The sequence below is a fragment of the Prinia subflava genome, chromosome Z, assembly GCF_021018805.1.
Source record: "Prinia subflava isolate CZ2003 ecotype Zambia chromosome Z, Cam_Psub_1.2, whole genome shotgun sequence".
Taxonomy (NCBI): domain Eukaryota; kingdom Metazoa; phylum Chordata; class Aves; order Passeriformes; family Cisticolidae; genus Prinia; species Prinia subflava.
Window position 1 is genome coordinate 59,285,581 of NC_086283.1, and position 144,179 is coordinate 59,429,759.

Consider the following 144,179-nt stretch of genomic DNA (forward strand, 5'->3'; position numbering starts at 1 on the left):
CAAGCTGTGGCAGATAACAACCTGCAGATTTTTGGAAAAAGAGTCCCGGAATATCAGCAGGTATGTGGGTCGTACCGTTTAGGTACCATCTGAGGTGTAAGAGGTGAATTACTACGTAATAATGTAATTATTGTATAATAACAATGTAATTATTACTGTGCAACAACAGTAACCACAGCTGCATAAACATGCTTAAGTCAGCCCTGCCTTACTTGTATTCAAAACCAAACCAATATATCTGCATCTCAATCTGCCACAATTTAGATGCCCTGTCAATGAAATTCTGCCATTTATTAACAACTCACATGGAAACCACCCTTTCAAAATGAAATATCCTCCTACACACCACTTTCCTTTTCACAGAATCTGGCTTTCACAGCAAACGTTGGTACCCGCAGGGCAGAAGGGATGCCAAGCAGAACACTCCCTGTTTGAGGACTGTACCTCAGACAGTTCTGCTTGCTGTCAATTTGCAGGCCATTTATGCCACAGTGACCCTGACCCTCTGCATGGCCCACTGAGGAGAAAAGCACTCCTAGTGTCATTCACCTAAGAGCAATGCCAACAATATCTCTGAGGTCGAAAGCTGTTACCATTAGGTACTCTGTACCCAATGCCATGGCTGTGCCACAGAGCTTCAGCAGGACTGTAAAAGATTCAACACTTTCTGCAACATCCACAGCACCCTCGGTAAAAAAGAGCTTCGAGACTCATTTCCCCCAGCAGTACCGTGTGGCAGCAAGGCTGAGCTGTCTGCACAGCTCACAAGGAGCTTTGTCACACTGGCAGGAATATTGTCCTCAGCTGTGTCTGTTCTGTGCTGTTGTTGTCACAAGGGGCAGGAATTGGTTCAGCTTAGCAATAAACCATGATCCCTCCCATTACTGAAGGGGAAACATACCTTGTGGGGAGGAGGGGGAAGGCAAAAGGGAGGAGAAGGACTGGGAGTATCTAGAACTCGCATTGTGTTTGAAAGTTTCGTGTTCTGAAAGTGCAGACACAGACACAGCCAGATGCAGAGGGCAGTGGAGGCTATTCCCCGTGCAGAAAGAATTAATTGTTGAAATTGCTGCCATCTGCAGTTTCTAGGGAGACTGGAAGCCTTCTGCTGGTCAATGGATTTTGCCTCATCCAATGGGCACAGTGCAGAAGGGGCTTGTTGTGCCTGGGTATGAGTTGTCTCAACACTCCTTGGCTCATTTTTTTCTCCAGGTCCCAAAACAAGAACGAAATGAAGTATTCTTTCCATTTCCACTGTCCTACAGAGTCACCTACCTAACAGTCCATGAAATGAGGGCAGAAATTCTAGCCAACAGACTCAGCAGTGTTCCTGAAGCTCAGGGATGCTGGGATTGGTACGATACTAACTGACATTCCCTCTGGCATCAGATCTTGCAAAATCCGTCATAAGCAAAATTATAGGCTCCCTAAGACAATCCTCAGGAGGACCAGAGCCCAAGGGTATTTGGTACAAGTGGATTCTCAAGGATTAGGCTCCTTAATCAGCAAATAGTCTCCTTAATTCAGCAAATCTTGTCTGCTTTCTGAGTTTCTCATACCCTGAGAAAGATTTACCAAAGCAGGTCATAGTTTCTTTTCTTAAATGGATTCAGACAGATTGCACCTTTCACTTCAGGTATGGAGTTCTTTCAAACTAGCACTCCTACCTGCTGCTTCAGGGTGAATTTAGCAGCTAACCATTCCACATAACCTTTAGTTAACTCGAAAGGTCTCATCCCTAGTTCCTAGTTCCTCCCCTGTGGTAAACTGAAGTCACAAAACAATTCTTGATCTGCTTCATTCTTCTTCTATTAGTAAATGGATGAAACTTGACTTGTTGAGGACATTACACAAAAATGAGGGTATGCAGAATTGTATGACCATACAAATTCATTACTGTGACTGTGTTCCCTGTGACTTCCTCAGCATCTGGTATTGATATTGATCAGTACATGTCAAACCCTACAGAAGTTGTATGGTTTCCTGTCCTTTCATGTACAGTTAATGATTGTGCATTGTAGAAGCACATTCATTTGTTGCATGAGACACCCCGTTAATAACAGACAGATGGTCTGGTGATAGAATGCATTTTAGTATATGAGTGAGCAATTATCCAAAACGAAAACGGACATCCTTATTTTTTGATGCTGTGTCATTTGTAGTATTCACCTGCATTTACTCCTTTTGTGGCTAACTGATCATTCTTCATGCTGAAGTCCTAAAGACTAACTGCAGTCACTTCTTTTCATGCTCTGCAATCTCCTTTCTCTGCTCTATTTCCTTAAATCTGTTCATGCTGGCCCAAGGTGCAGTGGTATACAGAGGCAGTTTTGCAGTAACTATGTTTTTAATTTGGCCTTGCTTTTCAGAAGGAAAAGACATAGCAAAATGGCATAAGGCCAAGCAAAATGAAATCATAGAGGCCCAAAGTGCTCCTGGCTCTGCATGTTGGACTAGATTTCGGTAGAAAGGAAGTATATGTTGCAATAGAGTAGTAGTAACCTCTGTACACAGAAGTGATATGCTCTATGATTAACAGCAGGTCAGTAAATTGCAGAGCAAGAGTAACCTGTAAGAGAACCAATACTTCAGAAACTGCAAAAATATGTGTTTTAGCAGCACCAGTATGCATAATTACTTCTTTCAATTAGCGTGATTGTTATATGAATTTTTACAGAAATACTTTCTAATTACTATGCAAAACTATCACAGCTACTCGCTAAGGATTTTTTTTTGAAGATTATGGACCATATAAACATTATGTGTACCTAATTTCATTACTAGTATGTTGCACATTAAAAAAAAAAAACTTCCATTCCTTTTTTTTTGCATACAATTCCTTCTCATTTATCTTGTTTCTCTTGAACTCAGAGATTTATCTTCAGTTTTTAAATAAGTCAGTATGTCTAGATGATGGCTCAAGCTCCTAGTACTCAAATGAGCTGTGAATTGCTTCTTAACTTGTTTGTCTGTATTCTTCTCTTAACTGCCTGTCAAAAAAAAATTAAAAAAACCCCAGACATTCTGCAAACCCTAGCCAACATGATTTGGTGAAAATTATTCTCTTGCACACACAAATCTATGGGAATAAACAGTGAAACAGAGGAACTTGGTGGGATATCCCCTAGGACATTTATCACAGAGGACTGCTGGCTAGGGCATCTGCACAACTGTTAACTTTAGACATTTCTAGTGGTGCCAGGATGAGCCTCTCCAAGATCTCCACTTGAAAATGAAGATTTGCTAAATTTTGTTCTGGGTACTAGAAGTCTGATGATATCTGAGTTCTTTCACAACTGAAAACTGCACTTTGAGACATAGTGATAAGTGACACAGTGATAAGTGGCACAGTGCAATCCACTGCAAAAGACAGTATGTGAGACTGTTAGGCAGAATAGGCAGTTCAGAACTGATGGCTCACATTCTATTTGAGTGTTTGAAAAAGCAGAGAACTTTGTGAATGCAGTAATTCACAGACTCATAGAATATGCTGAGTTGGAGGGGACCCATCGGGATCATTCTGCCTAGCTCCTCGCCCTGCAGAGCACCATCCCCAAGAATCACACCATGTGCCCAGGAGAATCTGGCTTCCTGCTGTGACCTCTTCCCTGAGGAGCCTGTTCCAGTGCTCAATCACTGGAAGAACCTTTTCTGATATCCAACCTAAACCTCCCCTGTCTCAGCTTCAGGCCTTTTTCTCAAGTCCTGTCACTGGTCACAAGAGTCAAGAGATCAGTGCCTGCCCCTTCACTTGTGAGGATGTTGAAAACCACCATGAGGTCTCCCCTCAGTCTCCTGCAGGCTGAGCAAAACAAGTGATCTCCTGCTCCTCACATACCTTCCCCTCCAGATCCTTCACCAGTTTCATTGTCATCCTTTGAGCATTCTCCAAAAGCTCAATGTCTTTTTTATATTGTGTCACCCAAAACTCCCCTCAGCACTCGAGGTGAGGCCACCCCAGAGCAGAGCAGGACAATCCCTCCCTTGCCCAGTTGTGATGCTGTGCCTGATTCACTCCAGGACACAGGTGGCCCTCCTGGCTGCCAGGGCACTGCTGACTCACGTTCAACTTGTCATCAATCAGGACGCCCAAGTTCCTTTCCATGGAGCCGCTCTCCACCCTCTCATTCCCTTCTACACACACACCCAGGGTTGCCATGGCCCAGGCACGGATCTGGCACTTTCCCTCATTGAACTTCAAACAGTTCATGCCTGTCCAGCCCTTTCATTCCTCCAGGTTTCTCTGCAAGGCCTCTGAAGGAGTAGACAGCTTCTCCCAGTTTGGTTTCACAAACTTACTTAGTATCCCTTCCCGTTCTGTGTCCAGTTCATTTAAGAAGATGTTGAAGAGCACAGGGCTGAGGATGGAGCCCTGTGGAGCCCCACCAGTGACAGCTCTCCAGTCTGATGTCACCCCATTCACTGTAACCCTTGTGCCCAACCTGTGAGCCAGCTGCTCACCCACCCCATGATGTGCTTATCCAGGTGCATGCTGATATTTTGTTCAGAAAGACACTAAACAGACTATGGAAAGTTTTACTGGAACCCAAAGATTACATCACCAGGATTCTCTTGGTCAGCTAGGTGGGTTATGTTGCTGTAGAAGGAAATCAGACTGGACAAGCAGGACTTTCTCTTCATGAACCCATGCTGGCTGTGATTGATACTGAGTTGTCCTCCAGGTGTTTTTCAGTACTACCAGAATAATCTTTTCCATTTTACTGGGCAGTGAAGTTAGACTTCATTCTTCAGCATCTTCCTTCTTTTCTTTCTTGAAAATTGGGGTAACATTCACCAGCTTCCAGTCAGCTGGAACCTCTCAACTCCCAAGACTGCTCAAAAACCATGGAAAGAGGCTGTGTGATGACATCAGCCAGCTCTTTGGGGATTCCTGGATGAATCCCATCAGGCTCCATAGATTTGCAAGGATCCAGCAGGAGCAGAAGATCCTGCACAAGTTTAGGGTCAACAGGAAATCGCTCTTTCTTGCAGTCATGGTCCTCCAGCTCAGGGCACTGAGACCCCCTTGGCCTTTCATCCATGCTAAAGACAGAGGCAAAGAATGCAATAAACACCTCTGCCTTGTCCCTGTCCCTGTTTGTGAGGTGACCATCCTCATCTTGTAATGAGCTGATGTTATTTCCACACTGCCTTTTGCCATTATTATATTTGAAAAAATTGTTTTTATTGTCCCTGTTTCTTGGGATCAGCTTCCACTCCAGTTGTGCTTTGGCTGCACAGATTTTCTCACTGCAGTGGGAAGCAGCATCTCTGCATTCTCCATCACCTGACATTACTTCCACTGGGCATATACCTTACTTTTGGCCTTATTTCCAACAGAAGGTTCCTGCTCAGCCAACCTGGCCTCCTGCCTCACCTGCCTGACTTCCAACATTTAGGAATTGCCTGTTACTGTGCCTCTAGGAAGGAATGTTTAAAAAGTGACTAGCACAGATGGACTCCAGCATCTGACCAAACATTTTCATGGAGGATTTTATTTACTAGCTCCCTGAGCAGTTAGCTCTTCTCTAGTCCAGAGCTAAGGTTTTGAGTTCCCTGAGCAGTCAGCTTTCCTGTCCAGAGCTAAGGTTTGTCTGGGATTTTCCCTCCCAACAACAAAGATTTTTAACTCAACCACTTTGTGGTCATTGTGGCCAAGACAGACCCCAGTCTCCACTCATGAGATCCTCTCTGTTGACAAGCAGTAGGTCAAGGGGGGGAATCTCTCCCAGCTGGTTCCATTCATTTCTGTAAAGCTGCCACCAACGTTTTAAAGGATATTATGACCTGGGTTGTACCAGCTGTGTGATGGCTCCCAGTTGATTTCTGTAGGGACAAGGGCAGTTGATTTAGAAGTGTCCCCAAGTTCCTCAGAGTCATTGATAAGGGAAGATCTTATGCTGTTAAATAAAGCCATCTACACCTACCAAGGCTAGCAAAGGCCAGAAGTGGATGAAAGCTGCAGCAATGCCACTGCTCCTGAAAAGCCAAGCCTGTCTATTGCACATGTAAGACTAAATAAGAAATGAGGAACTCCATCTGTTCTTAGCATGCTGTCATTCCTGAATCAGGTGATAAGCATTGTGGGCATGCAAATCATGAATCAGTTCCAAGGAAATACCACATCTGAAAGTCAGATGGTCGTGTGCACCACAGCGTGAGCTGTGGGAGAAGGAGAGTTACAGCAGACATACAAGACAGAGAAACGAGAGTTGTAGGCAGTAGTTGAAAGCAAGACAGGAAAATAGAATCACACAGAAGTACACAGGACACAGTATCTGATGGCAGTGATATGATTTACTACAAGTTAGCATCAGAAATTGTCAGCTAATTACTAAGAACACGAGGAGACTCACAAGCAATGATAACACAGGCTCGTGAACAAAGAGACAGTACACAGACTGAGGAAGAGATGCTGTAACACAAAGGCGGGGAGCAGAGAGCAGATCAGAAAAGAGGAGGAGGGCAATTCTGCTCTTCAGGCTAGGACTGGTCATGGCCAAACTACTGATGGTGCTGGAAGCTGCTCTGCAATATACTCACGTGCAAAAAATGTGGTTTTGCAAGCATCCGAGCTCACAGATTGATACCTTTTCTCTTTTCCAACGTGTCCCAAATCCAAAAGGTATGCGTGGAGACCTGCATAAGGATTCTCAGAAGCATGAATGAATCTTCAAATATGTCTGATCACCTGTTACTGATGCAGCTATTAAATGTTTGATGTAAAAGAAAACCTTCTAACTACATCTCTCAGTTTACATTATCTTAAAACCAAAATCATACAAGTCTTCTTTTTTCTTTTTGTTTTGTTTCACAGTTTATTGCGTGACCCTGACTAATGAAACCATCATAATTCAGGATTCATCACTCACTACTGTTAGGGCACTGCAAAAGTGTAACACATCTCCAGCAGATACACAGTGCAAATAGTATGCCTAAGAAGCACCTTCATCCCTGCAAATTTTCCTGGCTACATAAGTAAGATCTTTAGAACACTGACCTTTTGGGCAAGGCTTTGAGTACGCTGAATTCTCATGCTCAAAATTATGGTCCAGCATTTCATACCAGTTTCTTATGCTCTCTCAGCATAACAATAAAGAAAGAGTTGTGTGCTACAGTTAAGGTGGCAAAATGCTCCCCTACAACACAAGTGGCTGTTGCCAGTAATATTTCAATTTGCATAATCACACACCAAAATATGCCTAGTAATAAAGGAAAACAATACACTCCTCAGAGAAGGAACAGGACAAAATTGTGTAAGTGTACATCATACATTTATTACTGAACAACTCTCTCAACTCCAAAATTGGGCACAGGGATTAAAAATAAAAATTCATTGCACTACCTAGTAAAGCATTACTAGTAACTCTCATAAAAAATGTACAAATTTTGTTAAAAATTTATCAAGCCTTCAAATGATTTGGTTACAGATATTTATAATACATTTAAAACTACATGTTAAATGATACAATAGCATATGATTTAAAGAAAACACTTGACAAAATATGATTCCAACAAAAACAATAAGCTTTCATAATAATTAGCAAGTCTGAAACACAAGTAGCAAAATGAGGTAACAATGTACCAAAGGAAAAAACCACAGCTTTTACAAAGGCCCAAAGATAACTCAGTTGAAACCGTTTTCTACAATTAAAATTAAAACAGTTGGCAAGTCTCATCCCAAGTATTACGCATTTTATTAACAGCTGCAAAGTCACATTCAAGAGCCTGTACAAAATGATGTACAACACATGGCCTTTCTTCTTTTTCTAAAGAAGGCCAAAAAATGAGACACTGAAATTATCTGTAGGCCTTGATATCCACGAAAATGTCAAACTAAATTGACAGTTTATGCAAAAAAATCCACAGCAGTGCTAATATGATAAAGCAAACATATTGGAGGTTGGATATTTTTGTTTGTTTTTTTGGAGAAAAGAGTCATTGGATGGCAGAAAGGTGATGAACATAAAAGAAGTGTTGCTGAATTCAGGTGCTGTCAGGCACCACAGCATCTGTGCATAATACACGGCAGTTAAGAGCTGAATATAAATCCCCTGCCCTTGACAGCCACCACAGAAGATGTGGTTGTAGCCTGTCTGAGCTGATTCAAAACATAAGCATGTATGCTTTTGTACACACTAACCACAGGAAGCAAGTCCACATTCATCCATGCAAACCAAAGAACCATTCCAGAAGAGATGAGCCATAAGAGCGCAACAATTAATTGCAGGACTTTACTGACTTAGACCCTCCATCTCCTAGATCTCCCATTGCCTCACTGAATTTTAGTGGGGGAAAAGGGACATTTCTCCAGTTCCAGAAAGAGAACTACTTTCCCTCAGCTTCAGAAATATGTGTCTTGTTCACTTGTATCAAGTTTAGAAAAGTACCCTCTTTCCATGCTTTGAACTGAATACTAAACACAGAAATGTTAGTCATGTTTAAATCTGTACATGGATTTTTTTTTCTTTTGCAGTTATATAAAAGAGGCTAAATTTTGTAAGACATACGTGGTATATGCTTTTTAAACATGGTATTATTTGTTAAAAAAATAAATTTTATTACATGTAATTTAACCTGCTAGGTGCTATTGTGAAAAGCCTATTCTTTGACTCCACTGGAAGAGAGGAAAAAGAAATTCTATTATTTTGAAATGAAAGTAACAGCATCTTTATTTACTTAGTAAGTAAATAAATAGTAAGGACAGGTATGGAAAGTTTCACGGTTTTTGAGACCTACCTGCATAACTAAACATAGGGAAAAACATCTGAAACAGGGCAAAATTGTGCTTTTATTTAGCTGCACCAAGAGCTGTGACTGGTCTGTAAAATCTTCAAAGAGCAAAACCAGCATGGAGAACATCTAACACTGTTTGAAATTTTAACTGATACTAAAGCATAGCAGCATATAAAAGCATCAGAAAATATAAAGAATAAACTTAAAGCTGAGATTGGCAGCAAGTTGTAGCAATACTGGTAACTGTACCACTTGAGCTGCTGCAACCAATGTAATGACACTGAATTGATGAGAAGAGTTTCACTGCAAAAAGTGCATCCTTTTAATAACTGTGGTATATGCAGACCTAAAGATTTTGCTAGAACACATCAGAGATGTTAACAGTGTGAATGTTACAAAGAAAGCTCATTTCTTTCAATGGCCCAAATAAAGTATTATTCAGAGCACTTGAATAGACATTATCCCCTCCTGTTTCACAGCACTTTTCTGGAAAGTATTCCAAATTTCTCCTCTAGTGGAGTACTCTGGAAACTTGATTGCAAAAACCTAGGGAGTTCTTTCCTCCTATTACACTCATCATGAAATAAGGAAGGGAAAGAAGCAGCATCAGGGCAACTGAATTCGGCAGGTAACAACCAAAACCTACCTCCTCTTGTGATAGAATGAAAGAAATATGAAATTCTACTTCTCTGAGAAAACACTAAAAAATGTATTTTATTAGTGAAGTTGCAGGAATAAAATTGTAACCTTTTACAAGTTATTTTAGTTACATACCAACTTCCTTGTGGATGGCAAAGAAAGTATGTGATTAAAGGCAATGTTTATAAGCTAAAATACGATGTCCTTAGCAAGGACAATGGGCAAAAATTAAGAGCTGTTCCACAAGGCCAGGACACCCTCAGTGTACTTTCTGTTTCCTTCCATGGAAGAAACACATAACTGGTAAACCCAGGTAGAAAAATTTAAAACGAAAAACAGAAAAACATCGATATTCGTATTAGCAATTGAAAACATTAATATTGCTAAATATGATATTGCGACTCTACATTGATAAAATAACTTGTAATAAAATAACTTGTAAATCAGCCAGATTAAAAAAATCCAGACTTTGTAACATATGATAAAACCCCCAAGGTTACTCATGTATGAACAATCAATGCATTCTTTAGTGGTACACACTTGAAGCCTCCAGTGAAGCGGAAGCGTAATAGCTGTTTGAATAGTAGTAGGTAGAAAGGGCTTTACACCTGTAAGTACGGTGGGGACAAAATACTAAATGTCTGTAATTGCTGCACCCATCGCATTCAGTGTGCAACTGCAAACACAAGGAAAGGAACCAGTGTACAGTACTAGTACTGTTTAAATAACACACAAGATTATACATTGCAGCATAATTATTACTACACACATACGTTCTCAGTACATGCTGGTATACAGGTTCTCAAACACGCACGCACACCCAGTCACAAGCACACTTCACTCACCCTCCCACAGGCAAACACACACTCACACCATTCATCCCCACTCACAGTATCTGAAGGCTCTATATAAGGTAGATTGCTATACTGTTTGGAGCTACCACTTTTTTTTTTCTTTTTCTTTTATATAAAAGCACATGCTAAAAGATCACATCCACAGTAATCTCGCAGCAATACTCAGAATGATCACACAAAACCCAGGGAATGTTAGTGCACACACAAAATTAAGCTAAAAAAAAAATCTTTGGAGTTCCAATCACACTTGTTAGTATAACAATCCCGTAACTGTGAAGACTAGTTATAAGCTTTATAATTGATTAAGTCACACAGTGCAAAGTTAGGTCCATTGACCCTTTTGTGTAAAGAGTAGGCTGGAAGCCACATGGGTAGGTAAGTTCAATAGAGAGTTCATATATACATGTGACCAGAAACACCCAAACCAGATTTGTGCTCTTAGATTGGTCATTCTGAATCACGATGCACTTCTGAAGCATCAGCTCTACAAATCGGGCAGGTACGATTTGCCTGTAAAACGAGAAAAACAAAAGAGGGTTAACAGACTGACAAATACCTTGTTAAAGTAGTATGTATGTGACACTGACATCTGTGACTGCTGAAGAGCAATTCAAGAGAAGCTAGAATGTCCTTATGCCTTTTCTTAATTCGTTTTGTTATGCCTGAATGGTGTGGTGAGTTTGCCAATTCAAAATTACATTTACAAAAAATAATTTTGCCTTTTATCTTTAAAGACAAAATGAGACAAGAAATAAGGCTCTAGCTAAGTGATGGTGGTTTCATTAATGCATATTCACAATTATAGTATATTGCAGTCAGACGGATGCAACTAACAACCTGTACCGTATGCTGCAGAGAAACCCACCAAAACAAATTGAGGCACCTTGGGCTGCAAGTAAACATTTTGTGTGAGGATGTCATATTGTCACAAACTGTACTGATAAGGAATGACATCATACTTTGTTCGTTCAGTTATTGTCACAGAGAAACATCACACAGACTTAGTCAAAGCTGAAAGCAAACCAGGGAAAAAGGGAGGGACTTTATCAGTAAAGGGGAAGGGGAATAAAAAAAGTAAAGATGACCCAACCAAGCAGGTATTCAAGTAACACACACCAGCAGGCCTACATTTAGCTCTTCAGTAAACTCTTTAGTAAAGCACACACTGAAAATGTGTCCTGTGACTTATTTACTTTTCTAGCTTCCTTAAAAAGTAAGACAGATAAGAAGTAATATTCCTGAAGTTACTGGGAAAGTATTTCTGCCTTCTCTTTGCCTTTTTCAAATAATGACTGTTTTCATTTTTAACAAATGATGAGAAAAAGCCCTAGAAAAATATGTAACATCTATGAGTCAATACTTCCCTTGCAAAGGAAGAGTGAAAAGAGCTCTTTCCCTGTCCCAAATTCTCCATTTCATAGTTACCAGAACTCTAGGATCAACCACTGTACTCCAAGTCTTCTAAGGTAACCAGATTTTTCAATGAAAATACAAGTAAAGAGCATCAAGAAATGACTCTGTAGGCCAGAATTTGTAATTCTTTGTCAAATATTTTAAATCCAAACAATAGCTAATCCAATTAAAATAATACATTATTTATTACTGAAAAATACTATTCAGTAATGGAAGGTAAAGTGACAGTATATTTTTCCTGTCAATTTTCTTGCTGTCAGCTGTTAGCACTGTCCATAATTTTTATGGCTTTGCAATTTTTGTAAATCATGAATTGGAGTATCATTTAAAATTTTATTTCTCTTTCACTAGCAGTTTCAAACTATACCTCATAATGTCCTTACTCAGTCATTTCATTTCATGTGCCTGATTCTAAATATAACCTGGGTAATATAATGTTTAAAATAAAAAGGCATGTTCTTAAACATTCAGTGGATTAATGAGTCAATAGCTATTCGCTTAGATTGGTATTGAAGGAAACAACCACTTGCACCACAGAACAGCATTCAGGAGGAGTAATTTCCTGACAGGAATTGCAGAAATAGATCTAGTGTGCCAGGATAAAATGAATACTCATGGACACCATACCACTGCTTTTAAAGTAACTTTTCAAGATCTAACATGAACATCTGCTTTAAATTCAGTTGCATTCTCGTGTCTTTAATGAAATAATTTCCCCCTCCTGGCATTTAATATGACTCCTTAACGCCGAAAGAGGAGTGAGGGGCACAATTACAAGAATATTGTAATATTGACCTTCTAACTTCCCACTCTGCCAGGCAGACTTCATTTTGTGCTGTAACTACAGAGTGCTGCACAATAAACTGATTTTTGTTTTAATATTTTATAGAAATTTATGGTTAAAGTGGACTGCTTTTAGAATAAGGAAACTATAGGGTTACTAGAATCCTCTGAAAACCAGCACACTACTTTGGTGTTAGTCCATCAGAAATAAGTTGAAGTATAGTTACAGTTTGTCTTTTCTTATATATAATACAGTATTTCCTACCTAGCATTTCCTAGTACATTAAATATAAAGGCAGGTTGTCCTTTTAAGTTTATTCTAAACTCTCAGGGTGAAGAGAGGTCATGGTGTCAAGCTCTCCTTTGGAATGATGACGTTTATTTTATAGAAGAACACATTTCTCATGTGTTCATACTTGACTAGAGGATATAGGGCAAGAAGGAGCCAAATACTCTGAAACATGAGAATTTGGAATACTAGAAAAAGTAAAAGGATAACCTCTCTCTTTTTAATTCTATTGTTGACTCCACTGTATCACACCTTCTCTTGTTAAGTCTTTCAGTTTGCTTAAATAGGGAAGTATTTTAGCTGAAGAGGGCAACCTAATGCACTGTTATAGCACATTTCCTGTTACTTGCTCACTACCTAAAAAGATAGTACTGTCAAAATGTTCCATGCATACAAGCCACAAAACGTTTTTAGCTAGTTTTTTTATTTCTCCATCATCACCAACAGGCAACCCAAGAAGAGTATTTTTAAAGTACTCAGACTGAATCACTAACTTTTTACTTATATCTTTTATTAAAGTGACATGATGAAACTTAAAAAAGAATCAATTTGACTCCATAGTTCTAGAAATAGTCCTAGATAACAGTCCTAGATAACAAATACACTCTTCAAATAAATGAGATTAAATCAGTAAAAAAAGCGCGGCTAGCAAATAATTGGGTTTTTTGTCTACTTTGTGGAATAACATTACAAGGACTAAAAGCTACAATTTTAACTTTCCCTGTAGAATTATGAACATGATGTTGGCTGATGATGTGAATCAGGTGGACGTGGACATAATTATACAATCAAGACAACATTAAAAAAAGCTCTCAAATTAATAAAGGAATGGACAGAAGCAAAACTAAAGCACAAAATATTCTCCAGTTATCATCACTTCCAGATGTTAGCTTCTTAACTGTAACCAAATTTAGACAGAGGCTGTAACTAAAATGGACTGGTGTTAATTCATTACAGCTTCCAAAGCAAAACAGTCTTTATTTTTATATAGCATTTTGGTACCACTCTAACTAAACCCACATGGGATAAAGGTATTGTCTTAGTGATCCTACAACAGGATGGTTTAACATCTATCTTATTTTGCATTCAGCTCTGGAATAACAATGTTTTACTAGGTTTAATTGCAGCCCTCTACATTTTGCTTGTGTATCTTTCACCTCATTCTAAAGACAACCTTTAGAAAATATTGTATGTGAAGATCCATTAGAAAATGCAGTTTCTAAGATAGGACAGGAACATTAGCAAAACTATTTCACACTAGAATAGCACACTACGATTATAAAAACACACTAAAATAAATCTACTTTTTTCACTATGCAGTTCCAAATTCTATCGTCAGTTCATGAGCAACTGAAAGGACTAATTCTTAACTTTAAAAGGAACTCAATGAATACCAAAAAAGATTAACTCAGCATGCTTATCTATGACTCCTGAGTGCAGTGTCAGGTAAGAAAAGAGCTTTAAGAAAAAGACAAGCATGCACGATACTTTCCTGACATAATCATCTAACTTCAAGAAATCTGCAGATCAGGGGTTTATGAATCAGAAGTGTATTTTTTTTGCATTAATAGCCTGGCAAGGGCTGTCTTTAAAGAAGTCCACATAATAAACCTATAGCATCTACTATCTCACAGGCTATGTCAACTGAATTTTTTTTTTTTTTTTCATAAATTGGAGAGTATACTATCCCTGGATACTCACTGCTCACACCACAATTGACTTAGAGAGTTTCATGCAATGAAAGACTGGCACATGTAGAGTGGATGCTGCTCCAGAAGAGGAGGGAGACACTGAAGAACACCACTTCGATACATTGTACTAAATTAATAAAACTCCATAAGTCTAGCAGAGAAAAACTGGTAATACTATGTAGAGTGTGTGCATGTGGCTTTTTAGTATGACAATAAAACAACCGGATGTTTAGATTCCTCTTGCTGATTCTTGTGCATGTATGTGAATTCAGATACTTTTGGACCATTTCCACCAAAAATTACGAACATTACAAATAGTTACACTGGCCAAAGATTTTGTAGAAACTTTAGACTTAGACTACCATGGGTACTGTAACCAAAGGGCAATTTCACATTCCATTTTTTCAAATCCTTTTCATTATCCTTGGTATCTTCTTAGCAAAAAAAAATACTGTCAATATTAATTTCATTTTTTCATTCTCTGCACTGCATATTTTAGCACTTGCCTGAGTTATGATGCCACATTTATGATGCCATAAAGCAAAGGGGGCTTTATTGCTTTTTCCAAAACAAACAACACCATCTGTAATTTTCTAAGGACTGTATCAACATAGGATCACTGCAGTTTCCAATATTCCATACAACAGACTAAATGGATTAAAGCTGAATAGAATAAAATAGTCAAAAACTGAGGCAAGATGAGAATCAATACCTTGCTGGCAGTAGATCTGGCTCAATGCAGCCTGTAGAAATGTCTGCCATCATCTACTTGTATTTCTTGTTCTTCTCACCTTCTGCACAGCTGCTATTTAATCAGTGCTCTTACTGGGCAGTCCTGATTCTTGAGCCTTTCTTTTTTGCACAAATTCTCTTGGATGGGTAAATAATTTTGTAAAACTATAATTTCTACTTGTATATAGTACATTTCTGTGTATATGCATACACTTAAACATACACATGTAAGCCACTTCATTTGCCACAGAAACCAACATTAACAGCAAAGTGGGGACGGAAACATGTTGGTACTCATTCTTGCTAGGCAAGCTGTGTAAAACAGTTGAAGCTACCATCATCATCAAACTCTGTATCATACGTCCTATATTATTTACTTTTTTTCAAGTCTTCTTTATTGTTGTGTATTACTCAAATGCACAATTATTGTTTTAAGCAAATGGGAAACACAGTAAGAGCTGTCAATGAAAACAATTGTATACATATTCATTTTCCCTTGTGCCAAGTATTATGAAGAAAATCTTCATCAATTATTAGAATAATATACTATCTAGGCAGTGCTTCCATTCTGCTAGCATTTCTAAGAAGCACAAACATGAAACAAGGTGACATAAAGTGGAACACCGAAATATCCCCCCACCTCTCCTACAAATCTACATAATCAATTTCATCTAAGACAGGATCACTTTTTCTTACCTTCAGCCATTTATCAACACACTTGGCGTGGAACTCGTGGTTACAGGGTAAGACTCTAAGTAGCTGCCTTGACTCAAAATCACACATGCACACCACACATCTAAAAAAGAGAAACAAGTTCAAATGTATCTGCTATGCAACAAATACGCAATTCCATAAAAAACCTTAGAGGTACGACTGCAATACAGTAGCTATTTTACTCCTTCAGTAGATACAGTAATCTACATCTGACAATGGAAACTGAGAATTGACTCTGTGGGGTTTTATGGGTGTTTTGTTGTTTTTTTTAATTCCTGTGTTTTCACACCACAAAGCAAGTATTTTTGCTCTTCTGACCTAGCTGTGACTGACAGTTAAAGAAATTAAAATCAAGCCACTTAAATTATGGACCTTTGAAAAAGACCAGTATACTTACAATGTCTGCTCTGACTGGTGATTGTTTGGATTGAACCTGTAGGATGGAAGCTGCTCAATGTCTGCTTTTGTTAATCCCCGTGGTTTGGCTTCTCCCAGACGTTCTGCCAAATTCAGCAGTGCCTGCAAAACGTGGAAACTAGAAATTTAGAATTTCACTGATCAAACAGGCTCTGATTCCATAAGTGTTGGGGACTACCATGACATCTCACTACCCCAGCTGCTAGCACAAAACACCCCTCTATGAAGAAATGTTTAGAACTTTGGTTCTCCCATATAATACAAGCTCCTTGGAAAGTCTTTCAAAACTTAACCACCTTTGTAATTATGTAAGGTATTATCTCTGGGATTTCAAAATCCACTTCCCAAGGACCCAATTTCCAATCAGTTCTGTGACTGCATGCACAACTCAGTAAGTAGCCTCTGAGGGATTGCCTCACCCTGCTATGAAATTAACAGTGCTGGTAACAAAAAAAAAAAAAAGTCAACTAATTTCCTTTGGAAGAATATGAGAAATCATATGGGACAGTTTATGATTCTCACTCTATGTCTTGGGCTGGTAGAATTAAAATATGGAGATTTTATCCTCAATCAATACATATAATCAAACTTTTAAGCGATTTTTTGGCTGCTAATTTTTATGCTAATTTTCTGTAAGCCAACAATTGCAACAAAAATCCTTTCACATATATAATTTGTAATCTGTCATGTATTTAACTCACATTCCTTCATGAGGGGCCTAGGGAACAATGTCAGTGTGATAGAGAATCAATGCACAGAAAAGATCCTATGAAAGCTGCAAATGGTATTGATTTCTTACACTCATGAACCTAGGGCCCAAATTCTCAGAAGACATTGCTTCTTCTGAACCACCACAGAAGCTATTCCTGAAGAGCTCATTGTTAAACTGAAGACGTGCAACTACACAGAGATCTTAATGGGAACACAGGAAAAGAGATGCAAAAGTCAGGGTTAATGATGACTAACTCAAGAGCAATCAAATGGAATCCATTAGCTTCAGAACCAGCAAAGAAACAACAGCTGGAAGAGCTCCAAAATTATCTAGAATATTAATTTAAGAGTTTTCTGCATCTCTGGATGTGAATTACCATCCCCTCCAGAGGACAAGAAGAAAAGGCAGTAAGGCAATTTTATAAACATTACATTTAGATTAATTAATCCTATATTTAAATTATTCTGAAAATTACCCTCAAAAAACCAGTAACTTACCCTTTTGTTTTCAAAGTGCCTCATTTCTGTTTAGTATTTAAAATCAAATAAATTTTGAAAGGAGAAGAGTAGCATGGAGAACATAGAAGTTGAACAATTTAATGATTACTAGCCTGGAAAGGTGAATTCTGGGAAAGAGCAATAGGCAAGAAAGAAATCTAAACACTTCTATTATCCAGTATTACAAAAAAATCTGAAAGGACCATTTTTGGATTCTGTCTTCACAGTCACTACATTTATTTGAAAGGCAAAACAAGGATTAAAAGCAAAATGTAATAAAACTTTATCTATTGCTTGAGCTAGCATCTGATCTTTAAAGGTAGTTGTAGTTCACACACCAACCTCATAGTTTTCTACCTCTCCATCTTCCACATCCAACTCAAAGCTGAAAGCTGGTCCAACTGCCGGTGGCACTGGGAGCATTGATCTACCACGAGAGCAAACAAGGGTAAGGTTCAGCATCTTGCTGAAGATAAGCACAGAAACATCTGGCAGAAGTAAAGTACCCTTTCTGATGCCTCTGAAATCAACATATTCTCAGAACTGGCAAAAATGTTATGTTTGAAGTCAAGAACAGACATTTGAAGTGAGAGTCACAGGAAAAGGTTTTTTCTGCTACTTTTTGATACTGGGATTGCTGACTTTTTAACTGCATGCGCGTTTCACTTGGCACTTTTAACTAAGCTCAGCTTTATTACAAAAACTCACCTAATTATCACAGACTATGGAGATCTAAAATTGACAAAAAAATTACATTCTTGTTTTAAATATGTTTTATTTCTTTAAGTGGATAAAAGACCATCAAAGAGGAATGCTAAGTTTATTTAGATCGCCAACATAAAAGTCTTGCAAATTCTGCAAGCCTAAAACACACAGTGAAGATAAACAGGATCTACTACTGGACAAACTTCCATCCTGAAGGCAAGCACAAATTCACTTTCTCATGTACTGTGACGTTAGTTAAAGCAGAATCCCTTCAGACTGAGAGATCAGAGAGATGTTTTTCTAGCTGTATATTCAGTAAGTCTTTTTACCCCCCAAGGTAGTACAATGGGTCAAAACTTTTCCACAGATAAGGAAATCACAAATTCAAAGTACTAATATAGTAGAATCAGGAATTACTGTGCCACATCACGTCTTCAGTGAACAGGCAAGAAGCTATGACATTACTCTCAGACTGTAAGACGAAAAGTTGAACAACTTTGCTGAACCAGATTTCTGGTGCCATTTTCATGCCATGTCTGACATTGCGCAGAGAGAATCTACAGATCTGGTGTCAGTGCTTGATTATTTCCCTGTCAATGTCACCTTTGCCACCAAAAACTTAATCTTTTTTTTCCAAACATTTAATTCTTACTTTCAATATAGAGCACAGAAGACTAATATATCTCATGTCACAGACCCACACTCTCTTCCGGAGAGTTTACCATAACACAGTACAGGTAATTCCTAAATGTTAGTTATCCCATATCTTTTCCAGAAACAGCTAATCAGAGGCAGAAATGTGACAGCTGTGACAGAGCAGTTCTTCAGCCAATAAAGAGTAACATATCACAGAAGTTCCCACTCTTGTGTTCCATAATTAAGAACCAAACCAAATTAATTTATTCGGTAAGTGAAGACTCCTGCAACTTGATCCTACAGTGTAACTATGCCTCTGTAAGAATATCATAGAACCATGTTTTAAAATCCATTGAAGATTTTACCAAGAGTTAAGAAACAAGAGGCTACTGTGCCTCAAAATACCTACAAAACTACACTGGACAAAAATTGCTCACTTGTATTTTTCCTTGCTCAGTGGTCTATGTTATTCAAAATAGACAGAAAGTTTACACAGAAATGGAAGTTTTCCTCTGAGACAGGTGAAATATGACTGGTCTCTAGTAGAGTCCAACCTCAAAAAGTGCCAAGATGTTTGCTGACTTCTTAATAGCCTACATTGGAAGCAAATGTACTTTTCACTTACAGCACATAAGGTAATAGGCTGGGATGGTAAGGGTGTGGTGATATTGGCTGCTGTGATCGGTATCTGCTGCGCCCTGTGAGTCTTCGAGGCATAAAAGGTGGGTAAGGCTGCAAGAAAGAAGAAAATAAGCTTCAACTGGAACTTGTGGAACTGGAACTCATGTCCAGTTCTGGGCTCCCCAGGACAAGACACGACATGGACATACTGGACAGAGTCCAACAAAGGGTCACTAAGATGGGACTGGAGCATCTCACATGTGCAAAAAGGCTGAGACAGCTGGGCCTGTTCAGCCTGGAGAAGAGAAGGCTCAGGGGGATCCTATCAATGTATCTAAATACCTGAAGGGAGGGTGCAAAGAAGATGGAGCCAGGCTCTTTTCAGTGGTGCCCAGTGGCAGGACCAGAGATATTAGGCATAGACTGAAACACAGGAGGCTCCACCTGAGCATCAGAAAACATTTCTTTAATCTGAGCACTGGCACAGGTCGTCTAGGGAGATGGTGGAGTTTCCCTTCCTGGGGATATTCAAAAGCTGGCTGGACATAGTCCTGAACACCCAGTTTTAGGTGGCTGTGTTTGATCAGATGACCTCCCTTATCCAGCCTGTGAGCCCATGATTCAACATTATCTGTTCTTAATTTCTACCCTCAATAATGAAATCTACTTTCAATAAAGCATTATTTAAAGATCCAACCTCTGCTAAAATCCAAAACAATCTCAGCCTCAATTTCAAATTACTGTTCCCATCTATAATATACAATCATATCAATTCATGTGAAAAAGTGGTAATATAGAACTGAAATCCTTACAAGTTCTTATGTGTTTAGTCTACAGTCAAAATAGTCTGGGAAACAGGATATAAATTGCTGACCCTCTTGTAAATATAAAAGGCTCAGGTGCTATTATGCAGGCGTGGGCATAAGCAGTTGAGCACAGAAGTCCTTAGAAAATTCTTTAAAAATGAGAATTTTTAAAAAATGTCTTTAAAAAACCTCTAACTTTTAAGCTGTGGTATATATTTACATTCAGGCTTAAAGGCTTGAAGCCTTTCAGGTGCATATGGAAGGTTTAGTCAGTACAGTTTCTGCAGCTGGACCATACACAGACAGACACTCAAGCCCAAAGTTTCAATGCCTTCCTTCCATGGATAAATTGGGTGCTTTTTGTCATCTTTTACTAAATGTATTTTCTACAACTAAAATTAATCTATCCCTATTCAATTCATATTTGAGGGCCTTAAGACTTTTTTTTTGAAACAAAGAATACTCTAAGCCTTTACTAATACATTTTTCTTCTTACGTGTTTGAAATTTGAAAGCACAAGAGCCCAACACCTCCAATGACTAACCTAAAATCCCCTAATTTTACAATAGAAACACTATAACTACATAGCCATGGTCAAACATAAAATTAACATATGAATATAAGCGCAATGCAAAAAAACCCAGGTTAATTTTGGTTGAAGTCTCAAACTAGACATACCAAATATTAATTTTACCGTTTTGTGAATTCTGCAATCCAAAAACATAACTAAAAAATGTTGTGTTCACTGAATGAAAAAAACACCAGAAATGCAGCTATTCCATTCTAATGTTAATGCAAATAAAGCTTGATAAAAATTTAGTATTACTTTACAAAAGGCTACATGGTTACTTGCAATATATCTCTGTTCTACTCCTTAGCAATAAACAATACAGAGCTAAAGCATCAGAGCTGACAAATGCTACAATCTGCAGAAAATGGTATTATGTTCCTTATGTACTTCAACAACCAAACTTAAAAATTAAGGAAGTCTGACTCCAAGCAAAACATGTATGATTAGACTAATTCCTCTAAAAAGCATACTGAATAAAATACAAGCAGTTTATGGAACATTTCAAGTGTCCTGAAACATCAAGTGTCCTGGACTCCAGAGTGTCTCATATTGCCTGAAAATTTCATTGCAAATCTGTGCACCTTTAGATTAGGAGTATGTTGATCACTTTTTGAAATGGTGGACATTTACCTGAAACTTTATAAAAACTGCAGCAACATTTGACTACGTTCTGTGATTTCAAGGAGAACGATTAATGACAAGATATCTGAATATTCCACAGCTGCAGGGCCTAAAATTTAATTCTTATTTAAAATTTAAATAGCAATATGCCTCTAAAACCACTCCATCTTGACGGCTTCATGCACGTGTAAAACAATAAAAAATTTCAGCACCTATACTTGGGATCTAGCTATTTCTCCCAGCATCCCACAGGCAAGAGAGGGGTTATTTTGTTGGTTGGGTTTTTTGTTGTTTTTTTTTTTAGCGACCCACATGAAACAACAACCACAACAACAACAACAAAACTCTGACCCATTTCAAGACTAGTATAACTGCAGATTAAAGTACAAGACAAAGATCCCAGAAGTAGCACCACTGGACACACCACAGAAGCACATGATTCAACAAAATTCAACACAGACTTTATCCTGCACCACTTTAAATTTTAATTTGTGCTGCTGGAGCTGAACTGTCTGTTGATTCCCTGATAGCTGACTTAAACCAAGCTTTATAACATGGCAATCTTTACAATATATGGTGTGGTCTAAATTATGGAAGCACTTTACAGCTGCTTAAAGAGAAGAACCGTTTTAAAAGTAGTCTGGCTTTCCTGAGCTGTGGAAACTCAGCATATGATGAAGAATTAACTAGAAGTAACAACAGTTTTTTTAAACTGTACTAACCAATTCCTGCAATAGAAGTCCCGGACTATGTAACAACATGGAAAGTTTTTTAAGTAAATGCTGCTGCTCTCTGCAGAAAATGTTAATGGAAATAATTTACTGGTGTCATTAAATTACCCTTGATTAACATAAGCTTAATGAAAATACCACAGTATGCAGCTAGTCCAACAATGGAATATGATTGCAAAAACGTGACTTTTCAACAAAATGTACAACAGAATAAAGATCAAGAATGTTAATGTAGTATGAAATAGAATGTAGCACAGAAAACAATACTTACTACCCCAAATGACACCTCCTGGTGTAATGGATCATGGGCTAAGAATTGAAGAGGAGCTGAGGGAGGCAACGTTGGTGGATGGGCTGAGGGAGGGTATGTAAAACCTCCTACAGGAAGATGTTCTCCAAGCAATTCTACGTCATTTTCTATCCTTTGAAGTGGCTACAAAAAAAAACCAGAGATAGTCTTTGTTGCAATAATAGAGATAACATTTTTCCCCAATAAAGAATTGCAGTCCCAGCTGTATATTCTGTGCTGCCATGATTAATTTTATAATAACTCTGTGAACAATTCCTAGGTTATTAACACTACCCAAAAAAGCAAAGACAACACTACATATTTGATATAAATTCACCTTTTCCAGCTGGCCATGCTTATAGACCAGGAATTTGTGATCTAGCAAATATAGGAGTGGCTGTAATTTCATGTATCTTGCATTTTTCAGGACAGATATTTGCTCTCCTTCTTGCCAGGTTGCTCTCATTGTACGACATGTGAGAGAAAAAAATAATCAACCACTGACAAGAACTGAGATTGTGTCAGAGAAACTGGAAAGTGGAGGGGAATCATGGTGGTTCCAGCAGATAAAACTGATAATGATACCCAGCAACCAAACAGATGCTTTCCTTGGAGGTTCATGCAAGCAGTCCTAACAAGCAGTCCTGAGGTTTCAGAAGCAGGAGATTACAGATTAGTTTTGTTGCTAGTCAAATCTATTACATCAGTCAGGTCCAAAAGTGCTCAAGAAACAACCAGGAATTCTCACTGTTTCATAAATACCCCTTTCTATTACTGACGCTGAATTCCGCTATTTCAAAAAAATCAGCTAAGAAAGCCACCTTGTGTTTGGAACCAAAGGAATAGTCTTTCTTCCTGTTACACAGAACAAACAAGATATTCTTAAACCCCTATGATGCAAACTTTTTGGCAGAGGTGAAAGCTGACAGGCAAGCCTAGTTAAAAACCTAAGTAAGCAACTCAAGCTAAAACCTAAGTCCACACATATTCTAAAGCTAAGTCTCGTAAAGACTTCTACCACAAAGAAACACTTTATTAGGATGACAGAAACTGTTCTCCCATCACTGTAATGAAGTGATTAAAATCCTGTCCACACTGGACACATAGCATAAAGGAGTCTCAGTAGTCTTTGCAACAATAAAGCTATATCCTATTTCTGTGTTGCTGAAATATCTGCATCTTCTACTCAGCAGGCAAACAAATGGACAAGTATTCAGATAACCACAGAGAAAGAATGGTAGGCCGAAACAGTAAACCTGACTTCCCTCTAAATCCAAAACAGGGTCACATTTTCCCATATTTGCACAGTCTGTTTCACTAAGCCAAATCTACTTAAGCAACAATATCAGTAACTTTCCTAAGTGTAAAAAAAATGTCCTAGGAAAAGGACTGTTCGTTCAAGAATTAATCAAGAAGTAATACAAAAGAAACATGTAATTAAAGCAACACTGTGCTTTTTTCTCTGCTAAGCTTTTGTCTGAGATGCCTACTATGCTTACACAACCTCCTCTGGATTCTATTCTGCTTCCTGGGAAAGAAATACCCAATGGTGAAGGAAATACCCATCCTTCTGAGAGAAGTAAAAGCCTGTGGAGAAACAGTGCAGACAATGACAAAATCTGAAGGGAAAAACTGAACTTCTGAAGTATTTTTTCATCTTCGTATCAAGTGGTTACAATTTGAAAGAAAATCCTTGTTTCCTCAATCAGGTATCATGTGCCCATCCAACCCATGAGTTCTACTGAGAGTGGGGTAAAAAGCATTACTTACCGACCGTGACTGCTGTGCTTGGAAAGGAACAAATTGTCCTGGAGGAGGTAAGTGAGCAGGGTGGTGTGGAGAGATATGAGGAGGATGCAAAAGGAATGGGTCACTAGAAATGAGAGGTGGAAATGCTGCATATGGTACAGGTAGGTGCTGGACTGAGCACGCCTGAAGCATCTGAAATAAAATGAAAACAATACATTTTTGTAGCACAAACATTCCCTACACAATGTTCCATATTCTATGTATTTATTATGGAAAGATGTAATTGTAACCAAGCAGTTCTTTAATCTTGTTGAAAAAGTCTCTAAAATACACATAAATAATAACAACTCATTAAAATACCCAAGGAACAGTGATTACTACAGAACAGGCTCTAGGAAGTAGCGTAATGTGACATCTGCTAGGTGCTTATGAGGCTACCATGAGTCCAGATTTTTAATACTCCAGGATTAGACAGGTTTCTAAGTAATGAGCAGATACAGTCATCCTAGTTAATTTTATTTTTCCCACATATTATCATCAAAACAACCTGCCAAAGCAATGGTTTTGCAACCACTAAGTTTTAGATTCAAGTGAGAGACTCAGCTGTCAGATTGTGCCTAAAGACCTCTGCTGCATCATATACTATGAATAATTCATACAGTCTGCTCCGTTTTACACTTTCAGGTGAGCCCTATGCTCTAAAAGCAGCTCCCTAGTAACAGATACGAGAGCAAATAGCTCTTTTTCTCTCCTCTTTTAAATTCCTAGCACAAAAGCAACTTTGGGCACTAACGTTTGATCAACAAAATGATGAAGGACCTGCAGGGGAACAGGAATGTGCTTTGTGGCATTCCACCTTTATATATTGAGGAGCAAGGAACCTGTATTCTCCTTTTTGTTGTGCTTTGATCCATTATGAGAATGTCAGGCATTTTCTTTACACTTTTAACAATTACAAGGGCATTTAATTAAGATATTCACTATCAAATCTGGAAAACAAAGATGACACAGTTTTGATCTCTTGTTTTTTTTCTTACTAGTAATGTCACATAGCGTACATTTACGTATTGACTATAATGGCATAAAATCGTAAAAAGAATTAATTTAAAATTAGATTTCAGTAATGGAGGTGAAACTATCATCTAAATCTGCTATGATCATGACCAAACACAAACCTCCAAATGCACCAAAACACTAGTAGATTAATTTGATCCAACTATTATTTTTAATTTAAATGCTGACTGTTCTTTTCCCTCAGGTACTACATCATTTTTCTAAAAAATAAATACCATAAACAAGTGTTTCTATGGTTATAATACATTTTTATTGTATTTTACTAAATTGAAAACTGTCCTCTGAAACAGCTCAAGATAAATTTGCAGGTAGAACATCTCACAGACTTCTTAAAAACATGAGATTCTTTGGGAAACATTGAAATAGGATTCTATTGAATTCTATCTATACTGTAAAGATTACTATGGCTCCTATATATGTTTGGAAATGTTTGATTTGTGCTATGCCCACGTTACTGTTTTAAGTTAGAGCAAATGAGACCACACTAGCTTCCAAGCAGAAATAAATGAAAATTACCTGTTTATTCATTCAAGCTTTTAAAAAGTTCTTCAGTTTGGACGTATCATAGAATGACCTTGGTTGGAAGGCACCTTCAAGATCCATTTTGTTCCAAACCCCCTGGGCAGGGACACCTTTCACTAGACCAGGTTGCTCAGAGCTTCATCCAACCCAACCTTGAATACTTTCAGGGACTTGGCATCCATAACTTTTCTAGGCAACCTGTTTGAGTACCTCACCACCCTCAAAGTAAAGAAATTTCTTCCTAATATCTAATCTAAACCTATTCTTGTTCAGTTCAAAGCCATTTCCCATCTTGTTCTGTCACTATATGCCGTTGTAAAAAGTCTCTGTCCACTGTTCTTGTAGACTCCCTTCAAGTACTGGAATTAGGGTATCCCAAAGCCTTCTCTTTTCCAGGATGAACAAACCCAACTCTCTCAGCCTACCTTCACAGGAGAAGTGTTCCATCCCTCTGATCATCTTGGTGTCCCTCCTCTGAACTCACTCCAGCAGCTCCATGCAGTTCCTGTGCTGGGACCCCAGGGCTGGATGCAGGGTTCCAGGCAGCGTCTCCCCAGAGCAGAGGGGCAGAATCCCCTCCCTCCCCTGCTGCCCACGCTGCTTTGGATGCAGCCAGGACACCTTTGGCTTTCTGGGCTGGGAGTGCCCATGGCTGGGTCATGTCCAGCCTCATCCCCCAGCACCCCTAAATCCTTCTCACAGAGCTGCTCTCCATCTGCACAGCCCCAGCCTGTGCTGGTATGACCAGGTGCACTTTGTGTTTGGTCTTGTTTAAATCACATGAGATTCTCACATGGGTCCTTTTCTCAAGCTTGTCCATGTCCATCTGGATGCCATTTTGTCCTTTGAAGAACTTTTAAAACTGATGAAGGTATTTAATAAATGGCATTTGTTTACTTCATAGTTATACATGCAGTGAGAGAGACAATACCAATACCCATAGTGTACTCAAAAAGGCTGATGGCATGCCAGGCTGCACGGCTAAGAAAGCAACTGGTGAAACCAGTGAAGTGATTCTGCCCCTCCATTCAGAAACTGTGACATTAATCTCAAGTCCCGGGCGTAATCCCTGGGCCAAACAGAGACAATGGCAACACGATTACCAGGTCTTGGTGAAAGTCACAATGACCAGTGACTTGAAAAAACTGCACAAAAGAAGTAGCAGAACTAGACTTGTTCTTTTTTAAAAAGAGAAAACTAAGCAAAAACCTTAACCCTGTGTCTAACTACTTCCTGAGAGTCAACAGGAAGAATCCAAGCCCTCCTCAAGAAGCAAACTGAAAGAGCAGAAGGACCAATGGGACTAAGATACAACAAAGAAAACTCAAGCAGACATACAGAAGAAACTCTTCATCACAAGGACAGTCAAACATTGAAGCAAAAGTTTAGAGGCATTGTGGAATCTCTTTACTTGGAAGTTAGTACTGCAGCAGGAGAGCACCAGACAATTTACGGAGTCTCCACTTAACTTAAGACTATTCCTCAATTTTATGCTTTAACAGAAGAAAGCACAAAGTCTTCCAGCTGATGCTACAGAAACATAACTGTTTATATTCACTTCTACTGGATCTATTCTCTCACCACACTTGATTAACTGTTGTACATTCAAAACAAAAACCAGAGCTTTACTCCTATATGTATTAAAAGGACAACCACATTGTTAAATTACAAAGCACTTTATGAATTGCACAGATAATTTACCTATTCAAAGCACAGGGTAAGATTATTAGTATTGGTTGAATGGATTTCCCTAAGCCCAAATAGTTTCAGTTTTTCTCTGTTGTTTCTTAGGACATGTTGCTTTTTTCCTTGCTGAATTTACTATGCAGGTACTGTTCCAGTCTCCGGGTACTTACTCTGAATTTGCTTTGTTCCACTAACACCACCATTAAACAGAAGAAACTAGCTGTCTCTCATGCCGCCCTAGGGATAACACACCAGCTTATGTAACAGATTTTCACCAATTTGACAGGTAAGGGGAACTGATTCTCATTAATACTCCAGACTAGCCAGGAGCATATTGCAGACCTTATTGCCTCTCATGAGCATAAATGGTACCCAGGCATGATAAATGCAAATTACTCTTCAATAAGCAGCCTAAAGAAATACACAGGTCATATCAAGGGTTTTGTTTCAGTGCTACACAGGCTTATTCATGTCACAGAATGCACCTCAGGAAAAGCTAAGTTACACACTGCGGGCAGACACCAACATTATACCATCAAAAGTGTTCACTAGATGCTGTATATAGTACTGTGTACGACATTATAGATTTATACTAGAAAAAGAGATTGAAGCTGGTGTAGTTAGAGAGACCCACTTACTGGGGGAGGCACACTGCAAACTGGAAGGTGCTGGCCACTGAAAACCACTGAGCACCCTGGGACCTGCTGCGTGCTGCAGGCTGGAATGTGCTGGCCTGTGCAAAGTGGTATCCCATGCGGAGCCACAGTTGTCACTGTGTAGGAAACAGGAACTGTGCCCTGATGGATCTGCAGCAAAAGGAAAAGAAAATGTATTTAATAACTTACTGCAAAGTCTTAACACTGTTGTAGAGCACAATAAGCTTTTACTTACAGATCAGAAAAATAATATATTTATAAAGAAAGTGTAAAAGGAGCCACATGGTTGTAATTTCTGTTCATTAAAATGCTTTTATCAATAGAATGTGATTTATTCATCAGAATTTCTGGGCCAGAGGGATCTCTCAGTTTAACATGTTAAAACTTCAGTGGCACCTTAGTCACTCTGAAGCATGTCAGACTACTAAGCTTGCCTACCCTCCCTTCTTTCCCTCAGGTTAATTCTTATGAAATACGAAGGTACTAACTCCCACATAGAAACTAATCTACAAGCAGCTCAAGAATTTTTTCAGTTCTGAAGCGACTAATTTAACATCAACTCAAGAGTTAATACATACATCTGTTGTTGTATCTGTAAACAACAAAACGATTTTCCAGATTTTCCTTCTTCCAAAGAGACCATTCTCTTTATTCACTTTCAAGCCAGCATTTAAGATACATTCCTAATTTCAGTAACAGAACAGTTAACTAGAAAGCTGAAAAGGGAAAGTTAACACGACTAAGAGGCAGCAGTCCCTAACTACCCAGATTCATATCAGGAAACCACGTAACCCAATTTTCTAATTAGTGGCAATCTCTAAAATTTAATCATCAAATCAAGATCCAAAGATATTCTGGACCTAGAAACCCCATGGGACTTTGTTTTTTTTAAATTTTGTTGTTGGTTTTGTTTTTTTGGATTTTTTTACCACTGAGCAATCTTTTAACACTTCCATGCCCTAATAAAACTGATAAGGCTTAAGAGTGAGCCTGCACAGAAGAATTGAAAGTAATTATTTCAAAGCTCTCTCTTCCTTCATGATCAGCCAAAACAGAACCTTCTTATTTAAAACGGAACAAGAACAGCTCCTCAGGAAGGTGAGAATGCTTAAAGAGAGCTAACTACCAAACTGCTAGTGCACAACCAGATAAGGAGACCAAAACAGAACACAGATCATTGAACACAGGTTAAAATCTCAACCTATGTATCAATAATGACAGAAACTAGTCTCAGGAAAGACACTGAATTTGCACCAGTTCTGGCTCTGTTACAAAATCTGGGTGTAAGTGCAATGCTATACATAAAAAAAAATGACTTCTCAAAATGTTCATGCCCCTGAATTGGAACCTAGCATCACTGAAGACCTCCGTTAGTCTGGAAATACTGGCATCTGATCACAGGCGGTGTTTGCCAGTGGGATGGAAAATTCTTCTGCCAGACTTGTCATGAACTTAGAACACAAAGCAAGAGCATTATCTGATCCCCATCCAAAAACTGTTAAAAATTTAAGTTCGTGAGATTGCTAGAATGGCATTGGCTTCCATCCTTTCACTCAGTCCCAAACACAAGTACTTCCCTGCTGAGAACTGCTCTGTACATGTAGTATGACACACCAGTGCTATTTAACTGCACTGAATGCAAATCAGCTTTTAAGCACAGATGTTACAGCTGCATTCTGTGCACAGGCAGCTTCCAATGTGGACATCTATGCAGCCAAGTCTATTCCCGGCTATGTAGCAACTACTGTACTTGTGCTGTGGCCTGTTAATTTAGTAGGCAACAACAAAGGCTACCTCAACAGAATCATAAATCATTTAGGTTGGAAAAGACCTCTAAGTTCATCAAGCCCAATCATTAAGCCAGCACTGCCACCTCTAAATCACGTCCGTAATTGCCACACCTATGAGTCTTTTAAATACCTCCAGGCATGGTGACACCACCACTTCCCTGGGCAGCCAGTTCCAATACCTGACAATCCTTTCAATAAATTTTCCTAATATCCAACCTGAACTACCCTTGTGCAATTTGGCACAATTTCTTCTTGTCCTGTCACTTGTAATTTGGAAAACCAGCACCCATCAGCTTACAACCTCCTTTCAGGCAGTTTTAGAGATTGGTAAGGTCCTTTCAGAGCCTCCTTTGCTCTACGCTAAACACACCCAGCTCCCTCAGCTGTTCCTCGTATGATCTGTACTCCAGCCCCTTCACCAGTACCATTGCTCTTCCAAGGACATCAAAGCAATGTCCCTCTTGCAGTGAAAGACCCAAAACTTCTTCTACAGGTTCTCAGTTACAGAATTCTATATGAAGTGCTGTCACAGAAAGGAATAGTTTACTTTCTGGACCAACTACGTATATAATTTTTTCATATAATTTAAGGAGGAGGTGATTAGGCTTGGATATACAGTTATGTAACAGATAACACAGTTATGTAATGAATTTATTATGAGTTCTGCTGCTATGTGGGCAACCGACTATAGGCATTGTGAGTTCCACCTCTAAATAATGCATTTTAACTCCTTAGTGACTCCTAAACTAAGATGAGGTATTTCATGTGAAACAGAATACATAATTAGTAAGTATTGTATCACTTTATCACAAGAAACTAAAGGTTTTCAAAGGTTTGGGACAGAGGCATAGAAAAATATGTGCATTGACAAATTGTTAAGTATAAATTGGTAAGTAGTAATCTTTATTAAAAGTGTGAACATTTTGGGGTTTCTTTTTCACTGCCTACTGCAATGCTTCATACACATAATATTCAACAAAAACCACCGCTCTGTAAGAAGTCAAATAGAATTTAGTGCCCTGTGACTTTCATTGTCAGCTATGAGACAAGGTGAACTATTTGGTGAGGAGAGGGATCTTGAAAATGGTGCGAAAAACCGCCCCAAACCAAAAACCACTTGAACAGACTTCTGTTTGTGCTCTAAAAATTTTACCTGATCGTGAATGTCAACCATCACTGCATTCTGCTGTGGTGGGTGAGCAGCTGGGTGCAACATACGAGGAGATACATTCGGTGGGCGGAAGGCTCGGGGCTCTTCTATTGCTTGCTGCTGTCCATAGGAGAGATGGTGATAGTTTTCATCCTGGCTAACAGAATTATGTCTAGACAAACGATCTCTCCTTGCTCTCTGACGTCGAACAGGTGGACTGGAAATGAATTTAAAAAATAGAGGTTATAAAAAGAACATAAATCCTTCTTAATAACTAACACCTCAAGAGAATCAAATATCAAGGAATTTTTTAAACTGGAAAATTTCACTAGAACAAGTTTATTAGCTTGGAATAAAACTTTTGACTGACAGAACTGATAGAATCCTTATAAATTACACTTTTTTCAGTATGAAAAAGCTTAACAGAGCATAGCTTAAAGCTGCTAGGGAAACCAAGAGAAGAACGCCTATGTATAAATTACCTTGTTAAAAAAATGACACGGATTGCCACAGTAGGGCTCAAAAGTCAAGATAGCAATCTTCGCAACATTCCCATGCCTTTATTCTACCTAGGTAAAAATCCTTCGTTAAATGATCACAGATTTCCCCAGGTCTTTGCTTCAACCACACCACAAAATGATTCTTTGCTTAGTGACAGCAAATAAAGCAGTAGACTTCTCTGAAGAAACAAATTAATTTTTCAGCTCTCACATGTTCACTACACAACTGAGTGCATTCTAAAATTCTCTCCACAAGATCCCAGGAAATTATGATTGTGGTACTGTTTATTTTTCAGAGTGAAGAACTTCTGTACATAAATTTAGACCAGAGCATACACTTCTTTTGAGCAACTGATACACAGGTGTAGGATTTGATTATGTATTCTTATATAATTGTGTGAATGTTCTGAGCAGAGCTGCAACTACCTTGAGCCAAAACTTCTAGAAATCAGAGACCACTGGCTCAGGTTCAGCACTCAGAAAATGATGCACACAAATGTGATAAACTTACTATAAGAAGTCTTGAACAAGTCACTTCTCATTTATTTGGAAGGGGAAAGCACTGAAAGCACAAAATGATCTTGCAGTACTTTCAGCACATGCCTTCCAATCTCCACAACATACACAAGTTACAGGTCCCAGAAGCAACAGCAAATTAAAGCTACATGGGGTGAAATGCTTTCCCACTTATGAAACAGGCTAAAGGATCCAAGCTGCAGAGAAGAGACAAAAAGGATCGGTGATAATTATTAGAACATGTCCTCCCTGCATGGAACACAACTTCTGCTATTATCAAATAAAAATCAAATAAACCTGTAACCTGTTGGCAAATCCCAGATACTTCTCAGGTTGAGCCCAATGTTCCTGCTGCATGAAACACATACTTGGGGGAAGTGAGACCACTTTACTAAGTACTCAGATGCTACTGAGAGCATATGATATGTCTCAAGCCACTATTTTTCTACCCTACTTCATGGAGATTTGATGACAATATTGCCTCTCTTTGAACTGAAACAATGGTAATCTCGACAGGTAAGACAGAAGGCATAAGACCAGGCTGTAACACAGCAAAAATACCCCAGACAAACTTAAAAATGCATAGCCTCCTTTATTTTTATAAACTACCATGGCAGAGCACACAAGCTGTGGTTTCTTCTAACCACTGAGAACCTAAATTAATGTTCTTACTGAAGTATTTTGTCTTAAATCCAGTTTTCTTTCCTGAAGTTTTTGCTGCACTCTGTATTGCTTTATTATTAATATGATACAACTGCTACATTCTCCTTAGGTAAAACTGGCATATGTAATTCCTAATCATGGACCTAGTAATGCAGAAGATGTTCTATTGTTTGGAGACCTGTCTCTGATTGTTTTAAATTTGCTGCTTTCTGCTATGAAACATAAATGGTCTGAACATTTTAACATAAAAATGCCTGTGTGAGGGTTTTTCTTTGGAAAAGCTCCAAAAACAGAGGAAAATTACAAAAGACAGTATCAGTGCTTTAGAAGAGCAGAAATTTTCTTAACTGCCATCAGCACTTAGACAAGGTGGTTTCTGGGACAAGGTAGGTCTCATAAAACTAGTCTTGCCTCTGTCTTGGTTAAAAAGCCTGGTTGTTCTTTTCTATGAACCCAGAATTATGAAAAAGTCAACAAAGGCTAGCAGAACTTCTGGAGTGTCTTTTTAAATGAATGAAGGAGTATCATTCTCTGGTAAAAAGCAAAGCTTGATTTTTTCCTGTGCAGAATTATACATATACTATCCTTTCAGTCAGCAAAGTTCAGGGCATCTGGATACACAGCTTTATCAACTTCTGAATTATTGGAAATTACTTCAGAATAATTGTCAAGACATGGTTCTAAACTATTATTAAACTTCAGTAATGAACTTGTGCTTTAAGTCTTTAAGAAGAGCCATAAAAAAAACCCTCTGTTACTACATGCATAGTGTAACTATGGTAAATGCCAGGTTAAAACAAAGAGACAGGATGAAAGTGGTGAAAAAATGGCAGGAATTCCTACCCTCAGGTAAGGACAGCAATCAAAAGGTATTCATAACTGCAGAGTTAGTATGTGCAGATCTTAGTATTTCTAACAAGGGTGACTTCTTTGCAGTAAGACATTCTTGAATCTCTTTAGCTCAGAATTACATTCAAGACAAGGAGGAAAGTAAGCACAGATGAAAGGTAAAGCACAGCAATGGTACAGATTCCCCCATTTCACAATGACTGATAAAGATAAATTGGGATGGCCTTCTCTGCTTCACAGAGAAGCATGCATCATGCTTTTACATTCATAATTTATCTATACTATATATAAATATCTAGACAAAAATAATCTTTCTGCAAATTCACACCAGAAAGCTATCTTTATTAATGCAATATTTATTTGCTTATAGTGAATCAGAATAAAAAAAACCATAACAAGTTAGGGCACTCTTAGTGTTAGGCGCAGTACAAAATCACTGATACCAAGAGGTAAAGTTGAAATAGTAATGCAGGTAATGAAAAAAAAAATCCAGTTTAGGAAAAAACTCAAGACAGACTGTCTTGACTGACAGGAGTCAACAGGTAGGACAAAAGAGACTGCTGATGCCATTGGGGCAGTGATTTCCACACTAGACACTTCGAAGATTTTGCCTATGCTTGCCCTGGCCTATGCCCTTGAGCTCAATGACCATTTGCAGCTAGAGTGCACTTGTCATCTTATCTTAACCTGAAAACCTGAACTCTGAAACCATTCTGCAACGAGAAGGAAAAACAAAGCAAGGAAAACAAAGAATTTGCTTCAAAAGCATAGGCATAACCTCACCTAAAGCATTAATAATAGATGCACTCATAATGATCTTAAGGAATCAAACTTTTGATCCATGAGAATGGCTATTAGCTCTGGTATGACTCCAGAGTACTCTTGAGACTCAGAGAGACTCCTGCAAAACAAGAAACACGTATGTACGCTTTTCCCTAAAAATCCTGGTTCTAGAAGAAGAAACTAGGGGCAATGCCATTCTGGAACTGACCTGGAGCTAGTTCAAATGCAACACTGCACCCAAGTTAAAAAAGTGCTCCGACTCAAGTGCAATGAACAAAAGAGACATTCAAATGTCTCTGATAGAGGAAAAACTTGTGTTATCATCCAGGAGCAGGTGAGCTGGCCCCAGAAAGTGTAATGTTTGTGTCCATAAAGCTGCAGCCACCGTAACAGCTCCTGTCAAGACTTAAGATGGCTTTGCAAATGGCTTACTTGCAAAAGCCACAGGCTACCACCTTGGTAGCACTTGACTGCATCTGAATGTCCAGACACTTGTCCCATGCGCATTCACCCTTTACGTATTTCCATTCTTATCCTCCATGCCTCAGTATATCCAAACTGTCTAGTTTCTGCTGTCTAGCATTTAGCTTGTTAAGCATGTTGTTTAACTCTGTAGATGTTAATGAACACTGTAAAGAAATTTGTGTTGAGCTGACTGGACACCAAACAAAGCTGACCAAATGCACACATTCTAGGCATCTCAGTTCAAACCATTTGGGTCAAGATCATTTTGAGGGCCAAATGCTGCTAACAGAGCACCCCTGTAGAAAACTACATGAAAGGTCTGATCTTTTGTCTTCACAACAACCCTTTTAAGTTCACAATTTAACCTCTTTCCTAAATCTGACAAGCTGCATTGAGAGCTGCGTATTTTACATGCCACTGACTGAAAGCTTTCAAATTCATTAAGTTGCAGCAAAGACACAAAACTAGCATGCTCTAATTCTTTTGCTTCAAAACTACTGGCTGATCGTTGTTGACTAATTTGATTTGTGGAATCTAAGAAAACTAGCTAAATATCTTAAGCCTAAATTTCATATTAATAAAAAAGGACAGACACTTTTTTGTTTAGTATAAACCAAACTAAAACATTTCTTAGAAGCAAACAGAGACAGTGTGTTTTAACTTGCATAAGATGACTCAGTATTTTGGGGGCAGATTGTGAGGCAATAAGAAGCTTCTGGTTTGGATAATCTATTTAACTACAACAGCAAAAAAATCTGTGGGTTTATGTTTTGCTAGAGTATCCATGCATCCAGGCCCCAGTTCCAGTCTCTCTCTTCCATGACCACTTGAACTTATTCCAAAATCTCTGCTTTGAGAAGTTAATGAGCCACAAGGTAAAACCAATAAGAAAATCTAATTGCTATTACATATAAATCATCCACCTCAGTTTGACACTATGTTAACCTCCTCATCTCCCCAGCTGGTATGTCTCATCTTTATTTTGATTGGGTTTAAGTACAAAAATATTTGTGACTGTAATGCAAATGATGTTATTACATAAGTAATTCTTAACACTTTAAAAAGTACCCTGATGAGAAAGATTTTTCCTCGCACTTAGCTACATGCTTTTTGCCTCAGTGCAGAGTAATAGAGAATTAGGTTCATAATAAAACGTTTGGAGCACTCTTTTCATCAAGCTGACTTTTCACATGAATTACAAGATTATGTACAAGCCTTTGGTAACTTTTTAGTCACAGCTGCATTATCTTACAGCTCAAAGGAAATGTTAACATGTTTACCACACGTAATCTAGTCAGTGCTGCGCAAAGCACGCTTTCCTTGAGCTAAAATCGCAAAGAATAAGAAGTTTTTTCCCCAAGCTACACAGTTTGCTTACCTCCTCCTGTTTCGTGCAGGTGTGTTGCATCGTTCCCCTGAGAAGTGGTGTTGGTTGGGTCGAGCCAAAGGAGGCTGCCTATTTGACGTCATCTCCCATGGTCGCATTGGTGGTGATGGGGCTGGAGATGCTGCTGTGTAGTCGAAGACTGAATGGGAAAGGCGTTGTCGCTTGGGACTAGGACAGTCTTCACTCTACACCATTACAAAGAAAAACAAAACAAAACCAAAACCCAACCTCCACATGAGTGAATTGCAATCCATACTTCAGTATTGCTTTGCACTTAGCATTAGGAGTGACTCATTGAAGACTGAAGACTTAAACACCATGAAATTTAGCATCTGCAAGTATTCGCCCTTACTGTGTTTACAAACACAGATTTTTAATGGTTCCCTAACCCCTGGAAGAATTACTACTTAAATTATACCTTAGCAGCATTAAAATCTGAAAATTCCAACATCCATGCAAAACTAAAACTTTATCAGAAAAGAGTAATATGAAGAAAATAAGGCATCACCTATTTTACTTTTTTATATTCCTCCTGCCTTAGCAGTTACAGGCTACAGAAGCATGAGAAGATGTACAAACACAGTCTTCACAGCAATGGAGTCTGTACTAGTCAGTAAGCAGCTGCCACACAGAGCCTGCTCTCTGCATTGCACCCCCTTCCTATCAGGTCTGTACTTAGCTAATCAGACATTTGCTCTGTACTGCAGCCTACTGTAATTCTGCTAGCTCAGCACAGAGATGCTTTATCCTTCTAGTTATTCATGTAATGATAACTACTCATACACATAACCTGAAAAAAAAATCATTAATCTCTGGTTAAGTCTGTCTACTTCATTAACTTCCACAAGATCTACATAGTGCCTGAAATTCCCAGTGCTAGTGGTGTGAAGGTCATTCACCTCCAAGCAATGTTTTCGCAGCTGGTTATGAACACAGCTACTTTTCACTGTGTTTCCATGCTATCAAACAATTTAATACAGCTGTCATTCTTCTCAGCAGTTCCCACCAATGCCTATGAAGTCAGCAGCAAATGCAATAAACACCCCTCCCTTCCACCCCACTATTCTGCCAAAATTAAAACACACCATGCTGTTAATAGGCATGACAACTGAAAATACAGAAAAGTACACATCTACTTCAGAGATCACCAGCTGAACAAACAAAAAATTTTGGAACCATCCTTGAGTCCAAGCATCATCTGAACTTCTCTGACAGAATTCCTAGTGCAAGCAAACATATGGTATTTAGTTGCCCCCCAGCTTGTCCAATCACTTCACCACTTCCGTTTCAGTCCACCACAGCACTATTTCAATTACATTTGTATTTATTGCAGATAGCTGAAGCAGAGAAAAGAACTTGTCTGCAACAGCTCTTTGTTCCAGAACTGCCCCCTCCCCCTGGACTGGTAGAGGTCTCAATTCAGACTTAATTGCAGACTGGACTATGCACCAGTCCTGGCTTTTAGCTTTACAGGGGTATTTAATTTTCTGAAGTCTATTAAGTTGCTTCTTGGTAGGTTTCTGTCTTGGGTTGCAATATGTAACCAAAAATATGTATTCTATTTGCCATCTGTTGAAACTGTTTGGAGAGGTTTTTTCTTTTGTATAACCCATTCCACGTAACTCCAGGGAGGAGGGGTAACTCCAGGGAGGAGGGTGTGGGTGTCTTCTGTTAATGGGCCAGCTGTTAAAACCAGGTTGAGCAATGTTCTTTATCTCTTCCACAACCCATCCTCCCTCCGGGGGATATCTGCATTAATGAGCCATTAAGGCTCACTGCATGACTGATTACATTACATCATCCCATTGTGAGATGCTCCACCCAGTAGGAGGAGCCAAGCATTCCTACCTGGATAAAACCTGAGAATCAGAACACCAAGGCAGCCTGTTTTCTACTGGATTTACCAGAGGAAGACCAGACCCATCTCACCACCACTGGACCTTTTCTACAGAATCATCTCTACTCCTACAGAACCACATCTGCTGCTTCAGGAGGATTTCTTTGGACTGCTTCCAACACCCTGACCAACAGAGTATCAGATCATATTCTAACTCTGTAAGGGTTCTAGGATTTTGTTTGTTGGTCTGCTTGTTTGGGTTTCTTCTGTACTACTACAATGGTATTTTTAATATTCCTAGTAAAGAATTGTTATTCCTATTCCTGTATCTTTGCCTGAAAGCCCCTACTTGCAAAATTATAATAATTTGGAGGAGGGGGGTTTACATTCTCTATTCCAAGGGAAGCTGTAGCTTTCCCTGGCAGATATCTGTCTTTCCAAAGCAAGACAATTTCCATGGACATATAGTTTGTACTCCAGCGTTCTTTCCAGCAAGGACACTCCTTTAAGAACTTGAAGTATTGTCCAAGTGTTGAAGAGAAAAAAAGGGTATTTTTCCTCTCTCTGACTTGTGGCCATTTTTCAGAAAATTTTAGAGCTTTTCAATCTTTTGCTTTCAAATACTTTAACACAGATTGTAGTTTTCTCCTACTGTATCTTGTCAGCTTCCTTAGGGAACTAGCCTGATAATACATGCATCTGTTTGTTGCTCAATCTCTTTTGAATTCCTTAACCAACTGCACTTTAATTTTTAAAGAAAAATAGGTCAAAAGGCAGGTATGCACCTGGTAGTTCACGACAGCAGATGCCAAGGTAAAGGGTGACTCTTCCAGAATGCTGCTTGCCCTAAGAATCTCAATAACAAGAAAAACCCCTGGAAGAGATAGTCAGTAAGTGCCTTTGGAGCATAGCTTCTGTGAAAACATGTGTTTTACTAGATTACTGAGAACACTACCAAGGGACAAATCTTAAAGGAAGTATGCTACAAGAGTCAAAGAAAGATAATTTGTTGCCCAATTTTTTATACCATGATGACTAAGTCTATTCAAAGAGAAAGACAACTAATAAAAATGCTGGTAAATTAGGTATGCTGGGATTTTATAAGTGCAAAAGAAAATGTCAAATGGAAGATGGAAAAAAGTGGATTTAGTGAAGCTAGCAGAAAAAAAAAACTTGAAAGAATACAATAACCACTCGTGTCCTAATACAATCTATATGTGTCTTTGGCTGGGGATCTTCCACTGCTACTGCTCTAATTTAAACGTGACACCCTTCCCAAGCATTAACACTAATATACCCTGCCCCATAGAAAGCAGTCTACTTAGGAAAAAGAGTTCTTCTAGAATTATTATATTCCTTTTGCATCCAGAGTGCACTACTTCAAAGACGATGGAGATGCAAACTGCTAAGTAGTTTGCCTTCATCATCACTTCAGATTACTAACTCTCACAGATATTTCAAATTCTGTAAGTGCTAATTGCCCTCTGCAGTTAGCAACCGTAATTTTACTCAAAATTGTTTCCCATTAGAAAGAAAATAAAGGTAAAATAACTTTTGGAACTACATGTACAGAGATTTGAAAAGTAATTGTGTCTCTTTCTGTACTTAAAAAGAAGTAACCTAAAGCTAAGTTCAACTTATTTACAAAGAGATATATAAAAAAAAATGGGGTTATAAAAAAATCCCAATACAAACCTAATTAATTGAAGGCTTGTTGTTTAGTCTTAGTTTTTATTAAGAAACCAATTCTCATATGGTAATTTTATCAAGATAATACTAGCATGCAGAAAAGTACAAGGAGCCAATAAGAGAGATGTATCCTGTATAATTTTATTTTCATGTTATTTTCAGTCAGCATGTGGAATAACTATATATATTGACATTATGTTTTTCCAGTCTACATTATTATTAGTCATTAAGTTCAGTAGTTTGTTTGTGGAATATGACACTTTCCACAATGACAGGAGCTCTCCAAATCCCAAACTACTCTTTTTGGTTTTTGTTAGTACTCAAAATATTTTCTGGGACTACTGCTTCTTTTTCCAGCCATACGCTATGTATTTTTCTCATGTCCAACAAGAACAGACTTGATGGTAGTTATCAAGAACACTCTACCTAACTTTTAACTAACAAGATAAATTCACTACCCTTCTTGAAAAAAACAATGAACCAAAAGAGCACCATGAACAGCAACAGAGATTGCTTTGTATTTAGAGGAAGAAGTATCAGGACAAAGTCATCAGATTGTTACTAATAAAAGAAGCAGAGTATGCCAGGCCACTAAAACTTACAGTCTCCTCCCTAAAAGTCATTTCACTGACACACCTAGTATAGTTTTGTCTCATTCTCCTCCATGTACCCCATAAACTCTTATAAGTGTAATGATAATAAAGGTGAATGAAGAGTATGCCTGTATGTAAAACACCCTTTAGAAGGGTTTATTCTATTTCTGTATATGTTTCTTGCAGTAATGTTTTATCTGAAAGATTTTCCATTTTATTTGGGAAAAACTAGGTATTTTCATCAAAACAACACCCATTGAGGTATGTCTTTTTCACTGTCCTTTTCCAGTAAAATTATAAATACTGCAGCAACACACAGATTATTAATCATCACAGAAGGGAATTACCAACGCAATTCCTGCAAATATCTGAAAATCACCTTCCTCTCCAACTCCCTATATGTTTATACTTAATGGTCCTGTGAAACACAAGAAACTATTCCATACCCTCCATCTCAAATTCAGAGAATAAACTACATCTATCCTGTAACCCACAAAAGACCTGCTAAAATAATTTTAGAAGTAAACTAATACTTCAGGAGTATTCTCATGCATAGCCCATAGAAGGCTATACAAGGACAATCTGATAGGTATACCCTATTAAACCCTATCAGGCAGACTAGAAATCATCAGCTGCATGTTTTCTCTTCATGACTGCATACTGAAAAGCAGATTATTTTTCCCTATGATACAAGAAAACATCAACATTTATAAACATCTTCAAATTTAACCACAGGCATCAAATGAGCTAGTAAGCTGAGTACTCTGCATATCCTATCTGCTCCAGCAATTCTAACAACTATAATTTGAATTACATTTCAACATTTGTGTTAGTCTGATCTACCTATAATAACAATAAATTCTTGGGCTGAACAGACAGTTACATCCAAATGCAGTGGCTTATTCATAATCCAAGACCAACCTAATCATAAGTACACTTTCTGGCTTAAGTCGTGTAAGCTCTGGTAGAGCTGTGCCCCACAACCCTAAAAGCAAGACACGGGAAATCATTTATGTGAAAGGATGAAGCCATTGCAGGCCAGATGGCTTTGTAAGCATTGCTGTCTTCTTCCATCTCTCCCACAGAGAAAGCAGCAGTGGCAGAAGTTTAACTTAGGTGTAGCATTACAAAGTAGAGTTTACAGGCTCACGCAACTTCCCCTGTAGTTGGCACTACAGATATTCTGGTCTCTACTTCCACTTACAGATCACAAAATTCTTTCACAAACAGTACAGAGCACAATTGTAACCACTCTATCAATCCAGGAAAAGTTAATTGGAGATTACTTCTGGAAACAGTAAAAACTAAGAAGAATACAGGAATAAACAACAGCCCTTCACCCTTGCCCTAAACAAGAATATTTAATGAAAATGCAAAGGGTTGGTCTAGGGGATGAGAAGAATTTGTTATGGTAAACCAGGATATTTTGTCTCTTCCATATGTAAAGTCCAAAGGACATTTTATCTTCTTGCCGCAATAACCCAGGATAGTTCACACACCCCTATCTGTATGTACATTAGCACCAGTGCACATGACAGAGGCCAGCTGCAGATCTTGGAATCCAGGAAGCAGTATCTGCACTACATCAGCCAGTTCCCTAATGAGCAAAACGGGACGCTGCATATATATCATCTTATATTAATAAGCACAGGTTTTATCATCCCTTCCTGCTGAGCTTTCCCTTGAGCTTCACTGCTGATCAGACCCTCTTTGATTGGCATTGGTATCCCAAGGCTCCCACAGAGGTAACTCCCAGTGTTCATGAAAGCCAAGGATTTCACATGCTCATTGTCCTGCCTTATTCCTGAGGGATCCACATCTACATTTTGTCTAACAGTGAAAAAACAAAACAAAACAAAACAAAAAAAAAACCCAGGATGAAAAAAGTGGCATCACAGCAACTTGTAAGCTGAGAGATGAAAAGCTTTTGGGGACCATGAAGTTTGACATTTCCTTTAAATATATTCTTAAAATTCTAGCTTTAAATAAAACCAGAAAGGAGCTACTATAAGAAGCAACTGCAGGACACTAAATTAAAAGCCCTGTGCCACAAGTGGCAAAAAGTAAGAGATTTTATGAACAAGTGGACTACTTCCAAGCCTAATTGGTGTGCTTTTTTCAAGACAAAATAAACAAGTATTATTCTTTTAGACTCAGAGCTGTGTGACAAAGGACCTGTCCACGTATAAAGATTTGCCAGCAGAATCATACTGTAATGATACACATCTTTCAGCTGACAAAATAAACACCAGAAGTAAGAATCTTTTGTTAGTATAATTGGATTTGCCCAAAGAATTTTGCTGGCTTAGTTGCACAGGCCAATATAGTGATATTTTTCATCCTGCCAACTGTGTGACAATCCGACTAGAGCATATAACACTGCTTGTTCAACTTCTGCAAGGCTAAGCAGGATTCAGAACCTTTGCTTCAACTCACCACCATTCACATAATTGCTATACTTCTTTTCATGAATAAGAGAACATCTGGAACAGATATAGTGACTTTGCTAGTTAAGAACTGCAAATTCTTAACACCTGTTGACAATTAGCGTAATCTTGGTATACAACACAGTTGTAAAGTCACGGTAAATGGCTACATGGTGAGAAAATTAAAATACTAATATTGATGTCCATACCCTGCATCCTCCAGGCACTAAATATAAATCCTAGAATGTAAATAATGCTTCATTTAAAAAAAATCAAATTTTACCTTAAAACCTCACTATCAGTAATATTCACAGCCATTTTTTCTAGCCAAGCTTTGAAAGACTTGTGACCAGGACACAACTTGGAAACCTGGCTTTCTGGGCACATACTAGACAACTTCCTAATGAAGGAACAGTAAATATGAATTTAGTCTAACAAAAAATTGGCAAAGAAATGCAGACCTTCCCAAATCTGCAAACTGTTTCAATAAATGCAGATGACTGAAAGGAAGGCCAAAATGAGCCAATTCTTTCACAAGTCCTAGGAGATAGCACCTGGAACACTGTGTGCAGTTCTGAGCTCCCCACCACAAGAGAAACACTGACATACTGGAGAATCCAACAAAGGGTCACAGAGATGATGAAGCACCTAGAGCACCTCCTGTGTAAAGAAAGACTGAGACAGCCTTGACTTACTGACCAGCCTAGAACAGAGAAGGCTCAGGGCTATCTCATCAGTGAGACACAGTAGGCTCCATTTGAACATGAGTAACACTTCACAGTGGAGAGTGATTGAGCACTGGCACAAGTTTTATGGAGGCTGTGGAGCCTCTCTCCTTGGATTATCACAAAAGCCATGGTCCTTGGCACTTAGCTCTACCTAGCCCTTTTCAGTAGGAGAGCTGGACCAGATGACATCCAGAAGTCCGTTCCAACTTCAGCCACTGAGGTCTGCTGTTGGGAAGGATGAAGTAGAAAGACCTTGCAAATATCGTGGTTTAGATTCTGGGAGTCTGAGTTCAACAAGCGAGATAGAAATGAAAGCAAGCTTTGAGAATTTAGGGTGTGGGGTGCAGGGCCATCAGCTTGTGAACAACGACCTGCTAAGCTGAGGGCCAGATCGTTTGATTAAACAATATACTCCTGCTAAGCTGAGGGCCAGATCGTTTGATTAAACAATCCCCTTCTGCTTGCCTTAGGTAATGGGACATTTCTATTGGCTGTATATAAATGTTGTTATCTTGTATTAGATTGGTTGGTCCAACTCATACTATTCAACTTGGAAAGATATTTAATGTACGGAATTCGGGACCTCGCTCTCTGCTCTCTGTTCCTGCTCTCCTGGCCTGCTTTAGCTGTGCCCAGCAGCTACAAGCAAGGCCCTCACAATAAACCACGTGCTACCCCTGCAACTTTGCTTATAGAGATACTTTGTCGCCGACTCTACCCTCACGGAGATACTCCTTCAGTCTGCAATCGATTTTTATGTACTGCTAAACACAAGGCCTTTTGCAGTCTTTTCCTTGTGAAAGAAGCAAAGTGTGACTCAAATAGGACTTTGGGTACTTCAAGATGTACCCTAGAGACATAAAGTATTCCTGAATCTACAGTTACCCACTGAACAGCAGACACATGTGAGTATTCCAAAAAGATCATTCTGTCTGCACTTCGAAACTTTCTTCTTGTTTTTTTTCTTAATTCTTACTGTCAAGAATGAGGAAAATGAATCTGTAACTAGTACTTGGGATGAAAATTCCACAGAGAACAAAAAACAGTAAGCATGACACTAACAGTTTCCTATAGCCACAGGAAACCTAAAAAAAAAAAAAACCAAAAAAACCACGAGTTAAAAACCCCCACCCTCCTGGTGACATCTCTGTTGATTTATGAAGTATTTCAATTCAGACAGAATAGTGCTTAGCAGGGCACATCATTCTGATATGAAGCCTACAATATTTTCTTTAACTTGCCTTTGAAATTTGACCATGTATAAGAATAAAACTGGACAGTACATCTTAACACGGAAACCAATCTTCAATAGTCATGTCAGGTTGCTGGTACAAAATTTTCTGTAGCGGCTTTATATATATATATCAGGTTTCTTAGTAATTTATGTGAATTAAAGAATCCTTCTGACCCTGGAACAACAATACCTTCCACAATATTTAGTGAAAGGAACATAATTTGTAAAACAAGAGTAACATTACCATGGTAAAAAGAAGATGCAAGCTCATCTCATTTTTTTGTCTTTCAACGCTATGATGCCATATCTCAATTACAGGGTATGTATCAATTACAGCTGTAAGTATAGCTAACAACTGTACCAAGAACACGCCTCAGTAATCTTTCTGGCCATCTATAATTCACTCCTGGTTAACAGGATTAATTCATTATTTACTGACAGTGGGCACAAAAGCCAATTTGTCCTTCAGCAATCTCAACTGACAATGAGTCCTCCCTGCAAAGTTTATCTGTAAAGACCTGAGAGGCATGCAATAGCAAATCACGTAGTACAAAACTGTTTCAAAAAAAACCCAGGTGACTTCAAAAAGGCCAAGATAAGAGGATTCTTGCAAAAGTCCTAAGAGATAGCATGTGCTGTGCACTTCTGGGCTCCTACCACAAAAGAAACTGACATACTGATTAGCTCCAATAAGGACTTGCATTACTTATGGTCAAAACACCATTAATAAGCTGAATATTTAATTTGTTGCTTATTCTACATCTGACTGACATTTTTGTGTTTTTCCAGTGTTTTCTGCATATCAGTTTCTTCTCTGAAATGCATTTCTCACTTAACTGGATATTTAGGATATACAACAACAACATTAAGAGACAGCTACATCTGAATTGCTGAAGTTTCACAGAATAAGTACTTGAAACAGTCCCAAGAATTTAATTATTAGATACCAATTTCTCATTCCAAACACTGGAATATTATTTTGCTGCACATGAATTTAAAACACACAAAAACATTAGAAAAATGTAAAAATATTAGCATTATATTTAGCACTGCAGGACTCCATAGCATTAAAAAAAGAATTTAATTGTTTTAATTAGACTACATGTTTCTTATTTTCAAGTTCTACTGCTCATACAAAATGGACAATAAAAACCATGTATCACAACTGTGGCACCTCCTTTTCTAATAGTGAAGCAGGTTTAAGAACCAAGGCAGCACACAGCCATCTCAAAGTTCAAATCTACTGTTATTAGCAGTACTTGCTGCATGCAACCAATCCTCTGAAATATGAAAAGGTTTTGCAATCATTTTTTGCAGGAATGAACCAAAGTACTTTAAATTCACAAAGATGTTAACAAGTATTTAGTTTTGTATCACATCATCATATTTTTTCTGAAAGGGAACCTTTAACTCTAAATCCAAAAACACCAACCAAACATCAGTATGGGAAGAAACCTCAGCTATACCTCCCTCTCTATTAAAAAATATCCAGCTTTTGGAAAAATATTAATTTCACCTTAAAATCCCAATTTATGGTCTCAGATTTCAACTCAACTTTGTCAGCGTATGTGTGATAGAAAGTGGAGAAAAAAGTGCTATTTCTGCAGATGTTCCCTGCAATTAGAATGCACTATGATAGTAAACATTTCAAGCTTTCTTAAAACTGAAAGAGTTATGCAACAAACAATACTGGTATCCAAAAATACTTTTAAAAAAAATTTCCATTGATAATTTTTTTTCAGTCAATCTCCAAAATGCCTCTCAAGATCTGAGGTAGGGTCCATGTTCTGCCATCTGCACCACCTTACACAATATAGAAAGTGTCATTTCAGGTGACAGTGTTAAAAGCTATTTCTAGGCCTTCACAGAGTTCTGATCCCCTCTTTTGTATGTAAGCAGAAGATAATTTTTAAATTAAAACCACAGAATTACAGATATAGAACTCATTTTCTTATATACAAAGCTGAAACACATTAAACTTTGCGTGTGTACCAGTAGAATGTATTCATTATTGTAAAGAAATTTCTTTAAGTGTCATGAAATGTGTTGAAATTGACATACTTAAAATGATGCCAGGGCAAGAGTGAAGTGGTGAAATCAAGACAAGATGTTCAGGTATTGGCACATCTGAAAAAGATCACATTTTCAATTTTAAAAATAATTCTGCTCTTTCTGCTTCAATGGAACAAGGGATCTAAAGAGAATCTGGCTCAAAATTGTTTCACAGCAAGGTCTGTTCTACATAGTTTGCCTATTCAGTGTGTATTCACTAATCATTTTGCCATTTAGGCATGTGAAACTAACAATACAGGTACCCCAGTGGAGAGAGGGTAATTAGGATATTCATTACAAGTGAAAAAACAAAATCACACATTTTTTACTTAAAGATTTTTCCCCTGTATTAAACAACACATATACAGATGCACACAGGTATGCAAACACATATATGAAACACAACATATGTAAATGGACAAACTATCACTTGAGCACTGAAGACTGAAATCTTTCATTTGTGTGAATGGATGTTATACTGACAGTATTTGTATTTTGACAAGGCATCAAAAGAACATCCAAACATTTACACTAATACAGACATGACTCACACTACTGTAACTGATGTCCACAAGGACAAGTCAGCATTTGAAATCTGTTCATAGTGAGAGGAATACTGGCATGGTAACTCAACCTCTACTGTGGTAACATATATGCATACTTGGGTGCCTTCACAGTTGCTGCTTGTCATCACAATACTGAACTGCATTACCAGAAGATGGAAGTATCTGGTCAGCACACCATACTGTTAAAAATTTCTGTGTGTAATGTAGTTTTACATGTTCTCAGTTCATACCACAATTTTCTCTCTACATTGCTTCAGTCTCTTCTGTATTGCTAGAAATTTGAAGCTTCAAAAAATACCCTTCATCTGTTTTAGAAACTACGTCATGAATCCACAAAAACCTACCAACCTACTTACATGGTCAGTGCAACCAAATGGTCACGTTAACAACAGAATGCTCTTCAATATGCTCACATTGGAATTAGAGAAAAAAAAACAAAACCAAAAAAACCCACACCACCCAACAACAACAACAAAAAACCAGAAGCAAGTCTTAAAGGATACAGGTTAAAAGAGTTATATTTAAACACAGGGTTGAAAATTCAAAGTTCGAGATACTAAATTCTAAGAATAAGACACTCTAAGTTCTATCTTTTTCAATTTCCTTTTTCTCTGGGGAGATGTCCCTGAATGAGGGATAAAACACATCCCAAACAGCACACAGTACAACTGCAACCCTTGTCCTTAACTGTCACAGCAGCCTCCAACACCAAACAGGGCTCCTCTCACCCTGTGCACCAGTTCTGCCTTTCTATTTGTCATGCTTCATTTATTCTTTCCTTATTCTACAGAATTTTCCACATAAAAGCAAGTTTTCACAGGTGAAGTAAATACCAAGGCTTTAGTCTGCCCTTCACACAGTTTAGGACAAGTAAATTCTTCATCACCTATGGCTGGACACAGTGGGTCACCAAGCATGATGTTATGATTGGCATTTTGTTAAACTATTTTTTTAAAAACTGAATTTATTTACACTATAGAGTACTACATATTGATACACTGCATAACTATCCTTAACAACAGCAGAGTCTAGGACTCCAAGTCATGGCTGCTCATGACTTAGAGAGATGCCCTCTTTCCTTGGTAAAGAACTGCCTGAATGGCCCAGCCTAGAGAATTCTGGTGAATGGATCTATATCCAGTTGGTGTCCAGGGCAAGTGGTGTTCCATAGGACTCAGTAATGGGGCCAGCCCTGCACAATATCTTTATCAACAAACTGGAAAAGGCCATCAAGTAACTCCTCAGTAAGGAGGATTACACCAAGTCGGGCAGAAGTTGACCTGCTGGAGGGCAAGAAGGCTCTGCAGACGTATCTGGACAGGATTCACCCGTGTGCTGAGGTAAAGTTCATAAGGCCAAATGGCAGGTCCTGCCATTGGTTTACAACAACCCCATGCAATGCTAAGGCTGGGACAGTGTCTGGAAAGTGCCCAACGAAAAGGACCTGGGGTTGCTGGCTGACAGCCAGTGAAAATGAGCCTGGAGTGTGCCCAGGTGGGCAAGAAGACCAAGGGCATCCTGGCCTGAGTCATCAATAGTGTGACCAGCAGGACCAGGGCAGGGATTGTCCCCCCATATTTTGCAGTGGTGACACCACACCTTGAGTCCTGTGCCCAGTTCTGGGCTCCTCACAACAAGAAGGACACTGAGGTGCTGGAACATGGACTCGTCTGGAGCACGAGTCTTACGAGGAGCAGCTAGCTGAAGAAGCTGGGATTGTTTAACCTGGAGGAAAGGAGACTAGGGAGTCCTTGTCTCTACAGCTACCTGAAAAAAAGGTTCCACCAAGCTGGGAGTTGATCTGTTTTCCAAGTGATAGGATGAGAAGAAATGACCTCAGTTTGCATCACACATGGTTTAAATCAGGTATTAGGAAAATTTTCTTCACCGAAAGGATCATCCAGCATTGGAACAGGCTTCCAAGGGAAGCAGTAGCGTCACCATCTCTGGAGGTAATAAAGAAGATGTATAGACATTAATCTATGACATTAGTCATTTAGTGCCAGTTTTACAGTACCAGGTCAATGGCTGGACTTGATGATCTTATGGGTTTTCTTCAACCTAAATGATTCTATTATTCTTTTCAAAGCTCATCCTATTTAGACTATGTGCTACATCTTAGACACTACCTGAGTTAAATATACAGACATCATTTAGCTTTTATTAACAGCTTGGAAAAATTATTAAGAGTTGCTTTAAAAAGTTTAGCGAAAAAAGAGTTCTCCTCTAGAGCTGGGCTTTGAGCACACCTTTCATCCTTAGTACCTTGCAGAACTTTGTTTTTTACATGTGTCAGACTCAGAACAGGCACCGTAAACATATTAACTACTGCAGCGGTGGCTGGTTCCTCTGCCTATACAAAACACACGTTAGGAGGCTGTTATCAAACAGGTCATGTAATGGGTAAAAGAACTCACTCCTCAATGTAAGTGACAAATTATTTGAGATGACAAAAACAAGAAAGATTGGCATTTTCTGCTAAGTTAACCAAATAAGGAATATATGAGAAAATACTGCAGGTTCTCAGCTTCAAAAAACAGCTTCTACTTATGTAGATCTTTAAATTTACTTTAGAAAATAAGACTAGTCTTACTCAAAGTCAAAGGAAGGTCAATAAAAAACAAACCACATGATACACATTAGATGATATGCAAAGGAACACAAGCCTCACTTCTCCAAACACATTCAAATAAGCAGAGTTTGCTGACTCACTTCTTAAACCTTATCTCACATCTTTTATAAGGATAAAAAAAAAGGCATTAAGAACTTAACCATGTAAGAAATTTCGTGAGACGTGTCCTTTTTTAAAACATACTGAAGCCCTGCCCAATGTTGAACAGAACAACAGATACACATAAATGTTCACCTATAGAAAGCAGAGCCAAAGAATACAAACAGTATATTACGTCTCTGTATTTGAATTTGAGAAAAAGTGCTCTGGCTGTTTTCTGATACAGTAAGGAAATTAAATAAAGAGGAAAAAGCTTCACATATGATCTCTAATCTATGCTCAGTAGAGCTTCACATATAAAATGAATAATGCCTATTGGTCTTACCAGGTCCTTTGTGCCCACATCTGAACGTTTTTCCCAAAGCCATACTCATCCACTTGGAACTTATGCAATTCATCTTCAAAAATTCCTTCAAAACACTATTTGAAATGAATTTTCTATAATTTTCTAGATTTTATGTCTCCCAGCTCTTCATTTCCCATCTTGCTTTATATTCAATTGTCTTTTTCCCACGACACAAACACAGAAGACAGATCAAAACTGCCCTCCCTCAGTACTTGCTAACAAAATAGTCTTAAATCTCTTTGCAAGACATTAATTTCCAAGAAGTGGACTTTGAAAATGCAGCTCATCAAAAATATTCATCACATCATACATGTGATTTAAAGAATAGTCCCAACACAGGTCATCTAAAGAACCTGAACACAGAAGAAAAGTCCTAAATTTTTGTCTAGAAAGCCGTCTCCTAAAGCTTTCAAGAAGACTGCCAGACAGAGCATCTGTTCAGCAGCATCATAAATTGTGCCATGAATGTTCTCATCCCTTCTCACACAATTTACTGTTACTGCAGTGTGACAAAAAAAAAAAAAAAATTGGCCACCTCTTCAGAAATTAACAAAGCTAGCAAAGACAAACCATAAGGCTAAGGTAAGAGGTTCTGTAGAGAGAATGGAGCTGACTTAACACAGTTTCTGAGTTTTTCTAGGGCAGAAATGTTCACAGATTTTGCAACAGGAACAAAACTGAAAGACTGATAAGATGAAAGAGCTACTTAAACAGAAAGTAAGCAAAGCACAGCCCATGTAGTGATGCTCACATGAAGCAGTGGGCATTTTTATAGTACCTAAGGGAGTAGTGGGAAAGACAAATAAAAAACAAAGTTATTGAAAATAAACAAGAAGATAAAAAAATCTGAGGCAGCAAACCTGGAATGTATCTACTGAGAACAAGGAACTGCACAGACATTACAGAAAGAATGTTTTCCTGAAGGAGAAGAGCAAAGGAATCAGTCTTTCTATTGCTACAATGCCAACAGAAGACACTCTGCAAGTCACAGATATTATGCTTACCTACTTTTTTACCAGGTGAGGTACAGTTCCAGTTCAATCCAGAAAAACTGGCTGGAAGGCAAACAGCAAAATACTCAAGGTATAAAAGGGCTCCCTTTCTGTCCTTCCCCTTCCCACTGCTTTAAAGAGCTGCTGTTGTTCGCATTCACCGCTATTAAAGACCAAAACCAGCACCAGTTTTCAATGTTCTGACAAACAGGCATCAGTAGAGGGCACCAAAACGCAAAATAAGTTTCCTTATCTTTAAGGCGCTTAGTAAAAGAGGAACCTACCCACTCCCACGAGAAGCTGAAGAGTAAAAAAAATTAAAACCATCCTATTAAATCATAGACCTCATCAAGTTCTGCCTACAGCAAAATTTAAATATTCTGTATTAGATTATTTAACTTGACATAAATTCTTATATAGAGAAGGAAACCGCAAGTTCTATTTCCATGTGAACTGATTAAGTCAAGCCTGTATCTTCCACGAGTTTTAAGAATCACTCCTCCACAGTCAAAACAACTTTCTGACTAAAAATAGCAAAAGAGAAGTTCTATATCTTTCCTCTAACCTTATTTCCACCTTTCAAATCCTTCTGAGGCAAGGGGAGGTGGGGCTAGTAATGCTACATAGAAAGACTATGTGAGAGCTTTGTAACTCCTATATCTACTTGGTATAACTTCACATTAGACCCCCAGCAACTCAACCCACGCAGTCTCTACAGACAAACGTGTGCGACAGCTTTGACTTTCCACAAGACTACAGTTACACAGTACAAGACTACAGTTCACTGGCAGGTAGGTCTGAAGAAGTTACTTCTCTCCCTAACCACACAATTTTTAATTTTAGCAAGACCTTGCACAAAAACCATTACAACCCTTAAAGACTTTCTTAGCAAAGAGTTGAAAAAGTAACTTGACTTCATCAACAGTCCACTTTAAATCACAGAAGTTATCTCTTATTATAATTTCAATAAGCCATATTAAAAAACATATTTTGATAAGCTGATACATAAACTTGACAAATCACAACAGCAACTGATTCAGCTAATATCAGCTTCTGAGCCAAATCCTCTCATTTCAGAAAAAGACAATTATGTACAGTGATCTCCGCAATACTGCAGGTACAAAGCAAGGACCGATCAACGTGCAACTTCAATTCAATATTTATTATACTTCTATTAATTAAAAAAACCCACAAAGTGAACCAGAGGAGAATCAAATCAAATTTAACCTATTCTGTAAGTCCATGAGTTAACAAAGTAAGATTCACAAAAGAGATAATGAAATCTTTATTTTTAATACCCTTTTATTTACATACAACTTTTCACAATTAACACTTTTCACAACTAGTATAACTCCTACTAACAATTCCCTGAAAATTTCCTTCACCTATTATTCTGTGAATGCACACGTTTCATTTGTTGCCAGAGCTCTGCTGATTAAGGAAGATCAAAAACATCATGAAATATCACTAGCCATGAAACCTGCCATGGAACCCATTTGCTCTTCCATATAGTAGTTAAATTTCTAATGACTGCACCCTCCTTTCTCTCACTGCACTTACATTAGTACCCTAATGGCGTTTTTCCTCCTCTCAGAATAGTGAGTCTGTAATACCACAGCCACAACACTCCCTTGAACCTAGGAAAGGTAGTGTAATATAATGCTGGGAAGCACTAAGGGAGTCTGTTGGGTCAGCAGATAGCGAGATCCCCGGGATGTGGATAAATACCATAAATTTGGCAAATGAAACCAAAGCAATTGCTTCAGTGAATGACAGTTAGGAACAAGCACATCATCAGCAACACCAAATCAAATTGTAATGTAATTGTATACAGTACTCAAATAAGGCAAACTTCTGATAATCCTATTCATCTTAACATTCCAGTTTTCCCACTCAAAAAGCTTATCAGAAAACACACATCTGCTCAAATACTACCTTCAAAAATCTCTTACAAAATGCAAGTGCTATATATTGATAAACATTGTCATGACTTCCAGTTCAAGGAACTCCTGTGTAAGTAATAATAAGCTACTTGCTCGAAACAGTTACAATTTGAAATAGATTTCCTCAGTTAACATGTTAATGTACAGTCAGTTTAAAAACACACTTTTTAAGGAAACAAGATGCAACTTTACAGTTTAAGCATAGAAAAAGAGAAATCGCCTCTGTGTTTTTTAGGAATAGGAATTAACTGAGATGTACCGAAAAATACCGAATGCCCTAACGTGTATGCTTGCTAAATCAGTTACCTTAGACAGTTGTTCTTTTCACTAACTTAAGGAAATTACAGATATCTAGAGATTTCATTTTACCATAGGGATGGGAGGACCTTCAGTGCCTCAGAAACACTTGATACCGCCTTGCACATTAACCTGCCCGTTTTGAGGGCAGCACACAGCAATTCAGTCCTAGAAAGTCTGTTAATTTTTAGCTTCCAGTTCTACCTTTTGCCAAAGCAGATAAAGCAACTTTAACAAGATCAGACAATTACATCCCTTCCTCAGCTCTCGCCCACCTTGCGGGTCGCCCACGTGGAAGAAGCTCGGGCTCCGCGTCGGCCCAGGCCTCCTTCACCCTCTACCTGTACGGAGGGCGGCCCGGCGCTGCCGGGAGATCGCCCCTTCCCCACCGCGGCAGACAAGCGCGGGCGCCAGGCGGCGCCGCCGCTCCCCGCGCCGGTACCTGCGGCCGCGCCGCCTCCGCCGCGGCTCCCGCGGGGCCGCCCCGCCTCCGCCTCGGGGCCGCCGCGGCCGCGCCGGGCCGGGCCCGACCCTTCCGCCAGCGCTTCCGGGAGCGCGGCCCCCGCCCCCCGGGCCCGCGACGTCACTCCCCGCTGGCCAGTGACGTCACACCGCGGCCAGCGCGGGGCGTCCTTTGTCTGCGTCTGGCGGCGGCCGCGCGCCCCATGCGCCTGCGCGCCGCGGTGACGGCGCGGCCCCCCCGCCCCGGGCCGGCCCCCTCGGCCCCCTTTTAGTTTCGGTTTCACAGGATCGCGGAGCTGACCGCGTCGGGAGCACTGCCGAGACCGTGGGGGCGAACGGGGGGCCATCGCCATCTTGTGAAGCAGACCGTGGCACCGGGTGCCACGTCCAGTCTTTCCTTAAACAGCTCCCGCGACGGCGACTCCAGCGCCTCCCTGGGCAGCCCGTTCCGGTGTCTGACCACCCGCTGAAGAAATCCTTCCTCATGTCCAACCCCAGCCTCCCCTGGAGCAGCTTGAGGCCTCGTCCTCCGGCTTTGAGGGGACCGACCCCTGCCTGGCTCTAACCTCCTTGCGAGAGTCAGTAGAGCAACAGGATCAGCCTTCTGCTGACGGTGCCACACGGATACGGGCTCAGGATGCAGCGCTGATCAGCAAAGGGAGCAGAGCCTCGGAGAGCTGATTTTCTTGAGCTGTTCCCCTCAAATAAGATATCACCGCCTTATTTTTCACCTTTCAAACCTCCGTGCACTCTATACCTCAGCCTAATGAAAGCTTTTCCCAGCTCTGATCCACGAAAACAAATCACCCGCTGTAGGTATAAAGAATTAATATTCTAAAGAAGATGACTCACTAGGCATGAAAGTGGTTGAAAATTGGTAAATGACATCCTTGGAGGTGCCAGAGGTGAAACTAAAAGGGCATAAAGCTGCTCAGTAAACACAGACAGAATGATCTGGGACTAAGAGTGTGTGGGTGGAGGGATGTGACACCATGAGGAATGAATCTGACCTGTCCTAATTGGACAAGACAATTTTCCAGTTTTGAAACTGGAAGGAGCAAAAGAAATTCCTCCTAATATTCCCATTTTTAAATATACTGCCCCTAACATATTCCCCACAAGAGGTGCATGTAGTCCTATATAATACATCATAAATAAATAAATGTGAAGGGTCCTTCAAACACCTGAATTAGATGAATCATTTTTTGTTCACATCTGTGTGTGAATTTCGTAGGCTTATGCTACCAGACACTACACCATCCAAAGTGGAACACAAAGCTGGTCATTTTTACTTTAGGATTAAACTTAAAAATACTCCTTGTGAAAACACCTTTTTAATGAGTTGACAGGCTTCTGTATTACAGACTGAGTACTGATATCCATGATGATGTCATTAAGACAGGCAAATGAGAGTAAGTTCATAGAAGCACAGAATTGTTAGGGTTAGAAGGGACCTCTGGAGACCATCCCATCCTATTCCAAAGTAAAGGCAGGGTCACCTCGAGCAGGTGACACCAAATGTTTTTGGAAGATGTACTAACTGTAGCTGGGAAATTTAAAGGTTAGCAATAGTAAAAGAAATTATGTAGCTATGTATTTCAGTCGTAAGTACCAAAAAGAAAAAAAATCTTTACATACTGTGAAAGTAAAATAAATGAAAATAAGCTAAAAAGGAGAAAAGCAAAGTATAATTAACAACCCCTTGGCAGTAGTGAAAAAAATTCTACTGGATTGCCCCACAGTGATTTTTGTTGTTGTTGTTACTACTAGGTGGTCAATTTGGTTTTTAATTGCATGGAATAGATAATTTGATGAGATCTGTGAAAAGAGATGTCTCGAGAGTTGTTGAGGGTTGTATCTTTGGACTTTCTTTTCAAGATGAGTTAACATTCTTTAATGGAAGCATACTACTGGAGAAACAGCCACCCAAGGGACAAAAGAAGTATTTTTAAAGCTAAAAAAACTTGGTATGATTGAAAGGCTCTGCAGGATGATATGCTTGCATTTATCTCTAGCACTAGTAGGAATCCAGTGCTTGAGGATTAAAGTAATATACCAAGGAATAACAGTTCCTTCTTACAAGTACCTTTCCCTAAATGCTGTGCTGAATAAAGAAATCTATTCTGTTCTTTTATTTAGTGTTTATACTTTAAAGAAAAATCAAAAAAATTACAAACATGCAAAAATGGTGCCCTGTCTCATGCACTGAGGTTTAAAAGCTCCCACTATCAAATCAACAATTATTTTTAAATAAATCTTAATTCTAATCACTTAGCTACACCAAGTAAAATGGGAAATGTATTTCATACCTATGCTGTATTAGATTTCTCTGCAAGACAAAAAGCACTGCTTTTGGTGCTACAAAATTAGACAAGTTCTTAGTGTTACCAATAATGCTCTCAACAATGACACATCCCTCTTAATGCAGTGAGTCCACACATGAAGAATCTTAGACTTTGGTTTCCTGCTGATGTCACTGAACATGAATTCAAGATTCTCATGTGCCAAGTCAACAAAATCAAGTAATTGGACTGGAAGCCTGGGAATTGTTTTCATTAAGATTGCAACATTCCTTTAGCATGTGTGGTGTGGAACTTTTCTCATGCTGTTGTCCAGAAAATGACAACTGGGCCTGTGGAGAAAGTACCCTAAAATATATGTAGATTGCCAGTCAAATATTTACCTTTACATTTCTTCTAAAATGCAAAAACAGATTGTGCATGATCAGTCAAAAAGTAGTAAGTTATTTTGCTGAGATATGCCCATTGACATGTCAAACTATTTTAAATGCATGCCTTTCATAAAGTTTCTAGAATGAATACAAAAAGACCCAACAATTAATAAATTTGTAGATAATTCAATTAAATCCTGCATTTAATATAATTCAAATGATATTCATATAAAAATAAACAGGTGGTATCTTTCAGTAATGGCAAAATAAATCAGAACCTGATTTTCAAAGTAATTCAGAGCAGCAACTGTGACCAAAACTGACACAAGAATGTAGGCATATGTGAATACAAGCACTGAGTGATAGGGGATTGCAATTGTACCCTAGACCAGGTTACTTTTAGGAAACATTACTTATGATTTAGAAAAAGTATATCCATATACACAAAGCCTTTGAAAAAAAACCCAACAAACCCAATCACTGGGCATCCAGAGGGTGGTGGCCAAAAGCTCAGAGTCCCAATGGACATCATTGACAAGTTATGTTCCACAGGCATCTGGATCAGGACCAGTGTTATTCAATACCTTCATCAGTGACAAAGAAGAAGGGATCGAGTGCACCCTCCTCAAAACTGCAGATGACACCAAGCTGAGTGATACGGTTGACACTCCTGAAGGACAGGATGCCATCTGGAGGGACCTGGACAAGAGGTTCACTGTTTTTCCAACCAAGTGGTTTTAATTAAAGAATCAACTAGAATGTCCTAGAAAATCAAAGTCAGACAGCTTCATATAGTCTTACAGAAAAATCAAAACCCTTACCAAAACACCCTGACACTCTCGAATGGTGCAGAATCAACCTCAATGAGAAAGAGTGTTTTCTTCCACCAACTCTAACGATGCAAAAAATACATTTAGCCCAGTTCCTCTATTAATATGGAGGCAGATGGTGTGCCAAACAATCACTCTTCTGAAACTTATACCAGGTAAGCTGCCACACCCCTTTCCTACTCCCCTGGCCCCTAACCAGTAAAACACCTAACAAATGGAATTTCCAACAAGATTTGAACCAGTTTTAATTGCCAGGATATGAAATAAAACCAAGGGAAGACAATCAGTGTAACACAAGAAATGGTCTTCCATGTAATGACTCACAAAAGGAAAATAGTTAGGTTGGTGTACTCGAATGGCTCTGAAACAGAATTTCTCCCATCCCATTCCTCACCCAAGAATCTTCCACTGCAGAGTACACAAGGCCCAAAAAACAAAGTAATGAATACTATTGAATATAGCTAACCAGATAATCAAGAGGAAACTTAAAATGATCTTGGCCATGTTCTGGATAGCATGTTTGATCCGTATCTGTAGGATGAACCAGTAACCAAATCTAGGGTGGTACCTAAAATTAAATTAAACCACACCAAAAAACCCCCAACTCCTCCAAAAAAATACCCCAACAACAAAACAAATATACACACTGAAAAACCAAAACAGCAAACAAACAAAAATACCCAAAAAAAACCAATAACCCCACCCCCCCAAAAAAAACCCCACAAAAAAATCCACAAAGAAATGAACAAAAACATCCCCACAAAACTGGAGGAAGGAGAGTGAGAGAGGAAAAAAACCAATAGTAAGGCAGTAGATCAGTAAAAGAAACTCTTTCTGAAAACAACTCTAGCTCTAGGATAAGCTGGAACAACTATAAAATTAACTTACTCCAGAATTTCAAAGCACAATTAGTGCACTTATGCAGGTTGAATTTCACCTCCCAAGAAAAATGATTTAGAATTTGACCAACATCTGTCCCTTTCCAAGCATGTCAAGCCAAAAAGTTAGTTTACTATAACGTGTCATATTTGCATACAATATAAGACACAGTACATGTTGAACTAAAATTAATCAATTTGCACTATTTACAGACAGTAAACCTTAAGATAATACCATCAACAGCCAGTCTCACAAGCAGTTCAATGTCAAAACTACTCCTTTCTGTATGTCATAATTACAGTAGTGATCCACACATCATTGACCATTTAATACTCAGTACTCTACTAATCCCAAGCAAACTGATCTGCAATTGTGCCAAAAAAAGGTTTGGGAAACCCATGCACATGACTAGACAGGTTGCTATTTTGAGGTTACACCACTGAACAAAAAGTTCCAATCTGTAAAACTTCAATTCCCAATTCCAAAACAGGAAAACACAGCTACTCTGAAGCAAAAAAAAAAAAAAAAAAAAAAAAAACCAACTTTGAGCACTCATCTATCATTTATCTCTAATCTCTAAAGTCAGAAGAAACAAGACATCCTACCTTATCTAGAAATTGGCAAAACCATTGCTGTTATTTATTAATTGAGGGCGTCAATATGGCAAATCACAATGCTGAGAACAGCAAAGGAATACAAGCAAAATTAAAAATACAATACTAAAGATGAATTTCTCAGCTGTATGAAAGATTGTCTGGAGAAAAATATGTATCTTATTATGCTAGAGACAGTTCAAAATGTAACTCTGAAAACTAATTGCTATATCTGCGAAACAATACATCTTTAAGTAGTAAAAGCTGTATATAAAAACTCTGCAATGCATATGCATCTTGTGAATGAAACATTCACATAAATCTCACCTTGTCACTGTCATCAGTACAAATGTGATCTTGATGGATTGAGTGGCATTGAAACGATGAACCAATACTACCTGGAAAACAAGGAGGGAAAGGAGAAAAAAATAACTAAAATGATGACCCAATTTCTATGAACACTAAAAATAAAGATAAATTTAGCAAACTTTCTTTTCTCCAAGATTTAGTTGCCAAACAGCTAGGTTTGATAACAGAATAAGCATCAGAGAGACATTTTAAAAACGTGCCAATGTCTTCACATGTATTTTTTAAGACTTTTAAAAATAATAAAATTATAGCTAGTTCATCATTCCAAAACAAACAAATGCAGTAAAGTGCATATGCACATATACAAATAAAGAGAAGCTACTCAATTCAAGTTTATATACTGTACTACAGAATATTTTCAGCACCCTGGGTAACTGCAAACCAGCAGTCTCATTCCAGGAAAACATTAAGAATAAAGAAGGAAAATTCCAAGGTCAAAGTTTTAGTTGTGTCCAGATTTCTTGTAATGGAATTTCTGCCTGCGTAATGTTTCTACACAAGTTTCTTTCTGCCTAGGAACAAAAGGGACAATACACCCCTACAAAGGCTTACCCCAGTCCTGAGACTTCTGTCCAAGGAATGTATGAAAATATTTTACAAAGCTTCTTTCTGACTTATCATTTCAGAAAAAATATTTTGCTATAGGAGTCATTGTACTGGCTTGAACAGCAGTACAGCACAATCATACTGTGTATTTTTTTAGGAAGGGAAGGCAAAGAAGAAATCACCATACAGTTGAAATTTCAAGGTGAAAAGGGAAAAAAAAGAACCAGTTTTAAACTGTCCTACTTGATTTAGACTTATGAAAACCACAAGTGTGTCACTACAAGACACTCCACAAGTTTTCTTGAAACTGGAATGAGTTCAAGCTCAAAAGCAAGCTACAAAACCCAGGAGAACAGAGTGTTAAAGGTAAGGCTTGGTATCTTTCTGCCCCTTACCACAGAGGCAGAATTGATGTAAAATACAACCTCTTGAATTGCTCTAAAATAAGAAAATAGGCAACAAGGAATAGTTAAGTTCAGCCAAATTACAAAAAATACATATGAACTTGTTTCAGGCATCTACGCCTGTGGATAATGAAAGGAATTTCCAGAGGCGAAATTCCTAATACTTACTCCCTAACAAACTGAAACTTAGAAATGTGGAACTGGAATTCCAGGCTACATTACATGCTTTACACAAACAGTGATTGCATGCACCATCACAATGATAAGCTGACTTTTTTTTAGCTATAACAGATACCAGCAGTAGCAACCTGGCTCCAATACCAGAGCTTCCAGATAGTAAATGCAACATAAGACACCCGGGCCGCTCATCAGTTTTCATGATGCCATACCTTCAGTTCTAACAATATCCATATTACCAAGAAAAGAAATCTAGCTTGGGTTTTATCTGCATGTTTCAGTCAAATTCAACTGTGCAGTTAGCAGAGAATATGGCAACGTTTCCCTTTAAATTCTTTCTTTTTTTTTCCTCTCTTAACAGGATTATTCATGGCCTTTATGACATATTTGTTTCATTTGCAGTCAACTAACACCCTCTAGTACAATAGCAAGATATAAGACAAAATCCCAAACTGTGAGAAATGAAGGCATTACACACATCCTGGCTGCTTTGCACCAATGAGCTGGCTGACCTCACCGACTGTCTCACCAAAAGCTGCCTTCAGAAAAGGGTTTACATCAAAGACAGCACTGATAATGCAATCCCTTGAATGGGGCCAGCAGAGTTAACAGATCTGAAGACACTGACATAGCAGACTAACAGCTAAAGGGCTCTGCTTCATGACAGTGCAATCTATAATGTTGAGTTTCATGGTTAGGAAATACTGTAGGACTTTTCTGATCTTAAAAATATTATATATATATATATATAGACATAAGATCTAAAAGCAGTTTTTAATAGCTGACTTACTGTGTTTTTAAAGCATTTTCTTTCTGACACATTGCACTGAGACAAACCTAAAGGCAAGTTAATCACTTTTCACCCACCTGCAAGGAAGATCAGAGTCAGAATCTCAAAAGATGACCTCAGCAGCTCTCTAGTCTGTGTCAAGGACTTTTCAATTGCTGTTTAACCGTTAAAGATGCCAGAGGACTGAAATGAACAAAAGCCAATTTGCATTGCACTGACTGCAGCGAGTAGATACAAACTCAGTTAAACTACCTTCATATCCCTAAATTTACAGGGAATTTCATACCAACTCAAGACTAACTGCACTCCAGGGCCAGCATATCCTAAGGCAACTATAATCAAAGCTTTAATTCTGACTGAAGAATTAACTCTGCAAAGCTGACAGAGTGGGGAAAATGCCATCAAGACTCCTATGTAAGAGGCAGCACGTGGCACCCGGGCCACTGCCCACAGCACTTTCTTGAATGCACCTCCTTGCTACTATGGTCAGGAGATGCAACTAATGCCCATCAGCTTCTCAAATCTAATCCCATTTTGAACTTCCTCTCTCCCACAATCCAAAGCAATTTCCGTGCTGTGCATGTAACACTGCACTTTGTAACTGACAACACTTAGTTGGTTTTCTGACTCACAGCTTCTAATATCTAGGTGACAAAAGAGTAGTCTCAATTTATGCTGAGACACCACCAAAACACAGCAGGCATACATCAAACATCAGATCAGGCATCCTTTCACCATTACTGAAATCAGACAGGGTAGAGAGTAATGCCTTTCAATTGATGCCCTATATGTATATATATAACCTCTTTAAACACAGTTAAATTCTTTTGCACACCCTTCTTCAAATAAAGTGAGATACAAGTTTAGTATTATGACTTGCACTCCAGGAAAAACATCAGTTCTTCTGGAACAGGCAAGAAAGAAAGAGTGCTACGCCCCCCAGCTGCCACAGGAAAGGGATAGTTTTTGTTCTAAACCCAGATATTAAACTGAACAGCAAAATGGAATCTTCAGAATTTTGTGGGTTCTGTCTAACTTGTGCATTGTAATAAAAAGAGAATCGGTATCAGGTTTGAAAGGCCTGCTTTATGCTTGCCAATTTAAACCATCCAAACACACACATAGCTAGTCCAAGCGAAAAAGAGGTGTGAATTCAAACCTTTCAATTCAGTAACTTCAGAGCTACTGGAAGTATTTCATTGCTTAAATGAATGACTGATTAATACATTCACTGACTCGCCAGCACCAGTCTCATTAGGAAATCATTTGTGTATGACACCTATACTATTAAACCTACTTTATCTAGAGTTAAGCTGTTGAGTCTTACTAACTTGCATAAATAGGCAAGTTCTGGGCTAAGTGATTTGCAGACTAGAGTTTGTAAAGTTGGAAATGCATGGAAACAAAGTCTAAATTGGATCAAGTTTAGCCTCTTAATTAAGTGCTCCCTTCAGAAAACCTGTGATTTGAATGGAGTATATATATGTATCTAGTGAGATACAGCCATGGATGGCTAGTCTACTTGAAAAGATACAGGAAAGGGAGGTTAAATTGTCTGTGATCTAGGAGCCTCAACGTCCAACCAAGTAATGCAAACCACTCCTGCAGATTATTATGTGTTAGTCAACAATGTTCCTCTATCTGTGGCACATGATTTAGATTTTAGATTCTCCTTTTAATTCAAGAGCCTTTCAAACTGCAATGAAGAAGTTACTAAACGGGTAAACAGAATACTTTGCTGTTACAAGAGAAAACTTAAGAGGTGAGTTCAATAAAAGATACAACTACTCAGATTGGTCAAGTGAGAGCAAGGCTGCAAATTAAGTATATCATAATACTTCTTAACTTTTTTTCCCCATGCATGCAAATCTGACCACAAAGAAACATTGTGTGCTAGCAGCATACAATGCATACTAGGATTGCCATCTTTCCTTCTTTTTTCCACTCCTTTTTTAATAAAGTCCAACAATTTGACATTCCCATGGATTTGTATCCACTTTAACTTAGGTTGTTTAAAGAATTTATTATACTCTAGGAAGAGCTAATAATTTTCAGTTGCATGGTATGGGACACATACCACAAACATTGATAATTCAAAGCAACTCCTCAGCATGGAGTATACCTAAGATGCTGTGATAAAACTCTGGAATGCATTCTAGCCAGGAAGCAGCCTGAAGTCACTAGAGAAGAAAACTCTAGTGAACTTCTCTCCTTCCTTTCCTTCTGATTCCTTACGTGTAAAGAAATCCATGCTACGCTCTTGTCAAACTGCAACCAGCATAGGTTTGCTGGGATTTTCTAAGTTCTGGTGTCCCCTTCTACACCCTGGCCCAGTCAATCTTACTGGTGAAGCTGCTAGCCCCTTTCCTCACCACAGTTCTCAGCCAAGGAATGCTGTCCTCAATTCCACACAACCAGTGAGAACTTAGATATCTAGGAAGCATGGTAAAACTGCAAGAAAAGCTCACTCAGTTTTCCCTTTTTCTGCAGCTTATCAGAGAAGCAAAACAGCACACTTACTGACCAGCAAGAAATGGGGTAAAAATGACACAAATAAGAGTCACAAAATGAAATCTGGGCCTACACTGATTGCATATAAGTTAAGCGTATCTTCCAGTCAAACTTCTGACTGAATGACATTTCTCAGACATTTTTGGAGAAAAGGAGAGGAACCTAAAGGGAAGACTTTAAATTTTAACACCTTGAAGTCTGACATATTTTAATAATACCAGAGCTTTAAAAAAGAACAGACAAACTTATTTTAGTAAGTTTAGTAAGTGGCAAAAAGCCTATGAAAAAAGAACACAGCAAAAAGAATATGAGGTAGGCCTCAGCTTCATAAACAAAACTCATCTATGAATCAAAATTGAAGAAAGATCTTTTTACCTGAGGTTTCTGCTTTGTCTCTATAGGACTGCATAAACACTTTTATTTCAAGGAACATCTAATTTAAATTTACAGGAACAAACTGGATATCTTACTTCAGGAAATGTCCACAAAATGGCCCTCATAGCAGCCATCTGAATATAACTCTATCTACATACTGTTTAGCTTAGTTTTGAAATTTTTGTATTATTTGAAAGTAGATATCAGTAGCTTGAATTGTTAGGATGCAAGCTGAACTTTATCTGAACTATAAGGCTATGTTGTGTAAATCAAAGAGGTATTATACTGAAAGCTGGAGCTAAAAATCCTAACATTAATAATAACTAGTACAGACAAACCTAGCAACTTAAATGTTATTTTAAAATAAATAGCTAGAGTAGACAGCCCATAGATTCTGGTTTATGAACTGTAACAGCCATATTTCAACATGGACTATAAAACTAACAGAAATTCCCACCAAAACCCAATGTAAGACAGTGTAAGATGATCACATGGCAACCACTTGGTGACAAATGAAACAATTAAGAGCAAGAAGACCCCAGACCCTAACATTGCTATCTTTCCAGACTGTCTCATGAGAGATGGCAAATAAACCTACCTAATGGAGATGAGAACTGTCAAAAACTTCTTAACATTGTGCTTGCAAACACGCTTATAATAACGGCTCCCTCACCTCATAGAAGGAAGTACTGTGTCCTAGCTGTTGCCTTCTTCCTTCTCCACTAACTGTAGCAGCTACATGTTTTTCAGTGAAGAATGAGAACTACACTGCAGATGGACTGGTAACCCACCGAGTCAATCACATGGTTTCATCCCCTCCACAGCAGTCTGAGACAAGCAAAGAGGCCACTGCTTTGGCAGCCACTCAACTTCACCTTGCAAGGTTCAAATTCTGAGAAGATTTGCAAATTTTTAAGCCAAGCACATACCTGCAAAAAAATGTAAGTCACTTTCACACTATGAAGTTTCTAAAAGACTCTACACATCAGCAACATGGTTCCCCACATACCCTACAGTTTTGCAGCTCAAGTCATGTACAGATCAAGTACAACATCAGAAGATTTTTTTCCTCAACTAACAATGCAGCATTACTGAACAACAAAAGACTCAACAACCATGAAGTATCCTAAAATTTGTGTTTTCATATCTTTACAGTGCACATACAAAAGAAAGTAATGTTTTCCATAGGCTTATTGACAGCTATTTGCTTTGCTCTGGGGATCATCTTTTTCCTGCTTATTCAGGAAGCTGTTCAGCAAGAAATAATCCAGTGAGAAAATTTACAGCATCAATAAACCTTCAGGAAATCAGCTTAATGCAGAAATACTACTACACCCATAAACACAGTACCAGTATTTTACTGGTGCTCTTAACACTCAGAATGTCAAGACACGAACTGTATCTGAAGAAACTACACAGCCAAACATGAACAAAATATTAGCAGGGTGTTAAGTCTGGTTCCTAGTAGCAATTCACAGTTAGTGAAAATGAACTATATAAACCAGTACAGTAAAACCACTATTTGTGTCAAATAAGCTATTTAGACCATTTCCTCTGTGTTACCTTTGTATCCTCCTACTTCTGATGAACCTGGTTCACAAAAATCACACTGTTCCCAGCTGTCTCCTGCAAGTGTCAAACATGGAAGATTGCAAATAAACCAGGACCAGGAAATAATTTAAGAACTTTGCAACCAAAAAACCTGTATCAGATGATAGTTCACGTCCCCTGGGAAAATTCACTGTTCATTCAATAGGGTACAAGCTGATTTCAAAGAATCATAGAACCATTTGGATTTAAGGAACCTTTAAACATCATCTAGCCTATCTATTATTAGACCAAATTCCTCAAAACACTCTTCAACCTCACCTTTAATACTTCATGTGATGGAACTTTTACAACTTCTCCACAACACCCACAAGGGCAACCAGCTCCATTAGCTCATTGCTAAAATCTACTTTTTCTGTCCTTATATTCCTGAATGTACCCTCTTTCCATTTAAAACCACAAAGACCCAGAGATGGATGCAGTACTGTAGATGGGGGCCTCAACATTGTGCAGCAGAAGGAGCAGAATCACCTCTCTTGACCTGTTGGCATGCTTCTCTTGAGACAGCTGAGGACATGGTTAGTAGTTGTAAACACACACTGCTGGCTCATGTGAATGTTCCTCCACCAGTACACGCAAAATCTTTCTTTGCAGGGCTGCATTCAATCAATTCATCCACCAGCTTCCATGGAAATGGGGGATTGCACTGAACCAGGGGCAGGACCTTGGACTTGGCCTTGTTAAACCCCATGAGGTGCACATGGGGTTTCTTGCTTATTGCCATCTAGTGATGGATGGCATCCCTTTCACCAAGCCTATCAACTGCCCCACTCAGCATGGTGTCATCCACAACTTGCTGAGGTTCTCCTCAATTATTTTATGCCGTTGATCAAGGTATCAAAATGTATTTGTCCCAGCACAGTCCCCTAAAAACACCAGTCATTATTGGTTTTCACATGGATGCTTTGCTTAGTAGTTAGTCACAGTTTTCTTGCTGTTCCCTGAAGGCTGTTTCATTGGGATTGCTTCTGTGCAAGTGTAGTCTAGTGAAGGATGCTTGCACCCTTCAAATGCACATTTAATGTCGTTCCAGAGAGAATGGCAACATTCATTTACAGACAAAGAGTGATGTGAAAAGCACCATAGAAAATAGTACTGAAAGGCCAATACAGAGCAATGCCTTTTCATAAGGAGCCTCTCCTCCAGGAAGTTCAGCATCTACTTAGAAAGAAGGAAACTTTTTGCCTGTTCTTGTCATCTTTCAAAAGGAGACTAGCAGTGTAAGCCCAAAAGGCATCCAAACAGTTACTATAAAGCATATGCCAACAGCTAAAAAAGGAGAGAAAACAGGTATTCCAATAACTCAAGGCTAACTTTTGCTGAAAGTAAATCAATTGTAGAACAAAGAAGACAACTGGCAAGCCACAAAGCATTTAAAAAAGATAAAATCTTTTAATCTTGTCCTGGAATTCAGTTTTTATCAACCACTGTGTGGGAGCTGAAGCAAGAGATGCAAATACCAAGCACAACTACATTAATGGCCTGGTATGAGCATAAAAGATCACACAGATATCCTCTACACTGTTCTATTTCCATCTTTATAGGAATTTGAATTACTGGTTTTGAAGAATCAGTTGTCTTGAATTTCTGAGTCTCCTAAATACAAGTTATTTTTCAAAAGCCACCTGAAATTTCAAGCCACTTGGTCTTCTCTATTTGTAAACACATTATTAAACTGATTTTCTTGAAATTAATCTTCTCTTGAGAATTTCATTTAGTCTCCAAAAAAAATCAAAGACTGCTTATACAAACTTTCTGGATGCAATGAACAAAGGGCTTTCTATGGCTTACATTTATTGTTATTAACATAACCCAGCCATTACTATTACAAAAAAAATCCCCAAAAACCCCCAAAACAAAGCAAAACAAAACCCCACAACCTAATCAGGCATAGAAGCACAATATTGACTCTAAACCTTAGCTTGTGCCCACTGCCTGTTTCTTAATGGGATCATTCATCAAATCTAGCATTAATTTGTACAAAGGCTGTGGTAATTGTTTAGTTGGGGTTTTCAGCTTTTATCAGGTTTTTCTAATAAAAGCCTTAAAGCCCCCATCCTGCCTCCCCAACCTAGCCTGGAGAAGAGAATGCTTGAGTGGTAAAAATATTGTTGGTGCCAATTCCTGTAATCTTGGACACAGATAGGAAAGAGTAATGAAGTCCAATGTCAGTTAAGTCCCAGAAACAAAGTTTTAAATGAACCTCAGTTATTTATTCTTTTATTTTTCACTGCATATTCAATCTAACCATAAAGCAAAGGGTAATAAAGAGACATTTCCTCCTTAGGAACTGACCTTGCAAACATCTGTTTGAAACAGGACCAATTCTGAAAGCATGGTTAAAGATGCATGATCAAGCCACCTATAGGAAATTGTTTAAAATGAGACAGCTAAAGACAGCTTATTCGAGAAAATGTGAAAAACTAAACACAGTCAAAACTGGTCTAAGACAGAATCCAGAGAAGTGAGATCTAAGTAATGCCCTGTTATGAGTTCTCCACATCCCTCACCTCCCTGAAGCCCATTAAGTGCTTACAACTGCAACTTACATTAATAATCAGTAAAGAGTGACTTTCCCCAACAAAATAAAAAAGTTAATTTATGTTTGACAGGCCATGAAAAAAATTTCTCTCTTCTTGTCTTTCCCGGTTTTGTTCCAATTAGTAAGTACTTGTCCCAGTCTTGTTTCAAAGAAAACCATGTTAACAATCACCATTTTATGTCTTTTTCTCATACATGCAGAGTATAAATCCGTCAGCAACTGCAGACACACTTCACAAAAAAAAATCATACAAAATGTTTAGTTATATTTGTGTCCCCTGAACAAACCAAGCTATGATGATAACATAGAAGTTACTTTGGAGGAAAAGAACAAAAGGTCAACAGAACACCTCTTTCAAACTAGTGCTGCTTCTAGTAAATTATAATAGAGATTTCAATTCCACAATATCAGTTTTCCTCCCTTTCTGGATATTTCCTGTCTCAAGCTGACACGGCTTTTATAAAGAGAGAAGCATTCTGAGGAACCTCAACCTGGTTTATCACAAGCAGCATCATTGTCATCAGTAAGACAAAGCTTCTGAGAAAATAAGAAAATTTGACATCTACGTATCATCAAATGCTGAATGTTTCTCTGAAAAAGCAGGTTCTAAGCTTTTTGGAGTATCATTCAGTAAGTAAATTACATTAAGCTTTACAGAACAACAGTTCTGTGCTAATTCTGTCATGGGGAATTCTTTACAACTCCTTTTTTTTGTACTCTGGCTTTTAAAACCAAGACAGGCTACTGTAGACTTTGTCTGATCTTGGTATTCCTTTCCCAGGATGCTTAGGCACCTCCACAGCTCCCAGTCTCTGTCATTACCTATATTCCACTTGCCCTTGTGGAATATAGGTAATGTTTAGGGCAAATTTGGGAGGAAACTTCTGAATAGGGTCTCTCTGGAAAGTAAATTTAAACAGCTCTTCTTCTCAGCTGATCTGGGAAAAAAGAATTTCTTCTGAGAAAAGTGAAAAAAAATATTTATTTAGCAAACAAAATGCCCACAAGCATAAAGAATGAATAATATGAAACAATCAAACTTTTCATTGCTCTGAAGAGAGATAGCAAACTTGGGAAAATCTTTGCTGTGGGTAGCTCAGCTCACACAGTCACTTATCAGTCTCAGTCTCTCTGGAAGTCCAGGCCCGGTGAGCCACAGGTGTGATCCCGTGGTGCTCCTCTGGGATCTTCAGTCCAGAGCAGATTTAAACAGTCTCAAAAAAAAAGACAAAAAAATAAAAAGAAAGAAAAAAAAAAAAAAGGGGGGAAAAAAAAAGTCTAGGGAACTTCTCTGCCTTAGCTACCTAGAAGTAACTAAAAAGCACAGGAGATTTTTGTTTCATTCTTCTTTGTGCTTCAGACGGACAACCGCTGGAGAAAGAATGTGTAGGAGTCAGGCAGTTTTCTTCAAAACAAAGCTGGCGCTTTTCCCCAGAATCAGTCTTAAACACACAGTATACATAACACACAGAACAGATGACTGGGGATACAAGCATCACAAAGTCACTCTAGGACATTTTGTCTACACTCTGCTTATTTTCAAAACCTTTTTCTTCAGCACTGCCTGTCCTGAGGAAGGATATCAACTGGTATATAATCCTCAGTTTTAGTTCTGGTGCAAATGTGAGAGACAGTTATTACGGGCACAACCCACAGGTAAAACTACAAGTTATTCAGCCAGGTATGCAGAAAGCATCCGGTTTTCTGCTTTCAGTTTCCAGCCTTTCAGAAATCTGGTATCCTTTTGATGATTTGGAGTTTTATAGTCTTTAATTTAAAAGGACATGCACAACAAGAGTAAATCAGAACACTGGCAACAGGAGACCAAGCCTGTGCCAAGTTTCAAATCTGATGAGCATATTAGGTAACTAGAAAATTTTTTAATGAAGAAGTACTCTGCGAAACTTACATTTAAAACCTTTGCTCACTGTCCTGTCACTACAAGCCCTGGCAGTAAGTCTCTTTTCACCATTTAAACTTTCTTTTGAAAGATCACAGTAAGGTCTTCCCAGAGACTTCTGTCTTTCAGACTGAAAACCCCAACCCTCAGGCTCTCCTCAAAGGAGAGGTGCTTCAGCCCTCTGACCATTTTCATGGCCCTTCTCTGGACCTGTTTAAACAGGTCCATGCCTTTTGTGTGCCAAGGTCCTCAGAACTGGGTGCCATATTCCCATTGGGATCTCAGAAAAGCAGAGAAGAGAGGCAAAATCATTTCCAGGATACAGTTAACTTTCTGAGCCAAAATGCATTTCTCTCTGTCTCAGACCCTGGAGATTGCAGAATGTATCTTCTAAAGTCTTCCCAAATGTGACACAGGAGAAATCCTTTAGTTTCTCCAGCAATATCAGCAGACAGAAAAACTCTTCTGAATACAACCATATGCCCTAAGTTAGAGGCAAAAACCTTCCAGGGTTAAATATGCTTCTTTTCACTGTAAGAATACCCACATTGCCCTATTGAGTACTTCAGATAGAGCAACTTTTCAGTATGCTTGGATCAGTGATTAGTGTTGAAGAAGGTTGTCTCTTCTCTTTTAAAAACAGAGAAATTCGTCTATCCATATTCCACAGGCTATCAGGTCTTAGCAAGTTCATTAAATATTAACAGAAGCGCTCTTCTGGTACATATTCAACGCTCAGATTAGAAACCTGTCAGCCACGGAATGAGTTAAACTTGTAAACAGGAACAAATGTTTACATTTATTTTACCTTTGTTAGACATTAATAACTCTAGTAAAGAAACTCTGGAAGCTTTGATACTTCAGAACAAATGGATAATCTTGTCGCAGTACTGGTCAATAGCAATTCTGTCTGGATCACAGAAGATAGCACCTCATTTCTCCTTCTTTTGGCACAGCCTATCAGCTCACAACAGACAATAGTTCTAGGACCCTGAACCTGCAGGTTGCATGTGGATGGTGTTGAAAAGTGAAGAGTCACAGATCCATCTCCCATAAATTTGCAATAAATAAACTATTCTCAGTCCACTACTTTTCATAACTAACTTAAACTCCATTCAGCTTTTCACTTCTGATAATCCTTGCAATTTCCAAAACTCATCTAGGATCCTTAACAGAAAAGAACCCTTTTTTCTTGGAAAGAGCACATTAACAAAATCAGCTCCAACATGCTAATTTGAAATCACTGCAGATAGAGAGGTAATATACCTATATCCATCAGAAAGGTAATATACCTTTCTGCCAAGTATCTATTCAAGCAACACAAGCTGGATTGCTTGCATATACCCATCTGTATATGTTAAATATTTGGAATCAAATGCCCTAACGTGACCAACATCAAAACTAACAGGATGGGTAATACCAAGGGTAAAGGTTAGCTGTCTTTGGCTCTATAAAATACACAGCATACACAGCATATGCAGCAGTTTCTCATTAATTCACAGCATACTAAATATACATACAGAAAGGTTCTTCCATCTGGAGGTCCACTGAGACTCAAACAGCCATACAGCCCCGTTTTTTGGATGGTACATTCTACTTGTCAGTGTTTTAAAAGATAGAATTACTGAGAAGTTCTCAGAAGAGCATTCCAATTCCAAACCTTTCATAAGAAAGGACAAAAAATGCACAACAATGAAATGTCAACAGTAATACATTGTCCAAGAAAAACCATGATGGACCGATATAAACATTGGATGCACAACTTTGATTACAATCCCTGATCCAAGGGAGAGTCTTTGAACATCAGAACCAGCAAGTAAAAATATGTAAGTTTAAATTAAGATACTGTATTTAAACTTAATGAAAGCTATTTTGAAATGTACTTGAAATTGAAACCTAAGCCGTCTAGAACAAAAACCAAAAAGTAATAGACTACTTCAGAGAGTGAACATTAATCCTGAACTTTTAGGATCTATCCAACCTCAGAAGGAAGTTCTTGGCCAACGAAATGAAGTCAGAGATGTTTAGGGTGTTCTTTCAAAAGCTGATGCTTTTTGTTCCTCTTCCCATTGAAAAGAGTTTAACAGCTTGCTTATTCAAGGTTAGGAAATTTATTACAAATTGTACAAGAAAACAGCCTGCTTTATACATATTGGAAAAAGAAGGCAAAGTGCAAGTGAATGCTAAATCACTAGTTCTACAAATACTACATATCAAGAAAAAAATTTGCATCTCCCTCAAATAATTTTCTTTCCATTTTCCTGATTTCTCAAAGCCACTTTATTTTCAGCATACTGACAAAACAAATCTGCTTTTCAAAACTGTTTTAACAGTTTGTTGCCTAAAATTATTTTGTGTTTCTATTAAATAGAAGCCCATCATCAATTAAGAAATAAAAAATAATCTTACCAAGGAAAACAAAGTGAACCATGCAATTTTTCAAAAGGCTAAAACACAGAAAATAAGAAGTCAATAAATTGTGTAGCTATATGAGGTCCTTAAATGTGCCTGTAAGTTATCTCCTTTCCTCACAAAATTTAGCAAATAAGACTTCAAATGTTACATTCAACAGGAAATACACTTACTGACTAGCAAGATTCAAGTTTTCTCTAGATGAATACTCCAAAGTTAAACTGAAAACCATAAATCAAAGAGGTATCTTAACTGGTAATTTAAATTAATTAAAACCAACCTAACTCAGTTTCCCTGTGAAGGCATTTTTGTGGTGGCCCATGGGTTTTGCTTCAGGCTTTTTTCTCGCCATGTTAGAGGTGAACAGAAAGCATGCACAACCTTTATGAATTCAAAAGAAGCAAGATGTAAGGCACACTAGCTTAAACATATGCTAAGTAAAACCAACAACAAAGTAAGGGACTTCATATCTTGACTTACAACAGCATTTGTTTTCAAGATGTGAAATTGCAAAACCTAAGTAGAATGTTTCTTGAAATGTAAAGCAACTTGGTAATTTGTTACTGGGGTTGGGTGGTTGCTGGAAGCACTACTACAGATAAAAGACCTTTGAATGGAACAATTATGAACCCACAATAAAATTATTTTAAATAACTACAGGACGATTACTAAAAATGGTCCTGTAAAAATGTTTGAACTGTTTCCTGCATCACATACTTAACCCATAGATGCCTGACATTTGAGATGTCTTCCAATCACCAGCCTCCTCTCATAGAGCTTGTCTACTCAATAGTACATACACACATGGCCAGGCACCACACATGTGCTGAGCCTTTCTTTGCTACTGTGTAACTCCTACAGCCATCAGCACAAGCAGCCTGGGTCGTGTATAAGGACAAGAGAGATCCATGACCAAGAATGTGCACAAAAACTCCAGGATCTTGCAGCTAGCTTCCCTCATCAGTCTCCAACAGACCTGCTTAGTGACTCCTGACACAACAGTAGAAATATTCCTCTCCGTGCATCCACAGTGTTCTCAGATATTGTTTAACTCCATGCTCAGAAGTCACCAACTGACCAAGAGGGGCATCACCTGAGAAAGCTGGCATAACCAAGCTCATAACCACCAAGCTCAATTGTAAATGCGATTGTCTCATCTGGAGTGACTTTGACCAAAGCTGGCACAGTGCAACTCTGCTATGAACAGATGTATATATCCTTGGTCCCCCTACTACAAACAGAGGTGTAGCATGAAAAGAATAACTTAAACTACTGCTCATTTTTTAAGCATCCAAAGCATGAGGGATATAAAGATTTTTTTTCTCTCTATCCTAAGGACTGCATCTACTTTAGGTCTATAACCTGGAGAAATTGCCTAACAAAAGTTTCCCAATGCAGGACTGTCCTTTGATGTAATTAAAACAGTATTTTCACTTCACTACACTTAGGAAAAATAAAGGAACAGAAAATGAAGAACTCATAAATGCCTCATTCACAAAAACATGCAATGCACAGTTTCCTTGTGAATCCTTCCCAGTGCTGTTCCACCTGGCATTACAAGGTAACAAAAATCCAGTAGAACAGTAAGTATGGTTTGTACTGGACAGGCTTATCAGATGTCAGGCTGAGAGCAAAGTGCCTTTGGTACCGAACTAAAAGTGAACTAAAGTGAACTAAAATCCTAAATGAACTAGAAGGAGCTCACATTTTTCTTTCAATATGTGTGTCTAACTATACCTGCCTGTTAGACAGTTTGTAAAATCTGTGAGTTGTCTCAACACGGTGCACAGTGGGACACAAATTTTAGTTTTATTACTTTACCATCCACTTTAAAAAGCCAAGGCAACACACATAAAGATGAATATAATTTTAAAAAATCATATACACTACTTTGTTTCAAAAGCAAACCTAGGTTAAAGATCATTTTCATATATGAGACTGGGGCAGTTTTTTGCAGCAGAATATGCTTTTGCCAGTAGACTGCCTCAAGGTTTATAATCACACCAGTAAACTCATTCTAGCTAAACTCTGTCATACAACACCCTCACAACTCACTACAAAACAACATATTGTTTATAGTCCTACTTCAGCTTTCTCTCGACAACCTACACTCTGAAGACCACTTATGAGTACAAAAGGTTCACCTGCACTTCTCCAAAATGGTAGAAGCCAGCAAACAAAACTAGAACTTGATGCAGAACTATCTACCATTATACAGTAAACATCTGCTGAATAGGCTTCTCTCAAAAGCACCTTCTTGCAAAGTAATTCACAAATAGAGACTTCCTTTCAATCACCTGCTCAAATCACTGGGTTGCTGCACAATGTCTGCAGCAAGAAGAACTGAAAAGAATGAAGAACAATCAGAAATGTGCACATGCTCAATGGCACAGGAGATGCAGCCCAGGAAGGCTAAGCTATGCTACCAGTCTCTCTGGAGTCAGTTGAGAGCATTCACAGGCAAACTGAAGTTCCCAAAGTCACTCTGTTTTTCCAGCTACAACAAACTGTGTGCATGCATGGTCTGTTTCTGTGTTTGTGTGTTTATAGAAAGCACTAAAATGTTTTCAAATGGGTAGGAAAGAAAAACCTAATACATTCTCAACATAAGCTTTACTGTTAGTTAACAGTAAACAGTCAAGTACAATTTTAACACTGTGTGCATATAATGGAAACAAATAAGATCATATTATTAATTATCCAGCAATTTGTATACAAACAGAATATAGCTGCAGGAACTGTAAACACTATCCAAATCCACAAAACCTCTACTGCTCAGGGTCTTTCAAATCAAAATAAAATTATGCTTGTAAATTAAAAAAGGAACAAAGAAACCAAACAGTAGCATTTACTTGGGCCCTGGCCAGGAATGCCAAATTCTATTGCCTGCAGTATGTTTTCACTGCAAAGTGATAAATTCTACACAGAAGAGGTTACAGTATGAGCAGCAATCCCTAATACAACCCTAATAATAGGAACAGCCTTTAACACATTTCATGAAACTGTTAATTCTATTTTAAGATTTGAAATTGGTCACCAAATTATCTTTCTTTTACTCTCTTCCTTTTCTTGAACAATCTTTAAAAAAAAAACCAAAACAAAAACCAAAACTATTGAACATCCCAAAAACCCACAAACCAACACACAAGACTTTGACAAGGGAAGTACCAGTGCTTCCAATAGGCAGAAAATATCCAGTGTAAATGGACATTATGCTTTCCACTTACTTCCTTGCACAGCAATATCAGTCAAGGCAACACATCAGTTTTTACCAGCTAAGTTACTTTCCAACTCACACCATCTCTGGCTAGAAGGGGAGACTCACAGATAAGTGAAGAACTGAGGAGTAGCAGTAGAAAGAATAAAGGACCCTGAGTGACAAGAACAAGAGGCACTTAAGCAGCAACATTACAGGCTGAAGGGGCCCCTGTTTGAAGTGTACATGCAATACATGGAGTCTGAATACACACAGGAGGAGGAACAAGACCTCGGCATCCAGTCACCACACAGCGTGACTGGAATGACTGAGATCTGGCAGGAACGATAGAGCTGTGATGGACAAACAGATGATCTTCAGAAAATGCAGACAAGGAAGATGAAGGTCTTATGCAAAAGACCAGTTTGGATACATGGAGCTCTTTTAGGAGACAACAAGTGGGTGAGAGTTTGTGGATCCACATCAGAAAAGATGTCATGACATGTGGCATCATGACAAAAGATTTTTCTACAGACCTCCCACGTAGATGGAGCACCCTAAACAACTTAAGGATTGCTTTTGATCCCAGACTTGGTTCTTGTGAATAATTTTAATCTCCTTGACATATCCTTGAAAAAACAACAGAGAAGGTGGGGACACACACTAAAAAGAATAGAAATAGAAATGGTAAGGTAGGGTAGAATGGAGAATAGAATAGAATGGAGAATAGAATTGAGAATAGAATGGAGAAGAGAGGAGAGGTTTGGGAAGGAGAGGTTTGGAGAGGTTAGGAGAGAGAATAGAATAGAATAGAATAGAATAGAATAGAATAGAATAGAATAGAATAGAATAGAATAGAATAGAATAGAATAGAATAGAATAGAATAGAATAGAATAGAATAGAATAGAATAGAATAGAATAGAATAGAATAGAATAGAATAGAATAGAATAGAATAGAATAGAATAGAATAGAATAGAATAGAATAGAATAGAATAGAATAGAATAGAATAGAATTTCTATAGAGTATCACCTTAATTCAGGTACTCGACAGCCTAACCTGGGCTGGTGTACAGCCAAGCACATCTGCAATTCGCTAGCTGGAAGTACCAATGAAAGATGCAAAAATCATTGGCAGCCTCAGTGGTAGTGATCATGGCACAGGGAAATTCTAAACCCTGGCGGCAGAGAGGAAGGCAAGCAGTAGAACAGAGACCATGAACTTTTGGAATACAAATTTAGGGATTGGTAGGTATGATCCCACTGAAAGCTGCCATGATGGGTCAAGGATCACAAGAAAGCAAGTAGGTCAAAGAACATTCTCCAAGCACAGGAGCAGTCCAGCACAGTACTCAGGAAATCAAGTACACATATCAGAAGAGCAGCCCAGCCAAAGAACTCATGGTGGAACTCCATTGCTAAAAGGCAGTATACAGGAGGTGAAAGCAAGGTTAGGCTACGAAGGAAGAATTTAGATACATTGCCAGGAATGGCATTAGGAAAGGCAAAGCTCAGCTGCAAGACCTGCAAGCATCAGAAGGATAATACGAAGAGTTTCTACTGCTCTGTGAACAGTTAAAGGCTGACCTCTGAAAATGCGGGATAGTTACTGAATGGAGTAGGTGATTTAGTGTACCCAGGAACAGATAAGAGAGAGGTACACAATGTCTTATTTGACTTTGTTTTTTACATGAAAAGTACTCCTGTTCTTATAGACAGGGTTCAAGGAGGTTCCAAGAAAGGCCATGAGTTGATGATTTAGTCAGAAACTGTGTATCAGAACTTGATCCATACAAATCCAAGGGATGAGACCTGCTGAACCTAATGGTACTGAGAGATGAGCAATGCCATGACAAGGCCTTCTCTCTCACACATCTCAAGTCATGTTAAAAGCATGGAGACTGGGGAGGCCTCTAATGACTGGGAAAAAGCAAATGTTACACCAGTCTGGGGGAGAAGGCCAAAAGGTCATTTGGGAGCTGCAGAATGGTCAGATTCACCTTGATCCCTGAGGAAATCACAGAACAAGTTCTCTGAGCATTTTCCTGAACATACAACTGGAAGGTGACTGAGAACAGTCAGCATTTGCTCCTGTAGTCCTCACTCTATCACTAGTCAACAGGCTGGAGTCTCATGCACGTCAGTACTGTAGCTGAAAGCAATTAAATAACCAACATGAGGGGAGATGGGAGATGAGGATGAACAGCAGTCAAAAGCACACACCTCTAATTGGAAACCTCCACTGAAGAGCTGGCTATGGAAGTATTAATCCAGATCCTAAAGCTTACATTCACTTTGAACACCCTTTTTAAGCAAACAGGTAAACCAACAACAAAATAAATGAGACAAATTTCCAGAAAAACTAGTTTTGGAGAAACAAGTTTATCACAATTTTTACAGTAAGAACAACAGAAAAACCTCCACTGGAAGCTCACAAAAGTCTCAAGATTTTAGGATAGAAACTGTTCTATTCATTGCCAAACTGTTAGTATTACTGCAAGCCAATCTTTGCCACTGAAATCCACCAATATACAAACCCCAACATATCTTCTTCAACAGAAAGAATGGGCTTTCTTTTTCAAAAAGAGGAATATTTGCAGGTGTTCCTGAAAATTACTATCACTGGCAGCTGCAGGTAGCTTTGAAGAGTTCAGCTGGAACTGAGATCCCTTCAGCATCACCATCGTCCCAAGTTTCAAAGCATAACACAACAGCACTCCTTGTATTCTGACACAGATCACCCCCCAAACAGAAGAGTCTTGCAAATGCCAGCTGCTCCCTCATTACAATATTATTGTCCAGAAACATTCACTAAAAGCTTTTGAGCAACTTGCAGCTTCACACAGATCCTCCCTTATTCTACCTCTACATTGTTATGTTTGTGTATCATACTGGCTTAAAATTACTTACTGAAAACCCATGATCATGTAACAGAATCTGTGGTACAAAATCCTTTCTAAAGTCTCTTCCCTCCTGCTACCAAGGCCTCTTTGAGGCTTGGCTTTGAGAAAGGAAAAACTAAGAATGAATGAAAACAACCATCTCCTCTCAAAACTATTGTGAGCACATGGTTACTTATTTTTCATTTGTTTGTTGGGGTTTTTTTGTCCCAACTGTTCAAAGTCTGAATGTAAACGTGAGAGCAGAAGAAACAAAAAAGACCAAAAAAAAAAGCAGAAGCTATGCAGTAAAGTTTGGTATTTCGTCTCCCTCACACAGACTTCATGGGACAATGAAGCACACAAAGATGATTTTTCTAGTAACTGTGACATGTAAAGACATCTGGTATACTCAAGAGCTAGCAAGAAAACCCTGTAATCCTACACAGGGCATGGGAAGACTTTGCTGTGGTAACCCAGGGTAGCTCACCTCCCCTGATCAGGTATTTAGAGTCAGGAGCAAGTTGTTGTTACAGTAGGCTGGGACAGTCTGCTTCCCAACATCCCCACACCACGTAAACAGAGCCTGAAACATGTTTTATTTCCTCACAGTAACCCACTAGAGCTCACCCACCCCATCTGCACGTACCCTTGCACCACTTCACACGATGGAGGCCAGCTGCAGATCTCAGGATCCAGACAAAAGCATATGTACATCTTGTATCAAGCCCCTCAAGATCTGAAGCCAACTTTGCAGTTTTTTGTTGTTGTTGTCAGTCAGTAGGTGCAGCTAGACAGTTATGATTAAGCAGTTGCATTCTGAACATTATATGTTTGGTTAGTGTTTGTTTTAAGGAAAAGGGAAGACAATGCCAAGATGAATGGGCTGTCTGGATGAGAGCCGCCAGGAGTTAGGTCAGGACCGAGCAGTAACTGGGGGAGAGGCAATTCCAGCAGTGGAGCACCAACTCAGTCACCACCTACTCCAAACAGACCTCAGAGTCAGACAGAGGGAAGAACTGCACCTGCAGAGTAATTAGAATGGCAGGTAGGGGGTTGAATAGTAATTCATGAAAGTCCTGTAATCTCTAGGCAATGAATGCTGATGCTTTATTTGTTAAAATGTAGAAATGGTGTGAAGTTTTGATGATTGGGGAGCCAACATTTCGTGGGCTACCACACTCCTCCTTCCTTTGCACAAACCAGAATTAGAGGTAGAAATATCTCGCCTGGCTGTGTGAGTTAGCGCTGCACACTGGGAAAGAAGCTGTGGTTGGGACAAGGTTTTGGTAATCCAAAAGTGGGTTAGTGGGACAGACAGGGTGCCTTGCCTAGATTGACTGGCCACTACAAGTAGACAGGCTCAGCTGGACGAATTCCAGTGCACACCAACCTTCTGACTGGGGACTTCAGAAAACCAACCCCAAAGTCAGGACAACCAGCACAACGCTTTAGAGAGGTGTTTAATCAGTGAAGAGTGGTGACTGGGAACTGATAAAGAAGCAGGACAATCTTGGTTTGGGGCTCTGCACAAGCTGCAGGAGCAAGTATTTTGTTTCTGCACTCTGGCGACATGCATCTTCAATTCTCGATATTTTGCACATAGATTTTCACACTTGTTGATACTGTGAAAACTTGTTTAAAGGTGTGTGCATTTGGACAGTTTACGAAACATTGGGGATTTCAGTACTGAAATGGGTTCCTCTGCTTCTACAAAAAAATTGTTCTAATTTGCTCTGCCCCAGATGCATCCTAAAGAATAGGAGTAAATTTCAGGGTGAGACTATGCCTCAAGGTAAATTAAAAAGATACCATAATCAATGGTGGCTTTAATGTGAAGTAGATGATGGTGAAAAATGGCCAGAAAATCAGTCTCTGAAATATAATATGATTTCATAGCTGATGTTATTTTGTAGAAGGCAAACCCAATGAGATTAGGTCTATTATGTAGTTTTAGTTTTCGCTTTAAGAAATAATTGGGATGTAAGAAAACCACATCCACACCTGCTTTTCGTGAGCAAAATTTCAAAAGTAAGTATCTTTATCAGGCTGATAAATTTTCTTAGTTCTTACGCTTTATCCTTTTAAACAAAGTGCAAATAAATCCTTTCATCATTATAAAGGGAAGAAAGGAGGTCCAAGATGTTATCATACACAGCACCGAAGAAACTAGAAGACATTAGATCCAGCCTAGATATGTTAGTCAAAGCAATAAACTGGATGTCCAAACACAAAATTAAACCTTGGGGTATTGCAGCTTCAGTAAATTAGGTACAATGAACCATTCTTACCCTCCTCAGAAAAGCTGAATGAAACTCAGCTAACATTCAAACCTTAAAATAACAACACTCCCACATACCCCACATGTTAAACCAAATAGAAAAGGAATGACAGAATTGCATACCAGTAAAAATAGAAAGGTCTTCCCCAGCAACATACAGAACTTCTGTTAGGCCTTGACTACTACGGTGTATAAATAACATTTTTCAGTGATTAACTTTATGTCAGGAAATCTCACGCACACACACAAACACAAATATTGTTGCATGCAGGACATGCTGACCCAAAATATAATTTCTATTTCTAATGTTTAACGCATAACTATAAAACCACAACCTGAACAGAATATTTTACTGGGCTTCATAAAGGCATGAAACCTAACAATTAACCCAACTTTTGGCTAGTAAAAACCATTCTATAAGGAAGCTAAACTATATATCCAAATGATCCCAAATTACTTGGAAAGGCAGAGAATCACTTACAAAAATTAGCTAATATGGTGACTGAAACCAGTATCTACAACATTCAAGGACAACACTGTGGATGGTGCTTGGCTGTTTTCAGATGATGTATTTGTTTTAACCAGGAATTTCACAATCGGAACGCCACCAGCATTCAGAATTGTTTTCATAGGTTTTCACTTCTTCCAAGTTTCCATTAGCCAAAAACAATCCAAAGACATCTTCATGTATAGCTTACCAGTATTCTACTCAGCAGGAACAGCACAACTGAAAGCTACACAGACACACAGATTACAGCCCGGCTCCCAGCTAAGCAAGGAATCATAAAGACATAAGATAAAAAAGCAGGACAGAAACACAACTGAATGCTGCATACAAAGAGCAGTCAGACAGTTTATGTCCAGATGTAGAAATCCACTGAAAAAGCTACACTGGCACCCTGCAGCAGTTTTGTCTACCAGTCCTAAAAGACCATTTAGCAGGTGACAGGAACCTCAAGAAACATCTGTAACAATAATTTTGTTACAGGTTTTATTAAAATAAAATTTATTATAATAATTTTTATTACCAGATTTTATTTTTAAGATACGCTCTAGAGGATTCAGTTCTAGAAATTCCTTCCCATGAAACAGATAAAACAAAGTAAGTGAATGTAACACCATTACTAAATCACACCCCACCCAACTCCTTCTACCTTCTATAGCCAGAACAAAACAGTTACACTTCTTTCTGAAAGGCTGAGAGAATGGGATTGTTCAACCAGGAAAAGAGAAGGCTTAGGGGTGACCTGTTTGAAATTTTCCAGCACCTGAAAGGAGTTCTCAAGACAGATGAAAAGAGATTTTTTTTTACATTTGTTTTATTACATGTTTATTACATGCCTATTTACAAAGGCATGTAATGACAGAACAAGGGGCAGCATCCTGAAACTGAAAGGTAGCAGCTTTAGATGAGATATTAGGAAGAAATTCTTTACTGTGAGGGTGATGAGGCACAGTTTGCCCAGAAAAGTTGTGGATGCCCCACCCTTGTTCAAGGCAATGCTGGATGGAGCTCTGAGCAACCTGGTCTAGGAGAAGTCATCTCTGCTCACAGTAGGGTTGGAACTACATGAGATCTTTGAGATCCCTTCCAACCCAAGCCATCCTACAACTCTATCATGCTACATCAGGAACAACCTAATTCAAACTCTGTTTTCTTATCCCAACAGCCTTCAGTACATACTTAGCCTCCATTTAGAATTTTATGGCACACTTGTTTGGTCTCCTCAGGTGAAAAATGTCCTCCTGCAATTGCCGTTGAAGGGTCTGAGGGTTCACAGCCCTCACAATGCTCCCTGCCGTGTACACAAGCAGCAGCCTCTCTGCTGAAGGCACCTCTTGGTAGGATGGTAACATCAGTAAATGGGCCTGCAGTGACACCCACACTTGACAAACAATGCAGGCAGCACACAAGCACACTGTGGTTCTTTGTAATTCCTTTCTCAAACGCAGAAAATGTCTATGAGATCTGTACACTAAGGTCAGGGTAGCTTTTTTCTGAGTTAAGCAGAAAGCTACATATTTTACTATCTCTGTAGGTAGAGAAACAGCAAGGAAGTTTGACTCCTTGTCTTTTCAACAGTTAAATGCATTTCAACTATTAAAACTCTCTGATCATAGCTCAAGACAGAACATTCAAGCAATTTTAAAAAACTAGGCCAAATTTGCTATGGAATTAGAGAAAAATTAGTGAAAAACACTATTGGGTTTTATGTGGGTATCTACGCCAACTGCTGAGTGGGTTTGTAACTGTACATATAAGCAGAAAAACATCATTCTCTTTGCTCAAACGATACATGAAACTAAACACACAAAGAGATCACCAGAAAAGATCTGAGGAAGTAGATGAAAGTATCAAAAAACAAGACTCCATACATCAATTATCATCACATACTTAAAAGTTACAAAATTAGGAAAAACACTCCAAACTCTCCCAAGTGCTTTTTAAACTTGCCCATTTTATATGTTACACATAACAGTTCATGATTACAGTTCACAGAAACAGTGCAAATAAACATAACTTGTAAAGGTCATAGAAGCAACATCTGCATTCCATCTGTATACCACAACAAAGGATACACATGCTTAAAAATTTTTTGAAAGAGTAAAAATAATAAAGTCTTAACAGTAATGCTATTTGGGAAAAAAAGCTACCCTTTCTCAGGCTCCTTTCATGAAGAAGTGATGTATGTATTCAGGAAGGGGTGTTATTTGGTTGATTTGAGGGGTTTTGTTTGTGTTTTTTCCAGGGTATTTTTGGTTGTTTGCTGGGGGAGGCATTGTTTCTTTTTTTAGGGTTTTGGGGTTTTTTTCTGGTGTAGGGTTTTGTCAGGTTTTTGTTTGGGTTTTTTTTTCATAACACTGACTGAACTTATTTGGACTACTTGACCCTTAAGTAGTTTTTTTCTACAGGAGTTGTGCTGTGACAAAGAGGCCCTGTCTCCACATCAAAATTTAAAGCAGCATCTATTCTAAAATCAGTTTCAGGATCGAGAGATATTAAAAAAAAATCCAAGTGGACACTGTCCTGGCCAACCTGTTCTAAGTGACCCTGCTTCAGCAGAGAGGTTGGACTAGATGATCTCAAAACATGCCTTCCAACATCAATGCTTTTCTGATCTCTGTACAATGACAGAGCTTCTTTTGGCTAACTAAGGAAGCCATGCACTCCACAAAAAGCTACACAGACCCAAGCAAACATGTGGTATTTTAAAGCTTGCCACGCCCCTTTAAGGACAACACCGTATGAAATGCCATTATTAAAAATAATAATGAATTTTTCAAAAATAGCATAAAAAGCTATTATTGAAAATAGTTTATGGTATTCAACATACTATCTGATTCAATTCACTATCACTCATCCTCCTGCTGTATATCCAAGTATAGAGTCTGTATCCATATTTTAGGCAACTTCTTAGAGATGTAGGCAGACTATTACCACATATCCCTGCTGTACAGTTGTATTTTCTCCATGCCAAACAGTCCCTCAGCCTCTTCTGGCAGTGCAAGCACCCCAGATTCTGAGGTGCTTCATAGCTCTCGACTGAGCTCAATCCAGCTCTGCATCACTTTTTTTCCTCATACTGGGGCATCAAAAGTGGATGCAGTATTTCAGATGCAATTTCACAAGTGACAAGAAAAGACAAATCACTTGGTCTGATTTCCTTGTTATGCTCCTGTTAATACAGAACAGGATGCTGCTGGCTCTCACCAGTTGCAGAGCACACTCTTTGTTCATGCGTGGCCACTGTCACCCAGGATCTCCAAGAACTTTTCAGCAGAGCAACAGCCCAGCCACTCAGCTCCTGTCTGAAAGAAACAGCATGTCCTGCTGCTATGTCGCTGTTCAATTACACAACATGCTTGTTGGTCCACTCTTCTAGCCTGTCTAGATTGTTCTGGATGGCAACCCTTACTTCAAGTGCCTAAACTGCAAACACAGACTGAATTCAACCATAGATTTTATAATGTGTATGATCAACAGCTGAACAAGATGTGAAGAATTAAACAGATTTCATAACAGACACCTGTTATGTTACTATCTGGGAGCCATTAGTATTACCCACTGACTACTACCTTCCCAGTTCAATGTGATGCTGTGACCACTTCCCTGAGAGCCAGTGCCCAACCATCCTCTGGGTGAAGAAATTTCTCCTAATAGCAAACCTAAACCACCTCTGACACAACTTCAGGCCATTCCCTTGGGTTCTCTCACAGGTCACTACAGAGAGATTATCAGTGTCTGCCCCTCCCCTTCCCCTCATGAGGAAGTTTTAACTGCAATGAGGTCTCTCCTCAGTCTTCTTTTCTTCAGTCTGAACAGACCAAGCAACCTCAGCCATTCTTCACAAGCTTCCTTCAAGGACCTTCACCATCTTTGTTACCCTCATCTAGTAGTTTTTCCATCCAGATTTCACCATCCCAACTTGGATGCAAGAATGCCATGGGAGACCACAGCAAACGCCTTGCTAAGAATCGAGGCAGATGACAGCCTCTGCTTTCCCATCATTCATACATCTTGTCATTTCATCACAGGAGACAATCAGGTTGGTGAAACCTCCTACCTAATGTACCCATAAATGGCTTCCAAGAGACTTTAGCCCGCTTAGAACAATGTAGTCTATTTCTTTCAAATGGGGACTATTCTTGTGTTGTTTCTTTTCTTAACTAATTAAAGATCCATATCACACAGGAGAGAACACACTCATTCTCTAGCCAAGGTGAAAGGAAGGCTGTAAATGTTTTATGAGACTTGTCTGATCATATAAATAAACTTGTAATACATAAATAATAGTAAAAAAAATTGCTAAGGAGACTCCCCAACACTGGCTTGTAACTTCTAAGTCAGTTCCTCTGAAACTTTCACAGAATCCGTATTTGTTGGTATTGCGGGGTTTGTATTGCGGGTGTGTCATGCAGACCTCTAATAAGATCTTGCTCTGCTTTAATTTTACCATCTGCATTTAGAAGAGTGAATGCTTGCTTTTGGCCAGCAGGCATTGCAAGTGAAGGAATTCACAGCACTGGACAGCAGGGTTCAGTCATTTAATTCCCTACTGCACTGCACCCTACATCTAGAATGTAGGCTTAAAGTAACACAAGTTGCTTTATGGAGCATTTGGGGAACATTTAAAACTGTCTAATGAAGTACCAGAGCTTACCAACAGGTCTACAATCCCAAGTAAGTTGCTTATTTAACTGCTCTGTAATGAGTGAGAACTCCCTGTGCAAGCCAAGACTGGTACAATAAGCATGCACTTGATCTCTTCTAGTTTTTGGTTTGCATGGTCTCCAAAGAAAAATCAGTAGTTTTGATTTACACAGCTACTGTCAAGTATAATTGACTTTTAAACAATTTTGAAAAAGACATGTGATAGAGCTCAGCTTCTTCAGATTTCCATGCGTATTTCTTTTAAATATGTTTTTTCCTCATAGGGCAAACTGATAATAAAAACCAAGACTTCCAATCAATAGAAAAAACATACAAACTTACATCATTCCAGTACTCAAAATTACATATAAACCCGTGGGATAGTTATCAGTTTCAGGAGAGTTCACTTAGCTAAGATTTGAATGACAACTAAAAACATTTTTCCTGTTTTCTGCCAAGAAGAAAACAGTAATCTGAAGAGAGGAAGGGCAGAGGGGGGGGGAGGAGGGGAGAAAGAGAGACAGAGAAAGAGAGACACAAAGAGAGAAGGACTTAAAAAAAAAAATCCAAAGGCTTTAAGAGTTGCAAAATAGTGCACCTGACATAGAAAGAAAGCCGCACATGTTGTTTGAGGGACAATGGAAGTCAGTTACTGAAATCATCTGTTTGGAAAGCAGAAAGGCATTAACGACAAGAAAACACAAAGCATAATGTGAGGGTTAGAAGTAGAGCAAGCTAGGAAAACTCAATATTATTTAGACTCTGCCAGTTAGTCAAAATCATGTGGATCATTTGGTTTTCACGATGTTTCAGTGAGTTCCATTTTACCTTTGGGGAAACACCAAGAATTTCTGTGCTTGTGTCATACTGCTAAACTGGCAAGCCCTAGGAGGTTGTTTGGAGAGTCTCTTTCACTTTCACAAAGTTTAGAGCATTAGAAAAGGCTTTTCTCTGACACAGACTAGTATCACAAGCACCTCTACAGTAATGCAACCCACACTGGTGTTTTCACATCCACCAATGCTTCATGTTTCAGATATTAGACTAACATTTTCTAATAAAATGCGCTGAAAGAAGAGGAGTTTATGTAGGTAAAGAGCAATAAAATGCTGTACAAATAAGTGATCTAACTTTAAATCCTTTTAAATATAAAAGGACACAGCACTAAAAGCTACTATTCCATGGCAGTAGTCAGTCACTGCACAACAGCTGCAGTGTACAAACCTACAGGGCTGCTGGCAATTCCACAGCTTGATAAATCTGTCAGTGAACCTACCATGCAAAGGAGGACACTGGCCATTAGAAACATAAACTGCCACTGGAAAATGAAAGAACCATGTATGGACATGCCTGTGGTCAGGAAAAATGCAAGGAGCAATCTAAAGTGAGCTCAGTCAAGCCTTTGTCACTGCACTCAGCTGGAGCTCCAGTTTATCCAAAAGCCAACAAATATTCCTTAACCGTTGATGCAGAATTTCAGTTGCATCTTGGTAACAAGCTCAAATAAAATACCAGCACAACAGAATTATAAATAATTTCAGTCTGCTCAATTTCTGCTGTCGGATGTGAGCCGTTTAATACAAACCTTCAAAAAGCTGTTACAAACCACATTTGGTTTCTAAAAAGAATAAAATGCTTTAGATTACCTCTAATATAAATTCTACCCTCACCACCACTTGATTACATAGGTTAGACAATATCAGAAAGTTGGAGCAAGTAAGCAGAAGTCCAACAACCACACACACACAAAAATCCCCTGTTTTCTCCTCATGCTTTCTGAACAACTTTTAGAGTAACTGTAATGGCCAGTTACCAAACATAGGACATCCAGCTGATATTTTTTTGAAAACAATCCACAAAACAGCCAGGTCAGAAGCTGTTCTCCTGTGTTCCACAGGACACAAAAAGTGTTCCCCTTATTCAGTAACACCATCTTTGCCAGTCCAGGATGAATTTGTTATGATCTCTATGGCTGGAAACCATGTAGCTGTTACAAGGTGTGATGTAGGTAATTTTTCTGAAGAGTTTCACTTTTGTCTAGCTGTTCTTTTGCCAGTGTCCTCTGAAAAAATGTCCATAGTTCATTCCTGTGTGAAAGCCCTGGTGAACAGACTGCTCATCTCACCTCCAGATGGCAAACTGCTTCACAGACTGCCAGCCTGCCCCCCTACCCCCAATCACTTTTGCTGCTAAAACCTAAAATTCATATACATGGTACCTAACAAAAGCTATGTGGAGAAGCTTTTGTTCTTTTGCTAAAAGTCGCCCAACAGATCTTTTTGTCTTGTACCTTACTCTGGAATGACATGAGCTTTTTTTCTGGCAGCTCTTCTTTCATACTGGAGGGAGAAAGTTCTTGCAAGGTAAAGTACTACCTCAGCACTTAGCTAAAGAATACATGAACAGATTTTCAATTATCAGCAATTTTTACTGCTGATACATGTGCCTTGGTTGGACCACCTCATCTGTTTGGCACTCCAGAGGCAGAATATGGATTTTCACTTCACTAGATTCATCAGAAATACCTCATTTTTCAAACAACTTTTTTTTCTTCTTTCCTAAAATCTACCTTTGTCTACACATAAAACTAAAGACCTTTATCCTCTCAATAGAAAACCAAGCATATATGACCTTACCCTCAAAAAGACTGTCAAAACAAAATAAGATGTTTCTGCAATAAAGCCATCTGGTTTGGTGGTGGGTTTTCGTTTCTTGGTTTGTTTGGGTTTTTTCTGCTTTTTGGGGGGGGGTTGGGGGGGTGTGGGGGGAATGTTTTGTTTGTGGGTTTTTTGAACCAGCTAAATCTTGGACGGTTGCTGATGTCCCAGCGAAGTAGTTCTTACTCCCACTGTAGGAAATCTTACATCACTTCTTTTCATGAAGTGGGAATTTTTCCAGTGTTAAGACTACACTTGCTTACTGATAAAGCTTTCAAGGACTTATGCTTCTCAGTAACATGAAAAGTTATTAACAGGATGACAAATTGAAATCAAAGAGCATTCACTCAAAGAATACCTCTTACCTTCCTTCATAAAATTCATCTGATATGTTACAAAAGACAGTCAGAAATCAGTATTTCTGGTCTCTGAAAAAGCTGTCAATTCTTATTTAATTTCAAAATTAGAGCAATAGTTAACATTCCAGAAAAAAAAAAAGCTTAAATTTTCCAAATATGTTACTGAGGTGCAAATGCTTTAGCACAAATACGTACTTGCCTCAGGTGTCTCTCTCCTCTGAAGAGTTTGCTATGGGAAGACGCTTTCTCCAAAACAGAAGTTGGGATACTCTCCCTAAACTGACTTGCATCTACAGCCCACAACTGAAACTTAACAAATATTTGATTTTTACCTTCTAAAGTTAGTACAAATCATTTCTGGTAAAATGTTTTTATTTGCAATGCCTCAGAAGTCATTTCAAGTATAAGAAAAGAAAGCACTTCTGCAAGATAACATGTTTTGGAGGTAGGAACTTCCCATTTCATGCTTCAGAGAAAAATGTTGACACCTTTTTTCATGTGAAAGAAATAATCTGCCATCATTGCAGATTACTATGGAAACAAGTCCACTGTGAAAAAGACAAAGAATCACAGAATCACAGAACAGCTGAGATTGGAAATGGAAGGGATCACTGGAGGACATCATCCAGTCCAACCTCCTCGCTCAAGCTGGGCCATCCAGAGCAGGCTGCTCAGCACAATGTCTAGATGAGTATGTCACACATGGCAGCCTCCAAAATCTCCCTGAGCAATTTGTGCCAAAGTGCAGTCCCTGTCTCCATTCCTGATGTTCAAAAGGAAGCTCCTGTGTTTCAGTTGATACTCACTGCCTCTAATCCTCAATCCCACAAACAGAGCTGTCATAACAGAAGGGAATACAACTACTACTTTTTCCTTTAAATGTCAGCTATTTTAGCCACTTATCCAGACAGCATACAACGCACAAATGAGGATGCAAGAACATAATATATTGTCCATTTGATTTAGGGCGAGAACATATTGAGGCCAAAGAAAATGAAATTATAAAATCATACTGCTGTCTGCCTATTTGGATAATAAAGAAGAAAACCCATCAACCGTTTTTTTCCTTTTTCCAATGTGTATTTGCAACCTTCTCACTTGCAACATTAAAATATAAAAAGGCATTTTTATCCTCTATAGGAGGTAGTATACCAGAGGAAAAGAAATGTACAGTAAAAGAATGGTTAGCTCTCCAACTACACATGTTCAGACAATCAAAAGCCATGAATTTAGAAAAGCTAAATTTAAATTAAAATTTTAAACTCAATTTAAAAGCTAACTTAACTTAGAAAAGTTTGGTGCAAGAACTAGAAATGACTATGCCCTCTTTTTTTCCTCCAAAAAAAGGTATGATTTGGGAGAAACTTGCTGAGTAAAAGTTCTAAATCACAATTTTAACAACCCACAATCAATTAATTCTGGTATGTATGTGACAAGAAACAGGAAAGGCTACAAGCCTTGAACAACACTTGTTCATTAGAACCTGGAAATCTTTTTAAAGCCTTCCACATTATACTCCCTTTTTTCAGCTTGCTGCTTTCTGCGAAATTTAAGAGCAGCACAGTCACCAAGTAGAGGACCCTACATAACTGACTACAAAATAAACTGAATGTAATGCTAAAGATGTAATCATTGTAAACACAGAATTTACATACTTATCCAAATCTTCTTCCAGCAGAGTGATAAAGCTCATGGCACAATTTATTCATATTAAGGAAATTTATTACAAGTTCACTATCTGTGCTCCATCTGAAAAGCTGTAATACAATAAATACAGTGATCGAAACTAAGGACTAACTACTGAAAATAAGCAAATTAAGTTTTTTGAATAAAAATTCTTCTCTTCCAAAAAAACAATTATATATACTGGTGGACTCTTGCAACAAAGATTGTGTTTCTTGTGAACTTAAAAGTCTAATTAACTTAAAAGAGAAAACCTGAAGATACCATGTGCTGAGAGCAGACAAAAGATTACGTTTCAGCAGTGCTCAAAGAAGGGAGTCGAGTGCTGTTTATCGCACATACTGGTTGCTAGTTCAGACTGTCAAAACTTTGTTGTGAGGTCGCACGTAAGTGACAGAGATCTGGGCTTCATTATTTATTACTAGGCAAAATGAGGAAAGAATTCAAAGATGTTCTAAGTACAATGTAAATTTTGCTTACAGTCAGGACAGTCTTTATACCCTCCAAATGATGATATTTGATACAGAAATGAAGAAACACAGAGAACTCAACTATAATATATAATTCCAGAATTAATATACTTTCTAAATCACTCTTTACATGAAAAAACTGTACACTTAATGAAGCTGATTATCAGGGTATTGGGATGAGCACCTGTTTTTGTAACAAGTTATTTGCTTAGCATTTAGTGCAGCATACCTGTGTAGAAGCTAGGTATGAAACTGAGGCTAGCTGAGGGTAACAGCTTAACCACATTCACTGAGAGGCTACAAAGGAGATGTCAGAGCAAAGCTCAGAAGGTTAGGAGAGAGTAAGCTGGTCGCAGCAACACACTTATAGCATATTTCAGTTCCACATTAATGTACTTCTCTCCTTCACCAGCTTTCAGTGACTGAGGTGTGAAGATTACAAGAGAGCTGAATGTGTGAAGGAAGCAGATGCAGAGCAGCAACAATCAAAGGCATAACACAGCAGGTTATGCTCAAACCTGGCAGACAGCACAGTGGCACGGAGCAAGAATGATCAGGACATGAGGAGATCATAAAAAGGCCAGTACATTTTAACTTAGAGAAGAGGCAACTAAAGGACACTACATGCAAGCCTAAAAACATGAATTCATAGGTTTACATAACAGTATGAAAGTCAGCAATTAGACTGAAGGGGAAGAATATCACAGAAGACTACAGGAAAGACACACTGAAACAGAAAGCAAAAGGTGAAGGAGCACAAGGTAAGTTAAGGAGGGCAATTCTGCAAAATATCTAAAAGAAATTACCCAGAAGGAGCTTTCACACAGGAGGAACTGGAAAAAGCACTAAGTATATCTCATATGAAATAAAGATCATAGAAGTATATGGTTCAATAATATTACAGAACAAATATCATAATAATTTTTGCGATAACCACATATCAGAATACTGCTGTATCCTAACTTACAGAAGATGTTTTAAAACTTAAGACCTTAGAGGGACAAGAAGCTGCACATGTTGCTCACAGGAGAAAAACATGTGGAAAAACAGCAGTGGAAAAACTTCAGATAACTGCCTGAATACTGAAGAGCTGAACCGTGATCATTAAACAGTCTTCTAACTCAGAATGGAGAAACAGAGAGTTATCTTATGTTTTCATGGCTGTAGCAGAAATTAAACCACAGGACACAAGTTTTTTGAGTATTCTTGGAAAGCTCATCCTTTAACCACATGTGGTCCAGTATCATACGTAATTGCTTTTACTGTTCATTTTTCTTTCTCTCTTAATCCCAAATGTGCAACAACTCTTTGCTACTATGACTAGATCTGCTACACCATTGTACAAAAATTCATAACATTCATTTCTCTCACTGCAGCAGTTTTAAAAATTTATTTCACTCATCCTTCTTTGTACCTGAGGCATATTGCCAAATAATACAAGACTGGCAATGTGAAGTTAAGCCAATAATCTAGACCAAGTAGCACGCTAATGATAATGTACATTTCACCAAGGACTTCTTTTTATTTGAAAGTGTTAACGCTATCCAGAGAGAACACTTCAGCTTCCCCATCCATCAGAAGACTCAAATATTCACTCATTTCTTAAGCTGGACAGCAAGCAGATGTTATGAACAGAAAGCTCAGAACTCCAGTCAAAGCTTATTTGGAAAACATGAAGGATGTGGCTGCCACATTAAGTACAGCAACTCCCCAGGGTGAATCCTTTTGCCTTTTCCCAACAGCTCAACTTCAGATGCATATGAATACTGCCACCAGCACTTCCACTACTGCAAAAGCCCATATGAGCTTAGTCCATCCTGTTGTGACACTACCTTAATGAGAGGTCAATATATTTATAAGCACATTGTCAGAACACAGTTCACTTTGCCTCTGAAAAGCAAAGTTCTAAGAACAGGGAGACTGTCCTAGGTATACTACTACCAATTAGCAGTAGTAGTATTATCAACCACTAGTAGTACTACTAGTAACTAATAGTAGTAGTAATACTACTAGTAGTCAGTTACATTCAGAAGATTTTTCTTCAATTGCATTGCTCAAATCTTACTTAAGAAATTTAAAGTTATTTACAGTTATTTACTCTGCAGTGTAATTACCACCTGCTTTTTGTTCTCTAATTAGAACACAAAGGAGACATGAGACATGCTTTTCGGTATTCCTAATTTCAAGGAAGCAAGTTGATTTAGCTAGTGGACAGAATCCAGATTTCTAAAGCAGGTGCAAAAACATAATCTCAAATCGGAATCAGCAAACAGCTGAAAACACTCCTCAAAGAAAACCACTAGATTTGTAGGGGTTTGTAAGATCTTCTAAACTCCATTCAACTCTAGTGCAATTACAGCTTTGTACACTCTGACTTAACAGCAAGATTTTCTATTAAGATATCTCTTAAGAATGACATGGAAAAAAGGCAATGTGGAGTGAACACATTCCCAGAAAGCAGGAGAAGGAGAGATCAGGAGATTCGCTAAGTCATCTTGAAGAAGCAGTGATGGGTTACTATAAAAGCTTCCTAATTATTCATAGCAATTAAAAGTCAAGGCTGTTGACCCAGTTACTTACCATTCTAAAGAGGAAAAATCATTTAACTAACTTCATAAGTAAAAGCAGGGTGAGGGCCAAAAAATACCTTCAAGGAGATGAAAGGAGGAGCCAGAAGACAAAATCATGATTGAAATCAGAGGGAGTTCTCTGTACAACCTTTGTTCCCATTGCCAGGGCACAGCCTCCACATTTCCAGAATATCCTCAGGACATGCTCTATTCAGGAGCAATCAGAGTGGCACACTACCAGTAAAGTAAATGAGGAAGACATGACACAGCCAGGCAAATATGCTTGATTAAGTGTGGGCAGAACTGTTCAGCTAAGGAGGGTTTATCCTCATCTCTCTAACATGGTTCTGCAATTAATGGACAAGGCCTTCAAAGTTTGAAAGCAATCCGTTTCAAAGAAATCGTCTTTTTCTAGCCTATTAAAATCAGCAACAGGCATGACCCGGGGTCAAAGAGAAGAAAAACATACAACAGAATTATGACAGTATTTAACAATAGCAAGTGAGGAGCAAATAAAGTGACTGATTTTTATTGCCAGTAAAAAAGAGTCCATGCAAGGAGAAAGATCATCCCGGCTACACTTGTAGACCAAAAACTTCCTTTTGCCTTCTCCCCTTAAATGAAAACATTCTATTTGTTCATCTGTTAATTTTATGAGAAGTTCTGCATTGAGAATAATCAGAAAAAGACCACAGAACAAGACTGAAAAATACCTCAGGGTTTTCCAAGACCTTGACAACTGCATTCTTAATAATTAGTAATTAGTCAGAGAACACTGATTAAATCGATGGGTGTGGGGAAAAGCAGGAGACAGCATACAGACCTGGACTCTTCAGCTTTTAAATTGCTTGAGTGAGTATAATGCTGCCAAAAAGAATGTTGATGAAGAACATTCACTGTACCTCAAAAAAAGTCCAGCCCACTGAACACAATATGCCTGGTAGAACTTCCCCCTCTGGAAATCCTTGACCAGGACTTCTTGAAGCTTGGTAATATGACGGGACAGGTACAATCGACTAGTACTTGTCAGATGCCAGCTTAGGACTAGCCGGTATCTGACAAAACAAGAACAATTTGCCCCAAAAGCCATTGTTCACCTTCTACAAACATTTCTGCAGACTTCTAAGTCCAGCTGTTTTGGAACAAGTTTCAGGTTTTGGAAAGCTCTTCAGTACTTCCATGTGGTATCAGTAAAGCTGCAAAACAGAACAGGGCACCATCAACAGGACTGACAGCAGTCCTTTTCAGGAGACAAAACCCATTAATAGACATTGTGTGGTTACTGGGGACAAGCAGTTTTTCACAGCCTTGGTAGTTCCTGTCAGACTAGTAAGTGCTGAACAGGCCAAAAGAACATTCTTGACCCCAGGTCAGGTAAATTCTCTATGACACTTTTCTCCTCACTCTGTAAGTAGTCTGCCTGATACCAGTTACTCCTTTTTGCACCATCTATTTGCAGCACTTTGCAAAATATAGCCCCGCCAAGCACAACAGCTATGTAAGTAAAGAACTCTGCACCATGAAGAAAAAAGCATAGCATGTTGTTTCCTGGTTCAGAAGCCCCATACCAAGTCTGTGATTTTCCTGGAACACGACCTCGCTCAACACTCAGCACATGACAGACTCTTCTGGCCTCAGGTGCCTGGAAACTGAAATCAGAGGGACGAATAGCAGATAACATTAGAGCTGCAGAAGTCACAAGAGAAGAAAGAATTCCAGAGGAAGTTATGGTTTTGTTTCTTTTCTTCCTCAAGACACCCAGAGGCGATGGATGCTAAGACAAGTTGGAACACAGAGAAATATTACTAGGAATGAGGACATGAATATCAAGGAAATAAACGTAAGTATGTATGGCCAAGACTAAACAGTGGGGAAAAATGGAAATGGAGAGAATTCCTACCAGACACAAGCTCAACCTGTCTAATACTAGAAGATTTCCACTTCTTCTAATCGTGGGACGTTATTACATCTTCAAAATATCCTTTCAAGAGAGCACAACACAGAGCAGCAACTAAAGTAAGTGCTTTCAATACAATCTCTCAGAAAGACTGAAAGCTTTGCTTAATGCTTCTAATAGATCTAGGTCCAGATCTTCTTTCAAGAGCCACTTTGAGAGAGAAGAGCACAATTCAGATTCAAGTATCAGCAGTTTGCCTTAATAAACCTTTTAATTTAATGTTATTTCTCCTAGAATCAAATGACTAAGCCATGCTCTGGATTTCTAGACACAGATCCTCACTTGTCTAACTGCCAATGTGTCTACATTATTTTCATAACAGAAGCAACATCTTACGATGGGAAACTTGCTAAGTTTTTACAGGAAATTGTTTCTCTCCAAAAACATCAACCATACTAAAAAGCTTATGAGAATGAATAAGTTGAAAATAACTGTGACGCTAAAATGTTTTTAATGAACGGTTCATCTGGGGGAGGAAGTGCAGTCACACGCTTGGTTCCGTATGACAGGGTTCATACATTTCTGTGAAATGGTAACGTGCTTCTGGGTGATAAAGGCAATTCAGGTTTTCTGCTTTTCACTTGATATGAAAGAAAAGCTGTCTAATATTCATCATATGCCTTGTATATGGTTTACATCGTATTTGCTTGTGCATATCAAGTACCCGACAAAACGCACCAACCCTGTACTAGTACTGTATAGGAGGAAAAGCACTGGAGCTACATGAGCAGATTATACAGCAGAGTCTGGTAAAAATTACGTTCAGCAGCTGAGGTTAGCATTTACCAGCCTGCAAGCTGATGCTTTGCAATATTATTTGGGGTCAGGCAGGAAGGATCAGTACCTCAAAGTGAGAAGTCTCTAGCTTCACTCCCTTGATTTGTGGGGATCACTCAAAACTGCAGTTACAGAGTGCATAAGCTGTTCTCTTTGATTCACGAACAATCTGAATCACGTAAGTGAAGGCAGAAATACCTGCACATTGAGGCCAGTGCGAGTGTGATCTTTTTCATTCACTTTACTGTAGAATTGTATTCAATGGAAAAAATACTTTTCTTCCTGTAAAAACAAATTTACTCTTTTTTTCTCTTCCTCCCAAGTTCCCAAGTATATGTACCTTCATCACTGATGCTATCTCTATCACTATTTCTACATGGTAAATTTTTTAAAGAGCCAAAAATATTAAAAAAAAAATCAATGTCATCACTACTTTTACAAAGCACTCATTTGTGTTTACTGTGTATATCCTAGTAGCCTCCTAAAGACTATCAAAATGGATTGCAATAGGTACAATGGATGACAAAAGGAGGAAATATTACCTGGTCATTACTACACAGGCAGAAAAAGAGTGGTTGCAATCTCTTCACTTTCTTTTCCTGATCCCACCTTAGAGCAGTACTACCAATGAGGGAAACACTCCCAGATTTCCTACATTCTGTAGGTATGTATCTGTTAGAACACCCAGTGAACCTGGACAAGTGGTTTACCCCAGTTAACACCTACTGCTAGTGTTAAATTGCAACAGTACATTCACCCATTTTAGGAGTACGTGGTCAGAAGCCAGGTGATAATGTACACTTCCACTATTCCCCCCTGCAGCTTAAGAATACATGAAGTTATTACCCTAGAAACACAGTTTTTGGGATATTCCTTGTATTGTTTCTACATAGCTAATAAAAGCGTAGACACCTAATTCAGAGCTTCTTGACATGAATTAGAGAAAACATACATGCACAAGCCAAATGTTTTATGAACTCTGGAAAGACCAAAGCTGTCCTTATCTCCCTTAAGCAACCAATGCCAGCCTAACACTCAAAAAACTACCACAAACCAAACCAGCTCTTGCAGCCTGTCTAGATTTCACCTCATTCCTCTGTTTTGGCCCAAATCTCCACAGTATCACACTGTGGAAAGAAACACTGAAATACTTCTAGCAACGGATTCAGATGGTGTTCTTTAAAGAGACTGTGCATCATCCCACTGAAAGCTTCACAGAGGGACAATCTACCTAAGAGTTCATGAAAAGACTCCTCACCCACTCATTCCAGTGAAAAACTGATCCCTTCAAACACAAATCAGAAGATTTTCTTCAAACAATACACATGTCTTCGATCACTTTGGAAATGCTAGAAATGGGCACATATTCACCACAGTACAAAATACAAGATGAGTCACCTACAGAAAACCAACTAATGCTTACAAATACCAGTTTTCCTTGGTATGCAAACCAAGTGCTACTTGGAAAGGAGCACTTCCTTACAAGCACGACGACAGAAGACATTTCCCTTTAATCCTTACTCATAAACCCATGCACTCTTCCAGAAACATGGTTTCACTGCTGAGTAAAGTTTATTACTCTCTATTCCTGTCAACAACCTTGTTGACCTCTGTCCTTACATGAAAATATGCTATCAAAGCTCCCTCTGTCCTTGTGATGGATGTGACTGCTTTCTGCAGTTTACTCTGAACATCACAGCCACTGACATTTTACCAGAAGATGAGTATTAGATAGACATAATCCACGTAAAAGATTGTTTGCAAAAACATGCTCAAAAATCTAGGTACCAGATTCACAAAGACAACAGAAAAAGTGCAGAAATTTAAGTCAAATGGCAAAGCAGCAGGTCAGTCATAAGTAGATTTTACTGAAAATCACAGATTAGTCTGAACACTACTGTTTTCATTCCATTTATATAGCTGGATTATTTCTGCATCTTTGTTAGTCCTGCAGTTTGCTTTCTCTCTGGTGGGGGGGGGGGGGGAGGGAGGGGGAGCCAACACAAAAAAAAAAAAAAAAAAAAAAATCACAACTACAAAATCCCCACATCATCACAATTTTCTGAAAGCCTCCAAGGTAAAGCCAGAAATCTGAAATCCCTGAAAAGCTAAGCAAAAGACATGCTACATGAATCTGTATCTACATCAAAAAGTTTGGTTTAGCATTTCAATTGGAATGTCATTATTTTATTTTTTCAGTAATTCCAGACCTCTCCCCAATAGCAAACTCACAGGTACAAATAGCATCTTATTTCTGACAAGTGAGTAATCTAGTAGGATTCACAGCCTTTATCTAGATCCTTCTGTACATTTTTACTTTTTTTTTTAAATGTAATGATTGCAATGCAGTCCATTTTCAATTTCAAATGCAAGCTATAGGATGTGAAACCCAGAAAAACCTGCCTTTAGGATCAACTACAATACCCTTTTCAGCTGCAGAATTTTTCTAAGCAGCAAACTGTTTAAGGCATAAGCAATCACAAACCAAAATATACAACATGCTGAATTCACTCTACTTCCCTGCATTAGCTTTATCACCGAGTTTATCATACAACTCGTCTTGCTCCAGGACACCTTATGGAAAGAAGTTGTGTTTTCTTCTTCAAGCAATTGTCTTTGAGTGTGAGAAAGTCATGACATCAAAATCTTTGTGCAGCCAAAGGTCAGGTAACACATACATACAGGCAATGTTTGCCTGCACCGGTTACTTATGTGGATAATTAGAGATTTTTTTCAGACCATCTTGTGTGGCAAGGTTTTGGTGGCTGGCTACAGGGATAACCTCTGTCAGACGATGTTAGAACCTTCCTCTCTGTGCAAGAGCCAGTGCAGCCAGCTCCAAATCAGAACCACCACTGGCCAAGGCCAAGCCCATCGGTGACAGCAGATCTGTCACAGCATGTGACACACCATGTCACAGCACAGTGGATAGCATCTCTATGAGAACATATTTAAGAAGGGGAAAAACTGCATCAAAGCCAACCTCAAGGTCAGTGAAAAAGGTAGGAGAGGAGATGCTCCAGGCACTGGAGCAGAAATTCTTCTGCAGCCTATGCTGAAGACTATGATGAGGCAGGCTATCCCCCTGCAGCCCAATGAGGTCCATAGTGCAGCAGAGATCACCTGCAGCTCACAGAGGACTCCACATATGTGCAGGTGCCTGAAGGAGGCTGTAGCCATGTGAAAACAAACTAGGGCAGCTCATGAGGAACTCATGAGGCAGCCCTTGGGAAGGACCCATGCTGGAAAAGTTGGGAGGGACCTCACGCTGCAGCAGGGAAAGAACATGAGGAGGGACGAGCAGCAGAGACAACTGTGACAAACTGACCACAACCCCCATCCCCCACTTCCCTGAGCAACTCAGATGGAAGAGGAAGAAAAGTCTGGAGCTGAAGTTGAACATGGGAAGAAGGGAGGGGTGGGGGCAAGATGTTTTAAGGTTTGTTTTTATTTCTCATTATCCTTCTCTGACTTTTCAATGGCAATTAATTAAATTAATTTCTCCAAATCAAGTCTGGTTTGCCTGTGACCATATTTGCTGAACCTTCTGTCATACATTTTCTTCACCATCCAGATGAGGAAGGTGAGTGATTAGACTGGCTTTGGTGGGCACCTTGCATTCAGCCAAAGTTATCTCATCACAACATAACCTCCTTTCTCCACTGAATTTTTCTTTAGTTTCCATATTGTCTCATTTTATATGTTCTGCACAAATGAACTATATTCTGGAATTTGCCTCATGTCTCCTAATTCAGTAACATGCCACAGAGACAACAGTAGATTTAGTATTTCCTTCTCTTTAGTTGCCAATTCTCAGCTTGTGGTATCTTCTTTAACTTAGTAAGGTAAAGTATCTCATTGCTGGGTGATCTTACCTGGCCAGTTATCACCCATTCTCACTCTGTTCCCTCAGGAATTCCCACAACCCCATCACACTCTTACCTTTCTCAAGTAAACAAGACCCAGCTCTCCCAAACACTCCTACTACCATAGCTCCTTGTGCTCCAACTGATACTCATGGTAACATCTGAAAGCAAAAGCAGCAACACAGATGCACGTCAGCCAATACCTGTGACATATCCACATAGCTCAGCAGTTTTCAGTTGTTTGTCTAGCAGCTTAGCAGCCAAAATACCCCTTTGACATTAAAACTTTGAGAAAGAGGACAAGTTACTGCAGTTACAGCCAGGCTATATGGTCATTTTAAGAGACTAACTTATTTTGATGGGAATTGTTATCACCAATATTTTTATACGACTGAAAAAACTGCCACTGTTGCTATTAATGAAGGCATACCTCTCTCCAGTCCAGAACACAGGGCTCCCATATTTACACAAAAAGTATATACACAGATTGAAACACACATATAGTCCAGTTTTCTTTTAGGTATATTTCAACTGAACTCAAGATCTCAGTAAGTAGTATACAGAACTGGAAGCAAAGTTTCAAAGTGGCTGAGTCATCACAGTCCCAATAGCAAATGATTAGCTACACCACTGCATATCGTAGACAAGTTTCACAAAAACACCACCTGTAAGTTTACAATGCATTCAACACACATAATTCTAGGAAACCAGAGCCAGTTTCAGCAAACCTTTTTTATATACCTTACATAATGCACTGAGGCAGTCAGAAGTAGAGGACTGTAGTCACTGCCAAACAGCAGATCTTTTCAAGAGATACAGAGATGACTGTTTACATACATGAGGTATCTAAATTTGTGTGTTTGTCTGTGAGCATTTCCACATGCATGTGCTGTTTGTTTCTAGAAGTAAACAAACTCAAAGTATGCATGTCAAAAGAAAGAAGGTCAGGACTTAAGACACTGGATTTAACATCAGTCATCTCATTACCAGTTTTGAACTCTCAAGCCTTCTTTAAGATCACCAGTATCGTAGTAAGAGTAACAGCCAGTGGAAAAATAGAGAATAGTCAACAGAAATGTATATGTAAAGGCAACTTCGAATGAGTAACAACCTTGTGACTTGAGATAGACCGATTTTTTGTTCCAGAACGCTACCCTATTCAATTTCAACAGCTTCTGTATTATCTTTAAAGCAAAACAAAGATTTCTAATAGCCTCTCTATAGTAATGAAGATCAGCCATTGGACTTCTAGAAGAATGTCTTTTGCCCTGCTCTTTACAAATACAAATTTCAGAGTACAATTGCACAGCTTGTTAAACCCAGGCATAAAGAGTGAAATCAACACAGACCAGTAGATCAGACATTAATTCTGTCTTCATGATACTTGATTTGCAAAGTTGAAGCATGATTATTTGTGGCTGATGATGAGAATTATGTCTACACTTCTGAAGGCAATAGAGCAAATCTGCTTCTTAAAACCTGCCTCCATCTGCTCTGTTTCACAATGCTTTCTGAAAAGTAACATCTGCAGTGCTTACATGAGTAAATTTAGAACTTAAGCTCTCACTGCCCAAGTTTTTCCAAAACAAAATATGCTATAGCCACAGCAAAACTCCTCAAGTTCAGACTTAACCAGAGATCCAACTGCCACATTTCTTCTTAATATATAAAACAACCAAAGTCCATTCCCTCTTCTTTCATAAGTAATACATTCGTAACAATAGCAGCTTGCTTCATGTGTGAAAGTCTTCCTTTGTAACACCATAAAAAGAAAGTTCTGACGCCAGTTTGCAGTTCATACAAAACCTTCACAAGGAATCCAAGCAGTTGAACCAAGACAGTATTTTGTTTACCAGTGCTGAGAATCATTTTCATGTCCCAGAAATGTGTCTCCCAGAACATAATTTTTCACCCTCAGCCTGCGAATTGTATTTTCCACTGAGGACACTGGGCAGCTCTGGAGAACAGGTAACCACATGTCCTGGTTTCCCCTCTCTTAAGACTTCATGATAGCTCTCCTCTTTCCATGTCACTGCTCCCATGAGAACATAAAAAGCTTCAATGGTCTGAACGCTGAACATAATAATCTGCAAGAGGTGCAATTCAGCCCACCAAAGGTTTTTTTACTGCACTTTGAAATTTGTTCCTTCTGCAATAGCCTTGAAAAGAACAAGCTTAATTGGCCTGGGAGATAGAAAAAGCAAGGAAAATGCCTGCACAGCCAGAAGAACAATCCAGGAGGTTCCAGTGTGACTCCTCAAATGAGCTGAAAGGAGAACAAAATTTTTAAACACAAGGACAGCAAAGCCAAGACAGCAGGAGTTAGGCAAAGCAAGGTAAAGGTTTTAAACACTATAATGTTTTATAGGAAATCACATCTTAAATTCATCACATGGACTGACTGTAAGGAAGAGACAGCTGACACCCACGCTCCAAAAAGGCACCACATGGGCCCAGACAGGGATGAAAATTTCTTTTTGGTACCACGCATAGCTGCTAGGAACTTGAAATTTCAAGCATCTATAAGCTGGTGGTGTACATAAGAGAATACACAAGTGTATTTGTAAGCCACAATTCTCCAGTGTCTATAATCCAAGAACCAGACCAAAATGGGTGTATTGATGAGTTACCCTGTTTCTCAAAAAGAACAAACTCTCCCAGAATGAGCATTTCAAAGTCACTTTTATGTCTAAGAAGACCATCCTTGCCCCTTTGGATACACTGATTGAGTTAGAACAGCGTAACTTTCCAGCATAGGCAATCCCTAAGCAGTAACTCCAAAGATACTGCATAATAAATATCAAAGCATGTCAGTATACAGATTTTCAACAACAGTCACACCAACTGTACTGAGCAGTATTAAAGTATTCTCACCCAGTGCTCTCTACAGAGATCATAAGATCTTTCATGGTTATGCTAGTCCTTCCTCTGAAGAGATGCAATAAACCTTAAGAGAACATTTCTTCTTCAAATTGTGTAAATTTAAGATCTTTAGAAGATCAAAATTAAAATCACTCCAGGTGGCAACCATTCAGGTATCTGTTTTCTGGACAATGAACTCTATTTTGAAAATCTGTAGACATAAAAGACCATAACTAGATATGGTGCCTTGAAAACAAAGCTCTCTTACAGCACTGTACCGTGGTAGAATGATCTCCTATGTCTTGCTTTCTAATCCAAACTATTACACTACTTCTTTACCTCTCTTGCTACTTGAGACCAAAACAACCCAAGGGGCTAAACCAGCAGAAAATGGAGAAATAACAAAGATGCAGAAGAACTAAGTTACTAGAAACAGTTAACTCTCTATTACATCAGTCTGAAACAGAAAATGCAGCATCCAAAAAACACCTGAGAGGAAACAAAATCTTGACATAATGCAGCAATGTTACAGAAACACTACAGAATAATGAAACAAATGGCACTAGTCTTTTTTTTAAATGCTTTAAAACCACTTTTACCCAACCTAGCTGAACACTCAGTAACTCCAGAACACTGGCATACTCATTTGGCTTCACTACCCACCCTGCCACACAGCTTCCACACAGCCCATAAACAAGAGATACAGATGATGCTTCAGTTAATTCACAGTAAACAAGTCCATAACAATATGGGCAATTCACTTGCTTTGAAAATTCTCTTTTATGGCACAGATGTTTTAAGAGTGATCCTCAAAAGAGATCAGTTGTTACATAAACATCAGAAATAATGAAAATCTATGTTCATGGAACTTTGTTATGTATTTTTTTCCTCCGGCAATAATACAGTTCGCCTCCAAATACAATTCCCATTCCCTGCAATTCCTTTGGTTTCCCTAGCCCTCAAGATCCTCCTTTATTTCCTGTGTCCTTGTCAGAGAGACTGTACATTGCAGCTGTTTGGAAGCAAAATACTGTCCGACTGCCCAACAAATGCCTGTGTCCATGGATCAGTAAGTCAGATAAAACAGTATCAGATCTCTTCAAGCCGTTTGCCTGAGAGATCAGACTACTTTATCTGATACTCACCATTAATTAACTAGAAGTCTTTTTAAAACAGTACAAACCCTCTGGTTTGAAGCTATTTACAGAGAAACAGGACTAAGTGAACAAATATGACAGCTTTACTAAGAATGACAATTTCACTTTTACATGGGAAGGCGGTCTGAGGAGGTCGTATATCACAGCTTTTCACTCTTTTCCTACTTCCTGCTGTGTTCATATTATTGACTGAATTCTTGTTTGTATCATTCTCCCTTAAAAATACTATAGAAAATGTATACACTAGTAGATTATCATATTAAAAAGACTGGTTTGGTAAAGACTAACAAAAAAGGATACGAATACACCAGTGAATATACTTTCATCTTTTTTATATACCCACCAAGCCTGGGAAAAAAAATCCCACTCACTGCTGAACACACTTCTCAATTAATTTATCTGGCACTGTCTGAAAATGTACCAAGTATGACAGGAAAGACAGACCCAACATCCCCTATACTTTTAGGACTGAAAAGTAAAAAACTAAGTGCATACTTTTGTCTACCAGATGAAAACAAACTGTTTGTACATAAACCAGCAAATAAGTTAGGAAGAAGGGCTGAGAGGCAGAAGTGTAGCTCTGCTTTAAATACACTGACCTATTGATGCTTTACCCAGAAGCATTTATACATTAAATACCCATCACAAAAGGTACTTTTGGGTGCATGGGGAGGAAGCATGTGAAAAAATCAAGGTTGAAAAAAAAAAACAGTCTCACAGGACTGAGGTGACACTTCTATGCCGATGCAAACTGAGTTCTCACCATCACTTCAGACCTTGTGCAACTAAACCAGTCCCAAATTGCTATTCCTTCTCTATTTGCAATGCCTGAAGCAGGCATCCCCAGGCTAAAGGTAAGATGCTCACTACAGTGTAATAGAAAGCTTTTCAGGTTGCAAGAGACTGCTGGATATCTGATAATTCAATCCCCCTGCTCAGACCAGGCCAATCCAGAGCAGTGCTTTGTCTAGCGAAGTTCTGAATCTCTCCAAAGTTGCAACGTCCATAATGTCCACAGTTCCCTGTTTCAGAGTGAAGAAAGATTTCTCCTAAAAATATCTGCCACACAGTTAGGTGTTTCAGCCTGAGCCCTACTCCCCTTACCAGCATGCAAAAGTCTGGCACTATCTGCCAGACTATGATTTTCTTCATCTGCCATAAGAGGCAGACAAAGGCCACTAGTATCTCTCAGCTGGGATCTCCCCTGGGCCATCTGTTCAACCACACTCTGCAATTCTGGTGTCCTCTACCTCTGCTCACAGGTCCCACGCTCTAGCCCCTAAGTAAGCTTGCTGCCCTTGAGCGAGCAAGCTCCACTAGGTCAGGAGCTGCTGCCACCCATTCAACCCCCACGTGGCACACAGCTCTTCTGCCTCAGAGCACACCTCAGCCTTTGCTGAATGCCATAAGGTCCCCAGTTCTCCAGGCTGTCCTGGAGACAAGGTCCCTCAGAATAGCACATACTGCACCCCAACATACTGACTGGTCGTCACTATATAATGTAATCAGTGAGATAGCTGAGGATCATTACTCCACCAGAGAAATACATTGTTCCATAATTGGTTTTTTTCCAGGTTTGTAAGGTGACACAATCCTAGTCACTACTGAATAATTTTTACCATATTTACCACTTTCATAGCTCTCCCCTAATTCTCCATATTCAGAATGCCTCATCAAACAAAAAGCTGCCAGAATGCAACAAATCCTTTAGGTTATTTTTTCCTCAGTGTCCAAATTCTTCATTAGTAGTATTTTTTGGTATCTCATTGCATAAAAGCAGAATCAATACCCTATGGGCACAAGAGACAGACAGTGTTTCAAAAATTAAATTAAGTTTTAATAAAGAAAAGAATATTTTTCTATCTCATTCACTTTTTCATTCCAACTCAACAAGCCCTTATGATGAATAACATCCAATACATCTTGACTCTCATTTTCTTGAAATATGTCCCTGCAGTATGTAGCTCAGTTTGCTGATCTTTACAAGCATAATCACATATTTCTTAAGTCTGAAGACACTTGTCACACCGGTGGCTAAAAGCTTTCACTTCCAAGCTTCCCAAAATCAAAATGCATTTCTGGAACAGCTCAGAAGTCTAACCTGTACCCAACCTCCAAAATAAGCTGCAAAAGCACTTTTCAGATCATATCATATACACTTTATGTAAACTTGCTCAATAACACACACAAACCACAACGATTACAAACTCACAGGGTTTCTGTGCCAAAAGGTTCAATATCCTACTACTAAATCTGCATGATAACTCTTTCCAAAAACTACTGCTTACTCTGCTTGGCCTTGGGCCATTTCAACTTATAAACAGGAAAAAAAGTGATGCCATGGAAAAGATATATGCAGAAAGCCTGCACACACTAAAACAAGCAGATAAACACATTTTAATTTGTTTTTTAATGAAATTTCAAAAAATCCCTTTAAGATGTTGACTTGTAGGTAGGGAGGCAAAAACTCCACAACAATCCAGACCCCACCAACATTTGCACAGGCTCCTAAAGAAAGCAAAAGTATCCATGTGCCTAAAAGCCAAAACTTCACAAAGCAAGAACCCAAGCAGACAGTAAACACAAATATCTAATATTTTCCCTCTGCAACCTGAACATACCTTAGGTGCCAGGCAGCAAAAGATGAAGAGGAGATAAATTTCAGCTGTGCTGAAAAAACAGGCAGCAAATGTTTTCAAACTGTATGTTGCTGTTCCGTGGTGCAGGTTCAATCATACAGCACAGGAGCTGTTCCAAGTATTCTCCAACTGTTCTATATACAAAGCTAATGTTTCTAGCCATCCTTCATGGTTTAATAGCTGTTCCTCAGGCTCCTGCACAACTAGAAGTCATGCAAACAAATACAGCTCATGGCTTTTAGCAATTTTTAGACTATTTAAGGGTGAATTCCCGACAGGGAATTTTCCAGGCATGCAGATTATGAAGTATTTTAATAAGATTCACAGAATTCATACTTTACTCCTCCACAGGCTGGCAGAAAGTTTATAATATCACTACCTTCCTTGTACCCTCCTTTCAGAAAAACGTGCACAAACACAAAAGTCTTCCAACAATTTTTTGGAAGACTGGTAGTATTACAGGAATAAATGCAATTCCACTATTCATAAAGGATATCAGAAACAATCATAAACACTCTCCCACCATTTAAGCAATATTCTTTACTGATACTGACTGCACACCCTTTTGCTACAGCTGTGTACCTTACACTGAAGAGAAATTCAGTTGAAGACTTAAGTTTTTCAGAGGGTTATTTTGCTGGAATTTTTTATTATTGTTTTTGAGGGGGGGAGGTGGTGTGGTTTGGTTTTTGTAATTGAAATGCTAGCGTACGTTTCCGTAATACTTTAATTTCCTATTTGGGAATGTCCTAGAAGTTGGTGAGCAAGCCCAAATGCTTAGAGATGTGAGCTTTGAAATACTACAATGAAGGCTGGCTATTATGACAGCCCATGTTCAAGCAAACCACATCAGCAGCCAGGCACTGCAGCAAGCAAATTCAGATTTTTTGTCTGGATGCAGAACCCAAATCATTACAAAAGACACTAGAGAAACATCTTGACACACTTTCCCACCAAGACACTGATAAAAGATGTTACTTTTTCATAAATCGTGGTGGCAAAGGGCTTGCATAAGAGGGATGATGCAGAGACTCAACCTAAACACAGTGCCAGGCAAAATGGGAACAGCAACTCAGGAACTTAGAGCTGTGATGCCAGGCTCTCCATTGAGAACATCTAAGGAAGAGAGTTTTAAGAAAGAACATTTGGAGCATGTGTGTGCTTTTTAGAAGCTCAGAAAACACTGTGTAACATGCTTGCTTAAAATAGTTGTGAAAATACCTACAACTTACTATTTTAAAAAACTTCCTGCATCTTTCCTAAAGTGAAGTATACATTATTTACACTACACTACACATCAAGCAACTTCCTGAAGGAAGCTTATATTTTAAGTCATCAAAGCACAAGAATATTTTTCCTATCAAGAATGGAGCATCTTTTCTTTATGCAAGGAATTCTAACAACCAAGCATTTACTGTATTGCACATACACAAACAAGAAAAAATGGTTTAGGAAAAGCATAGAAGAATGCAACCAGAAGGTGTTAAGAAAAGGTATTACAGATGGTATAACATAACAATACAAACAAAACCCAGTAAAACAAAGGTCGGGAAAAGCAGCACTATCTTATTAAAATATTCATGTAAAGGGAGCTCTCAGAGTGCCATGATTTAACCCTGACTAAGTATCAGCAGCTCCATCTCTCTTCCCCCTTGCCAGTGGGGATGTGAGCGAGAATCAGAAAATGTAAAACTCATGTACTGAGGTAAGAACAGTTTAGGAACTGAAATAAAGTAGAATACTAAAACAACATTAATGATATAGTATTATAATTATAATGAATAGGGAGATAAGGGGGTGGGCGGAAAGGGGTGACCCAGGAACAAAACCCAAGAGAAACAAATGATGCACAACACCATCAGTCACCACACACTGACTGATGCCCAGAGTGCCTGCCAGGAAGAAAATTAACTCTATTCTAGCCCAAACCAGGGCACTGAAAAATTCTCTGTTCTGGTACCCTACCTTCCTGTTAACCCATCCACATCTTGCATCACATTAACAGTTACAACTCTTATCTTTAGATTACACTTACCCACTGTAACTTCTAATATGAAGCAGATGCCATACAAGATCATTTGAAACACCTAAGGTGCAAGAACTAACAAAAAAGTTGCAAACTACTGGTTGAAAAGTATGTAAAGCCTATCTTTTTCAAGGGAAAAAAAAAAAAAAAGGTCAAAAAGATTCTGTCTGCATGCTGCATGTGTATTTCGTTTTCCCAAGATAATCTGTGGGTGAAAAAAGGGCTGTATAAGCAGCAAAATTAAACATAAAAAGGCAAAGAAAAAAGCTCCGAACCCCACCATTATTTTTTAATTGAACACAGCTTTTCCAAGAATTTACAGTGTTCTCAATCATGCTTATTAATAGTCTTTAAAGCATTTTCTCATTTTAATCGTTCTGTGACAAGGAAAATATATTTCTCAAGCTCAGTATTTTGATGACTTGGGCCAAAAGGATAATTTAGATAATTTCATAAGCAGATGTTGCAAAGCAAAGCATGCATTTCCAAATTAAAGACATATCTTTGGTCTTGCTATTATTAAACTGAAATTTGTACTTTAGCGAATAGTCTGAATTTTCAATTTCCATGCTTTTGCATATTTTTTACACCTAAAATATGCCAGAATAGACAAGGATCAAGTTGTTCATACTCTATGAACTACAATCAAAAGAACTGTATTTTGTATTATATATAATTATTTTGTATTTTTGTATTATATATAATTTTGTATTTTTTTTTTTAAATAGATTTGTTTCAGTTTCACACAATCCTTAAATACTTATGTTGGAGCAGGGGGTGGCAGTGTATTAACTCTTGCTAGCATCCACTTGAGCTGCCTTGATGCTGGCACCTAAAAGGCACACCTCCGAAGAACAATTTCAGGCCATAAAATTATAATTTCCAGTTCCTGTAAATACTACAATGTAAAAGTGAAATAAAAATGTAAAAGTGATAGTCACAGAGCATGGCTTAAAATGAATGCAGCTTATCTGAAAATAATTGTTAAGGAAGTATACTTACATTTATTTCCCAAATAAATAAACCTGATGCATATGCAACTCATATCTCTTATAACCAACTTCTTGAAACAAACGTTTGCTATATGTCTGTTAACATGAACTTGTAATTGCTATAATTTATTCAAAGTGCAACTAATTTATGTAAAAAAAAAGTCTCCTATTTTCCTTTATAATTCAAAAGTAGCAAAATTAACATGCAAACATTATAATAAATAATAATAATGCTAAAGGTAATTGCAATGTTGTGTCCAAAACAGATTATGTCAAACATGCAAATTAATAGATTTACAAGATTGTGGTAATTCTAAGCAAGAAGTACCATCGACCCATTTCTTTATATTGTATTTCAACCAAATTAAAATGGAGATGTTCCAAAGATAGTTTCTGGTTTCAGTGGTGGTTTTTTGTTTGTTTATTTTTTCTTTAATCTGTCAAAATCAATTGTAACTCTTGAAAAGTCTCCACATACTGAATATGCTTCACTTCTTCCTACCAGGAAGCTATCTTCCCATCTCACTTTATTTTATATGGTTATAAAGCTGTGAAGGCATCACCACGTCATAAATAAAAAAACTAGCATCTATCACCAGGCATGCCAGAATTAAATATGACTCTCACCGTAAAGCCACATTAACTGCCCTCCAGTTCGAGAACAAAACCACAAATACCACACAGAGATGGTATAACTATGCACAATTGCTAAAAGCACAGAAGTTCATACGTGTCAATATGAACATACGATTCTACTACAGCTGCTCAGCATATACAGAATTAAGCAGAATCACTAATAATTCAGCTTTCTACTGCACTTAACTCACACCTCACATAATCTTCACAAGGAGTCCAACTCCTTACATTCTACCGTCAACTAGGCTTGAAAACTGGCACTAATCCTTTCAGCTGAAGTTTCAGCTTGTCCAGACTGGAAGACTTAGCAAATGCAGTTATCTGCCAAAACAACCACCTTCCATTTCCCTTCTTAATATAGGACTTAACCTTGTGTGCACCTTAAAAAACTACTAAACTAACTAAAGACTTAGCAACAGAAGGAGAAAAAGCAATATTAAGTTAGCAAAGTTCATCAGATGACATCCAAAGAATTGATATGAGTAACAAAGATGTTTAAGAGAAAAGCTGTTTTCACCAGTTATGGACATAACACCATGTTTTAAATACAGCACGATTTTCAAAAGCCATCTTTCCTTTCCAGATGTTGCAAAACCCAAGAATATCAATATAGACCTAAAAAAACAAAACACAAAAAACAAAACAAAAAAACATAAAACCCACCACCCTAAGAATTTCCACTACTGACATGCTTCTCCAAGCTGACAACTTTTCCTCTAGGTGAGCTACTCTTTTTCATCCAGGAGATGCAGGTACCCTAGTTGAGGCAAAACACTTTATGGACAGTGAAATGCCTTTGAAGATCAGGATTAATTTTCTAAATGAAGTCAAGAATCAGCACCATTTCTAGTCCAATTCTTTCACATTTGACAGCCATGAATGGAGACTTTCTATTCTGTTGACACAGACTGGAAAAAAACACAAAAGAAACAACACCCAAATACCATTGAACATTTTTCTACTGGGAGAAAAGACATAGCAAACATTCTCTTAACCTAAGAGGATGCACAGCAAAACAATTCGAGTTTGGTCCTGATGCCTGAGTTTGGTTCACCATTCTTCCCTCTGGTGACAAATAATACTTGACTGAAAAAGACACTTCATTAAGAATCTTCTTCTTTGGAGAAAAGCAAGCAAATAAACAAACACTCTTCGTGTCCAATCTAGAAATCTCCTGGATATGTCTGTAAATTATGACACTATTTCAAAATTATAAGATGAATCACATATCATACTATCTGAAAATGTTTTATGTATTTTTTAGACAATGACTTCCAACAAGCATTCACCTGCTGCTGTGACTTAAATATACTTAAAACTTAACCTTTCAATTTGGGTGTCTGCAAGGCTTTTAAGCAAAATTGTTCCGGCTATTGCAATTACCATTAAACACAGGACTTTTAAGAGCTTTTACACACAGGATCTGTGCTAGCAAATACCAAAACTTCAGAACAAATCCCAAAAAGGCCCTTTTCTGGAGAATAAAAAGTCCAGTATTCCCTAATCCAACACTAAGGTCTCTGCACACCAGGCTTGTGATGAATTTATTAAATGGTAAAGGTTACAGTTCTTTTCTCCATCATGACTTTCCAAATAACAGAAAATACAAAAGCTTTTATCTCCCAACAGTAGCATACTAGGTCAATTTGTCTATAGGATCGCTAAGAGCTTAAGAAGATTAAGAGAGGTTTTGAGATCAGGCCTTAAGATAAGGTTATCATCTACACCAGGAATGTCTGTGCAATTTTAAAACAAAAATTTGAAACAGAGCTTCATCAGATAAAACCTCCATTTCCAAATAACATATACTGGAAAAATAATTTTCTCCTATATATTTTATTTGGAAGGCCTGGGAGAGACTAATCTGCCTGTGTATTGTGTGGTCTTAGGACATAGCAAAAGCTGGTTTTGAACTATGTAATACAATGCAACGGTAAAAATTCAAGTTCTCCCTCAACTTTCTGCATTGTTATCCTCACTGTTGTCAATCACGAATATCAAGAGGAGCTTGTCTATAAAACCTACTTCATTTCAGAGCAAGATTTCTATCAGTATAAACACCCATACCAGAGACTCCGGTAAATCACCCAACTAAGTGCCCAAGACATAAGCACCACTAAAAATACATGCTGAGAAAAGACTTAATTAGACACCTCACTTCTTCACCCTCCAGGCCCAAAGAACAGTGTTTTCTGACCTTCTCCCATACCACTTCCTAATTAGTAACTTCACGTATGCATAAACAACTTCATTCTGGCTGCCATTCACAAAGAACAGCTTAGGAAAACATCTAAGGCCCTGATCCCAAAACCACACAGACACGCGTTTAAATATAAGCATGTGGGGAACTCCAGCACAGCCTTGGAAGCGGCTCTTGTGTTTGACTATAAACAAGCACATCAACCCATATGTTGAGACCACAGTCCTGAAAACATCGAAGCTTCAGGATGAACGAACCACATGTCCAAAACCAGCTCCTCATAGGGACCCTGCTATGAGGTGGTTTCTAAGAGGAAATCCAGAAACACCTCTGTGGAACTGACGACGAGAGCCCCGAAGACACTCATCGGGGGTCTCACAAGGCAAAAGGCTGACTTGCAATCAGCATTTCGGAGCACCACCCAAGAACTTGAGGTGACCGCTCACTGTGCTCCGTGAATTCCCGCAGTTACCAGCAGCCCGCTGCGAGGGGCGGAGCCTGGCTCCGGGCACGGATACGGACACGGACACATCGCCCCCTCTCTCCCTCGCTCTCTCTCTCACACACACACACACAAAAAAATCCTTCCCGGAGCGGGGCGCAGCCGGCAGGCTGCAGAAGGCCGGCGGCCGCTGCGCAAGGGAGGCAGGGCGGCAGAGCCGGCGAGGCCCCGCCGCTGCCCAGGGGACATCGAAGAGTGATGAGACGCAGGCGGGAGGTCGAGCACGCAGGGTGCCCCGTACAGCGCAACCCCTGCGGCCGCACCGGCGGGCAGGGGCGCGGGGCTGGGGAGCGCCGGCGGCATGACCGGCACTGCGGGCCGCCCGCGCTTCGCACCGCCGCATCCCGACCGACCGTCGGGGAAAGAGCCTTCGCCGCGCCGGGCACCGGCTCCGAGGCGGCCCCGAGCACTTCGCTGCCGGCCGGGCGACACATGGCCTGCCGCCAGCTGCCGCCGCGATTCGCCGCGCCGTGCTCAGAACAGCGGGAGTTTGCCCTCCCTCCCATCCCGTCCCGCCTGTGGCTCCCACCCGCGGACGGACCCCGGGCACTGCGGAGGGCAACTCCGCGGCCCTGCGGGCCGGCTGCGCTGCCAGCCGGGGGCGGCACGCCGGGACCCGCTCCCAGTCCCCCGGGGCCCCTCTCCCGCTCACCTGGTGGCGGGGCTCTGGCGCCCGGGGCGCCGCGGGGTGCTCCGTGCCCGGCGGGGCTGCCCCGGCCCTGGCTCCGCGCTCCCGCCTCCGGCAAGCTCGGCCCGTGGAGGGGCGGCGGCGGGCAGAGGGCGGCGGGCGGCGGCAAGCGACCGGAACCGCCGCTCATGGCGAGTCCCGGGAAGCCCGAGCAGGAGCGGACACGGGCGCGGGTCTGGGGGAGTGCCGGGAGAAGGGAGGCAGCCGAGGGGGAGGTGGAGGCGGCGACGGCGGCCCCACCAGCGGGGGAGGAGGCAACGGAGGAGGCGGGGGGCGGCGGAGGGGAGGAGAAGGCAGGCAGGAAGGGGGCGGCGGAAGAAGCCACCCATCTGCCGCGCCGGCCCGCCTCGCCGGCCTGGCGGAGGTGCCGCTGGCCGCCGCTCTCCTCACCGCGCGTAGCGACGCCGCGGTCCCGCCGGCGGGCTGGGGCACGGAACCAGGCGTCGGGCTGCGCCCCGGGGACTGCCGAGCGGGCGGCCAGCGGCATCGCCGCCCCAGGAGCAGCCACACCGCGGGCACGGCGGAGCGGTCAGCGCCAGCGGGGACCCGTGGGTGGCATGGGCGGCGTAGGGAGCCTCCGGCCGGGGCGCAGCCCACCGGCGGGCGGGCGGGCCGGTCTCCAGCCGTGCCGGCCGTTCCACAGGCGCAGCTGCTTACTGCTGCCGCCGAGGAGGAAGAGGAGGAGGAAGTCTCCCCGCCTGCTTCCTCTCTTCCTTCCTCCCTCCTTCCCTCCCTGCCTCCAGCCCCAGCGGCCCGGCGGCAGTCCGGCGCCTACCAAGGCCTCTCGCCGCTCGCAGCCCCGCTGCCGCAGGCCGTGACGACCCGCGGGGCGCGCACGGGCGCGGCCGGCCCGCACTGCGGCGGTGACCCCTCGGGACCGCGGGAGCGGGGTCCGTGCCGGGACCCCCGACGGGCCGCAGCCCTCCCCGAGCAACCCCTGCCCGCGGAGCCCGGAACCGTCCTCGCCCTGCCCCGCGTTCCGTCTCCGCGGGCAAGGGCTCCGCCGCGGGCCCTTCGCCCTCAGTGTCGGTCAGCACGGCGCTCCGGGGGCGGGGGCGACGGCCTGGGGGCAGGAGGCAGGGCGCGATTGACGGGCGAGCTGGCCACCTTTTGAAAAGGCACGTGTAGGGAGCGGGGACCGCCCCTACATCCAGGCGTCAGCGGGGGGCGGCGGGTACCGATCACTCACAGGGACACACCGCGCCTGCCGGTGTATGCAAAAAAGTCAAGGATGTCGGTAAAGGGATAGGTTAAGGATAGGGATGTCCTTAAGCTGTCACCGTGACGCCGGTTTCAGATGAACAGCATTCTAGCGAATCCATAGGCATGAGACGACACCAGAAACGCGGCTAAGAGTTTTTCTGAAAGTGAGGGAAATGCTTCTGCGGTGCGGAGAAACAGCCGGGTGTGCAGAGAGAGCCCAGCGGGCTTGGTTCTCAGGCAGAGTGGAATAGTGGGGAAAATGATACATGCATTAACAAAGAAAATTCACAGCGAAATTTACTACCTAGAGGGATGCACTTGCTGTCCTCAGTGGAACAACTGTAATTCTCTGAGATCTAAATGTGCAGACAGAGAATTTGTTTCATTTTGCACATCACAGCGGTGCTGCCTTCTGTGCAATGCTGTGAGTGGGAAATGTTTCCATAAATCCTGCATTTGCCAGCATTGCCCCACTGTGCTAGTCTTTTCCCTCACTCCATGTCATTTGTTTGAGGTTTTCATCCAATGTGGGAGCAGGTGACCATGACTCCCCAGAGGATTAACAGCTCTGGGGTTTGTAGCAGACTGCTGGTATGATTCTTGTGTCACAACAATTTTTTAAGGTCATTTAAAACTTCTCTTGATTTGTTCGCTTAAGCTTTATGGAGTGTTTCAGGTCTCCAGCCCTGAAATCGGAAGCAACTTCAACAGCTCCTATCTTCTGATTCTGTGAAACATGAGGGTCTGAAGTACTTTCCAGTCACATTTTCCACTTCACCTTTCTGAGGTGTCTGCACTTCTTTCAGATTGCAGTGCTCTGGCACACACAGGCAGCCTGCAAGAAGCTTTTGGCAGTTCACAGCTGGCAGAAAGTGATGAACAGAGCCACTATTGCTTTTGTGATGATTCATTTTTCACTCACTTCCTGGGGGGAAGTTGCTTTAAAACTACTCCTGTGTTGAAGGTAATATTTAAAAGTGCATTGTGGCACAGACTTCCTTTTTTACCTCCAAAAATGGCAAATTTTAATACTAATTATACACTACAGGAAAAAGTGTGAAAATAGCACCAGTCCTTCAGCTAAGACAATCTTTCTAATCTTTTTATATGTAGATTGTCTTCCAGAAATAAGCAAAGAAAATATGTTTCTGCAGTATGAAGTTACTTCTTCAACTGTTAGTCTAACGCACACTGCAGAAGGCTGTCTGGAAGTTCAGGGAGGCTGTTTCTGTGCAATTTGGAGCAGGAGCCTTGTGGACGTTACCTGACAGTTGTGGTGCACTGCACTTTTTTTTTTTTTTTTTTTTTTTTTTTTTTCTGGAGCTTTGGTGTTCCATTTTCTTATTAGTTCTAAATTTAAATAAAGCCTTTTCAAGATAACATCGTTGCAAAAGCTATATCCAGATTTTTTTTTTCCCAGAAGTCATTTTACTCGAGTATGATAAGATATACTACCTTTAGTCTAATACCCTATTAGGGTAAGTGCCACATTTGGAAAATAGGCAAGCTTTCAGCAGTGTACAAAAAGCCTTCACATCTGCTTAAGGTCTTCAGGTACTTAAAGACAAGGTTTTAAACAACTGTTAACTCGTTTTTCTAAACAGGAACATACTACTGGCTATCCATTACAGTCCTTGGTAGTTTATATCAAACAGATCTAGGGAAAAGTTATAAAAAGCTTTTCTTTTCCTCCTTTGTTGTGATTTTTTTGTTTTAAAGTTTACAAACTTGTAGTGCTGCCTAAAAAACAGTACAGAATTGGAGCCTAGTTTTCCGTACCTCTTGCAGTGGTCTGGAAGAATCATTTACATGTATGATTTTCAGGGTTCTTACTGTAATACAATGTTGAAAACTGTGGGATTAGATATATTGTTTCACTAAAAATTGAGAAAGTTAAACATCCACTGTGCCCAGAGCATCTCTTAAAAGCTGATAGCCTCTGAAGTGATGTTTAAGACTTTGCATAAACCAGACTTTGCAGTGGGATGATTTTTACTGTAAATACTTCCATTACATCTGTTTTGTTTCTGTTGGTGCTGCTGAAGTCCCTGATGGTTAGAAAAAGAAAATTACTGCAAGTAATGCTGGCAAGATTGAAAAAAGACGGAAAAAATTATGGACCTTGAAAACTGATATGATAACTGATGCATGGAATGTATCAAAGACATTGAGGAGTATTCCTCTAAAGAGGTGAGACAATCTGTAGCCCAGGTGAAGTGCCCACAGCATGACATGGGCAACAGCAACGGCTGGAAACCCCTGTGCAGCTGGAGCACTGTGGTCTAATCACTGTCACTGAGATGTGGAGGGATAAAATGCGTGGCTGGAGCACTGCAGCAGTGGCTGTGAACTGCTCAGAAGGGACAGGCAAGGAAGGAGGAGCAGGTGGCAGTGGGGATGATGCTGCCCTCTGTGTGAAAAATGGATCAGCTACAGAGAGCTGCCATGGAAAACCAGCAGTGAACAGGTAAAATGGGGAAAAAGTGGGGTCAAGCCAGCAAGGGAAACTTCATGGCTGATGTTTACCACAGGCCACCAGATGTAGGGGAGGATGTTACTGAAGTTTTTCTACTTCAGCTACAGGAATAATCACATTCCAGGCTCTGATCCCAGTGGGGGGCTTCAACCACTCTGACATGTACTAGGAAAGCAGCACAGCAAGATGTAAGGAGGCCAGGAGACTCCTGGAATGCACTGAGGTCTTAATCCACATGATAGCCCAATCAGAGGAGAAACTTTACCACAATAATAAGAGTAATAAGAAGGACTTCTGCAGGTATGTGGTCAGAAAAGGAGACCAAAGAAAATGTAAACCCTGAATAAATAAGACAGGATAACTGGTCTAATACCAAAAAGGCTGAGGCACTCAACATTTTTTTTGCCTCAGTTTTCAGTGGTGAATTCTCTTCCCATGTTTCTCAAGCACCTTGTACCTAATCTAAATTAACCCTTCTTTGATTTAGAGTAACTCTTCTCCAATAAGTTTTGATTTGAATGGAAAAAATACACGGTTCAAAGGCACATGAGAAATACAATGTGGGAGGGACAGTGCAGGCAAAAGGATAGGTGGTTTCATCATGCATTTTACTTTATCAGTGGCAGGATGTGTCTCATCCTTTCAATAGCTGCTCTGGATTAATCCTGATAGGCAGGCTCTCTTAGATTACAAGATTTTTGCCCTGTGGTGCACAGGTTTTCCACAAGTAACCCAGGTAAAATAGCTTCAGTCATTCTAAATTTCTTAGACTCTCTTTTTCAGATATAATAAAGTGCCCATCAAAGAGGGATGTTGTGAAGCTCTTCCATATTACAATGGAGAATATGACATTGTTTGTAGTGGATAATGCAGCTTTATCTCACACTGTAAAACACCATGCATGCATCCCTCTGTTTCTGAACAAGGAGTAACAGAAATATGGACCAGCTTTTTCAAATGACTATTAGACATGGTGGCTAATATTTAAACCCAATATGAAGTTGCATGATTGTCATAGCTACCAAGTAATGGTAGAAAAGCGTAGCCAGACTGGGCAGAATATCAAACTGTAGAAAATTAGTCCTGCTACTGCAGACTGAAAAGCCAGCCTTTAGGCAGTTAGACTCCTGGGCTGTGTTATCTCCTGCTCAGATTTTAGCTAGCTTGTATTCAAGGGACAGTCATAGGTGGTCTCATGGGGAAAGTGGGAAAAGGTGCACCACATCCTTTGGCTCACAGTTTGCCTCATGCTAATACATCCCGGGCTGTCAATCTTCTGCAAACAGCTGCTCCTTTATCTCATAGTAATCTAGTTGACATTTCACATTACAAGTTACCTTCTAGTGCTATCCATCCTGTGGATTGATGAAAGAATCAGATCATTGAATTGATATGATTTTGAATTGATATTGATAGAAGAACTGGTATAATAATATTATCATAATTGATAAAAGAATTAGAGGAGTGGGGAATTGTTATCAAATCTCATTCTGCCTGTGTAGCTGCTGGTAAAAAAATCTCATGGCACATAGTGACTGCCAGTAGATTACAGAGCCTTGAACAATGTCCCTGAACCACTGAGTGCAGCTGTTCCCAGGAAAAGTGATATAGTTAATATTCTTAATGAATAAGATGCATGTACTGAACAACACCAGCAGTATACTTTAAATATCTTGGTGTGGTATTCAGGAAATCAGGAGAGGATTCAACACTTACCACTCAAAAAACACAGAGTCACTTTGCTGGACTTTCAAGGGAAAGGAATAAGGGAAACTGTGAAGATGAAACTAGTCATTACTGAGGCTTGGGTACAATCCAAGACGTAAGTCTTCTTTCTCCTCCACTGGGAACTGATAAATGAATAAGTGAAAGCTATCATTCAGCCTGCATATTACAGAAAGTAACTATCTAGAAAGTATATTAAATATTCCCTGGAACATTATTAATACACTGATGATGAGGTGTTATAACTGGAGACAATGTTGACAATATCTGAAAACATAGGTATCTTCATATATCAGACAGTGCTAACCCTTGCATTGAGAAATCTGGTATTCTATATTGTAAACGCACAAAAATGGGTAAACTGTAGTAACTTGGACAGTGAGGTCCAAATATCAAAGATCTCTGACAGAATGCTGACAGAATTCTGGACTTCAACTTAGCCTCTACCCTTAGGACCAATATGGAACATAGCATACTCTCAAGCTGAAGAACTGGAAACCTGAAAAAACAGATATGAAAAGGCTGTTATGTAACAAAAACAAGTGACTATTGCAATCAAACATGATACCTGCTGGAATTTTTTTAATCATACCAGAAATCGAACAAACTACTGGATGTCATTGTGATATTTTTTATGGGATTCACACCATCTGCATCTGGCATATTGCATATTATATCCTGTGGTCATTGTATGATTGTGTTCTGTTTTATTAGCTTTTTTATTCTTATGCTGGTATATTTTGCATTTTGCTTTTCTCTCCATGTCAAAAATGTATCACATTTAACACATCAATTGTTAAATGATTAGCTGCCAGCGAGAATGCCATGTCCTTCCAGATGTTGCATCATAGTGTATAAGAAGTGCATGTGTAAGCAGAAGAAGACCTGCAGGGACTACTCTGAAAGCTAGTTTTATATTTGCTTACTCACTGAGAGAGCTTCAGAGCCTGGTTAAAAGAAATAATCGGTACACAGTCTTGAACTGTGGCCAAATTTCTTTTTTTTTTTCCTCCACAAAATGCCTTTAAATATCATTGTACCTTCCTTAAAGAATTAAAAGGTACAGTAAAGGAAGGAGGAACAAACAGCCATTTGATTCAGAACAGAGATGTTATCCATCACAGTGACTGGAGTTTAGTTACAGAGTGAGAAGAGGACAGGCTAGAGTAATATACCTTGAGCTAGTGCATTGACAGAACATTAGCACTGGTGTTTTTGTTTAGGTAACAGGATTTATTGTCTGCCTTGTTTAATGTTTCACAGGCTTTGTGTGTACTTTCTCATCAAATGCACACTGAAGTAATTTCTCCTATTCCACATTTAAGTGTCCCAGAAAAATAAAACCAGAAATTTAAAAAATAGGTTTGAATGACAGAAACCATCATTAGTGACTGTGTGAGTCTGAGGCACCAAGAGAACGTACAAAATGTCTACATTCAGAATTGACAGGCTCTGGCTCTCAGTGCCTCTGGAGGCTGCATTTCACTCTTAGGCATATTTAGCGAGTACTAGGGAAATTACCCATTCATCCACCAAAACCAAAAAACACACCTACACAGGCACTGATTACACTGTGATATTTATCTCCTCACTTGACAGAGCGACATATTTCATTAATGCACATCTTTTTTTTTCTTCTTTGCTTTGACATGCTGCATCACTTCAGTGAAAAGAAAGGATTCTGCCAACAGAGTAGAATATCTGTCTCTGTTAATGGAGAACCTGTACTGAGTTTTCTTCTTTTCTCCAGTTACACCCCAACAAGTGAATTAGCATTTCCTTGTGAATGTCCGTGCATACAGAGAAGCAAATCTAGGATGAGGTGGCGAAGATTGACGTCTTGTTTTGCTTACTAGACTTTGAAGGCTTTGTTATTTACAAACTGCCGGAACTCCTGTGGAGTTCTCGAAGCTGATCCGTTTTAGTGGGTTAATTTAGGGTCAGACTAAGGCCCCTGTTGGTGTTTGGTGAATGTCTGTAGTGGGGAGGAGAGGTGTTGGTGTGTGTGCATAAGCACGTGTGAATGTCAACATGTACAATCTGGATAATCATTTTCCATCCAGAATGAGTGTATGAACAAACAAACCTTGTGGATGTAGAAGGAAGAAAAACTCCAGGCAATTCCTGGAGAATCTATTTTTCAAGGAATAAAAGAGGAAGGAACTGAAAAAAGACTTTGTGGTAAAGTATTGGCTGACATATGAGCAAAGAAGCTGATAATGGATCCTTGTTGTTTTTAGGCAAATAGGACTTTATATCATGTAAGAATACACAGGTAATGACAGTTTTATTGTACTCCTTGGGGTGAATTAAACACGTGATTTTAGTTAAGTATAAAGAGATCTAATGGAAAGTGCCTTGGATACTGTCCTTCTGTCACTGATGGTTCTCCAAGGAGTCTACAAAGATGCAGCATGAGCTCAGTCTGTATGTACACTTGCACTTGTACCACCAGATGATTGTTGGCATGAAGGACTGCATGGAGCCCAGCACTGGGTTAATTCCCCAGCACAAGCTCTGCCTACCAAAGTGGCCCCTGACCACTTGAATTACATGATCCTGCAAGATAACACTGGAGCATTTTGTTCCTCATCAGCAAGGGAATCTTCACTCATTTGTATGGTGGTTGATCTGTTTTTGGCATTCCTGCTTCCAGTCAGTTTAACCAGTTTGGCTGTTAATTTTTCTTATGAACTACACCAGGTAGTTTCTCTGTCACAAATTGCCATTGCTCAGCCATTTCCATTTGAATTTTTCCTTGATGATAAAAAACCCTTTTGGTTTTGTCAGGGGAAATCCTCCACATGGCCCCAGACTGACTGTTTAAGATTATGTAAGTGTTGTACAGATGCAGCCATGAGATATGGACACAGTTCTGTGGCGTGGTAGAATATATTGTCTGCTATGACTTTCAGATCCATGAGACAGAAAGACCCCTCAGGTGCATTCAGTCAACAGGTGGAGACAGTTGAGCAGTGAAGTGTACAACAGGTTAAGTGTGCTGTGTCTTACCTGACTTCTTGATAGTTCTCTCTGTGGACAGCCCTGTTTCTTCTGTAAAATCATTTCCAGAGCAAGGTGCTGCTTATGGCTTGATTAAAAGAGGCATGTTATAAACGCCAGGACAAATTTATTGCCAAATTCAATAGTTTGGTTTATTAACATCCAAATCACAAAATTTAGAATCGAATTATAACAATTTCAAACAATAAAAACAAAACAATACGAACCACACGAACAGCGAAACTCACTTGACCGAAGTTCTCCCGGGAAAAGTAGAGTCAAGGGTGACCCCAGAGACACAGGACCTGGCAGCCGGTGTCTCTAGCTGGGTTCACAAATTTGCCCATCTAAAGGCCCAACTTAAATACCCTTAACTTCCCCTTCGGCAATCTTCCTCCCATTGTTTCTCTAATCATCGGCAATTAACTTTATTTACATTAAATCCCGAAAGGGTCCCCGGGCATATTCAAATGCTAATGTCCAGAGTTAGTCCTTGCTTTGAGTAGGTGTGTGATGACCGATGTAAGTCCTTGCTGGCATGTCTTTGCTGGCACGTAGTGTTTGATCGTTCTAAGTCCCGATGAGTTTTGCTGCATGTAGGCAGGGGCAAGTCATCAGCACCCCGTGTTCTCACCTTCTATTTTTGGAGCCCGGAAGATCAGGGAGGTGCTTTACAGAAATTCGTGAAACGTGCGGGTTGAGCAGACACACATATACCTTCATACAATATATATCACAGTTCCCAATCTATAATTATTTATAGAACATGAATTAAATAACCATATTTCCCACAGGCAGAACAAGGCTCTAAAAGGAGACTCCCTCACTGGGATGACATGCTTAAGATATAATGAACATTTTAATTTCTCTTTGACTAAGATGCCTTTCCCTCTTGATTTGTACAACCCTCTCACTTTATCACAATAGTAGATTTTCTGGATGAGTTTGGCCAAACAAATGCCTTTTTGCCTGAGGCAGCTGGAATTACTGTCAGCATGTTATTGGTCTGCTCTTCCACTGAGCCCTTTCAAAGCCACTCCACTAACCAGATGAAAGGGACACTGGAGGACCACAATTCCTTGATTAGTACCCAAAACAAAATGTCATTTGTGACTTTATCAGCATGGCTTATGAGTAACATAATATGGTAGTGGCTGGTGCTGAAACAGATTGAACAGCTCACACCTCTCTAATGTTTGTTAGAAGATGTTTGTTTGCTGGTGTTTGATTTGCAGCAGCCTGGAGTGACTGATAGTGCAGGGCAAGGTACTGCTGTAACAGATGGTAGATAACAGGTCATGAATCTGCATGCAGCAGATATGGGAACATGCAAGTTTCTGAGACAGTTTTGTGACAGAATGTTGGGGGTTAGATTTGGGTTTTTTTCTTCTCACAGAATTTCTTCCCATAAGTTTCCAAGAAGCCTTAATGACTACTTAGTCAGAACAAAAAGGGGTACTTGAGGGATATGGCAGCACAAGGCTACACCTATTGTTTATGAGTCCCTGGGAGTGTCCCTCAGAGGGGAGAGAGGATGAGCTTTGGGAAAGGCAAAAAGACAGATCTGGGGAAGGGGGAGGCACTTTTGCTCTCAGCGCCGAGGAGGACGGTCAGGCTGCCCTCTGCCTCTGCCTCGTCCTGGGAAATCTACAGTCATCTGCTGTGTACCCGGGAATCCTGAACTCGCTTTCTCCAGCCTCTCCCCCCACCGCCGCCGCTGCTTCTTCGGAGCTTTGAGGCTCTCCTGCTACTCTGTAGCCCTGCACTGCCCAGCCCTGCCGGGACACCCCTGCTGCTCCAGCTGCCAGCGCAGAGCTCCTCATCCACCAGCTCGGGACTTTTCCTTCCTTCCAGTTCGGCCTCTTGGAGTCCTGCAGGGGCGCCGAGATCAAACTGCTCGGGGCTTTTGTAAAAGAAAGCCCTCAAGGTTCTTGATTCTGTTTATTATTGATGCTGTAGTTGTTGTTTGTTTGTCGTTTTGTCCTATATACTAGTAAAGAACTGTTATTCCTACCCCCATACCTCTGCCTGAAAGCTCCTTTAATTTTCCTTTTAATTGGAATAATCTGGAGGGAGGGGATTTGAATTCTCCATCTCTAGGGAGGTCCTGCCCCTTCCTAGCAGATATCTGTCTTTCAAACCAAGACACAGAACACACAACATATCCAGACAGTAAGGAACAAATACTCCCAAGCAAGAGCTTTCACTTGTATATCAATAAGAATACAAATCTTTAAGGGTCTCCAAAAGTCAATTTCCTGATTCAGTTGTCAATAAGATATCAAAAGAGAGTCCAGAATCACTGCATCCGGCATATTTTTCGCAAAGATTAAAGAACCTTGCTGAAATCAGAAACATTGAGAGGTGGCTGTGAGGATTGTCATGGGGACGACAGCTCAGTCGGTGTTCCACATTTGTCATGCCATAAAGGCATCAGACTCACTCAGTGTTTGCTATAATGCCTGCCCCTCACATCATGGTGTCCAGGAGACAGAAAAGAAAATGCAACTGTTGTGGTCCTAAATTAACTGCACTGGGAAAGCATTGGTGCTTGAATCAATTAAAATTCCTACAGAAAAGTGCTCATCCCATAAATATCTGCCTGGCCAAGTCATCACAATGCATTAGTGCAAATTACCTCACTTCAGGCTCCAAGCAGGTCTGACAGCAGCTGTCTACAGAGAGAAGAGTCATGAGGATACGTAGAGCAAGAGACAGGACAGACAGATCATCCCAGTGTGCAGTGGAAGGAGGTGGAAGAAGGGGTGAGGTATGATTCTGGCCATTTGATTTGTTTATGACATATAGCCAAAAGATTCCTGAAGATAGGCCTGTCTTTGAAATCAGTCCTTACTGAACTGGGACCAGAGAACCTCGGTCATTTCTACTGGATACTTCACGGAGAGCACCACGGGGCCCATGAGGTACACAAACCCTCATGAGGGTTTTCCACTGAACTAAGGCATGGGCTTTGCAAGAAGGCAGAGCAAGGACTGTGGGTGCCTGAGCCAAATCTTGCCAGGTTCAGGATCACCACTATGATTCCCGTGTTTTGAAACTTGGGTGAAAACCTAGCATCAGCTTAAATGGACTAGCAGCACCAGCATTTCATTCCCTGTGTCTGTTACACAGCTGAAAGACCTTGACTGAGTCTAGGGAAGAACAAAGTCCTAAAACTCCCTCTGACCATAGATATGTGAAAGGATTCTAGCTGGAAGGTCAGGAGGATGGTGCCCAAGATGGCATAAGAACTCTGTTGCCCAGCTATGAGGTAGAGCTAAGTCCCCCAAATCCAATGTAGCATATACTTGATAACATTTTCCATTCTACAAGCCTCACTGTACCTTACTGCCTGTAGAGAAGATGCAAATGTCAGGAGCTTGGTACTGGAACAAGATCAAGAGTCAATTCAGACAGTGCTGCAGGAAGAGAAATTCTAGGAAATTCTCTTCAGTTGGATTGAATAAGCCATACTCTGGAACTGCTGCTGTGTTGGCCATGTCTTCTGAAGGTCAGAAAACTATGGTACTTGATGTTGTGCCCCAGCTGTTTCCAGTCTGCACCCCCATCTCCACCCTAGTTCTTCTCTCCTACAATTCAGGAGGATTTATAAAATGGAGGACTATGAAGCTCTGAGGTATTGTGGTACAATATTATTGCACAAAACAAATCTCTCTCCTATTTGACTCCAGCAAGTCAACTACATTCCACTGGTGTGTATTTTTCATCTCTGCTCTCACCTCATTTCTGATGCCATGGTGAAGACCTTGTTCTCAGTGAGAGACTTCAGGACCTGTGCAGCTTTACCAAATGGAGCTCTCTGAAGCAACTTTAAAATGTACGGGAACTTTCTCTGTGTTGCAGGAAGTATGGGAGAATTATTTGATTTGTAGCAGAAAAACTGAAAAAGAGGCAGGAGATGTCAAGGCTAGATGGCACAAAGAATGAACATTTTTATCACATTTTTAACAGGTGATGTTCAGTTTTTGAACTAGCTTCCAAAAGATCTAGTGGTTTCTTTTGAAGACTCCAAAATCATATGAGATTGTTTTCCTGAGAAAATTGTAAGACAAGCACGAGTCTAAAGGTCCAATATTGGTGTACTTGAAGGTAAAGATGAAGACAGAATAGAGGTCTGAAGTGACCACCTCTAATTTTTAAATCTGTAATGTGTTCACTAAATAATGGTGGTTAATTGATTGTGTTGACAAGCAGTAGCTGGGGGACAGTCATAGGTATTTGCTCCTCTATATTTGCTTTTCTGATGAAACCTGCAGAGCTTTCTGTAATTAAGCATATGACCACAGGAAGTCCTGGCCCTTTTCTTGAAAGAACTACACAGCAATCCTAGCAATAATGGGGTATACTCCTGCTGTATGTATACATAGATATGGAAATATATATATGCACTTACACATACATGTGTACAAATACACCCAGAGGCATAAAAGGATGAAACAAAAGATATGTAGACTTCGTAATCTCTGAAAACTCCTCTGTAAATAAGATGTTTTTATTAAAAAATAAAAAGTCTGGAAACATTTAACCAATAAGTAGTCATGATCACTGCTAACTGGGACATAAATCCCACTCTGCTTATGCTGCTTCTTATGACTAAAAATTGCTCAAGCAGATGAGTGCTGCTCTCTGCAAAATGCAAATTCCAAATCTACACTGCTGGCTATAGCTTAATGCTAGGAACTCTAATGTTTTTCATGCTTCCAGCACATAGAAGAACATCAGCCATGTGAGTGACTACTGTTACAGTCTTCATTTTGAAGATGTGGGCTGTTTAATGCAGTGAAAGCTGCTTACTCCTCCTCCTTCTCCTGACTTCCATTCAGGCCAAGCAAGATCAAATTCTCATTTACTGATGAGAAACTGGAAGTCGTTGGACAACCCCCCTCACATGACAAGTTTATTAGTCTTCCAAACATCAGAAGCAGGACTGCATAATAGTTGATTTAACATTGGAGGAGTAAAAAAGTTCAGAAAGTTGGAAAAGATTTATGAAGGATATTTTAATTTATGTTTTGTACATTGGTGATGATTATAGGTGAAAGACACATGATGGATCCCTGTTTTCCTGGAGCCTGCTAAGGGAAAGTGGTGAATTAATACTTCGGGGTTTTTTGCTTGCCTGTGCAGACTTTGCTTTACCAATTAAACTGTTTTTATCACAACACATGATTTTTCTGCCTTTCAGCCTGCTGATTGTCTTCCCCATCCCAGTGGATGGGAGTGGTTATGTGGGGTTTAGCTGCCTCCTGGGGTTAGTCCATCGCGATCTCCCAACAGTAAGCTCCTGCCATGGTTTCTGAGGTGGAGAGCTTTCAAACAAAGCAGAAGAACCATAAGACATGGATATATGCTTTTGTGTGGCAGCGTGTTAATTTAATCGGTTATGCTTTATATATTTTTGTACTCGTCTGGTTCTCTGTACCCTACCCCCCTGATTGTTCCTTTGTTTAACTCACATGACTCCTGTCTGCACCTGCACCTGTTATGCGGCACACGGTTAGCTGTCTGTTATTTTTTCCCGCCTTGGTGAAATCCCTCCTACCCTCTCCTGATTAGTTCAAGTTATGTTCTCCTGCCCCTGGGTCCCCTAGCAACTTGCCCTGGTTGGCTGTCAGTGACTGACCACTCCCTTTGCCCCCCCCGACTCGCTCCGGACAAAAACCCACTGCACTCTCCTCCCCCCGAACAATCCCGGGCTGGGGAGGTGTTTGTAATAAACCCTCTGTTCGTCTGGAATTGTTTCCTCCTTTCATTCCACTGCCTGTCGAATTACCATCACTCACACGAGCCCCTTTTAGGACAAGAACCCACAGGAGTCAGCCCTGCCTGCGTTGCGTGCAGGCTGACCCTTGCCGATGTCTGTTGCGGTATCTGGGCTAGCTGGTGACAGAGCCCGTCGGCTCTCAGTGAGCATTCTGACAGTTTTGGTTTTCCTGATGTTGCTAATTTTAACTTTTAATGCAGCACTGTAATTTCTGAGTAGAAACTGTGGCTGTTGTCTGCAGATACTTGTGGAGCTATGGTGACATTCTGGCAAACCACTGGTCACAGATTATTCAAGCAACTTCAAAGGTATTTTCCTCCTATTTACCTTTCCTGGTGAAAACAGAGGTCCAGGCTACAAAGTAGCATCTCACACTTCTCCTGATGAACAATGGCACACATTCTCACATCTTCTTCATCAGCATTATTAGTTCAATTCCTTCACATGTGCAGGGGACCCTGAAACTAGCACTTGCGGCACAACGATCAATGTTGAGCCTTGAGGCTCAGTGTAAGTGTTGAAGAAATAATTCCACAAGTAGCCTCATGCACCTAGCAGGATTACTTACTCAGGATTGACCAAGGGGGAGCTTTATAGGCCTGCCTACCTTTATCAAAAGTAAAAGATTTAGCTGGAAATGCTTAAGTGCCTGCATGACTCAGACATCAAAGTCCTGTTCAGAGATGGTAAGGTCCAGATCTTCAATGGCTGTCATTCACCAAGCTGAGATTTAAGCAGTGATTGTGCCAAGCAGGAGTTCATCACACTGGCTAGATGAATGCACAGCATTAAAATAAAGCCCTTCAGGAATCTCACAAGACTTTGTGAAACTGGCATTTTCAAAGTAAAAAAAACCAAAAAGTAACTTTCTGCTCCTTCTTTTCATGGTTATCTATTAGCTACCAGTATTTTAAAAATCTATATAGAACATCATTCAGCAAAATGCAGTTCAATGTTTACCATCTCCAGAAACCATGCTTTAAGGAGCTGTAACAAATGGAATTAATAATATTAATTAAATTTAATGCCTTTTAACAGATTGAAAATTCAAGGCATGATTAAACTATTAATGACAAAATCCTGCAAAAATGAACAATTTAGGAATTTGTCTTTGCTAGCCTCAGCATTATCATGGAATCATAGAGTGGCATGGGCTGGAAGGGACCTTAAAGATCATCTAGCTCCAGCCCTGTTCACCATGGGCAGCACTAGATTAGGGTGCTCAGGGCCACATCCATCTTGGCCTTGGGACGGGGCAACCACGACGTTTCTGGGCAATCTATTCCAGTACCACACGACCCTCTGAATAAAGAATTCCTTCCTACCATCTAATCTAAATTTCTGCCCACACATTTTTTTAAAAAATTATTTTTATAGTTTGAGACCATTTTCCCTTGTCCTATCACTTTCTGCCTATGGTGTAAGTTGCCATTAGAAGTGTGGTCTGCCCACCACTGACCTTTCCTTTGGCTCTGTACAGAAGTACACTGCAGCCCTGTCTGTCACTATGAGATGAGATTTTTCACACAGACCATTAGCCTTCTTCATCTTATATGATGGACCTGCTCTGGATGTGAATAGTGGATTCCCCACACACCTACCCTTTTTTTAAAAAAAGCTTATAACAGCAAGTTTGTCAGTTTTTACCATTTTTACACAAAACGTCAATTCTCTTGTTAAAAATATGAACTACACAATGCAAAACATCTGCATTGTCTTAATCAGCAGAGATACTTTTACACTTTCAATGAACAAAGAATATCTTTGAGGCAAAAACACATAGTGACATTTATATGTAGCTGCTCAGCTGGCATTGTAAGCTGTGCAAAACATTTTGCATTTCCTCTCCATCACCTACACACTCCTTCCTGAGTGTTGATTGTGCTGGTATGATTTCCCTTGGTACTAGGTACTGCCTTTTCCCTGTTTCTTTTGTGTTTCTGGATTCTGATATATTTTTAAATACCTGGTGTTGATTACAGAACAACATTGTGTGGGCCTTCAGCATATAAAAAACTCTTGTGGGTGCCTTTGGTGGAGCTGTACTTTTCCTTACATGGGAGTCCAGAGATAATTCATGAAATGATACTAAATGTGAGGCTGAATCAGAAATATTACTGAGCATGAACACACCTACCATATAGAAGTATGTAAAGTTATTATATACTTCCCTCTACAATGGTGAAACCTTACCTAAACCCATTAAACCTTTATGGCTACGTTTTCTTCAGCAATAGAGTAGAAATGCCTTAGACTGTGGATTACACCTTAAAGGAGGCTTTTGAAGCCACCCTGTTATTTGGATGCTGTCATAATAGAAACGGAGATCCTCAGTGCATGGCAGTTCACAACCCCTTGCAGTTCATGATAAACACAACCAATAAGAAAATCAAAGACTGGAATAAACCACAAACATTTTTTCAAGCTGTGCTTGCTAAGCTGAAAATTTGCTTCAAGCAACAAATAGTTGTGAGTTGCCAGTGTTAGACAAGAGATCAGTTCTCAGAAGATGTATTTCCAAAACTGTGTGTTGGATGTAGTACCACAGAATGCAACAGTAAGTGGCAAAGAGAGGAGAGAAGCTTACTGGTGGGGCAGTATTTTACGTGAGCCTAACACTGACTACAAGATAGATTCTTCACTCTAATAATAGCTACATTTATTCTACTAACACCATTCAAGGAAGAAATGGGATATTTGTCTCAAATTTTAAACAGCTGGTAATTTCATTAGTATATTAGAGTATTTCTCTATCAATAGAGAATTAATATGGCAGTGTTTTCACAGAAATGTCTTAGCATAAGAGAAAACTGCAACAAATTCTTGCACAAACTAGGCATATAGCAACACTACTAGATCATTGAAAATGCAGGTTCAGCACAATATGATTTATCCTGAGATTCTTAAAGCAAAAGAAGTGAAAATGCTTCACTGTTGATATGAATTAACTGCCACTGTTCTTGTATCCCCACTGCCAATATGCTGTGTAACATTAGATGTGAGCACAGCAGTCAGCCAGACGTGACTGAAAGTCTGGTCCCTTTTTAAAAAGATACAAAATCTACAGCGACCACACTGACATTATAGACCTGGGTAAGCCATCTACCAACTGTACTAACTTGAAAGTTAGTAGTTTTCACTCCCATGGCTGGTGTTTGCCTTGACAGGATAATGATTTGATATTTTTTGCTCCCAACCTGGGGGCTTAGCACCTTGCTAGACTACATTCCTATCTTGATGTACAGAAGGGGAGATGCAAAACACCTTCTTCTGGCAGCAACTGCACTGTGGTCCATAAATGGGAGAAAACTTAAGCCTTAACACACAGGAAACTGTGTGTTTAAAACCAGACATAGACACAATATGTGTCACAAACACCTCTGGGCAGGTCCAGTGTCACAGTCAGGACTGGTATCTGCTGACAACCCTGGAGGAGATACTGTCACATACCAGCAGTGGAGACTGCAGGAAATCATGACGACTGCCCTGAGAACTGTATGGATAACTGACTCTGCGTGGTGCAGAGGCTTCCAGCTTCTCTTTAAGATCTTGGACTCCTTGGGATCTATATGTCACATTTCTCAAAAATGTGCCTGCTTTTTCAGAGTGGACCTGATTTTTTTTTATCAGGCCCTGCAATCTCAGGATTTCATGAAATCATAGAAAGGTTTGGGTTGGAAATGCCTTAAAGGTGGCCTAGTTCCAACACCCTGGCATGGGCAGGGACACCTCCCAGCTGTCTCAAAGCTTCATTCAATTTTGCCTTGAAATGGGGCATCCACAACCTCTCCGGGCAACCTTTTCAGTGCCTTGCCACTCTCAAGGTAAAAAATTTCTTCCTCATATATAATCTAAACTTACTTTCTCTGAATTTGAAGCCATTCTCCTTTGTCCTGTCACTGCTGTGGTAAAAAGTCACTCTCCAGCTTTCCTATAGCACTCTTTTAGGTACTGGAAAATTCTGTAACAACTCCCTGGAGACTTCTCTTTTCCAGGCCTAAGAAATCCTCCGAGCCTGTTTTCATGGAGAATGTGCCCTGTCCCTCTGATAATCCTTTTGTCTCTGCCGGTCTCATTCCAATAGGCCTGATTCTTTCTTTTGTTGGGGGTCTTGTGTTGCAAGAGCCCAGTGGTTGTTTGGCAAATTTGCTGCTAGCTAAAGTGACCTGTGTTCTTCTGCCCAATAGCTCAGAACCATAAATTTGAATCCACAGTCAGATCTTGTAGGAAGTCAGCTGGTATATCTTTCAGTCAGGGCATATCTTTCAGGGCATATCTTTCAGTCAGGGATTCATGAATCACTCCGCCTTCTCTCTGTAGGCCACATCACTGAGAGGATTTTTCTTTCAGCAAGAAAAGTTAAGGAGATCAGGTATATTTTAGACTTTGGGAATAACAAGCTCTTAGACAACACATATTTTCAGACCAAGGATTCATTTGTTAGAGAAGTGAGTTTTTAGGAAACTTAGCAGTTTGCAGATGTTTTCACTCATTACCTGTATAAAGCCTGTGTTTTCTAGAAAGAGATGATATTCTTTGCAAGCTGTTTCATTATCTGCCTCTTAAAAACACAGATATCACCACCTATATGAATGCTTGTCTTTCAGAGGAAGAAAGCTTGAAAAAAAAGATAATCCTCTTTAGGACTGTAGGGCTAGTTTGAACTTTTTCTTATACGTTACAGTTTTTGGAAGAATATGGTTTAGATGTTCAAGAGATGCTACATGTTAGACTGAATTTTAAGAAATTTGAGAATTTTAGATGTTGGCATTCTTGTGGGAATTTTTGGCATGCAAGAGCAGGCTGTCTTCAGAGAGTAATGATGATCAACAGTCACCTTGGTATTTGTTTTTAAATTTGGTCCTTCCTGAGTTATTGTGCAGCATTATCTGGACTTCTATCAACAAGATAGAGTCCATTTTTATAGATGCTTCAGGCTGGACTTACTCCAGGATATGTCTTTCAGTTGGCTGTAATTTCCATTAGGGCATTATTTCAGTATGTCAACCAAAAAAACCACCAGATTTGACTTTTTTTTTTTTTTTTTTTTTTTTTTTTTTTTTTTACCCCTACAGACTGTTTTCACACCTGGGCTTTTTTCTATGAATACAAGTCAGTCAGAAACCTTCCTGTCATATCATAATAGCTAAAGAAGAAACTGATATATATAGTGAAACATATATTACACATAAGAAGCTTTACCAGTTCGGTCTTGAAACTCTTGTACTAGATCTATTTGTGTGAAGAGCAACACAGAAATGTTCCCCAAAATTCAGGGCTTGGCCGAAACAGCTCCTTCTCTTTTTTGCATTAATTGACTTGATTATCTAATTACAGCAAAACACAGCTCTGTTAGTCAACTTGCCTACACCAGGAGCTAGTGCTTTCTCTTGCTCTGAATAAACCTGATTGGTCTGCTCACCACTTGCAAAGGAAGTGGCTTTATAGCCTGAGTGAGGGCTATCAGTACTTTTGTCCAAAAAACAAAAGGAGAAGAAGGTACCCTGGAAGTTATTCATGAATCTGTGTGTTACACTTGCACAGAAATGAGTGTGGAATTAGAAACTGTAAATTACAGGTAGCAAATGAGACTGACTGAGGCTGATTAGAAACATCTGTTTGCATATAGATACCACATTCTGACAATTAGCAACAAAAGAAGTAATAAGTTGAGCAAGGTTTGGTAGCTGTTTGCCTGCTTGTGGTACTGGATCTCCTGTTGTGCTCAGGTGCTCATGTTCCAGCTTTGAATAAATACTTAGATTCTCTCTAGTTATAAGAAAAAAAGCCAGATAGAAAATGGCAAAATATCCATATGATTTTACATATTGATACTTAGGATAGATCTGCAAGCTGAACAGTCTTTTAGAGAAAACAGGAAATAGTATGAGTCACTTAGGAATGAGAAATACATGTTGTTTAAACCCATAGTCTGGCACAAAACCTGCAGTACAGTTCTTCTTTTAATGTGAATACCACTGGAAATGATAAGCCAAGTCAATTTTGCAATATTGCTCTGTTTTAATACAGCCATGCAAAGTGTGAGACAAAACCTTCAATCACACAACAGTAGTCCAGCCTTCCTCAGATGACTGTCACTTTACAGAGAACCTCTTACACATTTCTCCTAGAAAAATCAAATTTTCTCATAAGAATATTAATTTTTTGTTTCTGCTTCTAGAGCATTGACTATTAAATGCCACATACATTCCAGGTGGGATTTCTTTTTCTCTATCTAAATGAACAATAATATTTTTTCCTAGTATTTTTGCAAAAACCTTTTGTTACAGTCAACGTGATCAGTCAAATACTGCTGCTGTAAATTACTCAGAGCAATAAGAAGTTCGAACTTTTGTATTTCATCCTCTGAATGAAAATACCACTGTTTTCATGCATCAAATCCCTCACTTTCACATTTGGAAAGTCCTCAGAAAGGTAACATCCTAGTCTCAGATGAGTGGTGAAGGTTTCCTGTTTCAGTTTTTCCCCTATCTTTTCCCTAGAAAAGGAAAATTGGAACTTACACTTTTTTTCCCCTCTTAATTATAATCTGCTAGTTCAGTCTTGCTAAGTCTATTCAAAGAGAATAATCAATATGACAATTGAGAAATGATATTGCTAAGGTCTATTTGTGCGAATGTGATTGCTGATCTAGTCAGGAGGATATTTACCAACTACTGCCATGGAAATCAGCATAGATCTGAAAAGAGCACCTAAGGACTATGGCTGTTATTTGATTTTGGAAATTGTTTGATTTTCTCCCATCATTCCAGATGATGGGAGGAAACTGTGATTGCTTCACAGCTGCCAAAAAATTAAAGTGGAAAAAATGTGAGCAATTCCTTGGTGTCAGCCTTTGCCCTGCACATTCTAGTTGCATTACTTCTGCTTGGGATGAAAATGTCTAGTACTGGTCCCTTTGATTTGGCAAGATGGAGATTTTGCTCCTGAGTGTGAGATTAATTTAGAAACTTCTTGTGTAAAAGTCTACCTTCATGTCTTGCTAGCCTGGTTCTCACTGAAGTTCATACAAACTCTTTCATGAGTATGAGGATGAAGGTTTCCAATGTGAATCTTCTTAAACAGTAAGTTTCTTATTATACATTGCAGGTCTATGGGGAAGAGCAAGTTAAGGAGAGCTAGTTTGTGAGCAGAAAATTAACATTTCCCCTTCTGTCTTTTAAGATGAGAAAATAACTGTGATTACTCAGCCAGGGCTGGCAGAAAGGGCACAATGTCTGAGGAAGTGAAAAGTGTTGAGGTCACAAGCAGCCAGACTGAGAGAAAGAATCGGAGAGCTTCTCCAAGCAGTTTCTAAACTGCTGTTTCTCCAAGACCAGACCTTCAGCTGGCACAGCCCATGGACCCAGGATCTGGTACCTGCCTGAGGTAAGCACAATTCCCGAGTGGGGCCACCTGGTATTCTAAGGACATCATTTTTCTCTCAGATTCATACTGCCATCCTGAGGACCTGCAGTCCTCACACATCACCTGTGAGAAAAGGTTTTCAAAGGCAAAGCTTTTTGTGGAAAGCTCTCTTTCCACAGAACGTGATGAGAAACCTGCACCACGAAAGGGAGTGTGAAATGAGCTGTACCCTGTTGTGCTCACAGCGCTGCAGAGAAGAGAGGCAGACTTCGGCTACACACCAGTCAGCATCGCTTTCTTTTTTAATACTGAAAATACTGAGTTGTGCCATGCTTACAGGGGCATAACAAACACTTCTCCACTCACAATGTTGAAAGAAATGTAGTCCTTTCACCGAAGGAGGTTTCAAAGCTTACATCAGAGAAATCCTGTCAGGCTTCTTCTGTTTGTTTTCCCTTACAGATTGGCGGTGTGAATTCTGTAGCTACTCTGACAGAAGATTTGCAAAATAACAGTGAAGACACAAGGATAAACACATTTCTGTGACAGAAAATATATTCACTGCTTGACCTTTAGTGATGTCAGCTGCTATCATTGCCTCATGGCTTATCACAGTAGCTGGACAGACTACAAGCAGTAAAAGTGGTCAGAGGTTTGCGTTTCAGGCTGTTATTAACAAAACAACCTAGGACAAACTGTGTGTGAATATCTCTTGTATGTGTCATTTCCAGTTAATAATTCCTGGAAAATAAACATGTTATTTCATGTGCTCAAATTATGACAAGGAAGTAGTGTCTAACCTCCACTTTAAGTAATGTATTCTGAATACAGGAATTGCCATATACTTGAGTGCCAAGCAAGTGATTTATAGTCAAGAGATGCCTTTGCTGATAAGCTTAGAGGTAAAGAACCCAGACTGGCACTGGTTCCTGGCTTAGGAGGCCTCATTCCTTCTGGCACCTCATCAAACTGCCCTCTAAAAAATTCAGCAATGCTTCTCTCAAAAGCCAGACTGGTAGCATCTCTCTATCAGTCCTGGGGTCAGGAACTGATGGAACCTACCTGCTCCGGTGACCTTCCCAAATGTCTGTTCTAAACTTATTGATAACAAGCCTGTACTCATTTGTTCTTAGGCCAGTATCAGATTTTAGTTCAAAAACTTCTTCACCCTTCCCCACCCTTCCAACAAAGCATTTTGTAATCTGATATTTTTACAGAAAGGAATCAAGTACCTTCAAGTTTTCTCTTAACTGGGAGAAATAACCATGCTCTTTTCATCTTCCCTCAGAAGATCTGTGAGTCTGCCCAGAACCCTGACTATAGCTCTAGACAGTACAGGAGGTATTAGGAATTGTTTGAGACCAGGTTTGCATCAGCCTCTAAGCTGAGATTTCTGAGCTTCATGCCATGTCTTTCAATTTTGTAACTGCCTTTTTCTCCATTGAATTTTTCTGTCTAATCTCATATTTCAGTATCCGGGATACTCTGGGGTCTGGGAATGGCATGAAGAAACAGCTATATCTCCATTTTGAACAGTCAGGTTCCTTTGAATGATGTCACAAATGAGTCATTTAGGTAATTTAAAGAATCACCATTGAGGATATTTGCAACCCGTTCAACAGTTTTCTGAAAGTGTGACTTAACAAAATTTGGTGGCAAGGTTCACCCTATGACTTAGTATATAGACGAAGCATACATAGAAAAATTGCATTATGAAGCATACTTAAAACAGTTGGATTAGAATCACATTAGAATGATCCACACATGATCTGAGGATGCAAAATTATAAGGATACAAAAGGGTAAATGAGACTCCCCCTGAGCCATGAAGTTCAGTGAGGACCCCCTTGCTTTCTAAACTCCTAATGGAGCCTAGGTGCAGCTGAGCACAATCTTAGTCCCAGCCCCTTGGTCAATGGTCTATGTCTAAAAGATTTGGTAGTGCATGATCATTGACAAATTTAACATATAGAAAGAGAAGCAACAGTGACTTGGTAATAGATTACAACAACAGTGACTTGATAATGGATTCAAGATGGCAGACTCATAATATACTTGTTAGAGGGTATTTGAATGAGTTCAGACACACACAAACACAGATGTGTGTATGGATATATACATAAAAGGTACATGTTAGGATTGACACCAAATGTGTTTGGATCTCTGTGGGTGAAGGATTGAGCCTCAAGGAGCTGGGTACCAGCACAGGCCCATTTTCCAGTTTTCAGTTCCTGTCCTGAGTTCTCAAACCTGTGAGTTGGTGACCCCTGAGAGACCCTGTGCGAGACGCTGGTGCCACCACTGCAGCCCAGGAGAGCTCAAGGAGCCTCACTTGGGACTGTTGTTCAAAGGCTTGCAAGTTGCTTGGCTTTAGTCATCAGTCAGTTTCCATCCTGGCCTCAATCCAGACCAGTAATTTGCCTCAAAATTTCAGTAACAATAATATTATTCCATTTGGGTTATGATTCAGGCAAGTTAAGTTCCAAGATTTTCAGGGTTATCTCTTCTCCCCTTCCTTCGTTAGGCAACAGAATTTCCTGGTATGGACCAGGATAAGATGTTTTTGATACGTTCAAGGGGAGATTCATCACCCAAGAGCAATTTATCAAGGGCAAAGCATAACAAGAATTTCTGAGATCTCAAAGGAGTCTAGGAGACAGCAGGAATGCACCACCACATGTGTTAGAAGTCTCTCTTAAAATGGTGAATTTAAATGAGCTACAGATTAGCTGATCTGAAAGTAGACTGAAAAACTAAATTACACTGCTTCACACCTGGATACGTATTTTGTACTAGTAACGTGGTATATTGGCTAATAACCTTATTCATATGAATAATCTCTGTTTTTATCCTTTGTACAGTGTGGACATGGAACAAACAGAATGAAAATGAGGAAAAAACAAATAATTTATCACTGTAGTATAAATTCCCTGGTATTACAGGTCTCCCATTCCTCACTAAGTCTTGTTTTGGAAAACAGTATCTTCCCTCTTGAGCAATTGCAATAAAAACAATAACCCAGAGATACACTGACATCCAGATTTTAAAAATCCTGGCCATTATGGTATCACATTTTCTTCTGCTGAGGATGGGGGAAGAAGGAAGAATCTCCACTGTTTTGAGTGGGAGGTGCTAGGTTCTGAGTTAAACACGGTGATGTGAGTTGAGTTCTGTAAAATTGAGAACTCTTTTTTATGAATGAGAGTGCCTAGGAGCTGAGTCCCTGGCCCTGCAAATATATCCACCAAATTATCCCAAAACTTTTGTGATCCAGGAAATGCTATAGTACATGCTCTGCTGGGAAAGTTTGTCCACTGAGCTGGTCATTCAGACTGCTATATCAAAGGGGCCAAGAGGCCGTAAGAAAATTTTACCACAAAGGAGGTATACCAGGCAGGAAAGCTGCTCTTTTGTACTGTCCTGGAGTGGAGTTTCACTTGAACTTCTCTGTAACATAGCTCCTACCTAAGTCTTATGATTGCATTATCCAAAGTCAGATTAATGTAAGCAGCAAAGGCAAATGTTGATAGGGAACACCACCACCACTACAGGCAGTGCCTCAACCTGTCTACTTGGCTCTCCGGCTTCTCCGTGGTACAAGGACAATAAAGAGCTCACAGAAGTGATGAGTGGCTCTAGTGCTTTGCTAAGGTTGATCCAGAATTTTTGCTTTCCTAGGAAAATTAGAACAAAAAATACCATTAAATGAGTGGAAATTTGAGAATAGGAAAGCAGGAGCTGGACTAAGAGTTTTCACACAGAATTTGCTCTGGGGAAACTCACTCTCTTTGACTTGTTTTGTGGTTTTTAATGTTATTTCAGGATGAACAAATTTTACCAAAAGTTACTTGGGCTTTGTCAGATATTCACAAGGTTTTGTTGCTATACTAACATTTACCTTCTGTGTTTTCTTGTTCCATAGATAGGTTTTCCACTATGTTGTCCAGTGCTATTGTAGTAGACCGTTAAAGTGAGAACTATAATTTTTTCTTAGTTTTATAAAGCACAACAACATTCTGGAGTTTGACCAGGCATCCAAGAAACAAGTGATAACAGGGTAGAAATTTAGATTAAAAACTGAAGTGGTAAATATTAATTATATCTAATTAATGAGGTTCACATTCCTGATTCTATCCTACAGCCCAGATCCTATTCTACAGCTATGTACTTAGGTAAACTCCAGACATATTCAGGAATCTGGAATGGGCCACTGTAGTGATCCTGAACAGAAGATTATTGTTCAGAGCTAATGACTCACAACACAACTATCCTGAGCAGATCCTGTACTGTGCAGAATGGATGCCTCGGCCTTCAGTCCTAAATTGGTTTGACTTTTACACTTTGACTTTTTCTGCCCAGAACTCTGCATCTATTACATCCTCACTGATTTTGGAAGCCTGTAGTGAAGGTACAGCCCAAGTCATGAGATTCTCCTGCTACGCTGAATAAAAAAAGCTATGTCCACTCAAACTTTTCCAAGTATTAGCCACTGCAAACTGACTCTCTTCTTCATCCTTTTCTTTCTCAGAATGATGAAAGACAGAGTCCATGGCCAGGGCTACAGTGCTAAGGTCTGAGTACTCAGGTGATTTAAAATGAGACAAGATAGTTAGGCATGGGAAACATAATTTGAATTCTATTGAAATGAAAATTCTAATCATAAGCACTGAGCAGACCTCAATCTATTAAGACCTCAATCATGTAGTATCATTAGTGAATAGAAATCCTGTTTTCACTGCTTTCCCTTTCCCCTCTGAAGCTGTCCTGGTTCCATGCTGGCCATGATGCTTCTGGTCTGACTGAGAGTTTTGAACTTAGGAGACAGCAAAGATTTTTGTGTTCCCAATGTTTAAATCCTCTTAGGCCAAGAAAAGGCCTGAAGAAAAAAAAAAGTCAACTTTAAGTGGATGTGCAAAACAACTTATACAAATGGAAATTAACCTGAGAGCATAAATTCGTCTCTGGGGAATCCAGCTGATAAAATATCCTTCACTGGGCTCTAAACGTCACTGAAATATTTGTTTCAATTAAATATAAATTATTCTGATTTTCATGTAACTTAGTAATTATTTATTACTATTGGTCATATGACTTTTGAGATAACTTTCAGTTTTGTGACTATTCACTTTGCAAATCTCTTGCTCCCAAGATCAGTCCACTTCCAACATGCAGCATGTCATGCAGCAATGGCCCATTGCAGACACGATCCCTTTTTTTTTTTGGACTTTCAAGCAATTACCGGTTTTTCTTGCAAGGAACAGCTCTATTATAATTTATTTCTACAGTCAAAGCTGTAATGAAGTTCACTTGAAAGCATCTTTCTGCACATTTAAAGTCAGGAGTTGCAATTGCTACTTCCAAGTGGGGTGAGCAGGCCACAGTTACATGGAACTGGCTGAGTTTATGCTTCAGCCCAGGGATCTCCACATCTGTGGAGCCATGCCATACATACAGACCAAAAAAAGGAGAGTGTAACTATTTGGGTTGTGCCTGCCTTAGGCATAGGTAGACCCCTCTGTGGGATGCATTTCTTCAGCCCCTAGGTGCACATGGTGGGTGATGCAGAAGTGTGGGGAAGTCCATTGTGTACCTCAAGGGGGTTTCATTTTGGGTGAGAATAGCCAATGAATTAAACTGTATGATGTTATTACATATCTATCTATATACATATATATACATATATATTATATATGTGTGTGTATATGTGTGTATATATATGTATATATCTGTGTGTATGAATATACTGTATGTTATCATTTCTGTGGCTGCTGTCCACTCTCTGTCACACAGGGTGCCTCACAGTATCCATCTCCACAACTCCAGATTTTCAATTGCCACATTAGTGAAGAATGGACTTTGATGGAACTCAATGAGCATGGTGGTGATGGAATCAGAATTGTCTACAACATGCAACAGTAGGACACCATTTTTCCTAACTGATTGTTATGACAGTCCAGGGTCATGGACTAAATTAATTCAACAGACTTTTACAGGGAGGCTCCATAGGCTTAAGGAATGACAGCAGTCAAAAGACAGGAAAGGTGATGGTGTGCTGGGGAGCATGGGACCTGGCATGACAAAAATGGTATGGGATAAGATGTGGATCCTTGCCTGGTTTTTGCTGGAATGGAGCTAATTTTTGTCTTAGTGGCTGGTATACAGTGTGTTTTCGATTCAGTAGGAGAATAATGTTGGTAACATACTGATATTTCAGTTTCTGCTAAGTAGTTCTTGCTCTAAATCAAAGACTTTTCAGTATCCCACTCTCTCCCACATGAGCAGGTGCACAAGAAACTGGAAGGGGACACAGCTGGCACAGCTGATGGGAACAGGACAAAGGGGGTTTCCATCACATTGAGTGTTATGTTCAGTGTATAAACTGAGGGGAGCTGGCCAGGTGTCACCAGCCATTGCTCAGGGACATGCTGGGAGCCAACCAGCAGGTGGTGTGCAATTGCATTGTGCATCACTTGTTTTTCTTCAGTTGTGTTCTCTTTTGTCTGTACCGTTTATTACTGCTGTTGCTTTTGTTGTTTTCATTGTTGTTGTGTTGCTACTGTTATTGTTGTTGTTGTTATCTTTACTTGATTTCAATTATTAAACTGTTCTTATCTCAGTCCACAAGTTTTGACTTTTTCTTCCAATACTTATTCTCATCCCACCATGGGGAGGGGTGTGAGTAAACAGCTACTTGGTACTGAGCTGCCAGCTGGGGTTAACCCATTACAACTGGTTGACACAGGTTGCACCTGCTTAACTGAAATTATCACAGAAAGATTCTGTGCACCCTGCAGACGTGGTGTTGGTTCATCAGTGAACCTAGTGCAGGCAGGCAGAGCCAGGAGCTTGCAGAAAATGCACTTGGAAAATGGGTTCCTTTGACCGTAACAAAGGCAAAATGAAACAGAGCGTTCAGAGTATTCTGAAATATTGTAAGTAGGTTTAGATAATTTATATGCATATTCATCCCTCCAGAATTAATGAGAAAATTTGTAGTGTAGACTCTGGCTTTTAGAAATATTCAACAACAACAAAAACCAGGAAATAAGAATATCGGGGGGGGGGGGGGGGGGGCGGGGAAGGCAAACAATCCAGGAATGTAACAATTAGTACTAGTAATCCATAAAAATTCATGTAAATTAATCCACTCAGTCATTATTGGATTATAAACATTTATCTCTAGAACGTGCCATACTATTTCAAATACTCAATCAAAACCATCCAGAGAACTTTGAATGTGAAATGTGGTCCCTTTCAGCCAGTGTAGAGGATAAATTCCTCATCACAGCTATCTGAGTGACAGGATATATGGCAAGAGCAGTTGCATGGAATTCAACAAATTTTTCAACAGTAACACAGAAAATAAGTCAAATAACTCACTTTTCTTTGGATCTCATCTCCATGCCCCAATTCGGCAAAATGGATAATCATTGTTTAAATCCAATCCCCATACTAAGACTCTGCTTTAATCTATGAAAAAGCCACCCTAGGAAAGAGACCAAAAAGCTGTGCTGAAGCAGTTCTGAGCAGAAGCAGGTGCTGTGTCAGTGGTGGTGATTCTACGTTCACCCTTTGTTTCTCCTGCCTCTTACTGCCCTAGCGATGCTGAGTGTGGTTCATAGCCTGTAAGGTTCAGAGGGTAGCTCTTTTTGAAAACACAGGGCTTTCAGACGCTATTGCTAGAGGACGTGTGAAAATGCTATTCATGCAAGTAATTAGCCCTTGTGCTTCCTGAAGCCTTCTCTCACAGCTAGCCTCTGGGGGGAGCAGAGGGGCATGAATATTAAATAGTTGATAGAAGTATTGAGTCAACTATAATAACATGACTAATTTTACTTGGAAGATCATTTCTTTCACAGCTTCCCTGCATTTCAGAGAATACTACCACTTGGCTTCCAGTGGCTTTTGGAATATTTTATTCTCAATTTCCTACTGTTATTCTGGATCTCATCCAGATGAAGAAATACCTTTCCTTAGTAAAGACATGGGCACATGCATTTGGACCTATACTGCTTCTTTTACCACCAATTAGACTGGTTGTATGATACAACGTAGGAAAAATGATGAAAACTACATAATGTAACTATGATAACTTATGCAGAAATTCAGCATCAACATTGCTTTTCATTGGAGAGACATAGCGGACCAGACTAAGTTATTGTCAAGAAATTAAAAATACCTGTGAGCTTTCCCTGGCCTGTCCAAGGTGTTGCATTACATTTTGTGTCACTAAAACAATAACAACAAGAAAAACAAGCATGCTTGTCATGCACATATTTATGCATGGTGAAATAACTGCTGTATGCCTCCTTCCATGTTAGA

At 39.5% G+C, this 144,179-nt stretch overlaps 1 protein-coding gene across 6 annotated transcripts; it reads right to left on the reverse strand.

Moving 5' to 3' along the window:
- Positions 1-7,387: 7,387 nt before the first annotated feature.
- Positions 7,388-114,925, reverse strand: RNF38 (ring finger protein 38). Of its 6 annotated transcripts, XM_063422043.1 has the most exons (13): positions 114,263-114,333; positions 100,673-100,757; positions 59,444-59,514; positions 36,239-36,432; positions 31,088-31,301; positions 28,127-28,294; positions 24,228-24,398; positions 22,440-22,601; positions 19,444-19,550; positions 17,820-17,904; positions 16,249-16,370; positions 15,834-15,933; positions 7,388-10,739 (listed from the first exon to the last, which is right to left on the reverse strand). In XM_063422043.1, the coding sequence occupies exons 2-13, from the start codon at positions 100,719-100,721 to the stop codon at positions 10,677-10,679; spliced, it is 1,506 nt and encodes a 501-aa protein (XP_063278113.1). In that variant the 5' UTR covers positions 100,722-100,757; positions 114,263-114,333; the 3' UTR covers positions 7,388-10,676. The 6 variants fall into 6 exon arrangements, with proteins under 6 accessions (XP_063278113.1, XP_063278112.1, XP_063278117.1 ...); XM_063422042.1 differs by lacking the exon at positions 100,673-100,757 and having other exon boundaries at positions 114,263-114,925; XM_063422047.1 differs by lacking the exons at positions 59,444-59,514; positions 100,673-100,757 and having other exon boundaries at positions 114,263-114,391.
- Between the last annotated feature and the right edge of the window lie 29,254 nt (positions 114,926-144,179).

Coding starts and splice junctions, on each gene's coding strand:
- RNF38 (XM_063422042.1), bottom strand. CDS start 114,785: ATGCCGCTGGCCGCCCGCTCGGCAGTCCCCGGGGCGCAGCCCGACGCC. Junction 59,515..114,262: donor CGCCAGAGCCCCGCCACCAG/GTGAGCGGGAGA, acceptor CTTGTTTTCCAG/GTAGTATTGGTTCATCGTTT. Junction 15,934..16,248: donor CACCAGTCAGAGCAGACATT/GTAAGTATACTG, acceptor TCTCTTTTTTAG/ATGTGTGGTGTGCATGTGTG.